The sequence below is a fragment of the Heteronotia binoei genome, chromosome 1 (genome assembly GCF_032191835.1).
Source record: "Heteronotia binoei isolate CCM8104 ecotype False Entrance Well chromosome 1, APGP_CSIRO_Hbin_v1, whole genome shotgun sequence".
Lineage (NCBI taxonomy): Eukaryota > Metazoa > Chordata > Lepidosauria > Squamata > Gekkonidae > Heteronotia > Heteronotia binoei.
Window position 1 is genome coordinate 25,665,581 of NC_083223.1, and position 129,255 is coordinate 25,794,835.

At 45.5% G+C, this 129,255-nt stretch overlaps 1 protein-coding gene across 2 annotated transcripts; it reads right to left on the reverse strand.

Moving 5' to 3' along the window:
• Positions 1 to 9,889: 9,889 nt before the first annotated feature.
• Positions 9,890 to 61,455, reverse strand: SHLD1 (shieldin complex subunit 1). 2 transcript variants are annotated; one of them, XM_060257929.1, is made up of 3 exons: positions 61,399 to 61,455; positions 52,253 to 52,447; positions 9,890 to 11,134 (listed from the first exon to the last, which is right to left on the reverse strand). In XM_060257929.1, the coding sequence occupies exons 2-3, from the start codon at positions 52,440 to 52,442 to the stop codon at positions 10,638 to 10,640; spliced, it is 687 nt and encodes a 228-aa protein (XP_060113912.1). In that variant the 5' UTR covers positions 52,443 to 52,447; positions 61,399 to 61,455; the 3' UTR covers positions 9,890 to 10,637. The 2 variants fall into 2 exon arrangements, with proteins under 2 accessions (XP_060113912.1, XP_060113904.1); XM_060257921.1 differs by having other exon boundaries at positions 9,890 to 11,137.
• Between the last annotated feature and the right edge of the window lie 67,800 nt (positions 61,456 to 129,255).

Sequence of the window (129,255 nt, forward strand, 5' to 3'; positions counted from 1 at the left end):
AAACCCCAATTATATACATGCCCTGGAACAACCCTCCATCTGGCCAGGTCCAATCCTGGCCAGTTAAACTTCCCACCACAGATCTTAATTGGCGGAGCATATTAGCGAGATTAGTGTATTAGCGAGAGTGAAGTGATTCCAGATGCCAAATGACAATTGCGGGTATTGGTAATAAGAGAAGAAATGTAGGTCTCAATTCAGTCCAGGAGGATGCATGGTCTTGAACTTCATTATCCATTGTAATTCAACAGTTTTTCTTTCTAATCTCCCTGTGAAATTACTTTGTAAGAGAACTGCTACTCTTAGGCAGCAACTGAATGTCCCAGAAGGTTGAAATGTTCCCCCATTGGTTTTTGAATGGTGTCGTTTCAAATAACAGTAGAAAGACACATAAAAGACTAACACAATTTGTGGTAGGGTATGTTGTTTGTAAGTTACTGCTCACTTGTTCAGGCTTATTTCCATTAATTCTATGCATCCTCTTGAACTGAGTCCTCCTGGAGCAAATTGAGACCTAGGTTTCCTGTCTCATTACCAAAGCCGATATCTCCATACCTGCTACCCCTCTGCATATCACACTAATCCAATCATGCTTATTATTATCATTCATCATTTGTACAAAGTTTATATCTCTGGTACCTCATGTTACATTTGATCACACATATGGCCAAGCTCGACAAAGGAATATTTATATCAGATTCAGCCCTTTCAACAAATCATTTCAACACCTCTGCTCTAAGGTGCTACTGGACTCATATCTAAATATGGAACAAGGTCTGACTGGTGGTCAAATGACATGTAAAATGGAGGTCCATGGTCCAGCCTTCTGGTGAAATTTTAAGCCTTAAAAAGCATGCCTGGGAGGAATAATTTGGATTGAGGCTTCTAGTGCTAGGGAGATTTCTGTCACACTTCCTCCATTTTCTTGGTAGCAGTCAGCCTCCTGCTCCCAACAGCTATTAGCCCTGATAAGGAAAAAAGACAAGCACTCCTATTGCACCTGTTTTCTTCTCCCCTTCCCACTGGAGTTAGTAGCATCTTAGGAGAACAGGTGTTGCACCAGCAAAATGGAAAACATATTTTTTTTAAAAATCCCCCACCTCTCTCCCTTTTGCTCTGATTCAAATCAGAAGGCCTTGCTACTATTTTTCTAAACCCTGAGGTGTTTGGAATGAGAAATTAAATATTCAGCAGGCTAACCACCAAAAATCCTGAGAGCAAGTCTTCTCCTGAGCACAAACTCCAAACCTTTCTTAGATTCTCATTGTGCCTGAGACATCGGCAAGATCTTGCACCACCCTCAAGGGTCTGATAGCAACTGGTACAAGAAAAGGAGTCACGTTAAAAGAATCAACCCTTCCTAGATTAAATATTGCTTGATCAAATATTTTAACCCCAATGGTTCAACAAGAAAATGTTTTGAATAGGCCTTATTGTGACAGAATCTGCCCCTGTGGCCTACATAAGATTGACACATCATTTCACCTTCTGCTTGAATGCCATATTTTTGAGACTAATAGGAATTATTATATTAAGGCACTTATTATGGATCAGGCTATACTTTGGAACTTCCGTTTTATCTGCTTAGAAACAATGATCCTAAGATTACTTGCATGGTAACAATACTAGCAAAATTTGTTTCAGTCCTTGTGTCCAAGAAATGAGGAAGACATTTCCTCCCCTGCTGCTCAGGATTTGTAAATCAATGAGCTTCTAAGGGAATAAAAGGAAAGGAAAGAATTAAATCTACAGCATTCCTATTTCCTGTCCTTTCTCTGTAACTTAACAGCCTACAAGCCACACATCAAAGTATTTTATAGATAATTTGCAGCTGCATAGATAAGTATGGGTACATCATATATGCACTTTTTAAATCCTGCGTGATAGTAAAATCTTTCGTTTCTGCTGTTTAGAAACGTTCAGTCCAGAGAGTAATATATTTGTTTGGAAGTGAATTATAACAGGGATAGCTAAAAAGGATATGGCAGCTAAGTCAGCTTGATCCTTACCATAAATACAGAAATATTTCTCAGGAGGATTCTACTAAAATGGACGTTCATCTCAGTGGAAGTTACTTCTAAGTAGGATGAAAGAGTGATGATATTTTGGAACTGTTAAATAAAATAAATATTTAGCCAGTTTGAACATTGTCAGATAACATAAATGAAAGTAAATAGGGGAGCTTTGAGTTGTAGCATAGCCCATCTTCTAAAAAAATTTTTTTACAGTTAACAGATTTTTTTCCAGTGAATTCCTAGGACTTAGGCTCAGGTTTAATATTGTGAGCTTTAATCAATCGGGCTAAGCCAAGTTCCCAGCCAGGAATTGTCTGTTATTAGTTTCAGTAAGGATGGTAGAGCATTATATTCAGGGCTTTTTTGAAGCAGGAACTCCTTTGCATGTAGCAGGAACTCTTTCCCACACACCCCGATGTAGCCAATAGTCCAAGAGCTTACAGTAGGCTTTGTAATAAGAGTCCTGTAAGCTCTTGGAGGATTGGCAACATCAGGGGTGTGTGGCCTAATATGCAAAGGAGTTTCTACTACCAAAACCCCCTGATTGTATTCATGGAGTGATAGTCTGAAATTAATAGTTTAGTACCATGATATTGTTGATACTTGTGCCTCAGGATATGTTTTTGCCTACTTAAGGAAGCACTCTGGACATGCTATGTCCAGTCACACCTGCTGTGTGGAGGTACCCAGACTCTGTTTGGGTACCTCCATAGTAGAACGCTAGTTGTTCTGCTGTTCTTCTCTGCGGACTTCTACTCACTGGAAAGGTAACTGTAAGCTCTTTTTCAACCCACAAATCTCATCACCTATTCTCTCCACTAAAACCTATTTTCTGGTGCTCTTGTGTGTGTGTATTAGTTTAATTGTGTGCAAATGTATTCTCGTCATATTTTATTTTAATAAAATTCTTTTTGTTATCATAATTGGTTTGATTATTCCAAAAAAACTTCCTCTCTCTGAATTATTACCATTCCCAGTATATACCAGGTGGCATCTTGCTCCTAAAGCTCTACCTGGGTCCTGCCTCTGCTAATTCCTCCCATAAAACGAGGAGATCCCCACAGAATTTCTGGTAACAAGGGCAGAAAAAAAACTACTCTTTTTATAAAGAACTACTCTTGTTCTTCTACTTTCTTGAGCAGCAAGTCCAACCATTGGTGAAATGCCTTCAACCTGGGGATCCCCCAGCTCACCTACAGATTCTCCCCTGGAGCAAATGGATGCTTTGGAAGGTGGATGCTGTGGCATTGTACCCCAGTGAGGCCCCTGTCCTTCCCAGTCGCCATCCCCCAGTCTACAGGAGTTTCCCAACCTGGATCTGGCAACCGTGTCTCCCCACCAGTAGCCACAGAGTACCCGGCAACCCTTATTTTGGTTCCCAGTTTTAACACCACCAATGCACAAGATTAATGGGTCCTGTAAAACAACCCAAAGAAAGAAACTGGCTGCCTTTGCCTGAATATTCATCACTCGAGACTGGCTGCTTCTTGTTCTTTGGATTCTGGTTCATGAATACTGGTTCATGAAAGTGGAAATCATAGAGGAGGATGGACCAGTCCTTCACCTGAGACCCTGATGATTCACAGCACTTATATCCATTGATGAGAACTTTTACATGAATGGATATTTCAAAGGGCCTTTGCTATAGTCCATTCCAGGATCTTAGGCCCAGTGCTTGCATTTGGGAATTGCTTTGGCTGTCTCCGCACAGTAACATACCCCAACATAGGCCAGCAGTGAAATTTGGTGTTTGGAAACAATTCCCCACATGCCAAGGTTTTGACCTGGCTTTTGTTGCTTCTTGCGTGTGGTTCCTTCTGTTTTTACTGGTTTTCCATTTTGTTTCAGCTCTCAGTTCACAGTTATGGGTGTGAAATTCTTCCATTCAGGTCGTTTGCCTGCCCCTCACCTGCTTTTCACTCATCATCCCTCCTCTTTGTGATGTGTGAGTTATGATGTGGCAAGAACCTACTGACACAACCGCCCAGAACATGCCCATGCAAAGAACTGGCAACTGAATAATGTCTCTTTAGATGGCATTGTCTTGTTGGTGTGATAACCGGTTCCATCAGCAGGGATTTGAATGATTCCCACTCGTTCCTAGGTCAATCACTTATACTGAATCAGACCCTTGGTCCATCAAAGTCAGTATTGTCTACTCAGACTGGCAGCAGCTCTCCAGGGTCTCAAGCTGAGGTTTTTCATGCCTATTTGCCTGGATCCTTTTTAGCTGGAGATGCCGGGGATTGAACCTGGGACCTTCTGCTTACCAAGCAGATGCTCTACCACTGAGCCACCGTCCCTCCACTTGTGGAATATAGATCCAGGTGGGCAGCCATGTTGGTCTGAAGCAGTAGAACAAAGCAGGAGTCAAGTACCACCTTTAAGACCAACAAACTGTTATTCAGAATGTAAGCTTTCATATGCATGCACACTTCTTCAGACGAGGAATGAGGTATAGTAAGGAGAGCTACATATAGCTAGTGGGGTTTAGAATGCAAAGTGGTACAAAGTTAAAATCTAATAGCAGAATAGTAAAATTAACAACTTGTGGAATATGGAGGTGATATCCCATCATGCAAAATATGCTGCAGAGTCCCCAAAACAGCACTCTTGTCAACAATGGGCAAGAAACCACAAAAGTTACTGTAGAACGAGAGGATCGTACCACAATTGAATGGTGGGTAAATGGGTTGCTATAACACGTGTGAATGAATCATAGTAATGCATAATACACCAGATTTATACATAAAATAAGAGTTGAAAACAGAATTGCCCCCCCAAAATTTTTAAACCTTGTGGATATGTAGCAAAATTTAACTCTGCAACACAGGGAGATGTATGTGCAAACAGATATGCCACATGAGTGCTGAGCATGCCACCTCAAAAATGCAGTGGGCCTAAATAGTCAAGGGTTCTTGCCATTTTGCTATTTCTGTATATCAAATGTATGAAGGTTGGGGGAGGGTGCACCGTGTCTTCTTTGCCTGTGCTTTGCCTTTCACTTTGGAACAGTCAAGTATTCATTTATGCCCTTCAAAAGGGAGTGAAGCCGGACTTTCAAGGCCATTTTATCTCTTTGTAGAGACAGCTCTGCTGCCCACTGTCTGGTATGAGAGAGGTGTTGGTGGGAACTGATTTGTATTGTTAACGCAGTCCTTTTACACTGTAGTTTTGGCGGGCTGCTAAATGGCCCAATATAAGGTACTTAAGACAGGTCACCTCACAGGGTGAGCCAGTTCTGACACAGTCATGAATTGCTACTGTTCTATCTATCAATAAAGCCAACTTTCTGATCACACTGGAAGTTTTCTTTAATTGAAGATAGTCCCAGATCGGATATGTTAGATTACAGAGAATGTGTCAAGGAGTTGCAGATCTGAACCCTGTGAGCTCTCAAGGCAATTGTATACAAGTAACCTGACTGCTGATTATATTTAAAAGGTTTTATAAAGTTTATTTCAAGTTCAGTCAACTCTGGAATTTATCTTATAGCCAACATATTACCCTCGAATCATGCAGCAAGAAAATAAGAAAAACTAGTTATTTTGAAGAGAAGAGATCAAGATTTGGTAAGGGAGGATAAGAAAAAGCAATAAACCAAAGATGGTTCTAGGTGGCATAAGTTTTGCGGCAGGAAGGAGACAGTAACCAACACTGATAGAGAGGTGTGGAAGATAGAGAGGTAGGCTTGGACAGAAATATTAAGAGCTTTTTTCAAACCAACTTGAGTTCATGATGGAATATTGAGAGGAAGAATCTGCTGGGTTGGGGAGTAGATGAAGAGAACATCTACAAGCCAGTTCACATGTGGAAATGGGATAACAGGAAGCACAAGGAAAAAGGATGGTCATTTATGCTAGATACAGTTTTCTCTTTAAAGAAGACTGTAAGATCTTTGAAAAGTGATGTGACATCTAAGAGATTTCCTCCAGACAAAGAAAGCTTCTTCCAACTTAAGTGACTCTTCTTCCAATGGAAGAGTCACTTAAGTTGGAGGAAGGCTTTGTGCTTTGCTCAGTGGAGCAGTACTCTACAGGTAAGATCTACTGCAATTTGTGGTTTGGGGAATGTGTCAAAGACAGGAAATTAAATGCTAGTTTTATTGGAATCTATGAAGATGCTTTTGTGGGGATGAACAATGTTGAAAAAGAAAAGTGTATATCCGCTGCTGTAAGAACTGCTTTAACGATCTCAGGATGAGAATAATCAAAAAGCATGTCTAGTTATGTTCATATTTATATCAAAGACCCTCCTGATGAAGTTCTATTGATGGCAAATGCCTGAGGAATACAAATGACTTTCTGCTGGGTTATCTAGTCCATTAGGAGATAATGAGGGAAATGCTGCTGAACCATTATCCCCATCTTTCTATTCAGCACAGCAAGCCAGATCCATAATCAACTGACAGACTCCCACAAATGTTTAAAAAAAAGTTTTAAGTGCCTTATTCTAAAAGATTTTCTTGCTTTTTTCTCATTGAAAATATATAAAAAAATTAAATCACAATAGAAATAGTAGAGCATTGTACCTTCATTGTTGTGGAGGTACAAGTGGAAGCATCTAAGAAAGGAAAACTAATTTATGTAAATAACTACATTCTCTCATGGCTCAAGGCAGTTTAGAAACCCCATTTTTAAACCAACAAAATACAGTCCCCATATAACCTCACTCTCTTGCTAAAAATGCTTGCAGCTTACCCGGATTGAAAACCCTAGCAAACAAAATGGCATTGCTGCACATCCTAAAATGTTCTAGAGATGTTCTAGAGATGGTGCCCCATCACTTCCTCAGAGTTTGTTCTATAAAATGGCAGCTCACGAGAACGGTCAGTGGCCTGAGGATTGTAGCTGGTACACGAGGACAAATAGGAAGAGAAGGTCCTTTTTAGACATGTGGATCCTAGATCATGGAGGGCTCTAAACATTATAGTCAGCAAGATGAGTTGAACTTGTAAATAAATTGGCAGCTGTTTTAAAATCACAACAATGGCATATTGAACACTAACTCAGTTGTTCAAAAACTGGGGGGCAACTTAGCAAGATTGTTTCCTCTACCCCTAATAAGTTCAAAGTTTTTGGCACAAAACAAGTCAGTGAGCAGAACTGGAAAGTAATTCTGCCTTTGAAATCATTGGCAAAATGCGTAATGTTATAGGGGTGATCTGCATACTATAGTAATGTTTTGACTCCAAAGAGGACAGTGAGACATTCTTTTTTCCTATGATAAAGTAGAAAAGGATCAGAGAACCAGGGGTCAGGATTTTTCAGGTTGGGAGGCTTTTAAAAAAGTGGCTGCCTCTTGCCTTCTCTTCCTCTTGGATGAGCAGGAGGGGAGAGAAGAGAAGGGGCTTCCTCAGGCCTGGTCTTTGTGCTTCTGCAGCTGACTTTGAAGACTGCTGCAAGAGCGCAAAGACCTGCTGCAGCCACCGCCTCTTTCCATCCCCTCTTGCTTGGCCAAGCAGGAGGAAAGGACAAGAGGCAGTTTCCCTTGGCTGGGTATTCCTGCCTTCCAGTTGCTGTCAGTCAGTCTTGCCAATCTTGCCTTCCAGTTGCTGTCAGTCAGTACAAAGCCCTTGGCAATTATCCAAGCAATAAGTGCCACTGTATCTCCTACAATATCATTTTCTCTTATTGAAACCTGGAGAAGAAGGTTCCTCCAGCCAAGCAGGAGGGTAGAGAGAGGCAAGGCCCGTAGACCAGATCTTCCTGCTTTCACTACAAATCAGCTGAGACAGCATTAAGACCCGTCACTCTTGCTCACCTTTCCTGCTCGGCTGAGCAGGAGGGGAAGACAAGAGGCAGCCTCCCTGGGCTGGATCTTGCAGCTTTCACATCCAGCTTTGAAGCCAATTACAAAAGCACAAGGACTCACCGCTCCTACCTCTTGCCGTCTCTTCCTACTCCACTGATTCGGGGAAGGTCTCATCAGGAAGTCAGGGGGCATGGCCCCCAGAGCCCCCACCCATAACTACAGGCCTCCAGAGAACTCAACAGACACATGCAGCATCCAGCAGTCTTTCATCAATGGCCCACACAGACTTCAATTCCCACTCATAGGTTGGTTGTGTCATAGTCCAGGCCTTCCAGCAGAGCACTGGAAGATCTTGACTCTCCTTTGACAATGCTGTTAAACCGAGGGCTTCAGGTAATTCAAGAGAATCTAGATTGTCAAAAGCAAGACTAGGAATTTGATTGAGTTTGGGTATGGAAAACCCCTGCTCAACTTTGAGCTCACAGGTTGGTCTCTCCCATCAAAACATACCTCACACAATTGTTGCAAGGATCAAACACCACTCAAAACTCTTTGGAGAAAAGGCAGGACTACAACTGCAATGGACAAGCTCTGTACCATCCAACAGTCTATCATTATCTCTGTAAGATAAACCACCCACAATGAAGTGAGGGCATTAAGTAAAAAAACTGAAGATCCAATCTTGCCTTCCAGTTGCTGTCAGTCAGTACAAAGCCCACGGCAATTATCCAAGCAATAAGTGCCACCAAATCTCCTACAATATAATTTTCTCTTCTTGAAACTTGGGGAAGAAGCCTCTTGCTTTATAATGCAGAGGTGGTAATTTAAAAATAAAACCAATTCAATACTTACAAATTCTATAAAAAGCTAGGGATATTAGTGTTATCTGTTAAACAAGCAGGAGTGAAAAGCAAAGCTGGTGTGAATTATGTAGTTGAATTAGATGTGCTGCAGATTTGGCTGTTGGGTTTTTTAAAGAAGGGGAGCTGTTTTTTAAACCCATGTGCCCAAACTTGCTCATGTCTTTTTAAACAGCTAAGCATGCACTCTACAGATTCAATAAGGGCTTGTGTTATTATAGCACACGAATGCCGACACTTCCACGCTCCATTTCCCCTAGGGGTGTTATATTCAGCAGTTCATCATCATGTTTACCTAGCCATGATGCAAAGTATGCAAACAGTAGAAAGGGAATGGGGACATATTTGTATCCTGCCAACTAAGACATAGCCAGAGCAGTAATCCACTGTATAACACTATCAACAAGCTTTATAATCTGCACCCCCCCCCCCTCAAAGGGAAGCAACATGGGTTACCTTATGCATACAAGGTAACATATTTAAGGTTAACTCATTGAAGAAAGGTGTTTTGCTGGTGAAAAAGGAAGGAGGGGTCCCCCTCTGGCCATCAAATCAGGCTATACTGAGAATCACAGAACCTGCATGGACAGAAGCCATGTGGGACAGGGGCTGTAGGAGGCAAGGGAATTGCATGAGAGTCAACAAAAACAGCTGGCTGGATCCAACCCTATTTTTCAGATGCCAAATGACCATTAGCAGGCAAGTGACAATAGCAGCGGGCATGATTAGATTAGGTGTGATGTGCCAAGAGGTGTAACCGATTCTACATACTATATGCCACTGGGTTGGGAAACTCTCCTCCTCCCTCCCCCACAAACCCCAGAGCAATCATTCCCTTTATTTGGAAACCATATGTAAGAAAGCAAGAGGCTAGAGGATTTAGCCCTTTTTTTGCTGACAGTCAGTCGATCCCTCACCCCCACCCCGCTTGAGATTCTTTTCACTTTGTCTTAGTGCTGCCAGCATCCTGGGCTTAAGAGGTGACTGGAGTGGAGCTTCAAGGCCTCCAGATGCGCCCCACACTCTGGTCCAGGCATCAGTCATGATGAAGTCTGACCTCTGCAGATTGTTCCAGGCCTCCCTTTGGCTTAAGTAATTTATACGGCTGGCCTCTCCCATGGATGGTCCTGGATACTATTCCTGCTCCCAGTGTTGCCAGCCTGAAAATGTTAGATGATGTCGGATCGGAGCATTTACAAACCCAATTCAGCCAGGACAACCCAACAGCTCCCAGTCAGCTGGGCATCATTTTGCTCCATATACATAACAATACAATTTTTATTTCTGCAGGAGATCTGAATAGGTACACTTCAAAAGGCTTTTAATGTTTTGCTGCCTTGGCTGTTGCCCACCCTTCTCCATACACATTTTGCCCTACATGATCCCATCCCCCCCCCCCCCCCAATTTTTTTTGAGCTTCTGGAACAGAAAATCTGCGTACAGAATGAGCCAACATCTCTTCATGCTGGCACGGGTCTCACTGCCTTATGATACAATTAAATTGTTAAAGTAATATGGTACATTTTCCTTTCCCAAGCCTTGCACTGGTTTTTGCAGAGGGGCTGTAGCTCAGTGGCAGAGCACTATTCTGCATGCAGAAGGTTCCAGGTTCAGTCCTCAGAACTTCCAGTTAAAAGGATCTCAGTAAGACAGGGAAAGAACCTCCGCTTGAGATCTTGGAGAGGTGAGTCAGTCTGAGGAGACACCACCTGACTTTACAGAATTCAATTTTACAAGCATACAAGCTGCACGATTCAGCACCTTACTGGCAAACATACTCTTCAATCCCTAACAACAGCAGCAATGAGGATCACCAATATGAATATATATATGTATATATATAAAAACAGCAGTTTCTGATGTGGAATACATCCTGGTGAACTGATGCTCTGGTGGAATCCTTGTCCTTGTGTGCGATCTAATAGTTCTATCAGAAATCACTGTCAGCAGATGTCATGAAAAAACAGGAAAAACTGTGCTTAGAAATGGACTAATGTCAAGGCCATGTTCATTTTGTAACATTCTGTTTTAAGAGAAACTGAAGGACATCATCTGAAAGTCCAGGGAGTTTTTCCCCTTTCTCCACATTAGCGTTACTTTCCATAGCAGCTGAAAAGCAGGTACCACTGGAATGCTGAGGAAAGACCTTATTACCATCTCGGTTCAAAACCATCTGGGCTACCCTGAGACTCTGCAGTGCATATTCCGTTCCTTCTCTGTTGACCAAATCTGCAATTTTGGCAGATACGCATTGTGAAGCTGATTCAATTTCTGGGCTGCCACCAAATTGCTTCTTTGGACAACAGGTACTGTAAAAAATATCCAAAGATTTTTTAATGGTGGGCTCTCCGTCCTTTTGCTCAGGTGTCCGAGATGAGAGATGCTCATTAGCTTGGAAGGACTCTGAATTCATACAATTATTGGACTTTGTCTTTTCACAGGATTTGGGGAACAAGTTTCTGCTAGCTCCAGTGGGATGTTCTTCAAAAATTGTACTGTCAGGATCTGCTGGGAACACAAAATTGAAAATCATGTTACTGATGCAGAAATCAACTCAAATACTGTGAGCCAATCAATACATTCAAATATAGTTGGGGCATTGACTTCCAACATAGCACACTCAGATGGATTTCCTAGTATCCATCTGCTTCTTTCCTCAATGCAAAGAGACAGTCCCCTCACAGAAGCAGACACTGCTTAAAATAACAAAACAAAACACCAGGAAAACACCTTTGTGTTTGGGAACATTCTTTCAGAAACAGGATGCTTGACTTGAAACATCTCAACATTTTGGGATCGGTTCCTTTTGTCACAAAGGTTGTTTTGTGGTGCAGCCCATTCCCCCCTCCCTCAAAATTCCAAAAGTGCTGATAGGCTGAATAAAATTGGGGATACCTGGTATTTTTGCATTAGAGACCCAAATCCACATGAAATTCAGTGGGGTGTCTGCAAGAATATAATTGTCTTCAAGGCACCTGTTTGTCTCTGAAGATACATCAGAGAATAACTGTAATTTGAACTAGTAAGAACGTGCTTATCCTATCCTTCCTTCAATAACTTGCAGCACCAATAACTGACCTGGATACTTGCCCCCCTTCCCATTATGGTTGCTTATCAAAGACGTGAAATCCCATAGTGTTCCCAACAAAGCAGCTCTGAAACAGAACGTTAGCACGAATCTCTTATGATGCTTTGTACTGCCCGAACACAATTTTTGCTGAAAAGATGTCTGCTTCATTGTAGAGATGAGATGCTAACTGTGCGATCCTGAGCAGAGTCACACCCTTCTAAACCTGCTTACTGTCAGGCTTCCACCCTGTCCACTCAATAAACAGTCCATTTATTTCAAAAGGTTCCATTTATTCAAGGCTTCAGGCAGGCAGACCAGCCCAGACTAGGTCTGAGTTAGAACCAGCATGAATATGCATGAATGCAATATTAAATTATTACAACAAGCAATGCAAGAATTTAGCAAGCCCCCTCCCCAACTTTCCCACAATAACTTTACTATGCTTTACTTTGAGAACAATATAGATATTCAACATTCATTCCCAAGGCTGCAAAGGAGATACACATTGTTACAATGAAGGCAGTTCCATATATCTAAACAGCAGATGCAAAGAGTTACCCAAGGCTGGGAAAGCAAAGGACAGATAAGAGGAGAAGAGAAGACATTCCAAAGAAGAAACATTTCAACTAGCAGTACAATCTTTAGTTTTAACCCTATACTGGCAAGGTACTTGACACTTACAACAACAGACTCAAAGGGGTGTAAGTATGCTTAGGACTGCACAAACAAATGTGTTTGTTATATCTTGCATTTGAGTCTTGATGTTACAACACAGCGAACGCTACGGAGGTGACCAGTGGAAGCCCACTGGTCCCCGGAAGTAGCTCGCTAATACGCCCCGCCAATCAAGATCTGTGGTGGGAAGTTTAACTGGCTAGGATTGGACCTGGCCAGACGGAGGGTTGTTCCAGAGTATGTATATAACCGGGGCCCGGCCCGCGTTTCTCTCTCTTGTGATGTACTCGCCAATAAAGTATGTTGCCTTCAACAAGTCTCATCACTCAGTACATTACAGTTTCTCTGTTTTTTAAGCAGTGTATAGTCAGCTTGATAAAACTTGATTTAGAGCTTCCAATTTTCAGTATAAATATTGTGCATGTTTGCACTACCTGATTACATAATCACCAAGCTTGTCTGATGGCTTAGCTTGTTAAAAAATAAACACACAACCTACATTAACAAGAACAGAATGCAAGGTACCTGCAGCTTTGACTTTGATTGCAGGGAAAGGAAGGGCCCCTGTCCCCAGCCAGAAGGTCAAGGGCCAGTGGGAGCCTGTAGCCCTTCTTCCCCTTGGATAAAGATTACTGCAAAGGCTAGAGAATGAGCTGCCCACAGGAGCCCTTCCCACCCGCAGAGCTAGTGCCGTGTTGTGGATGCAGGCTAGGATCGGGAAGACCCAGGTTCAAATCCCCACCCTGCCATTGAAGCTTGCTGGGGGACCTTGGGCCAGTTACTGTCTCTCCATCAGACTCCCCTCACAGGGTTGTTGTTGTGAAGATAAAACGGAGAAGGGGGAAATGATGTGATAAGCCATTTGGGGTGTCCACTGGGGGGAGAGTGGGGTATAAATAAAAATTAAAAACTGGATTAAATTTAAAAAAAATGAATAGTGGTTTGAATTTTAATTAAGGCTGCCTGCTTTGGAAGAGAACTTTTAACTAAAAAGCAGGAGAAAGAAAATACAATACATGAACAAAGCTACACACACTGATTTGTATTTATTTATATCCTGCTATTGCCTCCAAGGCGGGGAGACTCAAAGCAGCTTACAACATCATTCACTCTTCTTCCAGTTTCTCTGTGAGGTAGGTCAGGCTGAGAGTCTGTGACTGGCCCAAGGAAACCCAGTGAGCTCCCATGGTAGGAGTGGGGATTCAGACCTGGATCTCCCACAATTCAACATTTTATCCACTACCCCATGACAACTTTCAGGGCTTAAGCAGAATGCAACTTCTTCTTCTTGTTTTAAATGGAAACGCATTGTGGGAGGCTAGAATCTTGAGCAGTGTGCCAGCAGAAGAGTTGAACTCTTTCCCTTGGACTTCCTCTAATAACATGGTGCCCCCCGCTGCTTTGGTCCCAGTCTCAAGGGCACCCTATGTTCACACACACACACCCACACCCGTTTCCCACAGATGGGAAAGCAGCTTTGGGAAGGGAGGAAGGCAATTTCAAGAGGCCAACTGGTAGGAAGTGGAAGGGTTAAGCAGCCCTGCTCCCCATCCATCTTCCATTCCCAACTGCTCCTTCCAAGGCTTGCAGAAAACTGGAGGAAACAGGCAGTTGACTGAGTGCCTAAATTACACCGTGATCCTGCCACGGTCTATTCCCTGCAGTTTACTTCTCAAAAAAACCCATTTCCACTGTACATTTTTACCCCTCACGAGTATCACTTTGAAGCTTCACTTGATGCTGCAAGTCTGTGGCACTAGTTCCGCAGTAGAGCAATTCTGTAGACACTGAAAAGTCAGGTCTAACTTTTGACACAGCACTGGGGTTGGTGGGGTCACCTGCCCAACCAGCCTATATTAACAGTTAAGCAATGCAACAACGCAACAAGCTTTAATTTGCTTTTTTAAAAATGGTGAATGCCTCCGGAAAAACAACAGTGGTGACATGAGTAAGGTGGGTGGGGGACGAGAACACAAAAGCAATGCCAGAAATGGTGACACAGAGAGAAAATAACTTCAGGTCCCGCTTTCCCCACTTGAAAAATGCAAGTTCAGAGGGGAGGGGTGAAACGGGAGATTCGGAAAATGCAGAGTAACAAGGCAAAAACTTTGGGTCTGCACCCGGGGAGGCAAAATCTATTGCAGAAATTTTGACATAATTTGGAGATTTTAAAATGCCAATGTGGGGGATTTCACTACTGCAGAAATGGTCTTAAAGAGAAGCACAGATTGCAATTCCCTGTTACTATATATAGGCATTCTCAAGCAGCAACACTGTCATGAGTTTCTCTGTGTGTCTATGAGCAAAAATAAAGCACAGAAGTATATAGCAAATAAGCCAGTTACTCTGTTTAGGTGTTACAGCAATCAATTTTATTTTAAGATCAACAAGGCTATTCTTGGTCTTAAAATAAAATTCAGTGCTGTCACACCTAAACAAGGGGCAGAATCACAGTGATGTACTTTGTCGGTATTATCACCACCACGATTCAAATCAAAGGACTGATGCTAGTCTGTCTAGTCTTTGTGCAACACGATGGTACAGAATGTTAATAGAGTCAAAAATATATCTACTGTTATGAATCTGGCACAAAAGCCTGGGTTTATTATGATGTTTTTTAATTTTAAACTTGAGCAAAAGCAGTCATGAAGATATGGTATGATTAGGTAGGAAAAATCCAATGCATGGTTATAGGATGGGGGAGACTTGTCTTAGCAGTAGTATATGCGAAAAGGATCTAGGGGTCTTAGTGGATCATACGCTGAACATGAGTCAACAGTGTGATGCGGTGGCTAAAAAGGCAAATGCAATTCTGGGCTGTATCAACAGAAGTATAGTGTCTAGATCACGTGAAGTGATGGTATTGCTTTACTCTGCTCTGGTAAGACCTCACCTGGAGTACTGTGTTCAGTTTTGGGCACCACATTTTAAGAAGGATATAGACAAGCTGGAACGGGTCCAGAGGAGGGCAACGAAGATGGTGTGGGGTCTGGAGACCAAGTTCTATGAGGAAAGGTTGAAGGAGCTGGGGATGTTTAGCCTGGAGAGGAGGCGGCTGAGAGGTGATATGATCACCGTCTTCAAGTACTTGAAGGGCTGTCATACAGAGGATGGTGTGGAATTGTTTTCTGTGGCCCTGGAAGGTAGGACCAGAACCAATGGGTTGAAATTAAATCAAAAGAGTTTCTGGCTCAACATTACGAAGAACTTCCTGACCGTTAGAGCGATTCCTCAGTGGAACAGGCTTCCTCAGGAGGTGGTGGGCTCTCCTTCCTTGGAGGTTTTTAAACAGAGGCTAGATGGCCATCTGACAGCAATGAAGATCCTGTGAATTTAGGGGGAGGTGTTTGTGAGTTTCCTCCATTGTACAGGGGGTTGAACTAGATGACCCTGGAGGTCCCTTCCAACTCTATGATTCTATATCCAACACACATATTCACTACACAAAATGTAGTGTTTATAGCTGTAAACATTCATTTTTACAAAGAGTAACAGTGACTCCTCCATTGTGTCTCTGAGTCACTGTTCCATGTACCTTTAAGTAGCCATCCTAGAGCAGAGAGAATGCAGAGATGATGAAGAAGAGTTGGTTTTATACCCCACCATTCACTACCTGAAGGGGTTTCGGAGCAGCTTACAATCACCTTCCCTTCCTCTCCCCACAGCAGACACCCTGTGAGGTAGGTGGGGTTGAGAGAGATCTGAGAGAACTGCTCTTGAGAGAACAGCTGAGAGAACTGTGACTGATCCAAGGTCACCCAACTGGCTTTATGTGGAGAAATGGGGAATCAAACCCAGTTCTCCAGATTAGAGTCTGCTGCTTTTAACCACACCAAACTGGCTCTCACTTGCAACAGGAAGCCTCCTCTGCCTCAGGAATAATAGAATGCTCCAAATGCTTCCATTGCAGATAACTTGGTAAAATTGATGGGAAGATGGCTAGGCCAAAGCAAAGTTCTCTTTATCCATCTCTCCCTTCTCTCCCCAGCCTAGTCATCTCACCAGTCAGTTTTCCAATTAATGCTTCACACACATTCCCCAGGTTTGGTTTAGTGGTTAAGTGAACATATTCTTATCTGGGAGGTTTGATTCCCCATTCCTCCACATGCACCTGCTGGAGTGACCTTGGGTCAGTCATAACTCTCTCAGAACTGTTCTGCTCAAGAGCAATTCTAGGAGAGGTGTCTGTTGTGGGGAGGGGAAGGGAAAGGAGATTGTAAGATGCTCTGAGACTCCTTTGGGTAGTGAAGGATGGGGTATAAATCCAATTTCTTCTCTTCTTCTTCTCCAGAGAAAGCTGATTCATAGATAAGGGGGAACTCTGGACCACCAAAACAAGTGAGAAGCATTGGATGATTGGTGGAGATGACTGACTAGGCCAGAGGTGGCCAAACTGTGGCTTGGGAGCCACATGTGGCTCTTTCACACATATTGTGTGGCTCTCAAAGCTCCCACTGTCCCATCGGTCAGCTTGGAGAAGGCATTTGTCTCTTTAAAACTTCTTCAAGCCAAGCCAAGCCAGCCAGTGCCTTAGAGAAGGCATTTAAAGTTGCTTTCTTTCAGCCTCTCTCTCACTTCTGCCTCCCCCTCTATTTCCTTCCTTCCTGGCTCTCAAACATCTGGTGTTTATTCTGCGCGGCTCTTACATTACACAAGTTTGGCCACCCTTATAATTCATAGGATGATGAAGATGAAGAAGAAGATGAAGATATTGGATTTATATCCCGCCCTCCACTCCGAAGAGTCTCAGAGCGGCTCACAATCTCCTTTACCTTCCTCCCCCACAACAGACACCCTGTGAGGTGGGTGGGGCTGGAGAGGGCTCTCTCAGCAGCTGCCCTTTCAAGGACAACCTCTGCCAGAGCTATGGCTGACCCAAGGCCATGCCAGCAGGTGCAAGTGGAGGAGTGGGGAATCAAACCCGGTTCTCCCAGATAAGAGTCCGCACACTTAACCACTACACCAAACTGGTATAACCATGATTCCTTCTCTTCTTGTCATAGGATTCTGATGGCATGTGACTGTGATGGCATGTGACTGTGATGTCACAGGACTTCCTGACATAAGCTTTGCCATGGTGAACATTATGAGATGAACCTCTGAATTCCAGGGCTAGCAGGAAATATCAAGGAGAGGCCTGGGCTTCTATGCTCTGTTTCTTGGCCCTCCAGGGCAACTGGCTAACCACTGTGTGACAAAGGTCTCTGAACTAGATGGACCACTATTCTGATCCAGCAGGGAAGCTTATATGTTCCTGAATCTCTCTAGGTTCTAGGATGCCATTTGGGGTTTCAAATTAGGTCTAGACAGGTGGAAGACCACTCCATTAAACTGTAAGAAGGGGCCTTTCTCCTTTCCTTCATAATAAATTCAATGGCCAGGGGGTGGAATGGTCTTGAAGGATGTATGGCCTCAGGTTCACGTCCTTTGAACCCAGCTGCACATCCATGAGACTGAACAGAATTAAGTAGAACAGGCCTTTTGCTTCCCTTCAACCTACCGGCTAGTCTTGACCAGCTGAACCAGCTTGGCACCAACATACTGCATTTCAGTCATTATTTGAGGGCTGCATGAGATCAGCTTACACACATACACCATGGCCAATAGTAGAATTTAGAGAAAGGTCAGGTAAGGGAAGTCCTTTCAGAAAGACAATGTTTTCTTACATGCCATGGGTAGGGAAGGTTCCCTGATTTGACAGACTGTGTGTCAAAAGTGTCCCCAGGTGAGTGACCTGCAGTATGGCTTTGTGGTTTTCACAAGGGGAGAGCTGTTTATGATCTCTTTTCTTCAGGAAGTTTTGAGATTTGTGACTACCTATTTATGTAAGCCATATGTTTTCTTTTGAGGAAAAAAGAGCTCAGGGTTTGTTTTTTTTATAATTCATAGAATCACAAAGGCTAGAACAGCAATCTGTATAACTTTGAAATCCTGTTCAAAGAGAACCATGTGGCCCACAAAATACAAACAATAAAGGCTCATTTCACTTCTAATACGGCTTATTAAAGGGAATTCACAGTGTTAGTAGAGTGACATCCTCGCCCCCTTGCACATTGTATTTGTTCTGAGGGGGAGTTTTCTTTTATTTGTCCACTTTTCTCTTCCCTTACAAGGTCTTTTTAACAGCAACTGTGAGCAAAAAATTTTAAAAAATGTTTTTCTGACCTACAAAATGACATTTATACTGGAGGCACAAAAGAAGAGAGCTCTCTCTTAACAGTAAGGAAAAAATTCTCTGTAATTAAACATTGTATAGAACACTAAAAAGGCCAAGAAGGAAAGGAACTAAAAATCAAGCCAGTCTAGCTTTTTAACTCTGCCCTCATATGGCTTCAGAAAAAAGCCCAACCACCATTATGTTTCTCTAGCTTGCCCCACTCGTTAATTGGATGTCACATTTCAGTTTCCCAGCTTTCAATTTACTTCAATAAAATATTGTATGGATTATATTTACTTATAGAATATATATTTTTAGATTTACATGCCATAATTTAAAAAAAAAACCCAAACATTTACAGAGTATTTATATTTCATTTATCAGTGTGGAATCTGGTCTTTAGTGAAGGCTACTGAATGTGAAAATTAAATATTTGCTCTTTTCTTATTATGTGTGGAATGGCAAAGAAATGAGAGGTAAGGCGCTGTGTGACACAGAATGTTGGACTGGATGGGCCATTGGCCTGATCTAACATGGCTTCTCTTATGTTCTTATGTAAGGCGTATTTCCAATGAAGAATGATCCTGCACTGGGAGTTCTGCCAATTCCCCCCTCTCCTCCTCCAATTTTTATCCTCAGTCTTAATAGGGTTTCCAGGTCTGTGTTGGAAAATACCTGGAGACTTTGGGGGTGGATCTGAGAACGGGCGGGGCTTGGAGAGGGGCCTCAGCATGGTACAATGCCATAGAGTCCACTCTTCAAAGCAGCCATTTTCTCCAAGGGAGCTGATCTCTGCCAGCTGGAGATTAGTTGTAAAAGCAAGAGATCTCCAGGCCCCACCTGGAAGCTGACAAACCTATCAGTCTATCCCAGAGGTCCCCAGTGCAGTGCCCATGGGTACCATGGTGCCCACTAACACCTTTCTTGGTCCCCACCAGGAAGTGGGTAGGGTTGGGTGGGGTTTTTATACAGCAGAGCTTCTGATTGGTTGTGTAGATTAAAAGACATCTTGTTAAACAGAGCTTCTGCCTGAAACACTGAAAGTTGCTATTAGAGTTATGTAAGTGGAAGCCTGCGAGACTGGTTGCGGGGGCGGGGGGTCCCATCTCTCTCCTTACAGCACAATCCAGGCCCCACCTGCAGCAACATATGTGAGAGCTCCGTCCTCCACTGAAACAGCTGGCCCCAGACAAACTCCTAGAGTCCTCTGCCACGCAGCTGGGTTCCCCAAGTGCTCTGCTGTGGCAGCCTGGCAAGGAGCAGTTCCCAGTGTGCTCCACCAGTGTGTCTGGGCCTTCACTCTCAGTCTAATCCACTACACAAGGTTGTTGTTGTGAGGCTAAAACTGGAGGAGAGGAGAGCAATGTGAGATGTTTTGGGTCCTTACAGGGGAGAAAGGTTGGCTGAGTTCTGAACAGAGAGCCACCCCAGCTACATAGCAAGAGATGTTTAACGATTTGCTCAGAAAATATAAAAGATGGTGGTCACTATTTTCATTTACTGAGATAATCTTTATGGTTACTCCACAAAGGAAACAGAAATGACTTTTAGGTTAAAGACTTGAACAGACCTGGAACATAGTTTCAACCCCCCTTTCATTAAAAGCGTAGTATGCTGTTGGCACAGATTTTTGCTTTTCTCCTTATCAGTAACTGACGAGGCCCCTATTTTAGGTTAGTTGCAAAAAGGATACTCAAATATGAAAATTACTTCACTTGCTGAATTTTTTCCCCATTCAGAGTCCATCTAAACAATGAAGGATTTCTTTTCTCTTTTTTTTTGAGAAAACAACTGCTTTAATTTTTTGGTAGTTTATTTTCAGGCCTTAATACAATATTCCAATAAAATGTTTAATGATCTCTGTAGACCAACTCTTGCTGAGAGAGCAGAACAGAGTCATCAGTGTAAAGCAGGACAGGAAAATTGCAATTGGCCAAATGGGATAGATGACAAAGTTCATTAAAGCAAGTCAAGAGATCATCCATATAGAAATTGAACAAAAAAGGGGAGGGGGGGCAAAAGACAGCACTGCTTTAACCCCTTTATCAAGATTAAATGGCTCAGTAAGCTCACCACCATAGCTATAGTAGACCTAAGCTGTAAAGTCCACATGAAGTTATTTCATGAGCCATAGCACCCTTTTATCAATTGTGACGTATTGCAGATTTCCCCAGTCTTCTTTTAGGGATGGTATCAAAAGCTCCATTCAAATCAATAAATCTTATGAAAAGGATGCCATTTGGGAAATTGGTGTATTTTTCTGTCAGGTAATATAGAACTAGGCAATGGTTCAAGGTTGAACTACCCCTCCTGAACCCTATCTGCTCCTGGCCCAGAATGTCACCCTGTTCAAGCCAATCAGTAAGGCATCTAGCACCTATGAAGAGTTATGGCCATTTTAAAATGGATGGCTCCACCTCCAACAGCACCAGCTATTATGTGGTAGCCATTTTATGTGTCAGAATTACAAAGATGCCTACAGGCTCAGAAAGGTTAGGGTCCCCTACCCTGCACTATACCATACTGGCTATGGTCTGACAGGATTTTCAATTCTGGGTTTTTAACAGTAGTTAATTTTTAATTATTTTTATGTGATGTTTTTGCCTTAGGTTTTACTTTGTAAACCACCTCAAGCAGGTTCTCTGGAGAGGCAGCAATAGACAGTTTCTAAATAAATAAATATAGTGATTGGCAAAAGTTGAACCTTAGTCCTGTTGGTCTCCATCCAGTGTAACATCCACAATGCACTGGGCTCTGTCATTTATGTGCCACATCACCAATGGCATAGCCAGATCTATGTCTAATTAAGGAGGTATATTACATTCAATATGCTCTTTATTACCTGAATGTCAATAGCAGGTTAGGACTGACAGGGAAGACTGCAGCCAACCTGATTTTTACAGACTGGCCTTTTGTGACTTCACTCATCAGCACCTAGGCTGTGGTTATCTAAAATAGACTTCTGCCTTGCTTTTGCTCTGCTATTGTGCACGCTCTCTCTGTATGTGTGTGTGTGTACTGTGCACAGTCTGAGCCAGCTTAATATAACCCAAAAATCTCACTTAACCCAAAAATCTCACTTAGCCTCTTAAGATTGCATATCAGTTCTTATTGAGAGTTCCATATCCGACTACCCAGAGAGAGAGAGAGACAATTCAAAAACCCTTCTTCCTGAAAAATTTCCACATCTTGATTTTTTGGCTGAGGTACACCTTCTCTCTCCTTAATGCAGTCATCCCTCTCAGTAAAAGTAGGAAGGATTTCACGCCATTTATTCCTCTCGACAAAACTTCAACCAGTCTCGATTTCCAGTCCTTCTTTTTAACTGTGCCATAAGGTTCCATTTTGGTTTTCTTTTGTTCGTTTCCCAGCGGATCACTCTCCCTTTCCAGTTCCACAGATGTCACCAGGATCTCTTTAACACTCTGCTCATGTAGATTTGAGATTTCGCTAGCTTTCAGCATAAAAGCTCCCATTTGTTTTTTAATCAACTCTGTTAAGGAACCAAGATCCTGTTTCAGAGAAATTATGCTACGTAATATGTCTTTTTTATAAAACATTTCGCTTGGTAATGCCATTTTTCTCTGTCAACAAATAAGTCTATTAATGCAAGTTGAAAAGTAGCTCAGAGACCCAGTTAGTCTGCCTCTCCAAATCTCCTCCAGCTGTGATTTTGGATGTTACCATTTCAGTCGCAATCAGACGACAAAGACAGATCTCTCTAGAATATATCTCATTTTTGTTCAGACCATATTGCAGCCAGATAATAGCTTCTTTCACACATATCCAATTATAATCCAGGTCGATTTAGGTATCTGTGTTCAGTCCAATTCAGATTGTTGCCAATGCTCAAAGTTGTTCTTTAACTTTTCAAAGCCTCATTCACAGGGAAAGTGGGGGTGGAATCCACCTCTTTCCCTTCCTTTGAACTGACCCGCTTGTTGTTATGTAAAATGACCTATTAGCCAGTGGTATTGAAAGCACATTTACTTGCCAAGTAGAATTGCCATGCTTGAGGTGGGAAAGCAATACATCAGGAGGTTATTGAGAGAAAAGAAAGCAAGCGGTCGGGTGTTCACCTCTTACTGCTGTGTTAGGTATCATGGCGGTGGAGCTTTGGGGCATTCAAAAAGGACAGGAACAGCCGCCACTATGCCCCTGGCTTCTTGCAAAAGTCCCATGCCAAAAGAAAACCCCCGCCTGATTCAGAGGGGCCGCTGGAGAGACGATCCGCAGACCCCCGCTGAGCTCAAGGCGATATAACTCGGACTGCCCAATACTTTTTAACTTGTTCATTAAAGATTTAGAGTTGGGAGTAAGCAGCAAAGAGGCTAAGTCTATGGATGACACTAAATTGTTCAGGGTGGTGAGAACCAGGGAAGATTGTGAGGCACTCCAAAGGGTGTTGAGGCTGGGCAAGTGGGTGTCAACTTGGCAAATGAGGTTCAACATGGCCAAGTGCAAAGTAATGCACATTGGGGCCAAAAATCCTAACTATAAATACACATTGATGGGGTTCAAACTGGTGGGGTCTGACCAAGAGAGAGATCTTGGAGTTGTGGTATATAATTCACTAAAAATGTTGAGACAGTGTGCGATTGCAATAAAAAAGGCCAATGTTATGCTGGGGATTATTAGGAAGGGAATTGGAAACAAACCAACCAGTATCATAATGCCCCTTTATAAATTGATGGTACGGCCTCATTTGGAGCACTGTGTACAATTCTGGTCACCACACCTCAAAAAAGATATTATAGCATTGGAAAAAGTGCAGAAAAGGGCAACTAGAATAATTAAAGCATTGGAACACTTTTGCTATGAAGAAAGGTTAAAGCGCTTGGGCTCTTAGCTTGGAGAAACAATGACTGAGGGGTGACATGATAGAGGTTTACAAGATTATGCATGGGATACAAAAGGTAGAGAAAGAAGTACTTTTCTCCCCTTATCACTATACAAGAACTTGTGGACACTCAATGAAATTGCTGAGCAGTTGAGTTAAAATGGATAAAAGGAAGTACTTCACCCAAAGTAACACATGGAATTCACTGCCACAGGAGGTGGCAGCAGCTACATGCATAGAAAGCTTTAAGAGGGGATTGGATAAGCATATGGAACAGAGGTCAATCAGTGGCTATTAGCCACAGGGTATATTGGAGGATGGTGAAAGACAGGAGGGCCTGGCATGACTTTGTCCATGGGGTTGCAAAGAGTCAGACTCGACTGTGCGACTGAACAACAACTAATAGATGGAACTCTCTGTCTGGGATAGTGATGCTCTGTATTCTTGGTGCTTGGTGGAGGGGGGCAACAGTGGGAGTGTCCTGGCCCCACTAATGGACCTCCTGATGGCACCTGGCTTCTCTGGCTACTGTGTGACAGAGGGTTGGACTGGATGGGCCATTGGCCTGATCCAACATACATGGCTTCTCTTATGTTCAGTATTACTGCTCACTGGAGATCTACTACCTTCAAAAGGTCTCGCTTACCCTCTTTTCTCCTGGGTTCTTGGACATCCTAGAAGCAAACAGGAATGTAATCAAGAACAACTCTAGGGAGCAAACAACAACTTCTGCAAGTTCTCAATAATACCAGGTCTACTTCATACTATACACTGATGTAGACTTTTTAATTAGAACAACCACTAGTTCCATTGACAAATATTATACAGATCTTTTATTTGCACTGTGGCCATTGTGAGGATAGCATAAGAAAAATGCATACAGATGGGCGAAGGAAAACCCCAAAATATTTATTCCAGCATCCCATTTTCCACAGCAGCCCATCAGATGCCACAAGGAAGACCACTAGCAGCTCATGAGGACAATAACCCTCACCTACAGTTGGTTCCCCAGCTAAAGTTATTCAGAACTACACTGTCACAGAATATGGAATATGTTTTGCTGTTATAACAAATAACCTTTGATGAAACCACCATAAGAGCTCCTGCCACCTACTTACCTTTTTTCTGTTTCTTCACCTGGCAGCCTCTGCCCCCCTTACTCTCATCATTAAGGACAGGTTTCTTACCTGTAACTGATGATCTTCGAGTGGTCATCTGTGCAGTCACACATATGGGTTTATCCGCAGGATCGAGCCCATCTCGGAGAATTCAAAGCAATCCTAAAGCGTTATTTTTGGCGCGCCTTTCCCCTCGTCCCGGGGAGGGAGCAGCGACTGCGCATGCCCAGACGAGGGGGAGGCGGCCAACCCACTCAGTTTCTTCCCGCCGCCGGGTAGGTGTACAAGGTGAAATGATGTGATAGTCCAGCAGCGGGGAAGGCTGGGTGGGTATGTGTGACTGCACAGATGACCACTCGAAGATCATCAGTTACAGGTAAGAAACCTGTCCATCTTCATCGTGGTCTCTGTGCAGTCCCACATATGGGTGACTGGCAAGCTACCTTGCAGGAGGCGGGTGCTGGATCTGTAAAAAAGATCTGCAAGTTAGAGTAGAATAAGCAAAATGAATTTGTACTCACAAGTCCGCAGATGACTTAGTCGAAGATTGATCTCAGCACAGCCTGCCCAAAGGATGTGTCACGCCGGGCACGAACGTCAAGAGCGTAGTGCGAGGCGAAGGTAGATGGGGACGACCAGACCGCGGCAGCGCAAATGTCCTCCATCGGAACGCCCTTACAGAAGGCTGTAGAGGTTGCGACAGCTCTGGTAGAGTGAGCTCGCAAGTGCTCAGGTATGGGCTGCTTAGCCAGTCCATAGCATAAAGATATCGTGGAGGTAATCCACTTGGAGAATCTTTGAGTTGAAATTTTGGTACCCTGATTATGGGTAGCATAAGAGACAAAGAGTCTATTGTCCTGTCGGAACTGTTTAGTCCTTTCGATGTAGAAGGCCAGAGCTCTGCGTACATCTAGGTGATGCAGAGTGCGTTGGGCTGTGTCTGTAGGATTCTGGAAGAACGCAGGCAAGACGGAAGGCTTCCCAAGGTGGAAAGGCGATACGACCTTAGGTAAAAAGGCAGGATCAGGGCGCAGCACCACCTTGTCATGGTGAAAAATAGTGTACGGAGGGTCTGATCTGAAAGCGCAAATGTCGCTTGCTCGTTTGCCAGTGGTGATGGCTACTAGAAGGGCAGTCTTCCATGTCAAAAGGCTTAAGGAGATGGAACCCATTGGCTCAAATGGTGGCTTCATTAGCTGACTGAGGACCAAGGATAGGCTCCAAGCAGGTTGTATTTTGCGAATTGGAGGGTGAAGGTGGAAAATTCCCTTCAGGAAAGCCTTAGTGGCGGAGTGCGAGAATACAGTGGAGCCGTCAATGCGAGGATGGAATGCCGAGATAGATGCCAAGTGCACTTTCAGAGAGGAGTGAGAGAGACCAGCTTTGGAGAGCGTCAGGGTGTAGGTTAAAATTTGATTAATATTTGCCGACTCAGGTTGAAAGGAATGTAATTCTGCATATTTAGAGAAACGCTTCCACTTGAGGTTATAGGCCTTTCTAGTGGCTGGTTTCCTAGCATTGAGGATGATATGACGGACCTCCGGCGTGAAAGTTAGGAATTGATTCTCCATGCTGTGAGACGGAGGAGAGTAGGGTTGTGATGAAGAACCCTGCCCCTCTGCTGAGAGAGGAGGTCCTGAGTCTGCGGGAGGCGGAGAAAGAGTCCGTGAGACAGCAGAAGGAGAGTGGTAAACCACGGTTGACGTGGCCACCACGGAGTCACTAAGATGCAATTGGCATTGTCCGTCATGATCTTCTGCAATACTCTCATGATGAGAGGAATTGGTGGAAACATGTACAACATTAGGCCGTTCCAGGATTGTAGGAAGGCGTCCCCTGCTGACAGTGGAGACGGCTGGCCGCGGGTGAAGAAGCGCGGGCATTGAGTGTTGTCTTGCGTTGCAAAGGCATCTACGTCCGGCGTACCGAACTCCCGAAACATGGGAAGGAGATAACGGCGGTTGATGGACCACTCGTGATCGTTGATGGGATGTCGACTCAGAGTGTCCGCATGCGTGTTTTGGAGTCCAGGTAGATGCACTGCAGATAGGAAAATGCCGTGGGCAATGCTCCAGTGCCATAGGCTCAAGGCTCTCTTGCACAGTCTGATGGAAGCAGTGCCCCCTGTCGGTTTATGTAGAAGACAGTTGCAACATTGTCCGAAGCGACTTGGACATGCTTGTTGTGGAGTGAGGGGAGAAAGGACCGCAGAGCCCTGTGGACTGCCATCAACTCCAGGCAATTTATGTGAAGGGAGCGCTCGTATTCTGTCCATTGGCCCTGTACGGTGAGCTGTCGTAAGTGGGCTCCCCATCCCCACTTCGAAGCGTCCGTAGTGACAATCACCGAGGGAGGAGTCCGAGCAAAGGACATTCCCTTGAGAAGGTGATGGCGCACAGTCCACCATTTGAGAGACGGAATGATGTGAGCCGGGATAGTGAGTAGGGTGAGCTGATGTTGACGCTGAGGATGAAAGGTCCTCACGAACCAAAGCTGAAGAGGGCGCATATGTAGCTTGGCAAACAGGAGCACAGAGGTGGTGGCGGCCATGAGGCCTAGCATTCTCTGAAAGGTAAAAGCTGTCTGGGAGCGATGAAGAATAATGTCCCTGGCCAGAGACATGATGTGTTGTGCTCTGTCTTCTGGTAGATATGCCTTGCACGACAGAGTCGAAAGATGAGCCCCTATAAATTGAATGGATTGAGTAGGTGTTAGGTTCGATTTGGAGGTGTTGACTTGAAGGCCCAGAGTGGCCAGGAGGGATAGTGTCGCGGAAACATCGGACTGGAGCTGTTCCTTGGAGCGTGAGACGACCAGCCAGTCGTCTATATAGGGGTAAATGGAGATGCGCTGTTGTCTCAGAGTCGCTACTACTACAGCCATGCATTTGGTGAACACTCTCGGGGCTGTAGAAAGGCCGAAGGGGAGAACGCGGAATTGGTAGTGTTGATCCCCTATGGCGAATCTGAGAAATCTCCTGTGATGGTGGCTGATGGAGAGGTGAAAGTAAGCATCTTGGAGATCTATCGAAGCCATCCAAGCTTGTCTTGGGAGCAACGGAAGGATGGATTGGAGTGTGACCATCCGAAATTTCTTGTGATGAATATGGTAATTGAGTTTTCTGAGATCTAGAATGGGACGCAGGCCCCCGTCTCTCTTTGGAACAAGGAAGTAGCGGGAGTAGAACCCTGTGCGATGGTAAGGGGGGGGGACTGGTTCTATGGCCCCCTTGGCCAGCAAGGTTGCTACTTCCTGGATAAGATGGGGTGACGGAGGAGTAGAGATGAACCTGCGGTGAGTTGGGGTCGAATTGAACTCTATTGAGTACCCGTTTAGAATGATTGAGAGTACCCAGGAGTCTGATGTTATGGCTTCCCAGTTGTGGAAGAACGGCTGAAGTCTGATGTCGGTGAGGAAGGGAGTCGGAAGGGAAGCAGGGGAGTCAAAGAGACTGCTTGTTGGTGGGTGTTGTCTTCTTTGAGGTTTGAGGGCGAGCCCTTTGTTGGAATGGCTGCTTAGTTTGGGTAGGCTTGCGCCTCCAAGACTCATTTTGACGAGGAGATCTGGACCGTTTGAAGTAATTGGGCCTCCAGGGCCTCTGCTTGGAAATGGATTGTGGCTGGGTGACTCCTAGCCGCTTTGCTCGTTTCCTGCTATCGTCGACGTTGGTGAGTATGTCATCCGTAGTAGCATTAAATAGTCCCGGACCATCAAATGGTAAATCCTCAATTTTGAATTTGATATCCGGCTGTAGGGAGGAAGATCTGAGCCATGCGTGTCTACGCAGGGCGATGGCTGAAGCTAATGCCTTGGAGGAGCATTGGGCTGCGTGACGGGCAGTATTTATCTGCTGTTTGCTCACTCTAGAAAGTTCCTGCAGGGCATGATTGGCTTGCTTCTGGGCAGCTTCCGGTAGGGCGGTGACCAAGGAACTCAGCTGTGATGTAAGGTTGTAGGCGTAAGCGGAAAAATATGCCATGTAATTATGGATCTTGGTAGTCGCAGTAGTGAGGGAGTAAATTTTTCTCCCAATGGTATCTAGTTTTTTACCTTCCTTCTCAGGAGGAACAGGGTGCCTTGTTTGTTTGGATTTAGAGGAAGAGTGGACGATCATAGAGTTGGGAGCTGGGTGACTGAAGAGGAACTTTGACTCTGGTGCATGAACCTTGTATAGCGCCTCAACTCTCTTGGATGTCGGAGGGACAGAAGCCGGCTTGTCCCAGGCTTCCTTTAGGGTTTCCAAATGGATTGGGAGCATAGGGAAAGAAGATCCCGTAGGGAGGTCTGCATTAACAAGGTCATAGACCACGTCAGATACTCTAGGGACGTCAGAAGTTAGCTTCACGTTAAGAGATGTAGCCATGTTGGATAGAAGGTCAAGGTATGACTTGGGGCCCTCGGAAGGAGAGAGGTCTGCCGGCTTGGCTATGTCTGAATCAGGAGAATGGAGGTTTGAAGCTGAGGAACTGGATGATACGGATTGTTCAGCCTCCGAGTCATCTACGGTGTCAACCTCTAGAGTCTTTCGGAGCTGCTCGGGTGCAGGAAGCTCCAGTGGAGGTGGTTTTGCCGGTTTGATAGGTGACAACGGTTTAGGCCTGGGGTCACGGTGCTGATGAGGAGACTGGTCTCGGTACTGATGAGGAGACTGGTCTCGGTACCGAGGGCGGTCGCGCTCACGGGAGTAATCCCTGTAATAAGCTCGTTCTCGGTGTCTGGAGCTCTCACGGGTTCGAAAGTCGTCTCGGGTGTGATGTCTGTAGGAGCCGTAAGAGGGCGATCTATAGTATCTGTGGTATCTGCGAGGAGATGGAGATCTAGACCTCGAAGGTGAATAATAATAGTAACGGTCTCTGTGTGCACTTCGGGATCTATCCTCTCGGAGCCGAGGAGGGTCTCTCGGAGTCGAGGGGTTCCTCGTTAATTCCGGTGAGGTGATCGGTCGAAGCGGTGAAGTTATCGGCTGTAGCGTGGGGAGCTCACGGAAGCGTTCCTGGAGAGGAATCGGGTGCTGGCTCCTGGTCGAAGTCGGGGACTCGGTACCTAGGATTTGGTCTGGAGGTGACTCGTGCACCGATGGTGATCTAGAATCTATGCGCACAATTTCCAATGGCGTGATGGCCGGAGTCGAGGAGGATGTCGAAGCCGAGGCGACAGCCGTCATGGAAGGTCGAGGCGTAGGAGGCCTAAATATAGGAGGCCTAATTATGACGATGGGTTCGAGAGGGGGTCGAATCGCGTCGTCGGGTTCGAGAGTCTTATGAGCCAATTTTTGCTTCTTGGGAGACTTCGAGTTCGAGGAGTCCTTCGGAGTCGAGTTCGAAGGGTCCCTCGGGATCGACTCGGTACGATGCCGTTTCTTGGAGTCGTCAGACTTCTTGTGGTGTTTGCCGGATTTATGCTTGCTGGGAATCTGAGCCACGGAAGCGACCGGCTGAGTCGTTCCCTTTAGAAGTAGGGAAGACGGCGATGATTGCGAGGTCGTGGCCTGCGCCATATTGGGGTGTAGAGAGGACTCTAGCAAATGGCTTCTGAGTCTTGCCGCGCGGTTTTTTCTCGCCTGCTTGCCGAACTGGCTGCAGTGCGCACACGAGTCGGTTCTGTGAGCCTCCCCGAGGCAGAAAAGGCAGAGAGAGTGCCCATCGGTAGATGGAAGTTTTGCCGAACAGCGAGCGCACCTCTTAAAGGTAATTTTTTTCTCTTCCCTTCCCTTCCATCCGCCTGGAAAGAGAGGGGGGGGGGAAGAGGGGCCGAAAAGAAGTAAAGAGAAAGATTTTTTTTTTTAACGATACCAGAATGAAGAGAAGAGGAATCGAAGAAGAGGAACGTAGATCAGGAACGGAACGTAGATAGAGAGGAGTGCAATGAAGCGGGAGATCAGCGAGATAGGTGTTTTCCGGACGGCGGTAAGAAGAAAACTGAGTGGGTTGGCCGCCTCCCCCTCGTCTGGGCATGCGCAGTCGCTGCCCCCTCCCCGGGACGAGGGGAAAGGCGCGCCAAAAATAACGCTTTAGGATTGCTTTGAATTCTCCGAGATGGGCTCGATCCTGCGGATAAACCCATATGTGGGACTGCACAGAGACCACGATGAAGATCCCACCATTTTCTATTCCCCTTCCTTGTCCCATTTTTACATCCTCCGCCCTAAAGGTTTACCTTCCCTTCCTCCTATCTTTTACCCTTTCAGTCTGCCTCTCTTCACCCTCTTCCAAGCTGACACCAACTGCTAGTTGGAATCCTCAGCAATGCTGGTTGGCTGTTGCCTAGCAGCTCCAGAAATGGCACTGAGATCTCACAATGTAGTCTTGCGACATCTCAGCGATGTACTTTTTCTTAAAGAAACAGACATTGATTCTATGATCTGGAGCAGGGGTGGCTAAACTTGCTTAATATAGGAGCCACACAGAATAAATGTCAGAGGTCTGAGAGCTGCAAGACATGAACGTCAGATGTTTAAGAGTGGGCAGGTGGGCAGGCAGGAAGACATATAGATGGGAGAGGGAGGGAGAGGTGGAGAAAAAGCACCTTCAAATGCATTCTCCAAGCTGCTGGCTGGCTTGGTGAGGTGATTTAAAGAGAGAAATGCCTTCTTCAAGCTGGCCGATGGGGCAGGGTTTTTTTTTAGAGCTACACAATATATGTGAAAGAGCCACATGTGGCTCCCAAGGCACAGTTTAGCCATCCCTGATCTGGGGGTTTTCCTAATTCCCGTGTTAGATATATATATAGGCAATCCCAGGGCTTCCTCCATGCTACAATTTGAGATCACTTTCCACCACACCGCTTCATACTGGTTCATACCATCTTCCCTGGGTCTACTGTGTGGGTTTTTTGATCTATGCTCTACAGTCCTGTTCAGACTTAGATATAATATACACACAAACACATATATATATAATTATGAATAACCTTGTATATATCAACATTAGCCTAGTGAGGACACTACATACATCTGCAGAAATGGGCTCAAGTCCTCAAAAACTCATGTTAAAATAAAACTGGCTAGCTTTTAGGGTGACACATGATTTTATTTTTTCATAATAGAAGGGAGGGTCTTTTTCATGCTATTTCAGTGCTGGATTCATGAACCATGGAACAACTTTATTATTTAAATATGCCGTATCTTTCTTCCAGTGCAGAAAACACCAAATGAAGAAACATTTTTCTTCCTTGTTTCTCCCAATAAAAAGAAAAGGCTACTGTGTTTTCCAACATAAACAGCCCTGGGGTAGGAAAGAAGGTGATTGAGAGAAATTACATTCTAGAGACAAGTAAATGATATTAGTAAGAGCAAGCTGCCCAGTAAAGAACACTTTAGGCTATGATGAACATCTAGACATATTAAATTATCCTTTAAAAACCAGGCCATCTATCTAAAAAAATAAAAAAGTATGGGGCCTAAAACTGACTTTATCATGGATGCACACCGAAACTAGCCTAGCAACGTGTTTAAGAAAGGTGACTGGTTATCAGTGCATGTACCCATGTACATGACACTGTGATGTGGCCTGAAATTTAATCTGCCCTAAGTATAATAAAAACCATCTGCACAGTGGTATTCTTATCGAAAATTTCAGATCCTGATACAAGGCCTGCTCAGACGGAATGCTACATTTAATTAACTTTCCTATCAGCTGGGAGGGGGCATTGACGGTCGCTGCCGCACTTTACACAGACTACATTGCTAGGTTTTAATAATGCTGCTCTATCAGAAAACAATTTAATTTCCTCTTCCTTGCAGTTTGCTTAAAAATATTAAAGAAAACAGATGAACAGATTGCTGCCCAAAATGAAAGAAACCAAATTAAGTAGGCATTTGTATGTTTGAGAAGCTCTCTCTCAAAGTTTGCGTAAAATGTTCGCTATAGTTTCTAAGCCAGTGGAGGATAAATTTCCATGGCCATGTTTTTCATGCATTTTGAACACTGCATGTGGCTGATCAGCATATGTGCCTTTCAGGAGTGATCAATCACAGAAGGGTAAGAACCAAGGCTTACTCCAGAACTTATCTCCAAAATAAAACTGATGGAGGAAGAAGGGTCAGAAATTGGAGGGGAATGTGTAATTGAGATGAGCAACAGGAATTGATGCAACACAGAAGAACAATTCATGAACCAGTATAAAATGGTGTGGTGCAAATTGCTCTCAAACTGTAGCAAGAAATGTTCAGAGGTGGTTTCCATTGCTGTCAAGTCTGCTATGAATTACTCAATACCTGTATTAAGTTTGGTTCTGAAGTGAAGGAGTCTGGGTACTGTACAGTGTACACCGATTGCTGCTAGCTCACTTTCCTGCCCCCTCACTAGATAGGCCTTTGTTGTGTAGTCTGCTTTGAAATGCTAACATGTGAATAAGATAATGGCGCCTTCCCAGCCTTGTTCTCTGTGGGAGGATGGGGTGTCAAGGCTTCGGCCGGGGAATGAAGGGAGTAGCATCCTAGTGCGAAAATGTGTTGCATAGATTACCCCCACCGTAGGAATTCCTTTGAACCATACCTTAAATGCTGGTTTAGTGCCTATGTATTTCAGTCCTTCAATCTCTGCCATGGTCTCTAGTTCTGTTTACAATAAACTTGTTACTCTGTTTCACCAAGAGACTCGTTATTGAATTCAGCCGACTTGACATTTTGAAGGACTGCCCTATCTTGGAGTTCAACCTTTCCGGCAACTGAAAAGGCGATGTCCGAACAGTCTCCGGAGAATGGAGAACTCCCAACCAGAGTGGAGGGGGCCGAGACACCCTGGCACATCCATACTGCCAGAAGGACCGCGGCCTCCCCTCCCCAGTTTCAGCTGGTGGTGACCCCACGGCAATACCAGCCAAGGACCTCCACCACGCTGATGGATCAAGCCCCGGTCCGACGGAAGGCGATCATGACCCGCCACACCAAGCGGGTCCAACTGGCCGAGGCCGCCGCCGCCAACCCGGGCGAGACGAGCGAAGGCGCCGGAGCAGCGGGGACTCAAGACCCCGGGAGTGGAGGCGAAGGGGCCGAGTGCGGAGCGGATGACGGAGGGGCGAGACCCAAGGACCAGGCCGATGAGGATTACGAAACGTTTCGGGCGATGGTCCGCAGGGAGATCGACGGGGCGGTGAGAGACCTCAAGGACCAGATGCAGACCATGACCGCGCAGCTGGGCAGAGCGCTGGGGGTGACCGGGGCTCGCCAGCAGCAGCCAGCCCCGGCGGGTCCGCGGGGACCCCCAGTTCAACCGGGCCCTGCCGCCCCTCCACCCGGAGCGGCCCCGCAAGCCCCAGCGGCGCACCCTCCTGCCCCTGTCAGACAAAGAGACCTGGGGGGAGGCCGGGAGCTGGACGCCACGTTTGACGGAGACCCGGAGGAAGTGAACTACTTCGCGATCCAGGCGAACAGCTACATGTACTACTGGGGGGACCTATTCCCCGATGAGATGAGCCGCGTGGACTACCTCGGGTCGAAGCTGCGGGGCGCAGCAAAGAAGTGGTATGTGAGCTTATGCGAAACTAACAGCCCGGTCCTCCACTTCGTAAACACCTTCGTGCAAGCTCTACTGACCCAGTACGAGGACCCCCTGCAAGAAACCCGAGCGCTGGCGGCGCTGCGGAACATGAAGCAAGGGGCCCAATCCATCCGAGAGTACGCGGCCGACTTCCAGGCTAACGCCGCCCGGGCTCGGAATTGGAACGAGGTGATGAAGATCGAGCACTTCACCAATGGGCTGAACCCGAGCATCCTGGATAGGGCGCTCACGCAAGCCAGCCCCGATACCCTGGTGGGGTGGATTCAGCTGGCGGGGGAGGTGGAGACCAACCTGAAACGAGTGGCAATGCTGCGCCAAGCACTAGCCGCCGGCAGGGGAACGCCGAAAGCAGCCCCCGGGAAGGCTGAGCCACCTAAAGTCAAGAAGCCGGCGGCGGCTGCTCCGGGGGGGCCCCGACGTTGTTTCCGGTGTGGGGACCCCAACCATCTGGCCTCCGGCTGCCCCCAACCAGCCACCGGGGCTGCCCCACCGCAGGGAGCCACCCGCCCGGGCACCCCCGGCCCCAAGAAGACCACCGGCCGCCCTAAGGATGCGGCGAAGGGCAGCGCGCTCCTGGTGCAAGAGGACCTGCAAGAGGAGGAGGTGCGTCTGTCCGAGGAGCTGGCCAAGCTGGCGTGGGAAGAGGAGCCGGCGGGAAACGACGCCGACCTGCTTTGAACGGTGCCAACCAGCAGGTCGACCGGGAGGAGGCACCGCTAACGGTGAGACCCACGGGAAGGTTGTACTTTATAGTGGTCAAATTGTTGAACCCAAAGCTAAAAAGGTTCCTACAGATCCGGGCCCTCATAGACTCGGGCTGTAATAGGGAGCTGATTTCCCCCAAGGTGGTGGAGGCTCTGGGGTTGGAACGCTTTCAACTGCCCCACCCCATGCACTTTGAACAGATGGATGAGTCAGTAATGGGGGGGGAACCCTGCACGCAAGAGACTGAGCTGTGCCCCCTGGGGATTGAGGACCACTGGGACTCAGAGACGTTTGTGATCGCGCCCGCCTGCGGCTACCCCGTGGTCCTGGGAGTGGGGTGGTTGGAGAAGCACGAGCCCCTCATCCGCTGGAGAGCCCAGACCATCAGATTTCCCGACCCAAGTTGCAGCCAGCACCTTTGGCAAGCGGCATGGGGGCCACAAGCGCCAGCCGCTCGGGAGAGGGCGTGCGTCCTGGTGGAAGAGGTGCACCATGTCCCGGACGCCTACCGCGACCTAATGGAAGTGTTTAGTGAGCGGGAGGCCAACCAGCTACCCCCCCACAGGAGCACAGACTGTGCGATAGAACTGATCCCCGGGGAAAGCCTTCCCAGGGCCAAACTCTACCAAATGGGGTGGGCTGAGAAGAAGGAGTTGCGTAAATTTCTAGACTTGAACTTGAAAAGGGGGTTCATCAGACCCGCGACGGCCCCCCACGCGGCCCCCGTGTTGTTTAGAAAGAAAAAGGACAACAGTCTTAGGCTTTGCACTGACTTTCGTGGGATTAACGCGATTTCCATGTCAAACGCCTACCCCATCCCCCTCATCAAAGACTTGCTAAGCACGGTGGCGGGGGGGGAAATTTTCACAAAGCTTGACCTGCGGGACGCGTACTTCCGAGTGCGCATCAAAGAGGGGGATGAGTGGAAGACGGCGTTCAACACACCGATGGGACAATTTGAATACTTGGTCATGCCGTTTGGATTGCAAGGGGCACCTGGGGTGTTCATGAATTTCATAAATGATGTATTGCGGAAATTTTTGTACAAGGGGGTGGTGGTGTACCTTGATGACATCATTATTTATTCTCAAGATGAACAGTCCCATGTGAAACTAGTGAGGGAAGTGTTGGCCACCCTGCTGAAGCACCAGCTCTACGCCAAGTTGTCCAAATGCGAGTTCCACCGCACGGAACTAGACTATTTGGGCTTCCGGGTGTCTGGGGACGGGCTGGCCATGGATCCAGCCAAAGTTCAGGCAGTTTTAGAGTGGGCCCCCCCGAGGACACGTAGACAGCTCCAAAGTTTCCTCGGATTCTCCAATTTCTATAGGGGATTCATTGAGGGGTTCGCCCAAATCGCTCTGCCCCTAACAGACCTCCTGAAGACGAAGGGGAGGGGGGAAGAGGCAAAGCGACCAGGGGCCAGGCTGAATTGGACACCGACTTGTCAGGCGGCTTTCGACCGGCTTAAACAACTGTTCACAAGCGAGCCGGTCTTAAGCCACCCAGATGAGCGGAAGGGGTTCGTGGTCCAATGCGACGCCTCCGATGTCGCCGTAGGAGCCATTCTCATGCAGAGGGATGAGGAGGGGAAGCTGAGACCCTGCGCTTACATTTCGCGAAAGTTCTCGGAGGAGCAGAGGAACTGGTCGGTGTGGGACAAAGAGGCTTTCGCTGTCATGTTTGCACTGAAAACTTGGAGGTCCTGGTTGGAGGGAGCCAGGGTGCCCTTTGAGATATGGATGGACCACAAAAACTTAGAGGCCCTAACAGGGAAAAGAAAATTGAGTGAAAAACAAATCAGGTGGGCGGGCTTCTTCTCCAAATTCGACTTCACCCTGAAGCACATCCCGGGGACCCGCAATTTTCTAGCGGACGCCCTGTCCAGGCTCCCACAGCATGAGAGCCAGAGGGAGAAGGTGGTAGACTCCCTGATCCCCCCCCCCCGCAAGTGGCGGCTATGGTCACCACCCGCTCGCAGAGAAAAAAGGAATTGAGTGGGCTAAGCAAAGAACGAATCGCCCTAGAGGCCGAACGGGAGGGAGGTGGGCGGCCAGAGGGGTTGCAGAAAAGAAAAGACGGTCTTTGGTACAAGGGAGAGAAACTGTACATCCCGGAAACCTTAAGGAAAGAAATTCTCCAACTGTGTCACTGCTCCAAACTAGCTGGGCACTTCGGCTATGTCAAAACCTTGCACTTAGTGCACCGGCAGTTCTGGTGGCCGTCTCTAAAGAAGGATGTGTCGGACTTTGTGGCTGGTTGCCCGGTGTGTGTGATGGCAAAAAAGAGGGGGGGGGGAAACCCCGGGGCTCCTACAGCCGCTAGAAACAGCGAAACGGCCATGGGCCGTAGTGTCCATGGACTTCATAGTCGAGCTGCCATCCTCCCGGGGGAAAACAGTCATACTGGTGGTAGTGGACACGTTTTCAAAACAAGCCCACTTCATCCCCTGCAGCCAGTTACCCACAGCCAAGAAACTAGCAGCTTTATTTTTCGACCACGTGGCCAAACATCACTCCATCCCTGACAAGGTCATAAGTGACAGGGGTCCTCAGTTCGTTGCCACCTTCTGGCAGGAGTTTTGTAAATTATTAGGGATGGAACAGGGGCTAAGCTCTGCCTATCACCCCCAGACGGACGGACAGACGGAGAGAGTGAATGGGGTGCTAGAGCAGTACCTACGGTGCTTTGTAAGCCTACGCCAATCAGACTGGGTGGACCTCCTCCCCTTCGCAGAATACGCTTACAACAACAGCGCTCACAGTTCCACCAAAGCATCTCCCTTTGCAACAGTGTTTGGGTATGAGGGGAAGCCGATCCCCATGTTGCCAGGGGGGGAGGGATTGACGGGCTCAAGTTTTGAGCAATGGTGGCAAGGTCCCAGCCAATGTTGGCCAGCCATACAAGAAAACCTGAAGCTGGCCAAAGAGGCGTATAAAAGACAGTACGATAAAAGCCATGTGCCAGTCTGGGACTTGAAGGTGAGGGATTCTGTATTTCTGTCAACAAAAAACCTGCCTCTGACACAACCGTCTAGGAAGTTGGCTTTTAAGTTCCTAGGGCCATTTAAGATCAAGCGGGTAATCAACCCGGTGACAGTAGAGCTAGACCTCCCCCCTGCTCTTGGTAAAGTCCACCCTGTTTTTCATTGCAGCCTACTGCGCCGATCTCCGGAGCCGTCCAAGTGGCACTCACAAGATTCACCAACCCTCCCCTCAAAGGGGGAGTGCCGGAGCCTCTCAGGGCCCGAGTTGCTGAGCCATAAATGTGAACCGCCCTCCTCGCAAGCCCGCCCGGCAAAGGGGGGGGCCTAGGGGGGGCAGTATGTCAAGTCTGCTATGAATTACTCAATACCTGTATTAAGTTGGTTCTGAAGTGAAGGAGTCTGGGTACTGTACAGTGTACACCGATTGCTGCTAGCTCACTTTCCTGCCCCCTCACTAGATAGGCCTTTGTTGTGTAGTCTGCTTTGAAATGCTAACATGTGAATAAGATAATGGCGCCTTCCCAGCCTTGTTCTCTGTGGGAGGATGGGGTGTCAAGGCTTCGGCCGGGGAATGAAGGGAGTAGCATCCTAGTGCGAAAATGTGTTGCATAGATTACCCCCACCGTAGGAATTCCTTTGAACCATACCTTAAATGCTGGTTTAGTGCCTATGTATTTCAGTCCTTCAATCTCTGCCATGGTCTCTAGTTCTGTTTACAATAAACTTGTTACTCTGTTTCACCAAGAGACTCGTTATTGAATTCAGCCGACTTGACAATTGCCTCCCTCTGCAGAGCGACCCTGGACTGCCTTGGTGGTCTACTGTGCAATGTTGTCAAGGAAAATGTGGGTGAAGCCAAAATGCCTCATCTTCTGGTTCACAGAGTAGGCCAACCCATTTCAACTACAGACTTTCCACAAAGATTGTACCAAAACAGGGAAAGACTGCAAAGAAGCAGGGGGAAACCCCCCAAAGTGGAAAATGGCATGTGGCGCAGAGTGGTAAAGCTGCAATACTGCAGTCGGAGCCCTCTGCTCATGACTTGAGTTCGATTCCAGTGGAAGCTGTTTCATGTAGTCGGCTCCAGGCTGACTCAGCCTTCCATCCTTCCGAGGTCGGTAAAATGAGTGCCCAGCTTGCTGGGGGGAAAGTGTAGATGACTGGGGAAGGCAATGGCAAACCACCCCGTAAAAAGTCTGCCGTGAAAATGTTGTGAAAGCAACGTCACCCCAGAGTCAAAAACGACTGGTGCTTGCGCAGGGGACTACCTTTACCTTTGTTACAGAAAAGAGCTGTTCACAGACACATATCATGCCAAACACAGACAAGATTTTAGAAGCACAAGCCATAAGTTGAGAGTAATTGGGACCCTAAAACGGATAACATGCACTAATGCCAACCTGAGAAAGCTTGTTCTCCAGTACAGCATAACACTATTTCCCACCACCCCACCTGCAATTTGTGGCATACTTTTATGGTAGGTGGGGGGCAGTGTGAATGACCTATTTTGTTGTTGTCCTGACTCACTATGTGTAATCTGCCTACATTATGCCATCAGAGGCATGACATAGACACTAAGGCAGCATCAACAGATCAGAATCTCACGTTTCAACCCAGAATGATATCTGGAGAACCAAAGGCTGCTAGATTTTCCAAAAATTCACACAGCATGACTGGGGTCTCCAGTGCCTTAGAGACTGTCTGGCTGTTTTTTTTTTATCACATTTTATCCCATCCCTTTTCCTGCCTAGGGTGATGCAAACAATCTCCTCTATTTTACCCTCACAACAACCCCTTAAATTAGGGTAAGATAAGAGACAGTGTGATTGTGAGCTTCACGGCTAAGCGAGGATCATTTTATTCCTGTTTTCTCTTGTCCGCTCAGGAAAATCCAGAGGGTTAATGATCATGATAGCACAAAATCTAACAATGTGTAATCCTACTATCCTATAGCAGAAGGGTGAATTTCAATCCTAATATCTGAATTTGGAACTGAAACAGCAAAATACAGAAGATTCATGTATGATGGAATGAGTTTGTATGAGTGTGTTGTAGTGTAGTGGTTAAGAGTGTCAGACTAGGATCTGGGAGACTCAGGTTCAATTCCCCACTCTGCCATGGAGGGATGCTGAGGGACCTTGGACCAGTCACATACTCTCAGCCTAACCTACCTCACAGAGTTGTTGTGAGGTTATTGTGAGGCTAAAATGGAGGGAGAGGAGAATAATGTGAGCAGCTCTGGGACCCTGCTGGGGGAAAAGGTGTGTTATAAAGGAGGTAAAATAAAATAATGGAAAATAAGAAATCTCTTATTTTTCTAAGTTCTCAAGAAAGCCTCCTCATAACACATCCAGCCAGAAAAAGAAGGTGCTAATGTTTTAGAGTTTGCACATATCCCACAATACTCTGGACTGGTTTTGCTTTGGAAACACTACAATGAATCATGAAGCTTTTTTGTATTTATACAGTATGGCATTTGACACAGTTGAGCTTTATGGATTAGAATTTAATTTCCTGTTTTGCTTCTGTTCTCAATATATTTTCACTCTTGCCTCCAGCAACATAAAAAGCACAGCCCTGAAAGAAAGATATTGCTCTTTGAAAAGGAACAAACATAGAAATCAATAAGATTTCTTCAAACAGCCCCCTGTAAAGACATCCTGTGCTTCAGATTCTAATCTTATAAACTATGGATAGCATTTCAGGACTTTAGGCTAACACTGTATTATATAGCATTTATTGACTGTAGTAGCTTGATTAATGTTATTTTTTTCTTTATATATTTACATTTACTGGTGGGAGGGATGGTATTATAGAATTCTTTTTCTTAAAAAATCAATAGGTTCTGCAGCTGAACCATGGCAAACCAGAAGCCAGTTCTTCACATTTCCTTTGCAATTTGGCTGCTGGATTATTTGGAAACTCAGATTTGTGATAACCCAGTGAGACCTACTCAGAAAGGGTTGAAGCAATAAACAAAGAAGAAGAAGAAGATGAAGATGATGCTGAAGATGATGATATTGGATTTATATCCGCCCTCCACTCAGAGTCTCAGAGCGGCTCACAATCTCCTTTACCTTCCTCCCTCACAACAGACACCCTGTGAGGTGGGTGGGGCTGGAGAGGGCTCTCACAGCAGCTGCCCTTTCAAGGACAACCTCTGCCAGAGCTATGGCTGACCCAAGGCCATGCTAGCAGGTGCAAGTGGAGGAGTGGGGAATCAAACCTGGTTCTCCCAGATAAGAGTCCGCACACTTAACCACTACACCAAACTGGCTCTCCAGCAGGCAGTGACACCAGCAGGCAGTGAGGAAGGATGAAGAAGCTTTCAGACAAGTTTTGTACACCCCTCCCCCCCACAGCTGAAGAGCGTGATATTATATCTGTTGCATCAGGACTACAGGAATCATACACTTCTTTACACAGGATGATTAAAATCCAAAATGCCAACATTCCTTTTTGTAGACAGACATCTAATAAACCCCAAGTAATAACACATGGCTTTGCTTTCCACAATCAAATATAGTGGATGGTAGTGGAAATTAAATGGAGAGAATGGAACAAAAACCTGTGATGCTCAACCACAGTGAAAACATCTTACTGCATAAATGAATAAAAGCATACTTATCATTGCCAGTACAGCTCATAATATCCTTCTGTATCAGCAAGATTTCAACCCCTGACCTTTCAAACTTTATTCCACAGCACTGTGCATATGGCTCTAGGAGAAACTCTGGAAATGTAGCACAGTGACTATCAAATGACTTCTTTAGAAAATTTTCAGTAGTATAGTTGACCCACAATAAGGCCGACAACAGACGGGTGGGCTCAGGGCGGCATCAAGCTGCCCCAGAAGTTAGCTGGCCTGAAAAGGAGTGGTCAGGAGCCTCCAGATGGCCCACGACCTGCCCCCATAACAGGCTGCATGTGCCCTGGAGGAGTTTCCAGAGCGCTGTGTGCCTCTCAGCCGCTCTCCAGGCCGCTTTCCAGCCATCCAGGGAAGCACCTCAGAGCCACTTCAGAATTTAGGCACCACTTTATAAGTGGTGCCTTTCTGAAGCAGCTTTGATTCAGCCCCGGATGTGCTATGTGCGGGACGGGGACAGAAAGCAGATGCGCACGTGTGTATGCACTTTTTTGATCCATCTACCTCCCGTCCCTTGGACAGCTCAAACCACCCGTCTGCTATCACCCAAAGACTCCTGAGTTCTTGCTTTGACATGGTAAGTTTCTAATCCTTGCCGTTTACAGTACTGTTCTAACTGCCTCCATGTTATCCTAGAAAACACCATGTGAAGTAGGTTATGCAGAGAGAGAAAGAGAGACTGGCTCAAGTCATCCTGTGAGCTTCCATGGAAGAGTGGGGATATGAACCTGTGACTCCTGGATCCTAGTCTGACATTCTGATCACTGCATCATGCTGGAGAAAAGGGCAAAGCAGCTACACTAGATGGACCTAAAGTGCCAGGGTCTGAACACACAATACAAATAGCCAAGCACAACCCAAGGATCTCTCCCCTCCAATACCTGTGAAGAAACTGACAGAACAGAAACATGAAACTCTTCACAAACTAAGCAATGTATCCTCTAATAAACTATACCTCATTGCTCCCATAATGTCTGGGTATCTTGGGAGTTCCACAACAATACTGAAAAAAGAAGGGGAAATACACAGATACATAATAATGGAGATATGTGGGGAATAAAGTATTGGAGGTATGTAGGTTTATAGAGAACATGTCCACAATATTGACCTTGCCTGGGGCAGAAAAAGACACCTCCATTCAATAATATCTTAAACATAAAACTCAAAATAGTATCACAGCTGGAAAGTGGTCACTTGGGAATCCTGTCAAATTCCAACATGTGGCTAAAAACGCTGCAAGAGACACATCTGAGACTTCCTGCATAGAGTTGGAAAAACATGTAAACAGTTCTCTGAGAGCCCTCTAGTGGAAGTAGTCTTTATAACACGTTCATTTTAAAAGGCAGCTGATTGAACCAGATCCCTGTGTGAAAGCAGCTACTTTGATCAGCTGAAACTAGCAGATCAATTTTCAATACTTTATTTTACTTACTTAATTCATAGTCTGCCTTCTTCATGAAGACCCAAGGCGGATTATACAATTAAAACCAATGCAACCGGAGTAGAATATATACAATCAACAATAAAACAATGAGATTATAAATCTAGAGTGGTGTATTCTATAACTACATACAGTAAAATAGTATAATAGATACAACAAACAATGAAACAAAACTAGATTGCAAATCAGAGAGTGGAAGGAACTCAAAGCCTATTCCTGGGCATGTATATCTAGAAGGGAAGAGTTGAACAAGGCATGCTCCCAACTAAGTGTACATAAGAATGCTGTCTTAAATATAACTGGTCTCTTAATTTTTTTAGGTGAGTGCTGCCATTGAAATACACATAATAAAAATAGCTAACTATAAGCTGAAAAGAACAACAGATTAAAACTTCTATAATACAGCAATTAAGTGATTGCAAAATGATTATCAGCACTAGGTAAATAACTAACAGTGCAATCCTAAACAGAGTTGCAAAATCTAAACCCACTGAAGTCAATAGATTTAGAAGGGTTTAACTTTGTTGAGAACTGCCTGTAAAAATGTTGCACACAATGAGTGTTTTAAAAACTGCAACCACAGTGAGGCCAAAACAACTCAAAATAAAACTATGGATGGACTACTGAGCTGTATTCAGCCCCTTGAATTTGCCTCCATGGATCTAGCCTGCAGGCCTGGGGGACTCCCTACTCTGGCCTGGAGACAGAGATTAATCAGAAATCTGATAGGACAAAGGTAAATATAGCACATTCCCACTATCTCCAGCTGATGACTACTCCTAGATGGAATCTTTAAATTACCCCATACCAACTAATTCTGAACATGACTTGGTGAAGAAACAGACTGCAAGACTGTTCTTTCTGTTCCCAGAAGCCTGGAAGAGCTGCAAGGCTGTGCCAGGTCTCTGCCTGGCAATGCTATTCCTTTCCCAGGTGAGGACAGACTTCTCTTTGGGTAGTAACTGCTGCCACCAACAAATCTCAAAAAGTGTCTTCCATAGCTAGCAATCTATATCTACATTGCCATTTAAAGAAGTCACCTAAATGTCATACATATCTTCCATTTCATTCCTAACATGAGGATGATCTACTGCACTTATGTGTATTTGCACTTCAGGGATGAAGAAGTCACCCACTGCCCAGTACCATTCTTTAGAAAGCAAGGCCAAATAGGTTCGGTGTATTGTGATCTCTGTAATCAGGCTTTGGATATTCAAAATATATGAAGGTCTAGTGAACAAAAATAAAGAGAGTATGCGTGGTCTGTACAAGCATCGGACTGAGCGAGGATATATAGAAAAGGTGAAAACACCATAATATGCAAAACTGGAAACTCTACTCTTATTTCTAAGTGATGCTTAAATAAGATAGGCTAGAAATTCTTGTAGCTGCAGCATTTAAAAGTGTACTTCATTGCCTTGGTTCTCAAAGTGGGGACTTCTTCCACTGTCCCTAGGTAAAGATTTAGTCCATCACACCGTGTGAACAAAAAGCTTCTTCCTTGTGTCCTGAGAATTTATAATCTCCCACTGGGAATCTATTCCCCTCTAGGGTCACTTCTGATTTTCCTGCCTCAAGAGGAAGAAATGACTATCTAGCCTTTTGGCTGTCCCAGTCTGTCCCTCTGGGGGTGACATTCTAGCAAGGTATGAGATGTCAAACCTTTTGTTCTTACTTTGGCCAGAGCCATTTGTGCATCCAAGTTCCGTGCTTGGGAGAGAGACACAATCATTTCCTGTAGCACAGCAACCTCCAAGGTATGTGTAAAATCCTGCCTCCAATTATAACTATCCTTGCTGACAAGTTGGTAAAATGTGGTTTGGATCCTGTTACCGTTAGGTGGATCTGTAACTGGTTGACAGATCCCACCCAAAGAGTGCTTGTGAATGGTTCCTCATCCTCTTAGAGAGCAATGACAAGTGGAGTGCCTCAAGGATATGTCCTGGGACCTGTTTGGTTCAACATCTTTATCAATGATTTGGATGAAGGAATAGAGGGGATGCTTATTACATTTGCTGATGATACTAAATTGGGAGTTGCAAACACAGAAGAAGACAGAAACAGGATACAGGCTGTAAACAGACTGGAAAACTGGGCTAAAATCAATAAAATGAATTTTAACAGGGATAAATGTAAAGTTCTGCATTTAGGTAGGAAAAATCCAATGCATGATTATAGGATGGGGGAGACTTGTCTTGGCAGTAGTATATGCGAAAAGGATCTAGGGGTCTTAGTGGATCATACGCTGAACATGAATCGACAGTGTGATGCGGTGCCTAAAAAGGCAAATGCAATTTTGGGCTGTATCAACAGAAGTATAGTGTGCAGATCACGTGATGTGATGGTATCGCTTTACTCTGCTCTGGTAAGACCTCACCTGGAGTATTATGTTCAGTTTTGGGCACCACATTTTAAGGATATAGACAAGCTGGAACAGGCCCAGAGGAGGGCGACAAAGATTGTGAGGGGTCTGGAGACCAAGTCCTATGAGGAAAGGTTGAAGGAGCTGGGGATGTTTAGCCTGGAGAGGAGGTGGCTGAGAGGTCATATGAACACCATCTTCAAATACCTGAAGGGCTGTCATATAGAGGATGGTGTGGAATTGTTTTCTGTGGCCCTGGAAGGTAGGACCAGAACCAATGGGTTGAAATTAAATCAAAAGAGTTTCTGGCTCAACATTAGGAAGAACTTCCTGACCGTTAGAGCAATTCCTCAGTGGAACAGGCTTCCTCAGGAGGTGGTGGGCTCTCCTTCCTTGGAGGTTTTTAAACAGAGGCTAGATGGCCATCTGACAGCAATGAAGATCCTGTGAATTTAGGGGGAAGTGTTTGTGAGTTTCCTGCATTGTGCAGGGGGTTGAACTAGATGACCCTAGAGGTCCCTTCCAACTCTATGATTTTATAAATACCAGATCTCCATAGGGTATAGTGGCGTGCCCAGCAGATATTTCCCTCCCTATGGCTGGTTTCTGATAACCCAGAAGCAGGGGGAGGGGAACCCTTGCCCCCAACTAAGAATTGGCAACCCTAAGCAGGGCAGGGTTTAGAGAGGGGAGGGATTTCAATAGGGTATAATGCCATAGATTCCACCTTCGTCAGGTGAACTGATCTTTTGTTGCCTGGAGAACAGCTGTAATCCCAGAAGTCTCCAGGTACCATCTGGAAGTTGGCAACAATACAACTTCTCCATTCTGATCACTAGGTTTCAGGAAATTCTGAATTCCATGATCTTTAACAAAAATACAGCAAAAAGCAATCTTGCAGAGAAATAAATATATTTTAATTATTCTTTTTAATTGTAGGACACTTAAAAATGAGAACTGTAAAAAAAATATCTCAAGAGTTAACATTCATCTTTCACCTGCAGTAATGCTTCAGGTTAATTCGAAGCAAGCACATCTAAGTACTTCTCTCAATAAGGAATACAACTAATGGTCAACATAGGATCATGCCCCAAGGCTACCAATCTATATTTTCACAAGGACTACAACTCATAAATTATAAATTTATAATTCATAAATTATATTTGTGTCTGTAGTCAAATGCTACCTAGTACTCACTACGTTTCAAAAGATGGCAGTCTCATCTGTTCTAAGATGGTACCTATTGAGATGCCAGGTTGTATTAAGGGACTTTCTTAAAAGAACATGACTCCCAGCTCCCGCAAATAGCGCAGGAGTATTGGACCATAAGGAAGGCTGAGCGCAGAAGAATAGATGCTTTTGAGCTGTGGTGCTGGAGAAAACTCCTGAGAGTCCCTTGGACTGCAAGAAGATCGAATCAGTCAGTCCCAAAGGAAATCAACCCTGACTGTTCCCTGGAAGGTGAGATGCTGAAGCTGAAGCTCAAATACTTTGGCCACCAAATGAGAAGGGAGCGCTCACTGAAGAAGACTTTGATGCTGGGAAAGACAGAAGGCAAAAGTAGAACGGGATGGAAAAAGATGACACGGCTGGACAGCGTTACCGATATAATTAACACGAATTTGAGCAGACTTCAGAGGATGGTGGAAGACAGGAGGGCCTGGCGTAACTTGGTCCATGCAGTCACAAAGAGTTGGACTCGATGGGTCACAAAGAGTTGGACTCAGCCGTGTGACTGAACAACAAAAAATTCCAAAGAAACACTGGAATGCATTATGCATTTTTGTATCCTTTACAAACATTCTTTACACCAACCCTCCCCCTTTCTGACTGGTATATAAAAACTCTGATCTCTGTTCCCACTCGTGTCTAACAAAAGGAGTTTTGACTCTCAAAAGCTTACACCCTTATATTTATCTTGTTGGTCAAGAAGGTGCTTCTGGACTCAAATCTAACTGTTCCAAAGAAACTGTAGGACTTTTTGCAGTAATCATGACTCCTTAGGACTGCATTGATGCAGACTGAAAAGCAGATGATGGGTACAATATGTGGTCATAGAAGGAGATAAAAGAGGGAAGGGCATTCCGGGGTGAAGAGACTGTGGCCCTGGGGTGGACTGTGATAGCCTTGATGCAAGGGGATGGGGAAAAAACAAACTGGAAAGGTCTAGATTAAACACCTTAATGCTCTTTTCCTACCTTCTCCTCAGAACTAGAAAATGAATCATATAAAGTAAGCAAAAGCAGAATTTCAATAGAGGAATGTCCTACAAGTCATTTGGCTACAAAAGGGAAGGCAATCAGCAGCTGGTTCTACATAAATTCTAAGGATTAATATGATTCTTTCTTCCCCCAAATGCTTCCTGATAATTTTTAACACCCCTTTCAATGCAAGCCAGCATTCTTACCCCATGCCCACCATACATACTCTACATGTGGGAGGGCGAGATTGAGATATTAGCAGGCTAACAACTGCCCTGATCTGGTTAGTTCAGGCTAGCCCAATCTTGTCAGCTCTCAGAAGCTAAGCAGGTTTGGTCCTGGTTAGTACTTGGAAGGGAGAAGGCAATGCAGAGGTAGGCAATGGCAAACCACCTTCTTGAAAACCCTGTGGGAGGCTGCCATAAGTCAGCTGCAACTTGACAGCAATGCAGAGGCAGGTCCTGGTCAGTACTTGGAAGGGAGAATCATAGAATCATAGAGTTGGAAGGGATCTCCAGGGTCATCTAGTCCAACCCCCTGCACAATGCAGGAAATTCACAGATACCTCCCCCTAAATTCACAAGATCTTCATTGCTGTCAGATGGCCATCTAGCCTCTGTTTAAAAACCTCCAAGGATGGAGAGCCCACCACCTCCCAAAGAAGCCTGGTCCACTGAGGAGGTGCTTTAATGGTCAGGAAGTTCTTCCTAATGTTGAGCCAGAAACTCTTTTGATTTAATTTCAACCCACTGGTTCTGGTCCTACCTTCTGGAGCCACAGAAAACAATTCCACACCCTCCTCTAGATGACAGCCCTTCAAGTGATCATATCACCTCCTCCTCTCCAGGCTAAACATCCCCAGCTCCTTCAACCTTTCTTCATAGGACTTGGTCTCCAGACTCCTCACCATCTTCGTCACCCTCCTCTGGACCCATTCCAGCTTGTCTATATCCTTCTTAAAATGTGGTGCCCAAAACTGAACACAATACTCCAAGTGAGGTCTTCCCAGAGCAGAGTAAAGCGATACCATCACTTCACATGATCTGGACATTATACTTCTGTTGATACAGCTCAAAATTGCATTTGCCTTTTTAGCTACCACATCACACTATTGACTCATGTTCAGCGTATGGTCCACTAAGACCCCAAAGGCAATGCAGAGGCAGGCGATGCAAACAACCTCCTTGAAAACCCTGTGGGGCTTGCCATAAGTCAACTGCAACTTGACAGCAATTTCCACCCCTGGTGACTGGCAGCAAATTCATGGCCACACTGAAATACGAACCAATGATTTCAGGCTCCTATCTCGTGCTCTCAGTCACTGTTGGGTCTCCAACTCCTAATTATCGTGGACATAGATAATAGATTACATTTTTATCCTACCCTTCTTCCAAAAAACAGTGTGCTTGGTTCTTTCCTCCCCCATTTTATCCTTGCAATGACCCTGTGAGGTAAGCTAAACTGAGAGAAAACAACTTCTCCCCTTGATGGGAATGAACTTAAACCCATCTCCGTTGCTGAGTGTCCACCTACTTGAAAACCAGCAACCACAGTTTCCCACTACATGTGCATACTGCAATTTACACATGTGCACAATTATAATGTAATAAAGCCTTTATGTGTGTAGGAGTTTCATATTGTGCATAATTACCTTTAACTGTACACTATGAGCAGAAACTCATAAAAGCTGGAATATAAAATAACTACAAGGCCACAAAGCATTGGAAGTGAGAGGCACAGCCGCTGAGATAAGGTTACAAAAGGAACATTTAGTGTAAGGCCAGGCAACAATCCCCCCACTGAATTTTGATTATATTGTGAGGAGGTGGGGGAGAATAACTACTGTGCAACTTAACAAGAAGACTATAATCAGGGAAAATGAAAAAGAAATTTTTACTTTCAGAGGCAGCAACATCTCATCTAGCCCAGGATAACAAACAGAACACACAGTGCCTCCATTATGACAGACACAATTGAGGGCAATCCTGATCTTTTATTGGCCCTGCATCAACATGCCTCTGAGGGAAAAGGAAAAGCACCAGCATCACATGAGGCAGTGTTGTGTAATTCTACAGTCCACCCATCCTAAAGTTCTCCCCCCCTTCAAGTCACAACTGACTTATGGCAATCCCAAGGGAGTATCAAGGCAAGAGGCGTTCAGAGGTGGTTTGCCACTGCTGTCTCTAAGTTCTACAGAATAAAAAAAAATGGATTTGAGCACCTTCTTTGGAGCAATGGTACCCAGTTGAAGAAGAGCTAAGTACAAGTACAAGGAAAAGCATAGTGATGATAGGGGGTAATCAATTAGATCTGTTCTTCCTAATTAGCTAACTCCCCCCCCCCCACCAAGCCAGCGGGGCATACGGGTTAAGAGTATATGGAGAACCAGGTTTGATTCCCCACTCCTCCTCTACATGATGCCTGCTGGGTGACCTTGGACTAGTCTTTCTCTCAGCTCCACCTATCTCCCAAGTTGCCTATTGTGGAATGAGGAAGGGAAGGTGAAAGTAAGTCACGTAGAGACTCCTTAAGGTAGAGAAAAGTGGGGTATAAAAACCAACTATTCTTCTTTCCAGGGAATTTTTAAATAAGGAGACATTAATAATATTTGAGGGGAGTTTTTACATGGAGGGACATTACACAAGTGACTCACACACACACACACGCAATCTGAAGTGGTACAGCCCATTGTGCTGCCTCATGGTGGTAACAGTCTTTGCTGAGTGACCAACTGAGTGGCAATGCAGCTGGGAATGCAGCTGAAGCTTACTCCCACTATATAGTGCCCACAGGCACCTTTCCAGGTGCCCACCATGGACTTCAGGAGAGTAGGTGTCACCATTGTGGACCACTGATTGGCTGCCTTCAAACAAGTAAAGAAGCATTTCACCTGGATCCTCTCAACTGCTCAATGACGAAGGAGCCAGGACCTATAGATTAGCTGTGAAGCAATGGAGGCCAGGGACTGCAAGAGCAGTGTAGCCTATCAGGTAGGGAGGAGAGGGAGCTGTGGGGAACAGCGGCAAAGCTAGGATCAAGCTGATACTTGACTCCTGCTTTGTTCAACTGCTTCAGACCAACACAGCTGCCCGCTTGGATCAATCTTCACTTTGTTTATCTATCCCTGGTTTTCTCTCTGTGTGTTTTTATCCTCCCTTTTCCTTGTTGCTCAAATCCTGTGTGCATGTGTTTTATCTCTCACCCCAGGTTTCCCTTTTAGTGTTTTATCCTCTCTTTCCCCTCCTTGGATATCTTATGTGCTTCTGTGCATGCATGTGCGCATGGCCCTGCCTCCTGAGACCCAGTATGATGTAGTGATTAAAAACAGAGGACTCTATTCTGGATAACCAGGTTCAATTCTCCACTCCTCTACATAAAGCCTGCTGGGTGACCTTGGGCCAGTCACAATTCACAGAACCTCTCAGTCCCACCTACCTCACAAAGTGCCTGTTCTGGGAAGAGGAAGGGAAGGCGATTGTAAGTCACTTTGAGACTCCTTAAGGTAGAGAAAGGCAGGATATGAAACCCTACTTGTCTTCTCCTATGGCAGCCATATTGTGCTTAGCTCTGTATCCTGTGGCAGACATTTTGTAGTGGGGCCTGCCACCCTGCCTCAAAATTCCAAAGAGATCCACAGGCTGTAAAAGTTTAGGGACCTCTGAGAGAGTCCATCAGTCTTGGCAATTGCAGTGGTGGGGATGGTCTCCACAAAGGGTATTGGTCTCTTTTCCTCACTCTATGCATCACCTTATCTTCCCTCTGCTAAACAGTAGGGATAGGCAACAATGCTTGTTCACTCACCTTCCCAAGTAAACAGTACTGTTACTAAGTAACAGGGAAAAGAGTGAGTGAGTGGCAGCAGCTATTCCTAATAGCACATCTATTGCATGCCTGTTCAGTCAACTGGTGGCCTCAAAATCTGGGGAGAGGAAAGGAATAAGGATCCATTAACTAAGAAAGAATCAGACCTGCAGCACAAGAGAGGTTCCAATCTGATAACATCATGCCCATGGTCTCCCAAAACATGGCTGACAGCCAAGTCTGATGCCTCCTGCCTTTGCATATCAGTCTGGACAATATTTTGGTTTATGGATCATAACCTGACTCAGGATACACCAAAGCAACTATAGGTGTCAGGAAAGTGTTCCTGCCCTGCTCTTCTGGTTCTAGGGTTGCGTGAACATCAGGTTTCAGCCGCATGTGGTTGTTCCAACATTGCATCACTTTCTTCCTGTATTGTATACCTAATTGCTTTGGATTGTATTGCTCAGCCTCACTAGCTTTGCACACAAATGTTGCTTATGCAGCCAGGACACTTATTAGGTTGGCATTCTCTACCAGGATTTCTCCTCCAGGCTGACTGGCCTTGAAGGAATTTAAAATAGTTTGCTGGGAGACAACTGGATGGTAAAAAGTTTGAACAGACGTTAAGCAGGGATATTTATTTATTTTATTTGGTGACTTCTATCCCGCCCTTCCCATAAGTGGCTCAGGGCGGCTTACAACAACAATAAAACAATAAAACAGTAAAATCAGAGCAAGTTATTACCTCTAAAATCAGACAATTAAAACCTAAAAACCTTAAAATTAAACATTAAACTATACAGTATAAAAAGATGACAATTTGAATTAGGGGGAAAAAACAGAGGAATAGAATAACAGTCATCCATGAATACAGTGAATTAATACCTTTGCAAACAGCTCCACAAAACAGAGGAGTTTGCGGAAGATGGCTTCAAGATAGCATCACAATCAGGGCCAGGAGGTGAAGAAATCACACATGTTCATGTATAAGTGAGTACATCTAAGTCCTGCGTGGTCTTAGAACATCTTATCTAGAACTGAAGACATAAGCTATTCCTCCCTGCTTGCCCTATCTGAAAGAAAACCCAATGAAAGTAATAACAACTGTGGTACTTTACCCGTGTCCACCATGGTGGATGCTGGTGAAACAAACGCATTTACTGAACAGGAACAATCACTGTTTCTCTCAGTGCTGGGATGCACCAGAAAACTTTTTTCAGTGATAGTACATGATATGTCCAGCAAGCTGCTCTCTTCTGTCTGGTAACTCTTCTGACTGGTAACTTCTGGCTGGTGACTTCCTTCCATAATACCTTTGTGGCAAAGAGAACATATGGCAAAGAAACATCAATGAATTGCAAATATTTTTTCAACAAAGCTGATATCTATAGCAAAACCAAAATGGCAGAGTGTAATGCAACACAGATTAATTCTGTTTGGCAAGAGGGGTGATAAAATCCTGCAAACCTCTGGTATGTTCATCAAAACTTAACCTCTCTCACACGCATGACTGAAAACAGAACTATGAGCCAGACCAGAGGGGGCCTTGTGTGAGCAGAAGAGGTGGTTCCATCTGAGCTGAACTGCATTCTGTGCTGTGCCCAACATCCCTCCAACCTTCATGTAAGTATGTTCACAAGTTCAGCTCATGTCTTGTTCACCAGTCGCAAACAGGGAGCCAATTTTTGATGGGCTGTTGGTTGATTGGTTGGTGGCTGTTCGGCAGATGGGTTTGACTATTCCTTCCTAACAGTACTGCAACTGGCTTTTCAACACGTGCATTCCTATACAGAATAACAAACTTCTGCAGTTCTACTTCCCCTGTCCTTGTTTTGCCACTGTTCTGCTCGGCAAGCAATTGCTGAAATATACAGTCCAATCACTCCAAAATCACGATCCATGATCAGCTAATAAAAACAACAACCATGTGTGCTGTACATTGGATTCAATAGACTTCCTACAATTAATAATAACATTATTAAAATACTAAACCAATTGTTTCCTTATTAAGCATGCCAGTATGCAAAACCTTGTCCCTTAAAGGTGGTTTCATTAAAACAGTCAGCAAGAAGAACAGAAACATAAAAATAATTGGATCTGCCTAAGTATTTGGATATAATTGGAGCGATACCAGACTGACAAGGACAGAGACGTTGTGCAAATGGGGTATATACATCTCTTCCTTTGTCACACTGGCAGGGGACCAGGAAGGGCCTTCTACTGGCTGCCACCCCTCTGGTAAGGGTCTGTCTGGGAGGGCCCAGAGCACCCATCCAACCCCTGTATCTTCCTTCTTAGCAAGTACCTTTTAACCATGACTGAAGAGATGTGAGGACTCAGGCAGTATAACAGTAACAAGAAGTGGTTTTCATTATTAGAGCAACAGTGAAAGATAGAAACAGTAAAGGTGATGCAAAAAAATAACAGCCCTGATATGACTAACTAAATGTTCCCTTCCTCTAATGCCAACAGACTGACCACGTCCTTGCATGAGGATCTCTTCCTGCTGCACCCTTGTTCCAGCCCAGCCTTTCCAAAGAAAACACTTCCCTGTCTGTAGCTAGCCTTCTAATACTTTCCTCTCTCCCTCTGGGCAAGTTTTCCCTCCAAAACTGCTGCCCACCTAATCAGAGGGACAGAAAGAAGCCTGGGAAATCTAGGCCTGGTTACTACTCTAACACAAGCTTCCCTGGAGCTTGAAGGCTACGCTAGGACTAGGATCATGACACCCTTCAAGAAGGGCAGATGGGAGAACGTTAAAATGGGATAAGGTAAAAGCTCTATGATCCTCTCTATAAATAAAAGCCTTGTGGGGTGGCCAAATCCAGGTCTCCCATTGGCTGAGGGGTGCACTCCATAAACCACTGGGTCCATCAAGGCTCAGTCAGCATCTCTGGCCTCTCATTGGCTGACTCCCCTGCTCCCGCCTAGGCCTGGGGATGTTGAATAAACCACCAAACAGTCGTACCTCAGAGACAATCTCCAGCTCTTCTCTGTGTTCTCTCTGTTAACCAACCACACAAAAAACGTCGCCAGCAACAGACCTCTGCTGCCCCATCAATGGCACAGACAGCCTCCCAGAACACGCAGCCTCTGAAGGCTGCTGGAATAGCCAGGGAGCTGCCACCACTGCCTTAATGTGACTAGGCAGCTCCTGATCCCATCAGGAGCATTTCCTCAGCAACAATGGCCTCTTCTCCATCACTCCCTCTGTCCCTTCTTCCCTCAGCCTCGCCTCAATACAAATGAGGATTGGGCCACTGGGGAACTACTAGCCAAAGGCTGTTACTAGGCAACCAAGGTTGCTTCTGTCAGTAAAGGGAGAGGCCTCAGGTGAATAGAATGCCATAGAGTCCACTCTCCAAAGCAGTTATTTTCTCCAGGGGGCGAGAGATCTGTTGTCTGGAGTTCAATTGTGATCCCAGGAGATCTTCAAGCTCCACCTGGAGGTTGGCTACCCTCTGCCTGGCTGCTTGCTACTGCTGCTGGGAAGGAGATAAGGTTGCCAGATCTGGGTTGGGAAATTCCTGGAGATTTGAGGGGTGGAGCCTGGTGGGGTTTGAGGAGGGGCGGGGTCTCAGACAGTTACAATGTTATAGACTCCACCCACCAAACCAGCTATTTCCTCCTGGGGAACCATTGTTCCCAATCTCCAGGTGAGGGCTGGAAATCACTCAGAATTACAGCTGCTCTCCAGATAGCAAAGATCAGCTCCCTTGGAGAAAACAGCTGCTTTGCAGGGTGGAGTCTGTGTCATTATACCCTGCTGAGGTAGCTTCCTTCCTGTTTTGGTCCACATTGTGAAGAAAGACTGTACTTTTCCGAGGTAGAGGCTGGGGTGGGGGCGGGGAGATGGAAAGCTGAAGTCAGATTGCTTCCCCTACAGAAAACTGCCACCTTGAACCACATACTATATGGCAGGGGTGGCCAACAGTAGCTCTCCAGATGTTTTTTGCCTACAACTCCCATCAGCCCCAGTCAACGTGGCCAATGGCTGGGGCTGATGGGAGTTGTAGGCAAAAAACATCTGGAGAGCTACCGTTGGCCGCCCCTGCTATATGGTATACCATAACACAACCAATCCAGGCATAAAGCCCCTGGAACATGCCACAAGCTCACGCTGATGCTAAACGCTGCAAAGGTGGCAAAAATGCATTGTAACAAAAGGAATGCTGATCTTCAGCGTCTGTGTGACCGTTGTCATGCCCCTCTGCACTCCCCATAATTATTCTTCCTTACCTCCATTCTGGTCCTCTTTCAGGCCTTTGAGCTACCAGAGACACAGGGACACACAAACACACATGCGGGGGGAAGGGGAGCCAGCATCTGTTTCAGCTATAAGGTTGTTGGGAAGACATCAAGGGGGGGGGGGTAGCAAAGGCCAAGGATTGGTGGGTGGGCGGGAAGACAGCAAAGGTGGTGTGAGTGAATGTCACAGGTCAGGAGAGTAGTGACATGTTAAGGGTGCAGGGAAAAGGTGGTTGAGAGGAAAAGGTGGTTGTGGGGTGGGTGGTAGTTGGAGGGGGTTTGTGGTTGGAAAGACAACAAGGGTGGGTGGGAGTGAATGCCTTCACTTGGTTGGGTGGGTGGAAAGACAGCAAGGATGAGAGGGCAGAGTCTCTTTCTAGAGTCCATTGTAATTTCCCCCACAATGGGCCTTATTCCTAGTATCATCTAAATCAGTAATAAATAAAAGTTGTGGGTTTTTAAAAAAATCCTACCATTGTGTTCATCTAAGCTATTAATGGCTGCCAGAGACATTAATGGTTACCTCAAAGACATTAATGGTTGCCATCTGTTAGGATCAACAGTGATTTTGCACACGGGCAGTTGTGCAAAAAACCCAGTGCAAACCCAGATCAGCAGTGTTTTTGCGTATGTGCAACTCTGCAAAACTCCCAGTACAACCTTTTCAGGCATTCAAGTTATTTGGCACCAAACTGAACAGACCCAGTGATAGCTCAGGTCTGTTCAAAACAGTAAAATGTAGCAAGTTCAACTCTTGAACATCTTTGCCACAAAATCTGCATCATCTTTGCCTTTCTAATCAGCTTTTTAGGTGGTAGAGAGGACTTCAGAAAAAAGAGGGATGCAGGAATGACTCACTCTACAAACAGAGCTCCGCTCACATTAGCTGTTTTTCTGTCAGCTGTTTTTCCAAGAAAGGAAATTAAAGATTCACAGCCAAAAGGTTGCATTTTAGCTGCTCAGCAATATGATTTAATCACATGCTAATAGTTCTGCTTAATAACTAACAACACAGCAAGAACATGCAAATTTAGGCTTCAGATTGTGAGGTGGAATACCTGTTTTAATTGCTATTGTTGAATTGCTCTTGTAATCTGCCCTGAGCCTGCTTCCGGGGAGGGTGGAATATAAATTTGAAGAAATAAAATAAATGGTAGAAAGGCAAATCACAAATCTCCAAAATAACCAGTTAATCAACCCACTAAAAGAGATCTGGTTTTGATACCTTCTTAAACTCTAATCCTGCTTCACCCCTTAAAAACTTTGCAGAAGCCATATTCTTGTGTCAAATTAAATAATACTATCTTTGTTGTTTTTTAAAGCATGCTTTTATCCGTCAATTCAGTGAACAAACCACCTCTAGCCAGCACAATAAAGGTTGTATGAATCAGCAAAGCATGCTTGGACAGAAAGGGATTAAAAACTATTGGCTTAGATTAGCAAAGCAGCTAATTTAGTGGGAATCTAACTAGGGACTGCTGTTTGGAACAGCACATTTCATCCGTAGAGAACATGCAAACAGAGTACAGACATTACAGCTATTCCTCTGGGCAGCTGCCAAAGACAAACTTGCTCTGACGACACCTGTCACACAACTACCCCTTCTAAGAAATCCAGTTAAGCTCTTTGGAATGAAATAAACAGATTGAGTCAATCTTATCTGTTATGATGTTAGAAACAGTGTGGCCTTTCCAAAGTATGATAGGTTTCAGGTCAACTACAAGCCCTTTCCTTTATCAAGTTGGAACACCATCAGCTTCTGGAATATGTCAGAATTACATCACCACAAAGCACTTCAGAGCAGCAAACAATCCACCAAAAGCAGGCTTTCACAATTCCAATTTGCAGCTCGAGCCAAGCTGTCAAATTCTGGAAAAGCCAGGCCACCTGTTTACACTGCACTCTTGACACAGGCATGTTTTGACATGAAAAGGCCAATGCATCTGACAAATAACCCCACAAAAAACAGATAACACAGATAAATGTAGATATGGTGGGACTGGCAGAGCTTTCCTGAGGCATAAATCCCTTCCTAGATTATCCAAGATGCACAACAAAGAAAGGACACACATAGAGCACTTCAGTTCTAAAGTCTGCACTAAAACCTACTCATGTCACAAAGCTACCAGGTTAATAATATCATTCTCCTTTATGATCCCACTTGGATCAAGCAAAGCCTAGAACAGGGTTCCCTAAACTTTTTGAACCTGTGGGCATCTTTAGAATTCTGACACAGGGTGGTGGGCACAACCACAAAACGGTCACCACAGGAGACAGCACCACACACAGAGAGAGAAAAAAGAAACACAAGTGCAGAAACATGAAGAATACTCTAAAAAATCCACTGGGAAAAAGAAGAGTGAGATAGAAAAACAGCAACATTTCAGTGGCAACTGCCATCAAAACAACATTATGGCCAATCAGAAGTCCCACTTGGCCTCACCAACATTTTAAAAACACTTGGTGGATACCAGCACAAGGTGATGTGGGGCCTCATATTGGGGATGTCCAGCCAAGATCATATAGCTGGAGGGATATCCAGGGTCATCTAGTCCAACCTCCTGCAAAATACAGGAAATTCACAAATACCTCCCCCCACATCTAGTTACCCTGGCTCCAAGCCTAAAAGATGTCAAGCATCAAAGCCCATGGGCCCAAATACACAGCTGTCAGCTGTTTTACCAAAGAAAAGAAATTAAAGATACACAGCCAAAAGGTTGCATGTAGCTGCCCAGTAACACAATTTAATACAATTATTGATTCTTCTATGGTACATTCCTATGCAATGGGCTTAAACTGGAGTATCTCTTCATAGAAGCCATAACCAAGATTTAAACATGTCTACTAAAAAAAGTAATTCAAGTTGTAATGTATTTACAAGCTAGATAAAACCTGTGTGGTGATTGGAGAATCAAGCTAGAAGTAAGGGGAGAGCCAGATTCAAATCCTTCCTTACTCTATATATATTTAAAAAAAAGCTCTGCAGGTGATCCTGAGTCAATCTTGTAGTCATAGCTTAGTCTAATTTACAGGGTTGTTAATATTAACAACAACAACAACAATTCATTGTTGCTAGAAGCACAGTAATAAAGTCTACATAACTGTTGGAAGAAATTTCAGGCTGGAACAGGAAATGTAAGACCATTAACCTTTTGTTTTCCAAAGTCGTGTATGTCTGTGGCATTTTGAAATTTCCTCTACTAATGACCATAATGACAACTGTTCCTGTTGTGTCCTAGGCTCAAATGGGAGAACTGTTACTTTTGGAGGGAACTGTTACTTTTGGAGGGAAGCTGAACAAGCCAAAGCTTGTACTCCACACCAGGGTTCCAGAGAAGGCCTAAGCGTGCCCAATCAGGGGAAGGATTGAAACATAAGTAGCCAATCAACATCTAGGCTCATACTGTACCCTGATAGGCCCTTAGGGCCCTGTAAATAGCCAATCCATGTACATAGTTAAGGACCAATCAGAAGGGGGCAAGAATTGTATAAAGGAGCGGGAAGTTTGAATAGAGCTCAGTCTGTGTTCCTGAAGTAAAGCTTGCTGAAATCACTCTCCGACTCTGGTCTCTTACTGCGCCAATCCCAGTACTTTACAGTTCCACTATTGATTTAGTGCAACCTTGCATCAGGCTTTTCACCATACATCCTTGAAAGAACATATATGTGTACACACATACACCATAGTGCTTAATCACTTCCCCTATGCTGCTGCCTCACATCAGTTTCTGTGATTTCTATCCTCAATCAGCACCAGAGACACTTTAGCCTCCACACTTTGTATAGCTCAGGAGTCCCCAACCTTTTTTGAGCCAGTGGACACCACTGGAATTCTGACACAAGCTGGTGGGCGCAACCATAAAATGTGCCTTAAAATGACTGCCAAAGAAGGTGGAACCAGTCACAAAATGGCTATCATAGCTGACTGTCAGTCGCACAGTGAAGAGCCCTGTGCTGTGGTGGGGTCCCAAAATCTCCTCAAGATCTCTGGACCGAAAGACACTTGACTGTCTACCACCAGAGCCAGAGCGTTCTCAGTAATAGCTCCGGCTCTGTGGAATGCCTTACCTGAAAACATCAGGGACCTGCGGGACCTGCCACAGTTCCGCAGGGCCTGTAACACCGAGTTATGTAAACTTGCCTTTAGAGGCTGAAGGGAGGTAGCTATTACCCTACAGCACCAATAATCCCACTGAACCACCATAAGTGAAGCAACATCATTCAGAGCAATTAGAAACGCACATCTTGGTCTTAAATGATTGTAAACTGAATTGGTTGATTTTATTGTGTAATCTGTTTTTAATGTTTTATATGGTTAATTTGCTGTTGTTAGCCGCCCTGAGCCAGCCAGGGAAGGGTGGGATATAAATCTGATAAAATAATAAAATAAAAAAGCAACTTTTTGAAAAATCTGCACAGCTGATCAGATATCCAGTGACCTATAAGAAGCCCTATTGGGTAAAAGCCCTATTGGCTTTGCCTACTTTCTAAAACCACCTGGCAGGCTACCAGGAAAGGTATCAGCAATGGTGCCCACAGGCACCACACTGGGAATTCCTAGTATAGTCAGTCTTCCAGTTTCCCAAAATAACTCATCTCTCACCCCCACCTCCCCATCCTTACTCACTGAGGAATAATTCCTCATTTAAAAAAAAAAACCTTAATTTTTTTTTGCCAGAGAAGGGGAAAAATCAGAAAAAAGCATTTCCAAATGGTCTTTGTCTCCAACACTGTATCTATTCTGATTAAAATTCTGAATAAAACTAAGTTGGTCTTAAAGGTGCAATCGACTCCTATTTTGTTCTACTACTTCAGACCAACACGGCTGCCTACTTGGATCTATTTATTAACAGTTTACACTGTGCTACAGCAATGATGCGCAACTTGATTTTTCTGTGAAGATAATCCATTTGCAAATGGCATTTATAAATGACTGGAAATGGTATTTACACTGTGCTGCTGCAATAATGTGCAACTTGATTTTCCTGTGAGGACACGTAATCCATTTGCAAATGCTACTTATATTGTGTGATTGCAATAATGTACATGATTCTCCTGTCTGGACAAAATAATCCATTTGAAAATGATATTTACAGATATGATTGCAAAACATGTTTATATTGCACTATTGTAATAACATGCAACTTGATTTTCTTGCCTAGACAAGGTAATCCATGTGATGGTACCTGGGTTTTTTTTGGCCACTGTGTGACACAGTGTTGGACTGGATGGGCCATTGGCCTGATTCAACGTGTTCATGTCTAAGGATTGCTCTAATACAGAGGAGGGGGGGAGCACAACCATCATCATGCACAGATGCAGTCTTTCTGAAAATAATAAGGAACATTACAACACTAAGATTCCCCTTCTGTTAGAGATCAGCAGGTTATGCCAACAAATTGCTATTCTCTCACTTTACACGCACCCAGCACACCCCATCTGCTGAGATGCAGACATAGGGGTTGGACTAGATGACCCTGGAGGTCCCTTCCAACTCTATGATTCTATACTGATCTATGTTAAGGCAAAATTTCAGAGGGTTTTTAATAAAAACAGTAAATAGTAGGGTTGCCAAATCTGGATGGGAATATTCCTGGAGATTTTGGGTGTGCAGCGGGGCGGAGTTTGGGGAGGGGAGGGACCTCGGTTGAGTCTAATCCCATAGAGCTATGTTCTCCAGAGGAATTGAGCTCTTGTAGGCTGGAGATATAGGCTGGAGCTATTTTCTCCAGAGGTATTGTAGGCTAGAGACATCTCCACGAGCTCTCTCGGCCCCGCCTGGAGGATGGCAACCCAACCTTGGCTGTTTTCCTTGGGAAGATCTACTAGAAACCCAGCAACACTGCACCCTCTTTCCAAACCCAGTTCTTTCCTGCGTGTTTGTAACTCAGGATGTGCCACTGAAAACGAGAAATCCTGCAAAATTCCAGTAAAGATTCCAGAAAGTAACAAGAGATTCCCCCCCCCACACACCGCATGACATTCTCTTCTTCGCAGACGCGACTCACAACTTTACCTAAACGATCACTCTCTCATTCTGTGCCTCCGCGCTGGCCCGGAAGCTTTGGTCGAGACTCTCGGAATTCACAGATATGCTTTTTGCTTGCAAACCGGATTTCCTGGTAATGTCTGAAGCTTTGACTTAGAGGAGGGAAAGTTGATCGCTGTTCACTGGAGGCAGTATAAAAATCGTCGCAACCGCAAATGATCTGCCAGCATTATATTCTCCTCAAAGGAAAACCAAAGAAAAAAGTTCCCAGGTTTCTTTTCAAAATGGGGGTAGGAGTTTGTGTATGCCGTGGAAGATAGGAATACCTTGCTTTCTTGCTAACTCGATTAACCTGGATGAAGCCGAAGACATTACAGCCATTTTGGTTCAGGGCAAGCAGAGAAGGCGGGAGGGAGAAGAGACTGAAATTGAAACAGGTCTTGAAATTTTTGCTTTGTAAGTGTATAAATGATTTTAGCAAACTCTGGGACTCCCCATCCACTATGCGTGGCTTACACTACTCAATGAGTGTATTTTTATTGATATGAATTTTACACCATTATCACTTTCCCTCCTCATACTCCTACATAAAATGACTTTCTAGGATCCACTCATAGCATGTGAAAAAGTAGACTCTAAACTTATGCTGGATAACAATTCTGTTAGTCTTTAGGATGTCACTCCATGAGGCTTCTGAAATTCTTGAAACACTCGTAAGAAGTCTGACCAATATGACCCTTTTAACTGGAGATGCCAGGGGCTGAACCTGGAACCTTCTACATCATGGAAAGCAGATGCTTTCCTCTGACCCACAGCTCCTCCCCTGTAGTTCCTAGGGTTGCCAGTCTCCAGGTAGGGCCTGGAGATCTCCCACTTTTACATAATCTCCAGCTGGCAGAGTTCAGCTTCCCTGGAGAAAATGGCTGCTTTAAAGGGTGGATTCTGTGGCATTGTATCAGTCCCCTTTTAAAGCTGTTTATTCTTGTGGCCATCACTACATCCTCTGGCAGTGAATTCCACATTTCTACTGCATCTGCTCCATTTTGTCCACATCCTTTTTGAAGTGAGGCCTCCAGAACTGCACATAGTACTCCAGGTGCAGCCTGATCAATGCAGTTATAGTAGGACTATTCGTTCTTGTGATTTGGATGTTGTACCTCTGTTGATACACCCCAAGACTGCATTAGCCTTTTTTGCTGTTGCATCACACTGACTGCTCATATTTAGCTTACAGTCCACCTGTTCCCCAAGACTGCTACCCAGAAGCGTGTCTCCCATCCAGTCCCATTCAGTGTGCGTACTTCTAATTTGTGTTACCAGATGTAGAACTCTGCACTTATCCTTGTTGAATTGTATCTTATTCACATCCATCTACTTTTCTAGTGTGTTCAGATCTTGTTGAATTCTCTTATCTTCTGGGGTGCTTGCTGTTCCTCCCAATTTGGTGTCATCTGTAAAGTTGAGGAGTAGCCCCTCTATACTCTCTCATCCAGATAATTTATTACAATATTGAAAAGTACAGGTCTTGTGGCACTCCACTCCTTGACTGCTTCTCATTGCCCTGTCCTTCTTGCAGCTGCTGCTGTAAAATGAAAACCTTCCTGTGAGAGAGCTAACCCCTCAAAAGAGCCAGTGTGGTGAAGCAGTTAGTATTCTGGGCTGGTATCAGGGGGACCTGAATTCAAATCTCCACACTGTCGTGAAGCATGCTGGGTTCCACTTGGGCCAGTCATGCCCTCTCAGCCTTTCTTCAAAAGGTTGTTGTGAGGATAAAATGAGGAAGAGATAAATTTGATAAATCCCACAGCCAAATGCCTATAATGGAAGCAGACAAAGATGTACAGGGTGCCTCATTTCTCAGTAGAAGGAGAGGGGGGAGGAAGTGGCAGATAGAGTTTGTACCATTTTTCATGCATTTGTTCATACACAGTACTTCTATCTCTATCACAAGTGCATTGAAAACAGAGCTTATAATTAATGCATGTCTCTTATGTAGCCTAAATGTCTGTGTGCACCCAGATACTTTCAAGATGGCAAAATCTCCATTTGATAGTGGTGGTGGAAAGTGCCATCAAGTTGCATCCAACTTATGGCAAGCCCTTAAAATCTGCTCCAGTATCTGACAGTGGCCAAACTGACTGGCCTGTAGTTGCCTAGGTGTTAGAATAGATTCTATATAGGTCCCATCTATCTGTCTAGAATGGAGTTCCATATAATAACTCTTTTTTGTTTTAGATCTGATCATTGGCATTGTAATTTCGTAAATCTGCTTGCACACTCAGTACCAAGACTTTGCTGCATGGTTAGCCTAGGGCATTCTACTACTTTGATAGTAATTTCTGGCTGTACTAAAATCAGGGAATCCAACATTTGAGAGTCATTATATGAACAGTATTCAGGATAAATTTCAGGTTATGCACAAGGTATAGATAATTAAAGCCAAATGGGTTGGTTTTACTGGATGCTTTGTGAAGTACATTCCCAGGTTGGCTTTTTTTCATGAGGGGAGAATGGAGAAGAAAGAGAAAGGAAAAAAGAGGTTTGAGGTGCAAAAATACATCATACAAAATCCACACATCAGGACATGGCTTCCTGATATGACTCTTGGCTTCCTGATATGACTCAAAAGCTCTTTGTTTGACTGCAAACAGGATGCAGAGAAGGGGGAGGCTTTGGTCCTTCTTCCTGTGGCGTTTTTGTCACTGGAAACAGTGCTGGAGGGGCTCTTTCTCCCTTCTTCTGGCTTCATGTGCCCTGAAATGGATGGCAAAGTTTCACTCTGTTGCAGTGATATTACGGTTTCACACATGAGTGACACTGGGCATCAAAGCAACTCACAAAGCTTACTATGCTAGCAACCCTAGCCTTCTTAAAGGTTCACCCTTGGAACAGTTACTATTTCCCACCTCCTTTCAAAAGGAGTTTCCCTGTTTACTTTCCTCATTGAAGATAGATCCAAGCGGGCAACCATGTTGGTCTGAAGCAGTTGAACAAAACAGGAGTCAAGTTACACCTTTAAGACCAACCAAGTTTTATTCAGAACGTAAGCTTTCATGTGCTCTCTAAGCACACTTCATCAGATGAGGGGATAAGGTATAGTGGGCTGAAATACATGCAGTTTGTTGATTAAGAGGGCAAACTGAATGTGATCACATGGTAAATCAGTGTGGCTTGGCCATTTGGTCTGGATAGCCATAAAAGGTAATAAAGTTTCCTGCCAGTTGGTGTTTCTGCAAATCTAGGTAAATCACAAAAGGACATGTATTTCCTAGTTGTAGTCCACCTAATTTACTTATCAACATCAATCTATATACATTATAAACATCATTCTAGTCTGCCATTATAAAACAAGAATATATAAAATGAAAATGGGTTTAGCATATGTAATGAGATAAAAAAACCCAATATCCCTGTTCAGTCCTGGGGAGGTGTTTGTTTCAAGTTTCATAATAATTTGTAATTCAGCAATTTCTCTCTCCATTTGGTTCTTGAAGTTCCTTTGCAGTAAAACAGCTACCTTGAGGTCACCCATTGAATGCTTTGGAAGGTTAAAATGTTCTCCCATAGATTTCTCAGTTCTGTAATTCTTAATGTCAGATTTGTGTCCATTTATCCTTTGGCATAGGGTTTGTCCTGTTTGCCCTATATAGATAACTGAAGGGCATTGTTGGCATTTAATGGCATATATAATGCTGGAAGATGAACAAGTGAATGAGCCTGAGATGGTGTAGTTAATGCTGTTAGGCCCAGTGATAGTGTTGTCTGGGTGTATGTAGTAGCAAAGTTGGCACTTGGGTTTATTGCAAGCTCTGGTACCAGTGTCCATGCTCAGATGAGATGCTGTATTGTTGTGGGTGAGTTGTTTGAGACTGGGGGGCTGTCTGTGTGCAAGAAAAGGTTTACCCCCCAGTACTTTTGAAAGAGCTGTCACTGTCCAATAGAGGTTGTAAGTTGTTGATGATACGTTGAACTGTTTTAAGTTGAGAGTTGTCTGTTATTACCTCTTTTGGGTTTTACTTTATCCATCTCTGGCCTGGTATGAGATCTGATCAGGGATTATTAGTGGTGATTGCCCACTGTCCAGCTGGTTAATTACAGGCACACCTTTGTGTAAATTTTATTGGAGCACTACACACTTTTACCTACTTGCTGTCTTTTATACTGATTATTTATTACTGTTGTATAATTTATCTGATAGAGTTTTTAAATCTGTTTTTAATTGTTTTACCATTTCTTGTAAACTGCCCTGAGCCCTGAATGCAGGGGAGAGCAAGATTAAAATTTAACAAAATAAGTAAACAAATTTGGTTCATATCTCGGGCCTTTCTGACCTAATATCAGCAAGAAGAGAAATGGAGGAGAAAAACTAGCCTAGGTGGCCTGATCTACCCTGTCTTATGCAGGGCTCTTATTTTAATATACCTTGAATTCTAATTCTTCCTCAAGGTATATCCATCACTCAGCCAAGTGCTTGTGTACTGTCAATACTGGGCTGATAAAAAGCAGTCCAGTTAGTTTGTCCAAAGGATTGAAGCCAGAAGGATCTGCCTACAGAAGTGTTAATACCTAAGATCACCTAAGATGATTTTTTAAAACATTGGCACTGTACTCCAAATGCCACATGTGCAGAGTTCTTGTTTGGTGGGCAGAATGCTTTCCTCTTATGAAGCTGCCTTATTCTCAATCACACCATTGGAGTATTGTGTTCAGTTTTGGGCACCACATTTTAAGAAGGATATAGACAAGCTGGAATGGGTCCAGAGGAGGGCAACAAAGATGGTGAGGGGTCTAGAGACCAAGTCCTATAAAGAAAGGTTGAAGGAGCTGGGGATGTTTAGCCTGGAGAGGAGGCGGCTGAGAGGTGATATGATCACCATCTTCAAGTACTTGAAGGGCTGTCATATAGAGGATGGTGCGGAATTGTTTTCTGTGGCCCCAGAAGGTAGGACGAGAACCAATGGGTGGAAATTAAATCAAAAGAGTTTCCGGCTGAACATTAGGAAGAACTTCCTGACCATTAGAGTGATTCCTCAGTGAAACAGGCTTCCTCGGGAAGTGGTGGGCTCTCCTTCCTTGGAGGCTTTTAAACAGAGACTAGATGGCCATCTGACAGCAATGAAGAGCCCGTGGATTTAGGGGGAGGTATTTGTGAGCTTCCTGCATTGTGCAGGGGGTTGGACTAGATGACCCTTCCAACTCTATGATTCTAAGGTCAATATTGTCTATTCAGACTGGTGGTAGTTCTTTGGGTTTTATTTTTCCTAAGGGGATGATAAACAGGAAAGAGAAAGGAAGACTAGAGGTTTGAGAGCCAAAAATACATCATACAAAATCCACGTATCAAGAGGTCTTTCATATCAGCTACTTCACAGTCCTTAACTGGAGATGCCAGGGATTGAACCTGGGACCCTCCCCATATAAGGATCCTCTTTCTCTATTTAACTGCACTCTGAAACAACAGATCTTTCCTTCAAGCTACCTGCCAAGGGTGACATAAGCCCTGTGGGTTGCCTGAGATGAGAAAGTGAATAATTGCTTGATTGAGGGGGACGACAGGCTTGGGTCATGGTGGAAAGTTCGGTGGTTCATTTGCTTAGTTCGTGAGCTGGGATCCCAAAATATACATCTCATCATATGTACCCTGCAAAATGGTACAAGTTGTCTTCAACTGTCCCGTGATGCAAATGTGACACTATTTATGTGTCCCCTTAATAGGTATTGATAAGTATCCTGTCCTTCCAGGTAGACTCTCAGGGCTGCTGCTCCAGTGTAGGAGAAAACTGATTTTAAAAAAAAATATGTTGGTGGGGAGAAAATGTTCACTTTTTCTTCTGGCCTCATTGCCCCACTTTCTTCTTTCCAAGCAACAGAATTGTGGTTCCTTTTTTTCTCCTCACAATAGCAGAAGTATTGTTGCTATTTTTAAGACCAGTTCCCCTCTATACTGGAGGAATAATTATCTCCTTGCTGATTGGCCACCCTGAGAGTCTAACCAGACAGACATAACACTTATGGGTACAACAGAATTGTACATAAATGTCACATACAATGAGACCGTAATGTCTGCTCAGCTGTCTGCAGAGTTTTTTTTTAAGTATTTGTGTCCTGCAGGTCTGAGCAAAATCCTGGCTTGCTTGTAAATTTGCTATTTACTACACACAATTATTTGAGACAAATAGTGCTCTGGATGACTCTGGTCAGACCTTATTCAGGTACAGGTGCGCACTTAAGAAACCCTAGATGTCTAGTTATCTTTCCTCTACCAGATCTTAGTCAGAGGTACACCTCAGTAATGCTATAGGCTCATTCTGGGTATCATACACACAAGTAAATACCATTAGAGAGTTTCTGCTTCCATTTTAAACTCCTTTTATTAACACATAATTATTGCATTCTTCACGTAGACAAAATTCACAAAGCAGTATACTGTCCATCATTGTTACATAGATAATTAAAGGAGAGCAATTACTTGAGTTCATAAGAGTTTCTTACCTCAGAAGTAAGCAGGTCACACACAAGGAGCCCCTTCTGAGAACAAGCTCTCAATCAACAATTCTCTATTTATAGGATTTTTGAATTGTCTCCTAACAATGGCTAACTGTCCCACTTGATAAGGGCACACATTGTTGGTTAACTCATTCTTATAATTTCAAATACCATGCAAGGTTATCTAGACTTAAAATAACTTAGACTAGATTACAAATGTTAGTTCAATCCTTCTACTTTTCATCTGAGCAAAGTCTATTTAAAAAACGATTTTAAGTTTCTCATCTTAAAATAACAATTTTAAGAACATCGTTATCCAATGTATTTTTCTTTTAGCTGTATTGGCATAAACAGGGATATTGGCTGTTTATCCCATTACATATACTGAACCCATCTCCCACTAATTTTAATGTATTCTTATTTCTCCTAATGGCAAACTATATATATGTTACATGTTAAAAGGTAAATTAGTTGAATGGGAAATCTTCTGAGATATAAATACCTTCCTTTTGACCCAGGCTTCATACAATATAGCCATTAACAGACATTCTCACATTTTGACATATTACTGTTTTGTTGCTTTTGCATGCTCATGCTACCCAGATCAAAGGTTTGCTCAATTTGTTAATTTTACTATTCTGTCATTGAATCTTAAATTTGTACCATTTTGCATTCTAAACCACTCCCTACCAGATAATTTTACTATACTGTCATTGGATCTTAAATTTGTACCAGTTTGCATTCTGAGCCACTGACTACTAGCTATGTGTGGCTTTGCTCACTGTACCGGATTCCTTGTCTGATGAAGTGTGCTTAGAGAGCACACGAAAGTTTACGTTCTGAATAAAACTAAGTTGGTCTTAAAGGTGCAACTTGACTCCTGTTTTGTTACCCTACAAGAAAGTAGATGAGAAAAAAGGGTGAGTAATCCGCTAGGATTTATATAGAATATTTTTAGGACTGGGAAATTACAACGGAAAAAAAGATCAGGCAACCATAAATAGTGGAAAGAACAACATCCTTGTGTTTTGCAGAAGATGGATTATTAAAAAGGTGTAGAGCACAAGTTATAGAATAAATGAGATCTTACCATTACCTGTGGCTTTTATTTTCTGGAACTAATAGATGATACTGTCAGCTTGTGTTCAATTGCATCCTATTGATCCTAACCACATTGCCTATACTGTTTATTTGCTTAGAACTAACCCTAGGGCCCTTTGATAGAATGCTAGGTATGCCAAACGGGGGGGGGGAGGAAGAGCAGGGCGCCAGAGGCCATAAACGGCGGGAAGACCAGAGGGAGGCGCTGCCGCTTCCCAGCCGCTGCAAGGACATCGGCCGAAAGGGGGAGGATGAATGGCCCAGGAAGGGAGATAGCCAGCGTGTGAATCCAACACCTTAGAAAGGGAAAATAATTTTGTTTTGAGAATGATTTAGAGGCCCCTGTCTTTGATGTGCCCCCATATATGCTAGTGCCTTTTCAATATATGTTATCACTCTCAAAGACCTTCTGCAGTAGTAACATTGTATACTCAATAAAAAGAAACTTATTTCAAAAGAAAGAGTTCTATTATTTTGAGGATTCGATGAACCCTGCGCTGACATTTTGAGAGTGATCCCTAAAAAGGGGCTTATCGGCGCCAGTTACTTCTAGCGAATGGCTACAGAGGCACCGGACGACCGAGAGCCTTGCATTCCTGAACTACCGGGGTCCCCGGCGTGGTACGTGACCGAGAAACGCAAACCGCGGAAAGTGAGCAGCCAGGTACTCTTCATCACCCCGAAAGCGTGGAAGCACCGCACCTCCACCACCCTGATGGAAGAAGCTCTTAGACGAGCCAACCGGCCCGGCGGGACCGGGTGGGAGCCCGGGGTCCGACCACAAATGCGGCGGGGGAAAAGACTCCGGAGACGAAGACGGCGGGGACTCGCGACCCTCCACCCCCCCCGAAAACCGCCACTATGGACGAGCTCCGGAGGGAAATGGAAATCCTGGGGTGCAACCTCCGCCGGGAGATGAATATCACTATGAAGCTAATGATGAATGAGATGCAGCGACAGGTGGATCGAGCGGTCGCAGGTGTAGTGGGGAAGACTACCGGAGTGGCGGCCCCGATCCCGACGCAACCCACAGCTCCCGCGGCGCCGGCAGCGCCCTCTGCCCTGCCGGCGTCGGGAGCCAAAGTAAAGACTAAGGAGCTACTCGTCACCTTCGACGGCAGTGCGGACAAGGTGGAGTACTTCATAATCCAAGCCAACAGCTACATGCACTATTGGGGGTCGTCCTTCCACGACGAACGCAGCCGCGTGGCCTACCTGGGGTCAAAGTTAGAAGGAGAAGCCCAGTTATGGTACGTGACTCTCTTCGAAGCAAACGGGCCGGAGGTGGCCACGGTGGCGGGGTTCCTGCAGGCCCTCCTGTCCCAATTCGAAGACCCGCTGAGGGAGACCCTGGCAATCGCCGCCATCGAGGGGCTTCACCAAGGGGGAAAGTCGATCCGAGAGTACTCCCCGGAGTTCCGGAACCATAGCCGCAAGATCCGAGGGTGGAGCGAGAACATGAAGATCCGAGCCTACAAGAAAGGGCTGAATCCCGGCATTCTGGATCGGGCCCTGGGGCAAATCCGCCCAGACACCTTGGTTGGGTGGATCCAGCTGGCGGGGGAAATCGAAACCAACATGAAAGAAGTGGCGATCCAGCGCCAGGGACTGCAGCCGCGTCCCAGCCGCGACGCCCGGCCAGCGGCCAAGACGGAGACGAAGAAGACGGGGGGGGACCACCCCTAAAGTGTTCTCAGGGACCCGCAAGTGCTACCAGTGCGGGGACCCGAACCACCTGGTCGCCAACTGCCCCGACAAAACCCGGGCCAGCACCCCTGCGGCGAAGGGGCCCCCAAGCAACGTGAAAAGGCCAATTAAGCCGAAGGAGTCGGGCCGCAGCAGCACCGCTCTGTTGATGGTGCTTGACGAGGATTCTATAATGCTGGAAGAACTGGGGGACGACGCGTGGGACACCGAGCCGGCGGGAAACGAGACCGACCTGCACTAGAGGGTGCCCAGCGGCAGGTCCTGGAGAAAGTGGCACCACTACGGGTGAGAATTTCGGGGGAACTGATGTTCATCCCACTGACTTTATTAAACGTGAAACTCAAGCGCTTTGTACATGCTCGGGCGCTGATAGACTCGGGGTGCACACGGGAACTAATAACCCCACGGTTTGTGGACATGTTGGGGGCAGGGCGCGAGCGCTTACCCCGGCCCCTCGAATTTGAGCAGATGGATGGGACTCGAATGAAGGGGGAACCCTGCGTCGAGCAGACGCAAGAGATACTCATGGGGGTGGAAGATCACTGGGATCTAGAAGTGTTTGTGATCGCACCCTCCTGCTCTTTTGACATTGTGCTAGGGGTGGGGTGGCTGGCGCGGCACCAACCGGATATTCAGTGGGGGGAGCACACGATCGACTTTTTGGATCGAAGGTGCACATCCCACTTGTGGCGGGAGTCCTGGGGCCCCTTCGAGATTTGGACCGACCATAAGAACCTGGAAGCCCTTACGGGACGCAGGAAGCTGACCGGCAAGCAGATTCGATGGGCGGGGTTCTTTGCAAAATTCGACTTCATCCTCCGCCACATTCCCGGCTCTAAGAACTTTTTAGCAGATGCCCTATCTAGGCTCCCGCAGCACGAAAGCGAACAGGAGGAGGTCATAGACTCCCTCATCCCCCCAGGAGCCGTGGCGGGAGCCGTGCAGACCCGCTCGCAAGCGAGGGGCCCCCCTAAGAGCCCCTGGGGGGGAAGCAAACTCATCTCCGAGGCGGAGGCAGAAGGGAAGGACCGGCCTGAGGGAGTGGAGAAAGGGGAGGGGGGTTTCTGGTTCCACGAGGGGAAACTCTATGTCCCAAAATCACTCCGAGTGGAGGTGCTCCAGCATTGCCACACTAACAAACTGGCGGGGCATTTTGGTTACGTGAAAACCCTCCACATGGTGCATAGACAATTTTGGTGGCCCCAAATGAAGAAGGATATATCGGAGTTTGTACAAACCTGCCCCACTTGCCTGATGGCCAAGAGAAGGGGGGGGAAGGTGCCCGGACTACTCCAACTTCTCCCCTCAGCCGAACGACCCTGGTCGGTGGTGTCCATGGACTTTATAGTGGAGCTACCCCCCTCCCAAGGGAAAACTGTGATCCTAGTAGTGGTAGATACGTTCTCCAAACAAGCCCACTTCATCCCCTGCGGAAAACTCCCCAATGCCAAGGAGCTGGCTCGTCTGTTTTTCATTCACGTGGCCCGGATCCACTCATTCCCAGATAAGGTCATTAGCGACCGCGGGCCTCAGTTCGTTGCCAACTTTTGGCAGGAGTTCTGCCGGTTAATCGGTATGGAGCAGGGGCTGAGCTCCGCCTACCACCCGCAAACGGACGGTCAAAGCAAGAGGGTGAACGGGCTCCTAGAGCAGTATTTGAGATGCTATGTGAACTTTCAACAGTCTAACTGGGTAGAACTACTGCCTTTTGCGGAATACAGCTACAACAACAGCCTGCACGGGTCCACCAAAGTCTCCCCTTTCCAAGCCATGCATGGTTATGAAGGGAAGCCCTTCCCAACTCTCCCCGGGGGCAACAGCCCTACGATTTCACCCAAGTGCCAACAGTGGTGGAAATCGTTAGAGAGCTCCTGGAAAGTCATCCAGGAGAACTTGGAAGAGGCAAAGAGAGACTACAAAGCCCAATTCGACAAAAAGCACAGCCCGGGGTGGGACTTCAAAGTCGGAGAGACTGTATTTCTATCAAGCAAAAATCTCCCGCTCCCACAGACCTCCCGGAAGCTCGCCTATCGGTTCTTGGGAGTTGGGACCGTTTAAAATCAAGCGGGTGATCAATAAAGTGACGGTGGAGTTGGACCTGCCTAAACTGTTCAGTAAAATACACCCTGTTTTCCATTGCAGTCTTATCCGTCGAGATCCGGGTGGGTCGAGGTGGCATCCCCGGAGCCCCGAGCCGGAGCCTATTCTGGTGCGGGGCCAGAAACACCACGAAGTGAAGGAGATCCTCGACTCTAGAGTGCACCAGGGGGGGGGGGGGGTTGCAGTACTTGGTGCGCTGGCGCTACTTTCCGCCCAGCTGCGATGAGTGGGTGAAAGCCTCGGATCTCAATGCCCCTCAACTGCTTAAGCAATTTTACCTACTGCACCCAGACAAACCCCGAGCAAGAGCTTAGGGGGGGCAGTATGTCAGCTTGTGTTCAATTGCATCCTATTGATCCTAACCACATTGCCTATACTGTTTATTTGCTTAGAACTAACCCTAGGGCCCTTTGATAGAATGCTAGGTATGCCAAACGGGGGGGAAGGAAGAGCAGGGCACCAGAGGCCATAAACGGCAGGAAGACCAGAGGGAGGCGCCGCCGCTTCCCAGCCGCTGCAAGGACATCGGCCGAAAGGGGGAGGATGAATGGCCCAGGAAGGGAGATAGCCAGCGTGTGAATCCAACACCTTAGAAAGGGAAAATAATTTTGTTTTGAGAATGATTTAGAGGCCCCTGTCTTTGATGTGCCCCCATATATGCTAGTGCCTTTTCAATATATGTTATCACTCTCAAAGACCTTCTGCAGTAGTAACATTGTATACTCAATAAAAAGAAACTTATTTCAAAAGAAAGAGTTCTATTATTTTGAGGATTCGATGAACCCTGCCCTGACAGATACTGGCAAGTTCACAGCATTAGGCTGAAGGCAGGACAGTCAACTAATGCTGTCTTAAAGTTCTGGAAGTGAGATGTAAGCAAGTAAATATTTCCTACCTTAAATCACATCAGCAAATCCTTCCTGGTTTTGAAATGTGGAGTTCTGGGGTGACATCACTTTGAGGAAATCTCCTACTCAGTCTCTCCATGCTTTTTAGGTAGAAAACTGGGATACTGCCCAATGAGATGCAAAACTCATATTGGTAAGTTTAATTAGTGGGTACAGGGCTTTTTTTTATAACAGGAACTCTTTGCATATTTGGCCACATCTCCATGATGTAGCCAATCCTCCAAGAGCTTACAGGGCCTAAATGGGTATAAATGTTGGCCATAGGTAATGACAAGCTGCCCAAGTGATGTCTGGGTTTTGGTGTGGGGCCATCACCACAAAGACAGTGCTAAAGACACACACAGGTCACTTTTCAACTTTGTATGTCAATATTGAGGTGCTTACAACCTGAACACTTATTCACTTGAAAGGGCTAGAGGTAGGTAAAACCTGGAAAACTGACTGGCAGCAATGAGAAAACTGTAACCAAGAAGGTTGCTTTTTTGCTTTCAGAGCTGCATATGTATGGGACAAAAATTATCCTATACATGCTCCTCTTTTTAATCACTCTCAATACTTTCACTCCCTTGGCATTTATATTGCAGATTTCACTGTTATGACCTAATCTGAACACATTTGGAAGAACAGAGTCACTCAAAAAGCAAAAACTAGAGATGTTCTGATTCAAACCAAACAGCGAAGTTATCAACCTTATTTAGACTTTTGACTCATCTATACCGGAAACTGACATGATGAATGCAAAGCTGTTGACCTTAGAGTACCTCTTGATAAGCACATCTGTCCGTATGCTTTGCTATACTTGAAGGTTTGTATATTCTGTATCTAGTTGATACAGAATTTTTATTCTGGAATTGCGCATGTATATTAAATAACATAAAAGATTTACAGGGCAATCCTAAAGGTTCTGACCAGGGACTGAAGCTGGGTAAGGCAATTGTAATGTACTGAGTGACGAGACGTGTTGAAGGCAACATGCTTTATTAGCGAGTACATCACAAGGCAAGGCAACGCGGGTCGAGTCCCGATTATATACATACCCCAGAACAACCCTCAGTCTGGCCAGGTCCAATCCTGGCCAGTTAAACTTCCCACCACGGATCTTGATTGGCGGAGCGTATTTGAGGAGCTACATCCGGGGACCAGTGGACTTCCACTGGTCACCTCTGTAGCGTCCGCTGTGTTGTAATTTCAGGACTGAAATGCAAGACACAACACTCCTCCCTCCCTAGTTCAAGACAAAAAGTCTTTCAAGTAGGCTGGTGCCCTGCGTTCCCGGGTCGACCTCATCGGGGTTATTTGGGGAGTTGGAGCGGCCACCGTCGCTGGCAGGGCGGCTGGTTCCTCGTGGTGGGGTGACACCAGAAAAGGGCTGTCCGTCGCCTGTTGTTGTTCCGGAATCTCCTCTCGGGGGGGGGGGGTGCTCCCTCCACTGTGGTGCTCTTCTGCCCACATAGTCGGTGCAGCCGGCATAGGTTGGGCAGCTTCCGGGGGTGTTGCTGTTAGTACTCCCCCGCTCCCCCGATCGCTGTCGGTTCTTCCGGCAATGTGCAACGGTGCAGCTGGTCAATATGCCTCCTTAGGATCTGGCCCCCCTCCGACGAGACCTCGTAGGAGTGGGACCCGGTGACCTGCAGCACCTGGGTGGCTAACCAGTCCGGCCCGCTTGCTAAGTTCTTTGCGTATACCAGTTCCCCTGGAAAGAATCCCCTAGCGGCTTCCCTGTTTTGGGGGGAACTGCGGAGGTCCGTAGCCCGGTCAGGATGCAACCTGTCTAGCCTCGTGATCAACTTCCTCCCCATTAGTAACTCGTCAGGGCTTAACCCGGTGACGGGGTTGGGGGTGATTCTGTTATCAAATAGGAAGGATGCCAGGCGGTGATCCCAATCTCCCTGTACAATGCGACCCAGGGCCTCTTTAGTGGTGCGCACCATGTGCTCTGCTTGGCCATTGATGGCTGGATGAAAAGGGGCAGACCGAATGTGCTGGATAAGGTACCGATTCAAGAACTCCTGGAATTCCCAGGAGGCGAAAGTGGTCCCATTGTCTTATGACGAGGGTCTTGGGAATCCCATGAGTGCAAAAGACCCTTCGCAAGGCTCTGACCGCCGCCACGGTGGAGGTTGAAGCTACAGGAATCACTTCCAACCACTTGGTGTATGCATCAACTAAGATAAAGAATATTTGGCGCTGGTATGGCCCCGCAAAGTCTAGGTGTAACCGGGACCACGGCCTCCTGTTGGACTCCCAGCGGTGGACAGGGGCACTGGGCGGATCAGGTCGGGACTCTTGGCAGGATTGGCACCTTCGAACCCACCCTTCTATCTCCTCATCCATCCCCGGCCACCATACATAGCTACGTGCCAGGGCCTTCATGCGCACTATCCCCGGGTGTGTTTCGTGTAGGGCTTCCAGCACTTGCTTCCACAATGGGGGAGGGGGGAACCACCACCCTGCTACCCCAGAGAAGGCACCCTTTGTGCATGGACAGTTCTTCTCTGCGTGATGCGAATGCCCTGAATTCTGCGTCCAGTTTGCCCGTGGGCCACCCCCTTCCCACCCAGTCTAAAACGCGAGTTAGGATGCAGTCTCTACCCGTGGCCTTAGCTACCTCGGCAGCGTGGAGGGGCCTCTCTGGTAGAGTCTCTATAAGCATCACATGGTGGGCGGGGGCGGGATCCGGGTCCATAGAGGGCAGCGGCAGGCGGCTAAGGGCATCCACGTGTCCCACAGCTTTGCCAGGGCGGTGGACCAGGGCATATGCGTATGAGTTGAGGAACTGGTTCCACCACAGGAAGCGCTGTGACAGAATTTACGGTGTCTGGCGGTCTGGGGCAAGGAGGCCCAGTAGCGGCTTATGGTCCATGGCGATCGTGAAACGTCTACTGTACAGGTAGTCGTTGAATTTATGCACACACGCCATTATTGCCAAGGCCTCCTTGTCTATCTGGGCATAGTTGCGCTCCGCGGGGGTCAGGGTCCTCGAATAATAGGCCATGGGAACCTCCCTCCCGTCCGGGAATTGGTGCCCCAGAACGGCGCCCACCCCGTACGGGGAAGCATTGCAAGCCAGAATCATTGGTAAGGATTCGTCAAAATGGTGGAGCACATCATTTGAAAATAGGAGGTCCTTGACTGCCTGAAAAGCGGTGGCCTGCTTCTTTTCCCAGACCCACGGGGCGTTTTTATTGAGGAGCCTATGAAGGGGTTCTACGATGGTCGCTTTGTGGGGCAAAAATGAATGATAAAAATTTAATAATCCCAAGAAACTTTGTAACTCCATCTTGCACGTGGGAGCCGGGAAGTGGACAATAGCCTTGGTCTTGTCGGCCGTCGGATGGATTCCCGCGGCGTCTACTGCAAACCCCAAGAACTCTACCTTCGACACTCCGAGGCAACACTTCTCCTGCTTTACTTTAAGTCCCGCCGCCTGGAAACGGCGGAGTACCTCACGCAGACGGCTGCTGAACTCCTCAGTGTCCGGGGAGGCGATCAAAACGTCATCCAAAAAAACGGTTGCACTCCGGGGATCCCTTTGAGAAGAGCATCCATTATGCTCTGAAAAATCCCCAGAGCCACACTAACCCCAAATTGCAGCCACCACACCCAAAAAGCTCCCCTGTGAGTCACAATGGTCTGGGTTTCTGCTGTCTCGGCGTCCACCGGGAGTTGCTGGTACGCCTGGGCCAAGTCCAGTTTCCCAAATACCTTAGAGCCTGCTAGGGCTGCCAGTACGTGGCTGACCACCAGAACGGGGTATGGGTTGTCCTGAAGTGCCTTATTTATTGTGCACTTGTAATCAGCGCATATGCGCACATCTCTATTTGGCTTCACTGGAGTGACTATGGGTGTTTCCCATGCAGCATAGGATACCGGTTCTAGCACTCCCTGGGCCGTGAGGTGGTCCAGCTCCGCTTCTATTTTTGGTTTAAGAGCAAACGGAACTCGCCTGGCCTTCAGCCTTATCGGTCTCACGTGGGGATCGAGGGGTAAGGTGATGGGAGGCCCCTTGTAGCACCCCAGGGAGCCATCAAACACTTCTGGGAATTCCCGGCACACGTGCTCAAAATTTTGCATTCGCAGCTGCTGCACCCCCACTATCTGAATACCCAGCAGTCAAAACCAGGCCAGCCCTAGTAATGTGGTGAGCTGGTGTTTGACCACGAGAACTTGCCCTTAAAGTTCTTAAACTCTACCCTTACAGTGGCCCAACCCAAAATCTGTACAGGGTTTTTTTCGAAGTCCCGCAGTATGAAGCCCGCCGGTCGTAGCCGGGGCTGGCCACGGGGACAAAGTTTCCTTAGAGACTCCTCTGAAATTATGGAGATGGAGGAGCCCAAGTCCAACTCCATTAGGAATGGAGTGCCCTCGATTAGGACCAACACCCTGACCTTATCTGGGGTGGTGAGGGGCAAGTTCATTACCTGCAGGCTAGTCGATGTGGTCGAGTAGGCATCGGTCAAGTCGTGGTTGGTGGACTGGCGTCTGTGGGTGGCCTTGGCCCAGCAAACCCGCGCTATGTGGCCCACTCTTCTGCAGTTCCTGAAGTCCACCTTGCGGTAGGGGCAGTCCTGGCGCTCATGTGGATCCCCACAGCTGGCACACTTAGTGTTGGCTGGTCTCTCTGTCGCTCGTGTCCGCATGGGCGCTCTCGGCCCCATTCCTGGTTGGCGATGTAGCTTGTTTGCCTCCTCCTCTGGGTTGCCCGGTGCCATCTCCTCATGGTGGATGGCTACCGCTTGTGGGTTGTTGTAAGCTTTGGTTGCTCTCTCGAACGTGGTGGCTTCGTTGAAGGCGAATTGGAGGGTGAGCTCTTCCTTTGCAAAGAGCTTTTGCTGCAGTCTTTCGTCTCGGAGGCCCCAGACGAAGCGATCCCTCAGGGCTTCATCTAGCTTGTCAAAGCTGCAGTTCCCTGCGATTTGGTGGAGGGCGGCCAGGTAGACGGCGGCTGTCTCTTCCGCCCCTTGATCCCTCTTGTGGAAGAGGAATCGGCGGGTGATGATGGAAGGCTGTGGCAAGAAGTGCCGGATCAGGAGTCTGACTATCTCCTTGTACATTTTCTCCATGATCTTCGCAGGGGCCGAGAGACCCTTTGTGATCTCGAATGTGGCCTCCCCGCAGACACTCAGGAGCACATCTCTCTTACAGCTGTTGTCTGTAATCATGTTCGCTCTTAGGTAGCAGTCGACCCGCTCCGTGTAGGTCTCCCATCTATCGGGGTTGGTGGGGTCAAACTCTGCAAGGTGGCCCGTCGTCCCACTTGGGTTAGCCATGGCGGCGGTGGGCGCTTCCGTCTCCCTCGAATGCGTGCCTTCCTCGTGTCTGGCCAAGTCAGCAAAGTCCCGCTTGGGGAGTTACCTGGCTAGAATCCCATCCTCGTCGCCACTGTAATGTACTGAGTGACGAGACGTGTTGAAGGCAACATGCTTTATTAGCGAGTACATCACAAGGCAAGGCAACGTGGCCCGGGTCCCGATTATATACATACCCCGGAACAACCCTCAGTCTGGCCAGGTCCAATCCTGTCCAGTTAAACTTCCCACCACAGATCTCGAATGGTGGAGCATATATGCGGAGCTACATCCGGGCACCAGTGGACTTCCACTGGTCACCTCCATAGCGTCTGCTGTGTTGTAATTTCGGGACTGAAATGCAAGACACAACAGCAATGAATGATGCACTGAGGCAGGAACTCACTGAATGCTCTTGGGTCAACAGTCAGTGCAGTTATCTTCCTGTCTCAGAGTCTATTTGAGGAAGGGGAGGAGGAAGAGAAACCGACACTATCAAGGCCAACAAACAATGTATTCAAATGCTTTCAGTTGCAAACATGCACTGGAAATTGGAATCATATCACAAACTGTGGAACTAGTCTGCTGCAAGATTGATCTTATTTCCCTTAAAGGAGAAATGATTGCAAGCAGTAGGTTCAGGGGCTCCTATTATTATTAAAACAAATGGCAATCCTGCAAAAACTTAACCGATGAGAAGGAGGGCAGTCTTTTTTCTTTCTCACTATCCAATTCCATGCGCTGACCTGCATTGTCCAGGCTAGACCAGGGGTGTCGAACTCATTTGTTATGAGGGACAGATCTATAATAAATGAGACCTTGTCAGTCTTGGCAGAGGCATGTGTGTACCTATTTAAGATTAGGTAGCAGAGATATAAACTTTATAAAGGACACAGAAAAACACGACTAATTTTTTTTTTTAAAAAAACCCTTAAAATAAAACATGCTAAAATATTAGCACTTGTTAGTCTTAAAGGTGCTTTCTTTGTATTTCTCCCATGAGATCCAGGGAACTGGGCAAAGGAAGCTCCGGCTCTTTCCCTTCCTCCCCAGGGGACCAGGAAGGGGAGGAGCCTCAACCAATGGAGAAAATCAAGGTTTTGCTCTGTAGCTCCTGTGTGATTCAGCAAGCCTTGTAAAGTAAACTGAGATGCAGAAGGAAGCAAGAGAGAGGGAGAAGGAAGCAGACAAGAGCCAGTTGTTAGGGGACCTTATAGGAGCCTTCAGGGGCCTGACACTTCTACCAGAGAGTTTTTAAGGCAAGAGACATTCAGAGGTGGTTTGCCATTGCCTGCCTCTTTGTCATGACCCCGGTATTCCTTGGAGGTCTCCCATCCAAATACTAGCCAGGGCTGATCCTGCTTCGGTTCCAAGATCAGTCTAGCCCAGGGGTGTCTAATTCATTTGTTATGAGGGCTGAATCTGACATAAATGAGACCTCGTCAGCCATGTGTGTCATAAAATGTAATGCCAGGTAGCAGAGATATAAACAGTATAAAGGACACAGACAAACACAAAGACTTTTTTAAAAATTAAAATAAAATATGCTTAAAAGATTAGCACTCTTGCAATATTTTGTTTATCTAACAGTTTCTGATAACTGACACCTCTTGCTCTGAATTATTGCATCAAAATCTGGAGACAATATCTGTGCTATATCAGTCTTGACGATGCTGTTGCTGAGGTGTTGCTCAGGTGTGTGTGTCTGTAAATAACAAATCTACTTTTGATTTTTTGCCATTCATTACAGAAATCTCATGGTCAATGCACAAGCATATAATGGCTGCCACAAAAGGATTGCTGCAGAAGGTGAAGCTAGTCACAAAATGACTGCCACAGCTTACGTTCAGTCACATAATGAAATCATATAATGCTATAGTGGCTGCTACTGCCAAAGAAATTCACATAGCCATTCAAATCTCCAGTGACCAATCAGAAGCCTTGCTGGGGAAAAGTCATACCTGGCCCCACCCACCTTCTTAAAATTCTTGGTGAGCACCAGGAAAGTCATCAGCAGCCACCACAGTGCTTACAGACACCATGTTAGGAAACTCATAAAGTGGTTAGAGCTTCAAACTACGATATGTGAGGCCCATGCTCAAATCCACACTTTGCAGTTAAAGGTGGTTGTTGTGTGGATAAAATGTAGGAGGGAAGGTCAGTGTTGTAAACTGCTTTGGGTCCTGAGCTGGGGTGGATATAAATGCCTAAATAAAACATAAATCAGACTATTACCTGATCATTCTGTTTCTGTTGCATTCGTAATGCAGGCCGGAACGACTTTTATTTAGTTAGATTATATGGGCAAGGATGCATAACAGAACTCAAACCCTGTATTCATTAATATCTTCAGATTAAAATGGTGGCTAAAATGGATTCTCTGAGCAGCTGCAGCCACATGGTGGGAAACTTCTTGTTGTTGTTTTGCCAAATAACACCAAACTGGAAAGTGAACATGCTGAAGTTGCCAGTGTTGGTTTACAGATGGGCTCCCACAGTGCAATCTTTATTCTTGAAAGAAAAGTGCAGTGTGAAATTCTCTGTTTATAAAATTCAAGGTTTATTCTGGATTTGGGTAAACAGGGGGAGCTGTCCAGGATCCAGGGTCGTGTATTGTGCAGAACAGAAAATGCAGTGTAAGAAAACTGATACAGAAATTGGCTTCCAAGAAAGAGATCTCTGTCACGCTTTTCATTCCTGATCTTTCTCACCCTCGTGACGGCAAAAAGCTTTCAAAGTGCAGAAGCAGTATCTATAAAAAATCCCGAACCTGGAGAGAATCTAAGAGTTTTGCTCAGTTTGGAACTGCAGGTTCTTTGTCAAGTTTATGGGAGCCTGCCTATCTTTTCATGCGCTTCCTCTCACTGTCAGTCTTGCAGCAACAATGACCCAGATTCTGTCAATATCACAACAATTTAAAGATATTTGTATGCAAACCAAAAAAGGCAAACATTAGACTCCACAGCAAAACTCCCATTCATTAAATAATCCAAAAAGGCTTTGTTTCAAGTGTGGTTACCTAACAGTGTATTACTTAGCCCAATTAAGCCACGTTGTCATAATGCTGTTTTTAAAAAAAATTTACAACAACAATAACAAACCTTATTTCTATCATCTCTCCATATGCCTGCATTACCACATTGTGTGTGCTTAACACATTGTCAGAACTCAAGAACTTCAAACGGATCCCATACTTGGTTACAAAGTTAGGATTTTATTGAAGAGAACTAAGCACTGGAAAAGGCAAGATAACAGTGATGGCGAGAGCCAGCACCAGCACAATTTTATACACGTAAAGCAAACATCTCACAAAGCCACAATTCACACCGTTACAGGCACATCTGTCTTCTCACCATCACTATCAGTAGAGAGGATGCCTCCCTACTCCGAAGGCCATGCTGCTCGGCTTCAAAGGGTCCCAGTGTGAGAATGTGCAGAGACATAACATAACTCATTCTACAGCCCCAAATATTTTGGATACCAGTGGGGCAAGGTTAATTACTATTCAAGCACTTTGGGTCAAGCAAGGGTTACAACATGGAGTCAGTTTGGTTCAGTAACAAAGTAGCTCTAAGACACAGTAAGAGTACAATACAGCATTGGTCACATTATAGGGAACCAGCAGTAAAGATACAAGTTCTGACATACTGCCCCCCCTAAGCGCCCCCTCCCGCGGGGCCAGCCTTGGGCTTGTGCGGGTACAGTAGGTGAAACTTTTTCAGCAGTTGCGGAGCGGCTACGTTCTGAGATTCGACCCACTCGTCACAGCTCGGGGGGAAGTGTTTCCACCTGATCAAATAATACAGTTTCCCCCTTTTGACTTTGGAGTCCAAGATCTCCTGGACTTCATGGTGACTCTGACCCCTCACTGTCGTCGGAGGGGGCGGTGGGGCCCTGGGATGGAAGGACGTAGCACCAGGGTCTTTCCTGAGCAAGCTGCAATGAAAAACAGGATGGATCTTACTTAGAGATTTGGGTAGTTCGAGTTCCACCGTTACTTTGTTTATTACCCTTTTTATTTTGAAAGGCCCCAGGAACTTCAGTGCGAGTTTACGACAGGACTGGGGAAGGGGAAGGTTTTTTGTCGACAGGAAAACTGTATCCCCCACCTTTAGGTCCCACTCTGGATAGTGTTTTTTGTCAAACTGCTTTTTGTAGGCTTTTTTCGCTTCCTCCAGGTTTTCCTGAATACCCTTCCAGCCTTCACGGAGGCCCTCCCACCATTGTTGACAGGATGTGGGTTCGGACGGGCTGGCGGGGAGGGCGAGTGTGGGAAACGGCTTGCCCTCGTAACCATTGATAATTTGAAAAGGGGAGGTTTTGGTCGAGCTATGGAGGCTATTGTTGTAGCCATATTCTGCAAAAGGGAGGAGATCCACCCAGTTGGACTGTTGGAAATTAATGAAGCAGCAGAGGTACTGTTCCAGAAGACCATTAACCCTCTCCGTCTGTCCGTCCGACTGGGGGTGGTAGGCAGAGCTTAGTCCTTGCTGGATGCCAGCGAGTTTGCAGAACTCCCGCCAGAAGTTGGCAACGAACTGCGTCCCGCGGTCGCTAATGACCTTGTCTGGGAACGAGTGTAGGCGTACAATGTGGGTGAAAAAGAGCTGGGCGAGTTTTTTGGCCGTGGGTAGCTTTTTGCACGGGACGAAGTGGGCTTGCTTTGAAAATGTGTCGACTACGACCAGGATGACTGTTTTGCCCTGTGAAGGTGGGAGTTCGACAATGAAATCCATGGAGACTACCGACCAAGGTCGGGTGGCTGTAGGGAGGGGAACCAGGTGGCCCGGGGGTTTACCCCCCCTTCGTTTTGCCATGAGGCAGGTGGGACATGAAAGAACAAACTCCGACACATCTTTTTTAATTTTTGGCCACCAGAACTGGCGAGTGAGTAAGTTGAGGGTTTTGACATAGCCAAAGTGGCCAGCCAGGCGACTCGAGTGGCAGCGCTCCAAGACTTCTTTTCTGAGGGGAGTGGGCACATAGATTTTTTCATTGTGCAGCCAGAGCCCGTTTTCGGCTTTAACCAAGTTAGGTGGGCGATCGGCCTCCTGGTTATATTCTGAGAGGAATCGAGGCAGCAGATCTGAATCCGGAGGGCTGGTCTGCTTGCCGGAGCGGGTAGTGACCCCCCCCGAGATGGCTGAGGGGGAAATTAGCGAGTCCACTACCTCCTCCCGGAGACTGTCGTGTTGTGGCATGCGAGAGAGGGCGTCTGCTAAAAAGTTCTTTGAGCCTGGGATGTGTTTCAGCACAAAGTCAAATTTAGCAAAGAAACCTGCCCACCGGATTTGTTTTGCAGTCATTTTGCGGCGCCCGGTGAGGGCTTCAAGGTTTTTATGATCGGTCCAGATTTCAAAGGGCACTCTCGCTCCCTCAAGCCAGGAGCGCCAGGTTTTTAGGGCAAACATGACTGCAAACGCCTCCTTGTCCCAGACCGACCAATTTCTTTGTTCGTTGGAAAATTTCCTTGAGATATAGGCACATGGTCGGAGCACCCCATTTTCCCCTCTCTGCATTAATATGGCTCCCACTGCGGCATCGGAGGCGTCGCATTGGACCACGAAGGGTTTCAGTTCATCGGGATGAGCCAACACGGGTTCGGAGGTGAAGAGGCGTTTCAGTTCAGTGAAAGCTTTTTGGCAGTCAGGCGTCCATGTTAGGCGCGCGCCTGGCTTTTTCGCCTCGTCACCCTTCCCTTTGGTTTTGAGGAGTTCCGTGAGGGGGAGCATGACTGTAGCGAACCCCTTAATGAAGTCGCGGTAAAAGTTAGCGAACCCGATGAAACTTTGTAATTGTTTGCGGGTTCGAGGGGGCTCCCAGTCTAGTACCGCTTGGACCTTTGCGGGGTCCATAGCCAACCCCTCCCCCGACACCCGGAAACCCAAATAGTCCAGTTCGGTCTTGTGAAACTCGCATTTCGACAATTTGGCATACAGTTTGTGTTTGCAAAGGGTGCTCAACACTTTTCGGACTAGGGGCACATGAGACTTTAGATCTTGTGAATAGATAATGATGTCATCAAGGTACACCACCACCCCCTTAAACAGAAAGTCCCGTAGCACTTCATTGATAAAGTTCATGAATACACCAGGGGCTCCTTGCAGTCCGAAGGGCATGACTAGGTACTCAAACTGTCCCAGGGGGGTGTTGAACGCTGTCTTCCACTCGTCCCCCTCTTTGATGCGGACGCGGAAGTACGCGTCTCGGAGATCAAGCTTTGTAAATACTTTTCCCTTTGCTACGGTGTTCAACAAATCCTTTATCAACGGGATCGGGTAGGCGTTGGACATGGAAATCCCGTTTATCGCACGAAAATCTGTGCAAAGCCTAAGAGACCCGTCCTTTTTCTTTCGGAAGAGGACGGGGGCGGCATGGGGGGCAGTGGCCGGTCGTATGAAGCCGCGCTTAAGATTCTTGTCCAAAAACTTTCGGAGTTCAGCTTTCTCCGCCCAACCCATGGAGTACAGTTTCGCCTTGGGAAGCTGTTGCCCTGGGATCAGCTCAATGGCACAGTCCGTAGGGCGGTGGGGCGGTAGCTCGTCCGCTTCCTTCTCGCTAAACGCTAGTCTTAGATCCCGGTACTCCTTGGGGATTGAGGCGACTTCCTCGAGTGTGAGGCAAGCCCGCATGTTTTTTGGGGGGGGCATGCGGCCCCCATTCGGGGCGCCAGTGGTGGTGCTCACACCTCCAATCCGGGAACCGGACGATTTGTTCCTCCCACCTTATGTCTGGTTGGTGGCGGGCGAGCCAAGCCGAGCCTACCACCACGTCGAAAGAGCAAGAGGGGGCAATTACGAAAGTCTCAATCCCCCAATGCTCCTCGGTTCCCACCGGGACCGCCTGAGTCTCTAAAGTACATGGTTCCCCCCTCATGGGCACCCCGTCTCTTTTGGGTCGAGCGGCGGGTCCTCTGTTGGGGTGGTGGGCTCTCCGTCGTCTGGCACTTTTGCCGCCATCAGGCCAAGCCTCCAGTACAGATAAGCCACGAACAATGGGATCACTGTTATAATGTCAGAACTCAAGAACTTCAAACGGATCCCATACTTGGTTACAAAGTTAGGATTTTATTGAAGAGAACTAAGCACTGGAAAAGGCAAGATAACAGTGATGGCGAGAGCCAGCACCAGCACAATTTTATACACGTAAAGCAAACATCTCACAAAGCCACAATTCACACCGTTACAGGCACATCTGTCTTCTCACCATCACTATCAGTAGAGAGGATGCCTCCCTACTCTGAAGGCCATGCTGCTCGGCTTCAAAGGGTCCCAGTGTGAGAATGTGCAGAGACATAACATAACTCATTCTACAGCCCCAAATATTTTGGATACCAGTGGGGCAAGGTTAATTACTATTCAAGCACTTTGGGTCAAGCAAGGGTTACAACATGGAGTCAGTTTGGTTCAGTAACAAAGTAGCTCTAAGACACAGTAAGAGTACAATACAGCATTGGTCACATTATAGGGAACCAGCAGTAAAGATACAAGTTCTGACACACATTTTGACACTGCATATCTGAAAAAAGTCGTACTGTTGCTACCATAAACTACTTAATATTGAAAGGATTATAAACTTCCAGTCATGTTATTTGAACAAGCTGGGACCTATGAAGAGTTTGGGAGGTGAGGTGTGATGTGCAAAGGGGGGGAATAGGGCACAATTTCCTACCTCTCCAAATCAGATCATTTTGCTAGTGAAGTGACAGACCCTTCAACACCGAAAGGCCCTTTTGGGTGGGTGCAGTTGGGCTCTGAGGATCCACACCATCCTTGTTCCCCCTCTCCATATACTGTCCTTTTGACAGTAATGGGAGAAGTAGAGGGATCTCATTTGTGGGATCCCAACTTAAGAGAACTGCACAGGAAGTAAAATATGTTTTTAAAAATTGGTTAAACTGAAATAGCTTATATGAAAATAGCTACAATGTTTTCCGTTTTTAAAAACAACAACAACAACCTTTACTCCATTTATTTCATCTTAACTTCTCATGTGTGCACAGAGACAGAGGAACAGGACAAATTCGTAAGCTCTCCAGTTAGGAAAGGAAAGGAAAGGTCCCCTGTGCAAGCACCAGTCGTTTCCGACTCTGGGGTGACGTTGCTTTCACAATGTTTTCACGGCAGACTTTTTTTTTACGGAGTGGTTTACCATTGCCTTCCCCAGTCATTTACACTTTCCCCCCAGCAAGCTGGTTACTCATTTTACTGACCTCGGAAGGATGGAAGGCTGAGTCAACCTTGAGCCGGCTACCTGAAAACCCAGCTCCCACCAGGGATTGAACTCAGGTCGTGAGCAGAGCTTAGGACTGCAGTACTGCAGCTTTAACACTCTGCGCCACAGGGCTCTGTATCTCCAGTTAAGAGACCCAACTATTTCCTCATCATGTAGCGATTGGTCACTTTTACATTGCTCCTCTTCCCCATATAGCAGAGATCCCCCAACCTTTCTAAGCCTCTAGACACCTTTAGAATTCTAACACAGGGTGGTGGGCACAACCACAAAATGGCTGCCATAGGACGTGGAATCAACCACAAAATGGCTTCTATGGGAGGCAGAACTATACTCACAGAGGAATCCCAAATGCTGGTGAGAAAGGGAATAAATTTAAAAATATACTGGGAAACTGGAGTGGGAGAGAATGAAACCAGCACTCTGGTGTCAACTGCTAATGAAACAATGTTATTTAATATGCCCAGCCAATCAGATATCCTATGGCTAATCAGAAACCTTGCTGGCTAAGTGCCCCACCCCACTTTCTGAAATCTCTTGGAGGGCACCATGAAAGCTGCCAGGCACCATGGCATGCATGAGAACCACATTGGGGATATCTTTACATGGTCTTCCTGTTAGAAAGAGGGAGGTATCTGATCCTGAAAGCCTCCATCGATTTGCATCAAAGTAATCCCATTTACCTCAGAGAGATCACTATGAAATATATGGTTTCTAAATGGCGGTTTAAAATTTAGCCTTCCTAAAAATTCAGTCTACTACTAGAGTGGAACTGACTAAAATAAAATCATTTGCTGCCTTGTAATAGCTACGCTCTATTTTGCGCACCACCCTTTGATCCGCACCTAACAATATTGACCCAGGCTGGGTAATACTCCTGCTTGCCAGCCACACCTCTACAAGCAGCTATAGCCATTGGACTGGGGGAAAACAAATGGTGTGTTTTGTTCACAAGGCTTGTCAAACTGATCAATAATCTCATCATCAACTTTGGGCTTCCCTCAACATCAACTTTGCTGTGTCTTGCTATCTTTTACCTCCTAACCTAACTTTTCCCAGGCAGAGACAGAACTCACTGGGTTGAATGCTGTGAACTTCATCTGCTAATGACAAAGCCTTTCAGAGTGAGGAGCCTGCTGCAGCAGAACAGTTACGCCAGAAGACAGTTCCTTACACCAAGAGAAGGCTCCACAATTAGAACAGATGCATTGGATCTTACCCTTTGTTAATAATGATGATACAGTGCCTATTTCAAAGCAGGCAGTCACAATTCAAATTGAAACAGAGGAATGTACCATCAAATCATTGAATAATAGAATTATAGAATCGGTGCGGTCAGATGACCACTTTGATCTGTTGTCATTGCTTCTCCCCAACAGATTTAAAGTGCTTGTCCAGACATCCACATCCATCCTCTGTTGCCCCGCCTCCTCCCAACTTTCCAATACCAGATAAAGTCCAGGTTTTAGGGATCCTGCCAGTGTCGCTGCGCACTTCTGTAAATCTGATTGCTCCAACTGCAAAGTCAAACCCTTCAGTGGTATTCTTTTTCAGCACTTTTTTTTTTTGCAGTTAGTAATATGCTCATAAGCACTCAATTGCCTCTGATTGGCCACAATGCAGAAGTGCTTAGACACCCAAAGGGTCCACCTGGTACTATTGGAATACTGCTTTTTGGTTTTAAAAAAAATCCCATAGGAGAATTTCTCCCCATGTTTATCCTCATGGTTCTGGTTGATCCAAGTGGGCAGCTGTGTTGGTCTGAAGCAACAGAACAAAGTAGGAGTCAAGTGGCACCTTTAAGACCAACAAAGTTTTATTCAGAATGTAAGCTTTCGTGTGCTCTAAGCACACTTCATCAGACAAGGAATCAGGTACAGTGAGCAGTGCTACATATAGCTGGTAGGCAGTGGTTTAGAATGCAAAATGATACAAATTTAAAATTCAATGACAGAATAGTAAAATTAACAAATTGAGCAAACCTTTGATCTGGGTAACATGAGCATGAGAAACCAATACAGCCAATAAAACAGTAACATGTCAAAATGTAAGAATGTTAATCACTCTAATGTTATAAGCCTGGGCCAAAAAGATGGCATTTCTTAAATGAGAAATGCCTTCATTTTGGCCCAGGTTTACAACATCAAAGGTTTGCTCAATTTGTTAATTGATAGTCTCCATTAAGACTGAGTGGTAGGTGGCCATCATTCCCTAGGCAAAACTACACTCTACCTCAAGTGACACAACACTGTGGGCTGAAGGATTTGCATTACTTGGCAGAAGGATCACATGGCCGTCAAAAACAGTGGTGATTCAATTTTGCATTTCTATGCATGCATGAACATAGAAATAAACTGCTGGACATGGCATGAGTGTTTATGTGCATGCGCAAATGGCAAAAAAGACCCAAGCAAGCTGACTCCGAGGTTACCACACAGCAGTGACTGTATGGATTGTTGACCACAGGGTGAATGCTGGGTGAGTGCGCTGCCGAGTCAGCTGTCTGATTAACTCACTGTGGGATAAATACTCCCGGATAAAATTGGAGGCACATCAAGAACATGATGATCACACTGTCTGACCACATGCATAAGTTGGAAGGGACCTCCAGGGTCATTTTGTCCAACCCCCTGCACAATACAGGACAATCACCCTACCCTCCTTTTCATGGTCTACCTAAGTTCACAGAATCAGTATTGCTGTCAGATGTCCATCTAGCCTCTGTTTAACAACAAAAATAGCCCACCACCTCCTGAGGAAGCCTGTTCCACTGAGGAACTGCTCTGTCAGGAAGTTTTTCCTAATTATTGACTCATGGCAACCTCTCATGGAGTGTTCAAGGCAAGAAATGAGCAGAGGTGGTTTGCCACTGCCTTCCTCTGTGTAGCAACCCTGGTCTTCCTTGGTGGTCTCCCATCCAAACACCAACTGTGTGCTGACCCTGCTTAGCCCCAAGCTCTGGTGAGCCTGGACTAGATTGGTCTATTCAGATTACTAAACTGAAACAGAAGTGACACCTAGTCTTATTTGGAATGCAAACCAAGCCAACACATTCATGGGTCAGAGTGATATGGATGTCCACCTTACCAACAACTGTAGCAAACTGATCGCTTCTTGAGCATCTGTCTCCAGGATGAGAAATGAGAACCACTGATTGAAATCACTTTTCATCTATGTCTTCAAATGCAATATTTTCTTGCAAAGACAATCATAGGCATAACATTAATAAGGATTAATGGCCGTTCACATGGGCTAGCATGTTGCCACAGGAGATAGTTAAAATTACCAGTACCACAATATATTAAGACTGAATCCAGTATAGACAGTTAGAATTACTTCAAGAATACCCAAAAGCATATATTAAGAAAAATAAAACAGATATGAAACATTTGGAAGCAAGGAGGGATGGGGGAGGTTACTTCCTTATACATCACATTCCCTCAGACTCAATGGTTTTCAAAGCAGGCTTTTCACACATCCAACAGTAAAGTGGAGAGAATGATCTGGAAAGCAGCCTTTAATAGAACAAGGGGTGAAATATGTGTGAAGGTTTTGTTAACTAAAACAATGCTGCTGTGTTAGTTGGGCTGCTATCTCCAGCTTGGGTAATTCCTGGATATGTGCGGGAGTTCAGCAGGGGTGTGATGTCATAATAGGCAATCTGGCCTCCAAAACTGCCATTTCCTCCAAGGGGAAATTATCTCCTTAGTCCAGAGATCAGTTGTAATTCCATGAGAACTCCAAGCCCCATGGGAAGTCTGGCAAAACATGAAACTCCAGTGTAAAGGCTGAGTAACCACAAAGTAACACACAGTAAGTACTTGCTTAAATAAGTGTATTTACATGCTCATACACTCAACAATCACCAAATACATTTACACATAATATACACATTCAATTACATTCAACAATTAGAAGTCCATACACAAGACTCTGGTCAATTTCCAAAACTTAGATTTACAGTGATATTCTTACTTGTGCTTGCCTTAAGTGGGTAATGGCTCAATAGGTGATGACACCCCTCCTGGATACAGACGTGTTTCATGAAGCTCTCCCTTCTTCAAATCACCCTCCATGATTTTGGAACCACTGCTGAAAATAATTTCTCCAAGGCATTAGTCCAACCAGTAATACAGGCAGTGTAGGCAGCTGACACATTAGGTCTGCAGAATCATCTATCATTACTGATCACATTTCTATTCCCTTCATCATGGAACTCCAGGCAATTAATGTAGGATTCCTAGAGATCTCCAGTCCAATTATTACCCGCTCAGTTTCAGCATCAGGTGCCCTTCAACCATGGATTCTTTTTATTTTATTTATTGAATTCATTAACACCTTTCTCTCCAATGGGGACCCAAAGCAACTTACATTGTTCTCTTCTCTTCCATTTTGTCCTCACAACAATCCTGAGGTAGGTTAGGCTGAGAGTGTGTGTGACTGGCCCAAGGTCACCCAGCCAGCTTCTGTGGTACAATGGGGAAACTGGAAGAGAAGGCATTTTCTTGTGTTTTCTGGTTAGAGATCCAGAGAAGCTTGCCACTTAGGGAAGAAAACATCCAGTACTGTCAAGGCCTGATTGCTAAGTGGCACAGTTTGTGGGGAGTGGGTAAGAGGCTGAGGGCATCATGAAACCTTCAAAGAGCAATAACAACTGTAATATCTAATGGCTAGGGAGAGGACATTTTACACTGTCATCTGTCCAGTATCTGTTGATTACCACTGCTATTATGTTTTTAGTTGTGTTGTCTTAATGTGAGGAGATGCCATGAAGGAGACCTACTACTGTCAGGCACAAAGGTGGGACATGAATCCTTTCAACCAGGCCTTTCCCCCTTTTAATATGCAATGATTTACACATAGTTAAAAAATCTAAGACTTCTAAATTGGTGCAGTCTGAGGATTTTCTTTCATTCTAGGTAGGTTTCTAACTGCTATGAGACAAAGTCCCAAGCAACCAAGTGTGTGCCCATGCACAAGGAAAATCTACATGTTTGGTGTAGTTGTGTGCAATCCCAAGCCATCATGCAGTTCCAAAATTACCATAAAAGAAAAGGACCCACTTTCAACAAATAATGCTCTCCTCCAGCAAAAATACAAAATAAGACTTGCCATCTCGCTCACTTCCATCTCCTGCTTTCCCACCATTTAACCTATCCAGACAGGACAAGCTAAAAAGCTTCTTAAGCCAAACTGGAACGATTGTAAAAAGGAACTCCACAAGCCTTTATATAACAAAGCATGAGTATAGTTGAAAAGGAAACCTTAATCAGTAATGACAAATGTGGACCTTGTTGTTTTTTCCTCTGCTTCATTTCAGGACTAGTGATATCTGAAGCAACAGGCACTCCCCAGAATGTGTTATGCAACCCTTTCTCGGCAAGAAGTAGAAAAACAACCCATTTACCCTTTAGAGCTGTGACTGCAGGGAAGGAAGTCATCCAGTGACTACAAATACATGGGAAAAGTTACTCCATAATATGTTAACTTTGCAGAAGTCTCCCTTGAGCAGGATCTAAGAGAAGTCTAAGAAGTCTAAATTTTTTTTCATGATTATCATTGGTAAAGTGATGTGAATAACCCTTTGAATGTTAATTTCTCACTGGTCCATGATCACAGAGTGCTGGGTCAGCCCAAGGCTTCTTGGCACCCATGCCCTGACATGGATAGCCTGGGCTAGCCCAATATTGCCGAATCTCAGAAGCAAAGTACGGTCAGCCCTGGTCAGTATGTAGATAGGAGACCACCAAGTAATACCAGAGTCACTACACAGAGGCAGGCAATGGCAAACCACCTCTGAACATCTCTAGACTTGAGGTCACCCTAAGACTTGAGGGGAGAGGAAGGCAACCCATCACTGCAGTGCCCTCACCCCCTTGTACAATAGGCAAAAGTGAGAAGTCTAGGGTGAACATACTACTTACTGGGCATTTGAAATGAACTGTGTAAAAATAACAATAGACAAGCTCCGATATGGAGAATCTAGCAGCCAGTTAACACCAAAATTCCCTTCAAGTCTATTGAAGAGACTTCTCCCATTTTTTTTTGGCACCCCTCAAAATCTAATAACAAACCAGGATGGGGGAACAAAACAACAAAACAATGAACCCACCCAAAGCTAAATATATGTAATAACTGACAAATATGCACAATAATGCTGCACACTATACATATATTTATAAGAACATATAAGAAAATATGAGCAATCCTAATCCAATTATATGATTCTGAACAAAATATAATAAACAACAATACAACCATATGTATTAACAAAGCTGACAGGCAAATAGTATATTCAGTCCAAAAAAGTCAGTCCTTCATACAAGATGAATAATATTGAAGAATATCACAAATACAAGTTTGAAGACAAAATGCTCTCAACAGAATTTGATCTTGAGAGTAGTGATATTTTCAAGACTTCTTGGTCCTTTGGATTGTTCATGGTTTTATGATTGTTATTGATTTTAACTACAAAAAGAAAAGGCATAAGTGTAGATATAGAAACATTAAAGAGGGGGAGGAGTGGATACAGAGTGGGAAACCAGAAACAAAGAAAAATGCAAATATATCAGTTACATTTCTACCTCCAAATGAAATACCCAATTCTTTCTACCTGCAAGTATTAAATTTTCCCCTTATATTTTACCATCTTTATCTTTCATTATAGACTTTTTACTAAACTATTACTTAAAACACAAGTCTAAACTGTTCTTCTTCAACATATATAAGTATAAAAAATTTAAAGAAGTCTCAACACAAAACTGACTGGCTAAGCTTAACCATATTGAAAATACAGACTAACTAATTAATTTAACAATATCATCATTAAAATAAGCATAAGAAACAAATATCTTTATCCTTCTAGCTTAATTCAAATGGAAATAAAAAAATCAGATTTAAAATATCATAAAACATAGAGAAAAAAAGAGTAATAAGCAGGAAAAAAACATAGTAATTTATCTCTCAATATAAACAATTTCTCCAAACAAACATATTAAGAGCAGATCTATCAGATTAGAATAATTGTGTTGTCTGCCTTCTTAAAAATTGATCCAAATTTACTATTTATATAAAATTATTTTCAAAACTTTTCAATCCTTTAACTCTTATATCCATATTGCTCTAGGAGAAACAACTTAATATGACCTCAAAAATCTCACTTGGCCTTTTAAAATCACATAGCAGTTCTTATTGAAAATTCCACATCTGATTAACCACAGAGAGAGAGACAGTTCAAAAACCCTTCTTCCTAAGAGATTTCCACGTCTTGATTTTTTTGCTGAGATGTACCTTCTCCCTCCTTAATGTAATCCCGCTCAGAAAAAATAAGGATTCCACGCCACTTGTTCATCTCGAAAAAATTTCAATCAGTCTTGATTTCCGGTCCTTCTTTTAACTGTGCAATAAGGTTCCATTTTGGTTTTCTTCTGTTTGTTTCCCAGCGGATCACTCTCCATTTCCAGTTCCACAAACGTCACCGAGATCTCTTTAACATTCTGCTCATGTAGATTTGAGATTTCGCTAGCTTTCAACATAAAAGCTCCCATTTGCTTTTTAATCAACTCTGTTAATGAACCAGTATCTTGCTTTAGAGAAGTTATGGTAACCATTATATCTTTTTTATACAACATTTCACTTGGTGATGCCATTTTTCTCTACCAAATAACTCAGTCTATTAATCCAAGTTGAAAAGTAACTCAGGGACCCAGTTAGTCTGCTTCTCCAAATCTCCTCCAGCCTTGTGTTTTGATGTTGCCATTTCAGTTGTATTCAGACGACAAAGACAAATCTCTCTAAAATATATCTCATTTTTGTTCAGGCCATATTATAGCCAGATAATAGTCTCTTTAACACATACTCAATTATAATCTGGGTCCATTTGAGTATCTATATTCAGTCTAATTCAAATTGTTGCCAATGCTCAAAGTTGTTCTTTAACTTTTTAAGCCTCATTCATGGGAAAGTGGGGGAGGGGGAATTCACCTCTTTCCCTTCCTTTGAACTGTCCCGTTTGTTGTTATGTAAAACAACCCATTAGCCAGTGGTATTGAAAGCAAACTTACTTGACGAATAGAATTGCTGTGCTTGAGGTAGGAAAGCGATGCATCAGAAGCTTGTTAAGAAAAAAGAAAGCAAGCGGTCGGGTAGTCACCTCTTACTGCTGTGTTGACGATCATGACGGTGGAGCTTCGGGGCATACAAGAAGGTCAGGAATAGCTGCCGCTATGCCCCTGGCTTCTTGCAAAGTCCCATGCCGAAAGGAAACCTCTTCAGAGTTTCCCTGGAGGTGCCTCAACTATACTAATGCTTTGTTATATAAAGGCTTGTGGGGTTCTCCAACAGCGTGATTCAGGGGGGCCACTAGAGACAAGCTCCGTGGACCCCTGCTGAGCTCAAGGTGACATAACCTGGAAACCTCCTTTGGATTGTTCACTATTATCTCAGGTATTATTACTTTATTCATTGTTCCCATTGTGGAGTTGTAAAATTGTGATTGTTTTACTCTCAATATTACTCTTGAAAAAAGTTTGTGATACCGAAACAGGTTACCTTATTAATCAAATTTCAGAATTGCCTTTGTTTTCTCACGCAAATGCTACCCAGACCAAATGTTATTTCAGTTTGTTAATTTCACTGTTTTGCCATTGGATTCTAACTTTGCATTCTTAACCACTGTCCACCAGCTGTACGTAGCACAGCTCACTGTACCCCATTTCATTGTCTGATGAAGTATGCATGCAAAACTTTATGCATTCTGAATAAAACTTCGTTAGTCTTAAAGGTGCTACTGGACTCCAACTTGTTCTATTGCTTCAGACCAACACGGCTGCCTGCCTGGATCTACCTAAACATCTGGAAAGTTTGTGCTGGTTGCCGTGGCACAATCTTCACTTTAGAAACCAGCCAAAATTCGTCACAAACTATATTTTGTGAGCTAGTTTGTACCATCTCTACATACAACATTCACAGTCTGAGCAGAGAAGCTTAACTGCAAATGGGTGAAACTGAGATGCTGATGTTGGGAACGCAATATTGACATTTGTGCTTTTCCTCCAATGAGCTGAATGAAGCCTGGTCTCCTTGCAAGTATTTCACAGTGGATACGTTTCTTGATCTAAACACAGTCACCCCAAAATGACCTGCATTGTCTCAGCAACAAGATAATATAGTTTGAAAAATGACTGTTGCCAACACATTACATTTTTTTTCTGTCTTGGGAATTGTCATGGGTGCTGGGGGCCCTTCAGAAGAAGCCGAGCCTGAAGAAGAAACTGTGCCCCTGCCACCTGCACCAGTGCCCCTGCCTCCTGCTGGAGAAGATCTAAGCCCCCCTGCCTCGCCCTCTCAGGTGGCTCGTGTGCATGACCGCCTTCGTCAGGACCTCAGGGATCGGAGGAGGGCGGCACGCTCACGAGCAAGACGCTCCCTGAGCCCTGAGTTTTGAAAGGATTCTGGCCCTTCTAGGAGTGAGGGTGCTTGAGTCTCAGCAGGATCCTGGCTGCCCTTTGAGTCAGCAATTAGCCCAAATGGGCAACAGACAGCAGAGGGCTATATAGCTGTGGGCTTTGAGAGAAGGCTTTGTGGAAGCAACTAGACACTTACCTGATGTTCTAGCATCCACTTTGGCTTCTGACTTCGGCTTCTGGACCCCCTGACTCTGGCATTGACTTCTGGACCCCCTGACTTCGGCTTCTGAACCTCTGACCTACGATACCTGGACTGTGATTCGGTTTTGGCGCTTTGGACCCTCCTTGCTACCCAGCTACAGACCTTGGGTTGCCCCTGGACTTCGCCTGGCCTGGCTCCAGCCTGTGACAGGAATCAGATGCGTAGACTGGGAGAGTCACATTTCTATTCACTTACCCACCTGTCCCAAAATTCACTTATACCTCTTGCCTACTAGCTCACACATTATCTGTGATATGAAGTGCATTCAAAACCACACATACACACAGACTCTTATGCAACAGTGAGAGAGCCAGAATGGCACAGTTGTAGAGTAGAGGTCCCCAATCTTTTTGAGCCTCTGGAATTCTTTAGAATTCTGATAAGGCGTGATGGGCACATGTACAAGAAATGTCTGCCACAAAATGGCTGCTGCAGGAGGTGAAGCTAACTACAAAATGGCTGCCACAGCTTACATTCAGTCACATAATGAAGATCCCTGTGCTGTGGTGGCTGCTACTGCCAAAACAACATTTTTAAAAATCTACGCAGCCAATCAAATTTCCAATGGCCAATCAGAAGCCTTGATGGGTAAAAGTTCCACCTGGCCCCACCTACTTTCTTAAAGCACTTGGTGGGCATTAGGAAAGGTTTCAGTAGGTGTCATGGTGCCCATAGGCGCCACATTGAAACCCCTGCAGTAGAGGGTGAGACTAGGATCAAGGAGTCCCAGGTCTGAATCCCCATTCTGCTATGGAAGTCTCTGGCTTACATAGGGTTGCCACGTTCCCTGAGTTCTCCAGCGGGGGACTTTCGCGCATGCACACCACAATGACGTCACTTCCACTGCACTGACAACGTTGTGCGCAGTTGCTCTAGACGTTTCCAGGAAAACTCTATGGTTTTCCTGGACACTCTAGCTATTTGGTAGAGGAAAAACTCTATGATACCTATTATACCATAGAGTTTTCCTTCCCAAATGAGTAGAGCGTCTGGGAAAACCATAGAGTTTTCCTGGAAATGCCTAGAGTGGCCACCACGTCACTTCCGGGTGAAATCACACTCCAGCGGCGTAGGGGGAGGTTCCCCCTGCCAGCCCAATGTGGGCCGGTGGGTTGGGAACCTACCGGGCGGGGGAAGCCCCACCCGGACCAGGGGCTTAGCAGCCCTAGTCTCACAGAAGAGATGGTTATGAAGATAAAATGGAGGAGTGGCTGGATCAGGGCCTCCCTGGGGAGAACTGCAGAGTATAAAAGTATAAATAAAATATTTTGAATGACATTATCATATGATGAACACTCAGCTGTCTTGCAATGTGTTTTTATAAGTCACTCTCTGCCCTGACCTTGCTATGTCACCCTGTACTTCAGCGGAATTTAAAGTGACGCAATCACAGCTAGAACAAGCAGAGCTGTAATTCATCATAGAAAGCTGCTTTGATGAATATTTAGACACTTAGACAAGAACGAATTATTCATCTAGCTCAGGGGGGGGCCAACGGTAGCTCTCCAGATGTTTTTTGCCTACAACTCCCATCAGCCCCAGCCATTGGCCATGCTGACTGGGGCTGATGGAAGTTGTAGGCAAAAACATCTGGAGAGCTACTGTTGGCCACCCCTGATCTAGCTTGATTTCACTTTCAAATCTTAAGTTACAAACAAAACTTACACGCATTTTCTTTTCACTGTTTATAGCTGTTGGTGGAGAAATCCACACACTATGTCCACAGAAATTGTCCAAAAGCTGAAACGTAAACAGAAATAATTAATGTTGATTCTTCTTCTTCTTCTTCTTCTTCTTCTTCTTCTTCTTCTTCTTCTTCTTCTTCTTCTTCTTCTTCTTCTTCTTCTTCTTCTTCTTCTTCTTCTTCTTCTTCTTCTTCTTCTTCTTCTTCTTCTTCTTCTTCTTCTTCTTCTTCTTCTTCTTCTTCTTCTTCATTTCAACAGCATCGAGCTCTGCCCTAATCACTGCCTCAGTCAAAAGCCTGGCAGAACATCTGTGTCTGAGGCCCTGCATAATGGAAACAGATCATGCAGGGCCCTGATGTTCTCTGGCAGAGAGTCATCTTTGCAAAGAAGAATATTTTTGCCAGAGCAAGGGTTCAAAAACTGCTGTTATTCTTTGTTCCAAACAGAACCAACAGACCGATTTAAAAAATCCCACACTGGATATGGGTATGATAGGCCTTTTTCTTCCTACTGAAAGTTCCAGCAACACTGAAAGAAAAAAAAACTGTCATCAAGTCACAACTGACACATAGAGAGTCAGTTTGGTGTAGTGGTTAAGTGTACCAACTCTTATCTGGGAGAACCAGGTTTGATTCCCCACTCCTCCACTTGCTCCTGCTGGAATGGCCTTGGGTCAGTCATAGCTCTTGTAGGAATTGTCCTTGAAAGGGCAGCCGCTGTAAGAGTTCTCTCAGCCCCACCTGCCTTACAGTGTGTCTGTTGTGGGAGGGGTGGGGAAGATAAAGGAGATTGTGACCGGTCTGAGATTCAGAGTATAGGGTGGGATATAAATCCAATATCTTAAATCTTAACCCCCAGCTGAGCAGAGGTGGCTTTGCCATTGCCTTCCTCTGCTTAGTAACACCAGTCTTCCTTGGATGTCTTCCATATTTACTGTGGGCAACCCCTGCTTAGTTTCCATGCTCTGATGAGATCACGCTAGTGAGGGTTACTTAGGCTGTAAGTAAAAGCCCATTAATGTGATGCTTCTGCAAATTATTAACCATAGGCCAGTCTCATTCTTATCTTTCTTATAGAGCAGTCTTCAGGCATCTGCTCAGAAGCTCCATTTCATTCTGTGAAGAAACATCTGATATTGTTCCCAGCAAAGTACTCAGAATCCAGGGTGTTGATGGGGTGGCCCTGACTGTTCCTGTGGTATGGATGTCTATGGAATGGAGAGGGCTTGTAGGTCTCACAGAGATGGACATTATGAATGTTGTGTAATATATGGTGTTCTTGCCTGACTCATTGGAGCCTGTAGGACTGAACTTGGGGACCTGGGAACAATGGACAGTAGGATCCAAATCCCTGCTGTCCTGCTCCAATAACGGCCTCCCTGCTGGTTTGAATGGTCCAATAGCACACTAGGGTGGGAACTTTGAGTGTATATATAGTTGGCCCTGCTGGCCCAGTAGCCAGTCTTAGAGCACAGCCCTATACTATGTTGTGATAATAAAAAGAGCTACGATCACTACCACCTCTCCGTTGCATTGAATCCACTATATTAAAATGAAGAAGATGATGAAGATAGATATTGGATTTATATTGATCCTGCCCTATGATATTTGGGTGAGATCTACTTGGTGCCCAGTTTTCAGTAATCAACGTAGCATGCAGAAGGGGGGTGGGGAGAGGAAAGTGTGCCTTCAGAGACCAGCTCTCCATCAGCCAGAAGGGAGGAAGTGGCTCAGGCTACTGCATTGACCCAGATATATTTCAGAAGTTCTTGTTATCCAGCAGCTCTGGTCTTTGTATTCCCAGCCGACAGCTGTCTATTTTAATTCTTATTTTAACTGTTTTCACTCATTACATATTTGTATGTGATGTAATCTGCCCTAGGCCTGCTAGTGGGGAGAGCGGAATATAAATCAAGAAAAATAAAATAAAAAATAAATAGAACAAATTACAGCATAGTTTTTTTGAAGAGATTTGGATTCACATTTGGAGCATTTAACAAGACTGTTAGGTGCCATCCAGGAGACAAGCTGGGAAAGGGCTGTTTAAAATGGCAAAGAAGATACAGAGTGGGTAGTGGAGACAAGGTATAGGCACTCCAGAGTTGAGAACCCCTAAAAACCATGAGGCAGGTCAGGGCTTCTTGAGGTTTGACCATTGTGTGGATATAGGACAAACTTAGATTTTATATGTGGGGGCAAGAATTCACCCTCTTAACAGACCACTCATCGCTACAATGGCTGCAAGCTATGAAGAAAAACATCAGACTTCAGAGGTGATCTTGGAAGATTCAGGAGTTCAACATAAAAAAACCTGAATACATTGCTGAGCACAACGATGTAGTTGCTGACTTCCTTTCCAGGAAGGGCACAGTCTCTTAAAGGGAACTGATTCCTATATGTAGCTATGTGCTGGATTGACTTGCATGTAGATTCTTGATTGTGTATCTTGTAAATTTCTTATAACAGATTTGTTTGGATTCGATGCAGAGCAACCTTCTATAAAAGGATGCTCTTCCGCTTGAATCTAGGAAGAGGGAAGAAATACCTTTTTCTTTAGAGTTTTGAACTGAGCATTTTGTGTTTTAAAAAGTCCTCTGGCCAGAGGACAGCTTACCACAGTCACTAATAAATCTAACAAGAGACAATGGGATGGTCAAGCTCTCTTTCCCTCACCCTACTATGGAACAGAGACTTGGGGATATTAAGTACTAAAAGGACTTCAGGAAGAAATGTATGGAGACTTTAGGAAAAGCTTGAGCCAGCCTGACCTGGTCAGTGGGTGCGGGAAAGAGAGATGATAAATGTCCTAGGAGCAAGGAGGAAAGTGTCCTTTGTGCTGATTTGATCAAAGCAGACAGAACTCTCAGCTGAGGTCTGGAGGAAGTGACTAGTACCATTAACTGGCCTGCACACCTGAAGGAGGCTTGAAGGTAATGCCATGCTTGTAAAGATCCATAACTTCCTAAACTAAGGAGCCTGACCTATATTTAACATCTGATAGGGCATGTATGGAAGGAGGGACAGAGGAATTGCTTTCTACCCTTTTACTTTGAATCTCTTGCTCAGTTGGGTGCTGTGCTAAAAGTATGCTTCTTTAATAAATGTTTTATAACTTTTGATCCATGTAGTGGTTCTCTGTGTCACATAGACCACAACCATCTTGAACACACTGTACTAAAAGGAGCACCAGGAGGAAGAGGAGGGCAGTCACTTGGCCAGTAGCTACTTCCTTAGTGGTGTGCAAGAAAGTAAGCTGTCCCCGTGGTAACCAGATGCTGGATAGTGGAAGATCCAGCGGTGTGAGGGGGTTTTCCTGCATTGTACAGGGGGCTGGACTAGATGTGATCCAAGGCCTTGGAACATGGAAAGGAAAGCTGAGTACCCTGACTCCCCAGTGAGCAATCTTTACAAAGGTCAGATGGAGGTGGCGGTTGAAGAGAGAGAGTGTCAAGCATGTGTTTTACATTCAGTATTAAATTTGCTTTTTCCTGTAGACTGCTTTCCCAGGTAATTGCATATCAAAGCTAAGTACCTCTCCTTTCTTCTCACCTCCCTTTTTCCTTTCCCACCTTTGAGTAGCAAATGTAGGAATGTTAGGCTTTGATAGCAGGCGCCTCCCTGAGAGGGTTCCACACTGTAACCATCAACTGTAAGAAGAATGTGTGAGACCCAGGGAAGTTTTAAGAACAAAAGATAGGCTGGTGCATAGTTTGTAGTAATTCATACGTTCTTGTTATGTCTTTGAGATATCACGTTGGAATGCTTTGATGTAACCCTTAAAACGTTATGCTTTGCAATACTTTGTATCACTTTCAAGGTGCCTTGCCACGAGCAACAAGGGATTATCAATAAACTAAGACTTTGTATTACACAATTACTTGGTTATCTGAAACTTCCATGCTTGACATTTTGAAAGTGATCTTGCGTGGAAATTCAACTGAACTGGCAACTTTCTGACCGGATGGCGGAGAGAGCTCCAGATAACATAGAATTTCCTAATCCTTCAGAGAAAGGACTGGAGGACATAGTGGAGGTGCGGACCCCCCCATGGCACATCTTAGACGCAAGGAGAATTGTGGGGTGCGGGTCCCCTCTGCACATCCAACAACTTCTGATCACCCCACACAAGTGGGAGCCGCGAACTTCAACCACCCTGATGGAAGAAGCACCGGCCCGGAGGTACGCCATCTTGACCAGGCACTCCTGGAGGGTGAGAGTGATGATCGGGGAGGAAGGCCCGGGACGGGAGCGAGAGTATGCCCCACCAGTAGAAGGGGACGAATGGGAAGAACCCCAACCCGATGATGAGGATGGGGGAGGAGAACCCATGCAGCCTGTTCCAGATGAGGAAGAGGAGAGAAGAGGGCTGATCGAGCAAGGCATCCTCCAAATGGTGAGGAATGAAATGGCTGACATAGCCAGGGGCTTGAGGGACGAGATCCAAGCCAACGCCACCTTCATGGCACAAGAGATCCGGAGGCAGATCGACCGGGTAATGAGGCCCGCAGACCCGAGAGGGATGCCGGGACTCCCAGCTGGGAGACCACCACTGGTTCCACAACCTCCAGCCCCACCGCAGCTCCCGGCTCTTCTGCTTCCAGCCCCGATTCAGCCGCTGGCGGCCCCAGCTCCCAGGCCTCAAGACTATTGCAGGGGGAGAGAATTAGATGCGACATTTGACGGGGACCCCGAAGAAGTGGAATACTTCTCCATCCAAGCCAATAGTTATATGTACTATTGGGGAAACACCTTCCCAGACGAATTTAGTCGAGTGGATTATTGGGGGTCCAAACTGAAAGGAGCAGCCAAAAGATGGTACATGAATCTGTATGAGACCAGAAGCCCAGAGCTGGACACAGTGGCTGCTTTCCTGCAGGCGCTGCTCACCCAGTACGCTGCAAGAAACAAGAGCACTGACGGCCCTTCAAGACATGCAACAAGGGTCGAAATCGGTACATGAGTACGCAGCCAAGTTCCGAGCCAACACGACAAAGGTCTAGGGCAGGGGTCCTCAACCTACGGCCCGCGGGCCAGATGCGGCCCGCTGAGGACGTTTATGCGGCCCGCCGGGTTATGGCAAAATCAGACCGGAAGTGACGTTCGACCTAAGCTTGCGTTAGCAACGCACACTTCCAGCACTGGGCTGAGGCGGCGGAGACAGAGTGTGAGGTGATACCGAGGTGAGGTGAGTTCCCAGGCCAGGGTGTGTGGTGTGGGGAAGGGAGAGAGATGCAGAAGACGGAGAACTGACGGCCCGCGGCCTTGTACAGTAACGGCAGTCCGGCCCTCCAACAGTCTGAGGGACAGTGAACTGGCCCCCTATTTAAAAAGGTTGAGGACCCCTGGTCTAGGGGGTGGAATGAAGTGATGAAGATAGGACAGTTCCAGAGGGGCCTGAATGCTAGCGTTTTGGATCGAGCTTTATAACAAGCTCGTCCCACCACGCTGGTGGGATGGGTACAATTAGCTGGTGAAGTGGAGACTAACATGAAGAGAGTGGCCCTACAATGGCAACAGCAGCAAGGGGGAAAGGGGGGACGTGAGTCTCGGTCAGGGGTGAAGAGCGAGGGGAAGAAAACCCCGCAGGCTGGAGGGACAGCCAAATCACCAACCCCCTGCAGATGCTTTCGCTGCAGGGACCCGAATCATATGGCAGCCAACTGCCTGGAAAGACCTCGAGGCCCCCCCCTTACTCCGAAACCCAGTGCATCAGCACCCAAGAAGCACACGATGCGCCCTAAAGAGTCACCAAAAAGGAGCACTACAACTCCAACCATCACAGAGGAAGAAACCATCATCATTGATGAGCTGAGAGAGCTGTCCTGGGATGAGGAGCTGGCGGAAAATGAGAACGATCTGCACTGAAAGGTGCCGAGCAGCAGGTCATGAATCTAACAGCACCATTAAGGGTGAGAATAACTGGATCTTTATTCTTTGTTCCACTGACTTTGTTAAATTTAAAACTGAAGAGATTCGTACATGTACGAGCTCTGATTGACTCTGGGTGCACCAGAGAAATAATCACACCCAAACTAGTGGAGGCACTAGGTCTCACTAGAGTCCCCTTACCTCACCCCATACAATTTGAGCAAACAGTAATGAAAGGGGAGCCTTATGTGGAGCAAACCCAAGCAGTGCCAGTAGGCACAGAAAATCATTGGGACGTTGAACTTTTTGTGATTGCCCTATCTGCTTCTTTCGATGTGGTTCTGGGAGTGGGCTGGCTGGCCAAACACGAACCAGATATTAGGTGGGGGGACCAAAGCATAGACTTTACAGACAGTAAATGCAAACTCCATCAGTGGGACAAGGCGTGGGGGACGGAACCCCCTCCCAGAAACGAAAGACTGTGCCTAACAGTAGAAGTCCGCTCCATTCTAAAAGAGTACAAAGACTTAAAAAGGGTATTTAGTGAAGAGAAGGCGGACGAACTCCCTCCTCATCGAGGCACAGATTGTGCAATAGAACTTATCCCAGGGCAAAAGCTACCTAAAGCCAAGTTATATTCTATGGGGTGGGCAGAGAAAGCTGAGTTATGGAAGTTCTTAGATAAAAACCTGAAAACAGGATTTATCAGACCTGCAACCGCCCCACACGCTGCCCCCATACTCTTTAGAAAAAAGAAAGACGGGGGGCTCAGACTCTGCACTGACTTTAGAGGAATTAATGGGATCTCAACGTCAAATGCTTACCCCATCCCTTTGCTTAAGGCCCTCCTAAGTACCATCTCGGAGGGGAAAATTTTCACGAAATTGAATTTGAGAGATGCTTATTTTAGAGTGCGAATCAAGGAAGGTGATGAATGGAAAACCGCCTTTAACACCCCCATGGGCCAGTTTGAATACTTGGTCATGCCATTTGGATTTCAAGGGGCACTGGGAGTATTCATGAACTTTATCAACTAAGTGTTGAGAGAGTACCTGTACAAGGGGGTGGTAGTGTACCTGGATGACATAATTATTTATTCACAAGATTTGAAATCCCATGTAAAATTGGTGAGAAAAGTACTTACAACCCTATATGAACACAAATTGTATGCTAAACTGTCAAAATGTGAATTCCACAAGACAGAGTTGGACTATCTGGGTTACCGAGTATCGGGAAAGGGGCTGGCTATGGACCCAGCTAAAATACAAGCAGTACTCGATTGGGAACCCCTGAGGACACATAGACAGCTTCAATCATTCCTCGGATTCGCGATTTTTACCGTAATTTCATTCAAGGCTTTGCACATACCTTACTGCCATTAATGGACCTATTAAAAACAAAAGGGAAAGGTCCAGTGGCAAAGAGACCAGGGGCAAAATTGACATGGACTCCTAAGTGTCAAGAGGCGTTCAATAAATTGAAAAGACTATTCACTAGCGAACCCATTCTTAGTCACCCAGATGAACTAAGACCTTTCGTGGTCCAATGTGACGCCTCCGATGTGGCCATAGGAGCAATATTAATGCAGACAGATAATGAAAGGAGATTACGCCCATGTGCCTATATCTCCAAAAAATTCTCTCAGGAACAACGGAATTGGTCCGTATGGGATAAAAGAAGCATTCGCAGTAACTTTTGCCCTAAAAACTTGAAGATCCTGGTTGGAGGGAGCCCGGGTCCCCTTTGAGATTTGGACAGACCACAAAAATTTAGAAGCCCTCACAGGATGTAGAAAGTTGACTGAGAAGCAAATCCAGTGGGTGGGCTTTTTCGCCAAATTCGACTTCACCCTGAAACATATTCCGGGATCAAAAACCTTCTTGGCTGACACCCTGTCCAGACTCCCCCAACACAATAATCAAAAAGAAGAGGTGATAGACTTGATCATATCACCAGACCATTTAACCAGGATGGTCACCACCTGATCAAAATCGAAAAAGGGCAACAATGAGGAAACTTGGGGAGGGGAGAGACTGATCAAAGAAGTTGAAAAAGAACGAGAATCTATACCAGAGGGAGTAATAAAAGGGGAAGGAGGCCTTTGGTATCATGATGGGAAACTTTATGTACCGAAGAGTCTTCAAGGAGAAGTACTACAGTTGTGTCACAATAATAAAATTTTGGGACATTTTGGTTATGTTAAAACCCTACATTTGGTCAACAGACAATTTTGGTGGCCACACATGAAAAAAGACATTTCTGAATATGTATCTACTTGCCCGGTATGCATCATGGCAAAAAAGAGGGGGGAACCTCCGGGATTGTTACAACCATTGGAAACCGCAGGGAGACCATGGTCAGTAGTCTCCATGGACTTTATCATGGAACTACCTGTGTCCCAAGGGAAAACAGTGATACTAGTAGTAGTTGACACATTTTCAAAACAAGCCCATTTTATACCCTGTATCAAACTACCTACTGCAAAGAAATTAGCGTATTTATTCTATCAACACATAGTCAAATTACACTAATTCCCAGACGAGATCATTAGTGACAGAGGCCCACAGTTCATTGCCAACTTCTGGCGGGAGTTTTGCAAATTGACTAATATAGAGCAAGGCTTGAGCTTGGCGTATCATCCTCAGACGGATGGACAAACGGAGTGGATGAACGCACTGCTAGTGGATGAACGCTAGTGGATGAATGCAGTGGATGAACACTAGTGGATGAACTCAGTGCTACGTGAACTACCAGCAGTCTAACTGGGTGGAGCTATTACCTTTCACAGAGTATGGATATAATAATAGCGTTCACAGCTCCACCAAAGCCTTGCCTTTTAGAATAGAGAATGGATATGAGGGAAAGCCTTTTCCTCTATTACCAGAGGGCGAAGCAAATGAATTACCTTCCTCATTTGAATATTGGTGGGGAACACTAGGGAAAGAGTGGAAGGTAATACAAGAAAACTTGGAAGCTGCAAAAGACACTTATAAAAAGCACTATGATAAAAAGCACTCGCCAGTCTGGGATTTCAAAGTAGGCGAAACTGTGTTCTTATCAACCAAAAACCTCCCAATCCCTCAGAAATCTAAGAAGCTAGCATATAAATTCCTGGAACCTTTTAAAATAAAGAAAATCATAAACAAAGTGACCGTGGAGTTAGAATTGCCAAAGCTACTAAGTAAAATTAATCCTATCTTTCATTGCAGCCTATTACGCTGGGATCCGAGCGCTACGAATTGGCATCCGCGATCACCAGCCGCCCAGCCAATCCAAGTTGGGGGTCAGAGTCACCATGAGGTGCAAGAGATACTGGATGCGAGATTGAAGAAGGGGGTGTTATATTTTTTAATCAGGTGAAACACTTTCCCCCTAGCCACGATGAGTGGGTAGAAGCTGTAAATGTAAGGGCTCCCAGGTTAATAAAGAATTTTTACCTACTGCATCCAGAGAAATTCCGGAGAAGGCCTGGGGAGGGGGGGGGGAGTAAGTCAAGCATATGTTTTACATTAAAGTTTGCTTTTTTCTGTAGACTGCTTTCCCAGGTAATTGCATATCAAAGCTAAGTAGCTCTCCTTTCTTCTCACCTCCCTTTTTCCTTTCCCACCTTTGAGTAGCAAATGTAGGAATGTTAGGCTTTGATAGCATGCGCCTCCCTGAGAAGGTTCCACACTGTAACCATCAACTGTAAGAAGAATGCCTGAGACCCAGGGAAGTTTTAACCACAAAAGATAGGCTGGTGCATAGTTTGTAGTAATTCATACGTTCTTGTTATGTCTTTGAGATATCACGTTGGAATGCTTTGATGTAACTGACTTCAATACCGGGAAAGTTGGTAGAAACCATTATCAAGGACAGAATGAGTAGGCACATTGATGAACACGGGTTATTGAGGAAGACTCAGCATGGGTTCTGTAAGGGAAGATCTTGCCTCACTAACCTGTTACACTTCTTTGAGGGGGTGAACAAGCATGTGGACAAAGGAGACCCGATAGATGTTGTTTGCCTTGACTTTCAGAAAGCTTTTGATAAAGTTCCTCATCAAAGGCTCCTTAGAAAGCTTGAGAGTCATGGAGTAAAAGGACAGGTCCTTCTGTGGATCAAAAACTGGCTGAGTAATAGGAAGCAGAGAGTGAGTATAAATGGGCAGTCTTCGCAGTGGAGGACGGTAAGCAGTGGGGTGCCGCAGGGCTCGGTACTGGGTCCCATGCTCTTTAACTTGTTCATAAATGATTTAGAGTTGGGAGTGAGCAGTGAAGTGGCCAAGTTTGCGAATGACACTAAATTGTTCAGGGTGGTGAGAACCAGAGAGGATTGTGAGGAACTCCAAAGGGATCTGTTGAGGCTGGGTGAGTGGGCGTCAACGTGGCAGATGTGGTTCAATGTGGCCAAGTGCAAAGTAATGCACATTGGGGCCAAGAATCCCAGCTATAAATACAAGTTGATGGGGTGTGAACTGGCAGAGACTGACCAAGAGAGAGATCTTGGGGTCGTGGTAGATAACTCACTGAAAATGTCAAGACAGTGTGCGTTTGCAATAAAAAGGCCAACGCCATGCTGGGAATTATTAGGAAGGCAATTGAAAACAAATCAGCCAGTATCATAATGCCCCTGTATAATCGATGGTGCGGTCTCATATGGAGTACTGTGTGCAGTTCTGGTCGCCGCACCTCAAAAAGGATATTATAGCATTGGAGAAAGTCCAGAAAAGGGCAACTAGAATGATTAAAGGGCTGGAACACTTTCCCTATGAAGAAAGGTTGAAACGCTTGGGACTCTTTAGCTTGGAGAAACGTCGACTGCGGGGTGACATGATAGAGGTTTACAAGATAATGCATGGGATTGAGAAAGTAGAGAAAGAAGTACTTTTCTCCCTTTCTCACAATACAAGAACTCGTGGGCATTCGATGAAATTGCTGAGCAGACAGGTTAAAACGGATAAAAGGAAGTACTTCTTCACCCAAAGGGTGATTAACATGTGGAATTCACTGCCACAGGAGATGGTGGCGGCCACAAGCATAGCCACCTTCAAGAGGGGTTTAGATAAAAATATGGAGCAGAGGTCCATCAGTGGCTATTAGCCACAGTATGTGTGTGTGTGTGTGTGTGTGTAAAAATTTTGCCACTGTGTGACACAGAGTGTTGGACTTGATGGGCTATTGGCCTGATCTAACATGGCTTCTCTTATGTTCTTAACCCTTAAAATGTTATGCTTTGAAATACTTTGTATCACTTTCAAGGTGCCTTACCACGAGCAACAAGGGATTATCAATAAACTAAGACTTTGTATTAAACAATTACTTGGTTATCTGAAACTTCCAAGTTTGACAGAGAGAGAAAAGCCCCTCCAAGGGTTGGGAAAACCCAGGAGGGCAGGTGAAACAGGGCTTGCAGGTCAGAGCAGGACTGTTCTTTTCCAATGAGTCTTGTCTTCTTATAATGTGACCAAAGTATGATAGCCTCAGTTTGGTCATTACTTGCAGTTGTATTTCTGTTAGATTTAGCATGTCTTTATGGTGGCAGTAGTGCTCTTTTAATTGAGAAGGATGAGAGCTAAAGCATTTAAAAAAAAAAAAAATTACATTGAACATTCTGATTCAACTCTGTATTTAAAAAAATATCTTTAACACACTAGAATCCAGATCCTTATGCAATTGTAGCAATTACAAAAACTAGTAGTTAAGATAAACAGCTCCCCCTGCAAACAGTCTGTCAGCAGTTTGGGTCAGATTACTTAGCTGAAGGCTAGCTGAGGTCATTTGCTGGTACAAGGCAGTCTCTAATATGCCAGCAGTGCAAAAAATGCTGTTCAGGCAAATAGATGTGCAGAAAGGGAGCCAAACATTGCCTACATTTCAATCACATCAGATTAGCTGAAGGGAAGCTTCCTGGCCAGCAATAGCTCCTCGTACAAATGTCCCAACTCACACTGATGTATTTATTTATTTAGGTTATATGCAGGCCACCATCCTCACTGAGATTCAAGGTGGATCACACAGTGCGAGACAACAGGAATGGGACGTCCAACAAACAGTGCAAGGACAGCTGGATTGCAGAAATGCAATAATCAATGAATGCCTTTGGGCTGGTGTGCTGTAATTTGAGCTGTGTCCATGCAGAAACTGCAAACTGCCCAGTTCCACAGTGGCATTATTCTACTGTGCTACTATGCCAACCCAGCATATGAAGTGCAAATGCACAAAAAATTGGAGGATGAATGACCAGTTTAGCAGGTACTGTAACCAGCATCTGGGAATTAGGAATGGACGTTGGGGTGGTGGAGAAAAAACACAAGTGTAGCTCAAAGCCTACTATCAAGAAAGTGTTTCTTGACAATGGTTTTATGTTACTTTATGTTATTTCATTGCAATGACTTTGCATATACTTGTCATTTATACTTTGAGTTAACATGGCTTGGCAGGGAGATTAACACAGGCAAGGTGTTGCACAAAAGAGGTGCTACATCCCTGTTTTTCTTTGACCTTGAAGGCCAGACACTTCTAAGGACTGCTGGAGAGACCTCTCTTTCACTTTAAAAGAAAAGATACCTAGCAGCTGGGGTGTGTGTATGTTATGGAAATAAGTTTAAAATGCTTTTGCTGCTTTGCGCACCTACAATTGTTTGTGGACTAATGACTATGACCAGTGTTTAAATACCTGACTAGGGGTGTGCATTCGGTTCGGCTGAATAGACCGCCGAATACCCTCTCCCATAGCCTCCCTGGGATCAGGGAGGGAGGGAACGGGGGAGATGAGCCCCAGCAGCCAATCCAAAGCATGCATTTGCAAAATGCATTGCAAATGCATGCTTTGCAGGGCGGTTGTGTAGCTGATGGCTGGGCTAATCCCCCAGCCATCAGCAACATTGTTGTTCTTTTGTTTACTTGGTTATCCAAGTAAACAGTGTTCTCTGGCCAATCACAGAGCAGTGGTATTTTTTGAAACTGCTCTGTGAAGGGCCAGAGAACCTTTTTAAGGAGTCTGCCTGGCTGGACTCCATTCCATTGCTGCTGTGTTGGTGTTGGTGTAAGAAAGAGATTGTGCTACGCTGGCCCTTGGCCTCAGCTGCTGCTGCTCTTTCTCTCAGCCTTGCCTGACCTGCCTGGAGAAGACATCTAAGGGGTTGGGGTTCTTGTTTTTATTTTAGTTAGGATAAAAGTAAAAGGACTTTTTAAGATTCAGAGTCCCGTTACTTATCCAGATTTGGGTGGGTGGGTAGCTTATTTGGGGTTAGAGTTAGGGGGTTCTGCTGGGGGTGGGGGCATTGCCAATTTGCCTATATCTTACTTTAGGGAGAGGACTTTTAAAAGTGCAGTGTTCTTTTACTTTTTCTGATTTGGGTGGCTTGGATTTCTTGGGGTTAGGGTGAAGGTTTTTTTGAGGGGAGGGGTTGGTTAAGTTCCTGTATGGTTAAAAGTCAAGTTTTTTACTGTTTTAAAAGGATTCCGTGTTTGATGTGTTGCTGCTGTGTTGTGCTGCTGTTGTTCCTTTTCTCTTCTGCTTCTGGTTCTTGGGGGGGGGGTCTGTTTGGCCTAATTTTTATTATTAAAAAGTTCAGTTTTTTAACAGTTGAGTTTGTTGGTGTTTTCTCGGATTTGTTTGGATCTGTTGCTGTTGGTTTTGCATCCTGTCCTGATGTTCCTTTTCCTGGTTCTGTTTTTTTGGGGGGGTGTGTGTGTGTGTGTGTGTTAAAAATTAAGTTTCTTTCTGTCACGTTTTGGTTTTTTTTAATTACCTCTGGTTGGTGTGAGGGGATTGGTGTGTGGGCTGTTTGGGGTGGGTCACTTTTATGTTTTTATAGAGCTATTTTTGGAGTCTGAGGGTTCCATGTAGTTTTGGGGGCTCTCCCTCAAACCCCCTGCCCCCCAGTAGCCTCTGATTATGCCCTATGTTGCCATTGAGTTCAATGGTCCATAAGGTATAATGGTGGGATAGGGGCACCCTCTTTGGGTGCCCCTGGAATGGGAACCCCTGGCCCAATCTTTTTGGGACTTGGGGGGTTCATAGGGGAGAGTCCCCTGCAGGTCCTCTGCAAATTTGGGGGCTCTCCCTCAAACCCCTTCCCCTCCAGGCGGCTTCCAATATACCCTATTTTGCCATTGATTTCAATGGCCCATAGGGTATAATTGGGCCGTATATCTCCAGTATATACGGCTATTCCGAATCCCGATATTTGAAAATATACGGTATTCTGAATATCTTGGCCCCATATATTTCCAAATCCGATTAATTCCATTTTTTTTTTGCACACCCCTATACCTGACCCTACCTCAGAAGGGTAGTTCTAACAAAGAAGGTTTTTACTGTGACCACGTATCTCTTTTAATAAATACTTCACTTGATATTCACTGAGTTGATGAGAGCTGCACAGGAGGTGACACCTACCACTATACTCAGTGCACCATCCCAGAGGATACACACATCTGAAACTTAGCAGTTTGAAGGGCAATAATAGGATGGATCAGCTGCTTTTTGAGGGAGAGATTGCTTTTTAATTGTAAACAGAGGGCCTTGCTGGGAATCCATTCTCTTAAAAACAACTTTGCTCTTCTCTTATTGAAATCCAAGACAGTGTCCCTTCAGAAGAAAAGGCAGAAAAGACAGTCCTGAGAGCCACTAAAAATGCTCAGGCCTTCTAAGAACACTTCTGAGCAGAGATTCCTTTAGGGTTTGCATGCCCTTCCCTTAGCCCCACCTCCTCCTGCTTTTTTGTATGCTCTGGAGCAGAACTGAAATGTTGTTGAAGGTTGCCTTGCCTCCCCTGAAGGTGAAGCTGCCACCAGCTTGTCAGACTGCAAGTGAGTGGCTCACAGGTCACCCAGTAAGCTTAAACAGCAGAGTGAGTCTCCCAGACAGGGCTGGTGCCAGGTCTTTTGGTGCCCTAGGTGAGGCCCCGCTGCTTGTCGCCCCACCCACACCTGCTCCTCTGGAATCACAAATGGAAAGCTCTTCTGTGCAAGCAGGTCTCTGAAACTAAAAGGGGGCCATTAGGGTTTTTTTGGGGGGAATGGAGATGTCTTTTCTAACGCCAACATTGCGTTAGCGTTCCAATGCAAAGACCTTTGAACATACAAGTAGGCTCCTCTGTGCAAAAATCTCTTGCCACAGATCATCTTTGGGAAGGGGGGAACCACACAAATGCACAAGGCACCCCAAGCTCAACACAAGTCCTGGTGTCATTGCGAAACAGGGAGCATGATTCCCATGTTCCTCTTGTGCCCACAGGGGCCAAGACTGGGCCTCTCTCCCTGATTGCACCCCTCCAAGTGTCTGCCCCAGTCAGTCCTGGTGACCCCAAACCCTGGCAGGTGAGCAAGAGCAGTTTTGAGTGCTCACACCCTCCAACCAGCATAGATGTGAGCCAGAGGAAAAGCTCTGTTTACTTAAGCTTCTTCCATGTCCACCGCAGGGCTCTGGGAGCAGCCAATCTGGTTCCACTACTGCCACCACCTGGTCTTCTCCAGACCTCTCTATTTCCATGCTGTTTCTGTGCAGTGGGAATCCAGCGAAGTGTCAGCAGAGACTTCTGCTGAGTTGCAACTGGTCAGGACTTTCCTCTATCACCACTAGGCTTCCCAATCCCCAAGTCCCAGCGGGGGATCCCCTGTTTTTACAGGCTTCTCCCCGTCCCAAGCCAGCTGGCCGGCGGGGGAAGCCCAGCCGCCCCACAGTCACCATGTAGTTTTAGAGCTCCTGCAGGTCTGTTTTTAAAATATGTGCCTTTAAGGCTGAGCAGGAAGCAGGAAACAGGAAGGGCTTTGGAGAACAGCCTCTCCCTTTGTTTTGCTTTCGTTTTCAGATCAAGTAAAGTTCTGCAGGAACAAGACCCAGTAAGTATTTGTGTGATCAAGGTGTCTCCCCTGCCAGGTAAGTATTTGTGTGTGTGAGAGAGGGAGGGGGCAGGGGATTCCCTGGTTTGGAGGCCCTCCCCCGCTTTAGAAAGCATGTGGTGGAGGAGAATGTCTACTGGACACTCTATTATTCCCTATGGAGAACGATTCCCATAGGGAATAATGGGGAATTGATCCGTGGGTATTGGGGTCTCTGGGGGGGGGCTATGTTTTGAGGTAGAGGCACCAAAATTTTAGTATAGCATCTAGTGCCTCTCCCCAAAATACCCCCCAAGTTTCAAAACGATTGGACCAGGGGGTCCAATTCTATGAGCCCCAAAAGATGGTGCCCCTATCCTTCATTATTTCCTATGGAGGAAAGGCATTTGAAAAGGTGTGCTGTCCCTTTAAATGTGATGGCCAGAACTCCCTTGGAGTTCAATTATGCTTGTCGCACCCTTGTTCCTGGCTCCACCCCAATGTCTCCTGGCTTCGCCCCCGAAGTCCCCAGATATTTCTTGAATTGGACTTGGCAACCCTAATCACCACCACGAACAGTGATTAAAGCAGCATTGGGGCAGCAGACTGTGCAGCACAGTGGCAATCTGGCAAAGGCTCGGCAGTGCTGCCCCATGCTGTCCCGCTGCCCCCACTCAGCCCTTTCCCTGCTGCCTGCCCACAGCACTCCTGGTAGGCGGCAAGGCAGATGACAGTGGTGAAGAGGCAAGTGGTGGCAAGGGTGAGGGCAGTGGTGGTGGGGAAGGGGCACCATGGGTGGCGGGCATGCACTGGGAGAAGGGACACAAGGGTGCCTGCCCCTGTGGCTAGGCGGTGCCCTAGGCAGCTGCCTACCTGGCCTACTGGGTTGCACCAGCCCTGCTCCCAGAACTTAGTCTGAAACGCCAATCACAATGCCATGTTGCAGTGTCAGCATCCTCACTCAGTTATTTCATCACTAGGCAACAGCCTCAATATCTTTTGGTATGGGATTGGGTTGCTTGGCTTTTTGCTTCCAGTTCTGCAAAGAAGGACAAATATGTTAGCAAAAGTGTCTAAACATGAAATGAATTGAATTCAATAAACGAAGCCATGGCCTTCAGTCTCCGCAAGACTTGAGCAAGACTGTTAATGGTAGGATGTTTAGAGGTCATTAATTCATTCCTAGGGTCATCATGAGTCAAAAGCTCTTAGAACACATAACGCACATAGGAAATGCATCAATGAACACTTGCAAGATTTGAGCTTCAATCACTGAACCCATTTGCTGCAATCATTCCCTTGCATCTTCAGATTGGCTTCTTTCTGCAAGCACATTGCAGTGCACATAAGAATTTGAACTTGGAGTTAACTTCAGGTGGCATCTTGTTCTTGTTTCTCAGGGAGCAATGCTGACATTGATCATTCCAGATTAAACATCCCTTTCAAAGCACGGCAACTTTTAATTAATTTTCCACAGTGCTCATAAGTATAGCTTGCCACTCCTTAGATGTTTAATTAAAATCAGTCCAGTAATGACCAGTGGACTAGATTCCAGGGCCTCACAAAAGCTTCTAAGTAGATTTACGAGGGCTGCCTTAGAGTTATTTAGTTATATTTCTACAAGTTATAACAAAAGAATGATTATTTTTCTAGATTAAAGCCAAGTGTTCAAGAAAGGAGCTTAGAATCTTTTGTAGGAGTCCAGAGCTCCCCCCAGTAGCTATGGTTTAGTCTAGATGGATTAGAAGCAATTAAGGAGCAGGCAAAACAACTGACATTATTACACTACAACCCTAAACAGAGTTACAGCCTTCTAAATCCATTAAAGTCAATGTTTTCAGAAGGGCATAATTCTTTTGAGGACTACACTGTCAAACAGCTGATTACAGCACTTCAAGACTTTTCATACCTGAGGGTATTAACTTCAGATCAAGGTTTACCAAGATCAAGGTTTACTATATCCTGGATGCACCATAAAAGCTATGCAAATAATTCCTGACACATGTGACTCATGGGTTGGCTCCCACCAGCTTCACTGCTGGTCCAAGAGGGAGGAGACACCCCCTTTATTTCCTGTTTTTCTCTCCAAACATCTCAGAACAGAAAGAAGGGGAGAACACAAAAGAAAGCAAAACTATGGCTTGGACTGGTCCAGGATTCTGTAGCTGGCTTATCCAGAGCCACTGAACACAAGCCATAGGTAAGGCTGCCAGCTCTGAGTTAGGAAATATCAGGAGATTTTGGGGAGGAAACCTGGGGAGGGACCTCAGCAGAGAATAAATGTAATAGAGCTCACCCTCCAAGGCTGCCATTTTCTCCAGGGAAACTGGTCTTGGTCCTCTGAAGATCAGCTGTAATAGCAAGAGATCTCCAGGTACCACCTAGCTAACAGCCATTGGTCTTCTATAGATTGCTCAGGACCACTTCCATTTCTTAGCTGTATGCATTTAGGACACAATATTTTGATATCCATATTTTAAAAAGGCAACTGGAAACATCACATACGGGAAAAAAGATAGCATAGCGCCTTGCTTATTAATTCTATTTCATACTGTATTTTGTTATTACTCTGTTTGCTCATTTATTCATTTAATCATTATAGCCATAGTCCTTGGCATGTAATCACCATGTAACCAGACTTTATTTTGTAGTTTTAATATTGTTAGCTATAGGAGAGAATTGGTGGGAGCATCGGCCTTAGAATGTTTCTTAAAGAATGTTATCTGGTATCCAGGGTGACGGACTGGACTGGCACAGGCAGATGCTCCTGCCCATGGAAAACTAACCTTGAACTGAACATAGATAATGTAGATGCTTGGGAATCTTTTTAAATGTGTTTAGAGTGTGAACTTTGGGCGCGCAACTTAGAACAATTATATCTGTATATATAAATATGTACTCCGTTTCGATTAAGCCAGTTCTGGCAAGGATATCCTTGAAGATTATGATCTAATGAGCACAAAGTGCACTGAGCACTGGAAACACTAGCCAGATGTTACCAACTCTGGTTTGGGAGATTCCTGGAGATTTGAGAGGGACTTCAGCATATAGCAGTGTTCCTTCTGAGCTAAGTTAGTGTGAGCTAGCTCACAGATTTTTAACCTCCAGCTCACACATTTTTGTCTTAGCTCAGGATCCTGGGAGATCTTTAGGTTATACCTGGAGAAGGGGCGTAGCCTGGATTTTACAAGTCGGGGAGCTTTTTAAAAAGTCAGGGGGTACTCTTTCCCATTCACTGGAGGGCTTGCCGCTTCTTAGAAGCTTTCTAGGGTAGGGGCAAAAGCTGGAGGCTTTGAAAATGGCCATGTCAAGGCAACCAACCCTAAAACTTTGGAGTCAAGAAGAGACTGCACCTTGTGTGCAAGCAGGAGGGGGTTCCTTCCATCTCCCTCTCCCCCACCTGGCACTTTGCAGCCAGCAGCTCCAACTGGCCTTCCCTCCCCAGCCCATTCCATGCAGCTTCCTCCACCTCCTGATCCTCTCTCTGCCTCCTCTCTACCTGCTGCTCAACTCTCTTGGCTCCAGTCGCCATTGATGACAGTTTGCTAGTTTAGCCATGGCAGAAAACCCCCCGCCTGGCTGTGCCCCAGAGGGCCCCCGAGAAGTCAGAAGCCTGCTTGGGAGATGGGGCAGTGCCCCCACAGGCCCCTCCATGGCTACAGGCCTGACCTGGAGATTGGCAGCCCTAATTGTAATTATTCTGCAGGAAAAGGTGGCATAGCATGCAAACCCATGTACCTCAGCTGTGACTCAGTTCTGGAAGTTAAAAACTGTCAAATTAAAGAGGAAAAAACAAGAGCTATGCAGAAATGTTTGCTAGGAAACATGCTGGTAAAGCATAGAACAAAGTTTGAATCCAGTGGCATGTATACCCATTTCTGTATGTAGCCAAGATAGCCTGATCTCATCAGATCGCAGAGGCTAAACAAGGTCAACCTTGGCAAGTATTTACGGTAGATGGGGGACCTCCAAGTTATACTGGGGTTGCTACATAGAGGCAGGCAATGACAAGCCACCTTTGAACATCTCTTGCCTTGAAAACTTGTGGGGGCGAGGTCACAATAAGTCTGCTGTGACTTTATGGTACTTTCTGCCACCCAGAAAAAGCTACCTTTGGACAGATGCACTAGGCTATTATATTCCCTCACCCTATCCCTTCCACTGTATTGTGAGTGCCATTGTTTGTAAACTGTTGTGGTAGCAGTTATTATGGCAGTCATACTGACAGATATCTAGTAAATTTACTGAGAAGGTGTATGCTAAACACTTTTGAACACTTGAAATAGGCTACATAAATGCTAATTATACCATTAACAATCATAATGGTTGATCAGAAGAGTAACTAATTACAAAGTTGTACTGTAAATACCAGCACCGAAATCCAGTCTCTCACCCACCTACAGCTATCAATCATGTTTGCATCTACATCACAAAGAGTGGATAGGCAGCCACCTCAATAGAGACCAACAGTTTAACAAAAGCATCTTTGGCACACCCATGTCAGTAAGGTTGTTACGGTGTAATCAACACTTCAGATCCTTTAGGTGTGGTACATTAGTGGCTTAATCATCTTGGCTCAGTGGCAGAATTTCACATCAGGGCAGTGCCTCTTGCTTAAGAAAGCCAATAGAAAGCCTTTTCCAGCAGGTCACACTGGATATTGATGTAGGAAGCTTGGCAGGGGGAGTCCCAAGACAGTTGTTCAAACAAGTCATACCCTGTAATCTTCTTGTCTAACATTGTTTCAGAGGCGAGATCTCACTTCCCAAGCTATTCAAAACTGTATTCTGGTAAAACCACTTCACAGTGCACAGGCCATTCAGCTTTATATCTTTGTAGCCTAAAACAGAAGCATAATAGTACATCATTCTCAGATTAATGCAACCCCGTTCACATTACAGTGACTTATAGGCATGTGCTAGAGTTGCCAACCTCCAGGTGTAGCCTGGAGGACTCCTGGAGTTACAACTGATTAGCAGACTACAGAGATCAGTTCTCCAAGAGTAAATGGTAGTTTTTGAGGGTGGGCTCTATTGCAGTGTATCCCTGTTGAGCTGCCTACGTTACCCAAACTCCATGTTCCTAGGTTCTGTTCTCAAATCTCTAGGAATTTCCCAGGCTGAAGTTGGCAACCCTAATGTGCATACACCTGTTCATAAGGAAGCCATTTTACAAAGGAAGCCAATACACCAGTACCTGGATAAATGTGGAGTTTTAAATCACACAATGAGCTGTACATGCGTTGAAGGTAACATGAGAATTACTCAAGACATGCATAAAGAAAAATTGAATGTACAATGATTGTACTTGTGTGCATTCACTGTAACTTGTGAACAGGTCTTATTTCAAGTCTCATTAAAAGTTTAAAAATCCTCCAGCTGTTAGTGTTTCTAAATTAATGAGTTTGCTTCTGAGCAAGCATGATAATTGTTTTCATTCATAATAATCACTATACTGGTATGGCTGATCAACATGGAGAACCTAATTAAATTTTTGAACTGTATTGTAATGAAGTTATCAGAAAGTTGCATTGGTAAAGATATAGGGATGGTAACCTACACCACTGTATTGCCACATATCAGTGTAAGTAAGCTCCAGACTAGGTAGGTTCTGTACACCTTAATGTATCATGTTTAAATGTGCATGCTTCTGTTTCAACTTTGAAATTTCTGCTCGTTTTTGGATTTCTATAGTCCACACTCCAAATGTATTGTTCATTGGATGTCTCATCCTGTTGATTGCACTTGACTTACACTATGGGCGTTTTCGCACTTACCTTAAGCCGGAGCGACGTCCCTCTTCACCGCGCAGCGTCTGCACGGTTTTCGCACTAATTGCTCCAGAGCACCTGGAAGAGCCGCAAAGTCCCGCGGCTTTTGCGGCGCAAATGTAAACCGGTTTTTGCGGCGCAAATGTAAACCATAGGAACATTCCCATACACAGAGATTTTTTGAAATTTCTTTATAATTATTTTCCACCCTCCCCTTGTCAGCTCCAACTAACGTAATGGGAAGGTGCCCCGCCCAGCCATTTTCAACCTGAAAGCAGCAGGCAGCGGTAAAATGGGGCACTCTTTGTAGGCTTTCTTGGAAGCCTCTGACAAGTGCAGGCAATGTTTGCCCTGCGAAGAAAAGTGGCGGCATGGCAGCACTGCCTGGGGCTCTTGGCTTGCCTGCTGGCTGGCGTAATCATGCCACAAGTGAAAGGAGAGTAAGGGGGTGCCCAGCAGAGCCCCCTGGCAGGGTGGCACCCTAGGCAGTCACCTACCCACCTACTCCCATGCGCTGGCCCTGCAGAAGACACTCTGACCGATTTTCCACTCGTCTTATGCTACTCTCAAGCTCCTCTTCTCAGTGGGGCTTCCCTCCGATTTCACACTATCTGTCCTGTGGCTGCAGCTAGCTTTGGCTTTTTCGCGCTGCAAACAGAAACCTCTAAAACCCAGTTTCTGTTTGTGGTGTGAAAAAGCGGATGCTAGCTGCAGCCTGGGGCAGATAGTGTAAAATTGGAGGGAAGCCCCACTGAGAAGAGGAATAAGGTGTGGCATAAGGTGAGTGGGAAATCGGTCTCTGTGTCTGGGGCACTGTGGTTGGCTGAAATCAACAGAAGCAACCACCTGGTATCCAGAGGACTATAAGAAGCTAGATGCTCCACATAAAATCTTGTCAGGAGCAAGCTACAGGTTGAAACTCTTTAGAGAAGTTTGTGTAATTGCCTCAGTGCTTCCACTGTCCTGACTTGAACTGTATTGCTGAGAGAGAAACTGCAAGCAACCTTGAGCAGCTGCTAGCTATAGCAAGTATTGGCTAGGATAGACTAGTAAGGTTTTTTGTTTCTGTCTTTCTTGTTTGTCTGTACATCTCTATTTTTTTTATTCTGTCTTGTAAATAAACTGCATCCTTCTTATATTTAAATTGGAAGGAGCTCTGGTCCTCATTACTAGTCTAATTGGGTGAATTCACACTAAGTAGCCTACAAAAAGAACCCTCTATTTTTGTTAATTGGAATTTTTCTCTAAATTAGAAATTCTGGACCCCTCCCAGAAATGTGATGTTTTGACACCTCACACACTCCTCTCCTCTCCTCACTTCTCTTCTTCCTTTATGCTTCTACCGCTCCCTTATTTTTATTCACCACCCCCCAATTGCACCCAAGGCTATTACTGCCCCCCTGGATCATTCCAGCACCCCTCAGGGGGCAATATCGCCCACTTTGGGAAACACTGCTTTAGAGAATAGTATTCTATATTTGGGAACCATTAGAAATTTGTAGTAAGCAGGTAGAGTACTTTGATTTGAAAGATCCAGATAGTGTAGGAAACATAGACCATTTTTCGCGCACAGCAGTCAAAATCCTGTTCTCTCCGCAGCGTCTGTCGGATTTCCCACCATCTGCGCTGGAGTTACAGGAAGTGCCGCGGCTTTTGAGTAGCAAACGTAAACTGGGTTTTAGCAGTTTACGTTTGCTATGCAAAAGCTGCGGCACTTCCTGTAACTTCGGCGCAGATGGTGGGAAATCCAACCAGACGCTGCGGAGGGAACAGGATTGTGACTGCAAGGTGAGCTGTGTGCGAAAACAGTCATACCCTTCAAGCTCTGCAGCCAGTACTCCATTTATTAAAATGTAGGACATTGCATTTAGTCAGTATGCTTGCAGAGGGATAATCCCAGGGCTTTTTTTGAGCAGGAACATGCAGGAACGTAGTAATTGCTGGCTTGGTGACAGGGGGTGTGGCCTAATATGCAAATGAGTGCCAGTTGGGCTTTTTCTACCAAAAAAGCCCTGGATAATCCATTTAGTTGAAGAGACTTAGGGCGTTTTCACACAGGGCTTACCCCGGAGCGACATCCCTCTTCACCGCGCAGTGTCTGCGCGGATTTCGCACCAACTGCTCCGCAGAACCCGGAAGAGCCGCGGCTTTTGCGTCGCAAATGTAAACTGGTTTTTGGCGGTTTACATTTGCGACGCAAAAGGTCGGGAACTTCCTGGTTCCTCGGAGCAGCCTCGGAGCAGTTGGTGGGAAATCCGCGCAGACGCTGCGCGGTGAAGAGGGACGTTGCTCCGAGGTAAGCTCAGTGGGAAAATGGCCTTACACTATGTAATCTGCCTTGAGTCTCAAGCTATGATCACATGAGCAGTTCATAGCGATATAGTCAGGGCACTTTTCCAGATGTAAAGAGCACGGTCAGACAACAACATCTGCCATCTGTGATCTAGTCATTGGCACCCAGGTCTGGCCCATCCTAGAAGTGAGGTTTGCTGACACCAAGGAAAGTCCAGTATTCACATATGCTAGGGCTTCCACTCCGCTTTTTCTGATGTCTGAACCCCCATTGTGAATGGATGTTGGGTGGAAAGTGTGAACAGTCACTTCCATCTCTGTCATTGGGGGGGGGGGGGTTGCCAGGTAAGCAGGATGTGTGCATATGTGCTTCTGCAGCTGTTTCCCCACCCTCAAGCAGGCACTGTGCACTGTGGTTGAGGCTCCAGTAATGTGGGTACTTTAGCATGGGACCAGTGTGTGCAGGAGGCACTTCCACCACCCTTCCTTCAACTATTTAAACCACCACAGATCTGTGACCAGATCGCATGAAGCCTCTGGTGTGACTGCAACCTCAAAGAAAAAGGCAGGCTATAAATAACCTAGTAGTAGTAATCTGCCTTGAGCCTCAGAGAGAAAGGCATGCTATAAATAACACAGTAGTAGAGCTTGTGGATGTAATTTCTGCGCCTCTGGCTATTATCTTTGAAAATTCTTGGAGAACAGGAGAGGTGCCGGAAGATTGGAGGTGGGCGAATGTTGTCCCCATCTTCAAGAAGGGGAAAAAAAGAGGGTCCGGGTAACTACCAACCCGTCAGCTTGACGTCTATACCTGGAAAAGTTTTAGAACAAATCATCAAACAATTGGTCCTGGAACATTTAGAAAGAATGGATGTGATTACTAAGAGCCAGCATGGTTTTCTCAAGAACAAGTCATGTCAGACTAACCTGATCTCTTTTTTTTGAGAAAGTGACTACCTTGCTGGATCAGGGGAATGCTGTAGACATCGTTTATCTTGATTTCAGTAAGGCTTTTGATAAGGTTCCACATACTATCCTTGTTGACAAGTTGGTAAAATGTGGTTTGGATCCTGTTACCATTAGGTAGAACTGTAACTGGTTGACAGATCGCACCCAAAGAGTGCTTGTGAATGGTTCCTCATTCTCTTGGAGAGGACTGACAAGTGGAGTGCTTCAAGGATCTGTCCTGGGACCTGTTTTGTTCAACATCTTTATCAATAATTTGGATGAAAGAATAGAGGGAATGCTTATTAAGTTTGCAGATGATACTAAATTGGGAGGGGTTACAAACACAGAAGAAGACAGAAACAGGATGACCTTGACAAGCTGGAAAACTGGGCTAAAACAAATAAAATGAATTTTAACAGGGATGAATGTAAAGTTCTGGATTTAGGTAGGAAAAATCCAATGCATAGTTGTAGAATGCGGGAGACTTGTCTTAGCAGTAGTATGTGCGAAAAGTGGGAACTGTTTTCCTTCATACCCATTCACTACTTCGAAAGGCGAAGTTTTAGTAGTGTTATTGTAAGCATACTCTTCAAACGGCAACAACTCCACCCAGTTGTCCTGTTAGAAGGATATGTAGCACCTTAGGAACTGTTCAAGCACCACGTTCGTTTGTTCCGTCTGGCTGTCGGTCTGAGGGTGATATGCTGAACTGAGCCCCCTTTCGACCCCAGCTAAACTACATAGATGTTCCCAAAATTTGGTAATGAACTGGGCCCCGCGGTCGGAAATGACCTTATTTGGAAAAGCATAGAGGTGGAACACGTGCTGTATAAACAACTTTGCTAGTTTTATAGCCGTGGGCAACTGCTTACACGGGATGAAGTGAGCTTGTTTGGAAAAGGTGTCTACCACCACCCACACTACTGGCTTCCCCTGTGAGGGTGGCAGGTCTGTAATAAAATCCATGGAGATACACTCCCACGGTCTCAAAGCGGGGGTATTAGTTGCAATTTTCCCGGGAGGCCCCCTCCCCCTGCTTCTTGGCCATGACACAAATGGGGGAGCCACCTACATATTGAGCTATGTCCTTCCATAAGCCTGGCCACCAAAACTGTCTCTGCACTAGGTGAACCGTCTTTACAAAGCTAAAATGACCCCCCCCAGTTTTGAGTCATGCGCCCAGCGGATTACTTCACTGCGCAACTCCTTAGGTACGAATATCTTGTCCCCCTTTTTCCACAAGCCCTCCTCTGAGCGTTGTAATTGTAATCCATCATCTAGCGGTTCACGTGCCAGGGATCCTTTCAGGGTTTCAAAGAAAGTATCAGGTGGACCCCCCTCCTTCCGGGTTTGTGAGCGAGTGGTGACTAGCGCGCTCAGTTGGGTGGGGGTGAAGAGGGAGTCCACTACTTTCTCTCTTTTGCTATCGTGTTGCAGGAGGTGGGAGAGTGCATCTGCTAGAAAGTTCAGCCTCCCGGGGATGTGCCCCAACATAAATTTGAACCGGTAAAAGAACCCCGCCCACCTGATTTGTTTGTTATTGAGTTTACGGGTAGCGATTAGGGCCGCCAGGTTTTTATGGTCGGTTCACAGTTCGAATGGCTCCTGTGCCCCTTCTAAATAGTGCCGCCATTTTTCTTGTGCCAGCTTAATGGCAGAGGCCTCTTTGTCCCACACGGACCAATTCTGCTCGGTGGACATAAATTTTTGGGATAGGTGCAGGAGTGCAACTTTCCGTCCTCCCCTTCTTGGAGTAACACAGCAGCGTGGGCCACGTCGTTGGCGTCACATTGAACCACAAATCTCTTGTTTTCATCGGGGTGGATCAGGCATGGTTCGGATACAAATATGACTTTCAGTTCCTGAAAAGTCACCTGACACTGAGGTTTCCAATTTAGCCTGGCGTTGCCCTTCACCGCCTGCAGTCCTTTCCCCTTTGTCTTTAGCAGGTCTGTTAGGGGGAGGGTCACCTCCACGAAGTTGTTTATGAACCCCCTGTAAAAATTTGCGAACCCGAGGAAGCTCTGGAGTTGTTTGTGGGTTTGCTTTGCTTTCAGCTAATGGACGCATCCCCAAAAGTTATCTTAGAACCTTGTTAACATGGCAACCAAGGTCGCACTGGAGGAGATCGGGGAAGTTAGTAGATAGAGCACCTAGACAGAAGGGGGGAGGAAGAGGGGTGTAGAAAGCCTGCTAAAATGTACCCACTATTTTTTGCCGCACTTTGCTTGAATTGGTAATGGCCCACCAAGGGTATATAGGTGATGCCTTTAGGCTGGAACCCCAGTTTCAGCAATATGTCAGACCTCAGAGCCAAGGAACACGCAGAGGATAACTTCAGACATTTATTCCAAGCATCTTAAGGCAATACAAGAAGTTGTTGAAACTGGGGTTCCAGTCTAAAGGTGCCACCTATATACCCTATTTCCCAACCTCCTCCAGCGTGACCTTGGTTGCCATGCTAACAAGCTTCTAAGATAACATTTGGGGATGCGTCCATTAGCCAAAAGCGAAAGCAAAGCAAAGCAGCAATTATACATCTCAGACTGGAATGCAGACAGTTTCACTTATCAGTTACAAAAGTGTTCAGGGTTGCTGATATACATTGTCTGGCTAGCTTATGACAAGAGGATACAGTGTAGGGGTAGACTCTTGACACAAACCACCCCTTAAAAAAGTCTGCCATGAAAATGTCACGATGCGATGTCACCTCGGAGTTGGAAATGACTAGTGCTTGTACAGGGGACTACCTTTTACCTCCTACAGGAATAAAACCTTACACGCTGACAAGTACCAATCAGTGAAAGTGCAGCGGAAGAGATAAACAGAGGCTAAAAGATTAAACTGACTTATGCTTGTATGCTAATATAACCTGGGCTAGCCTGTAAAGGAGTGAGAAAACCCTGGTACAAACAGCATCATGATAACCTGGGACAATGGGGGGGATGGGCACGGGGTGACCTCAGTTTAGTAAAGAAACAAAAAATAACCCGAGATAAAACCAGGAGTGAACCTGAGTTTAGTATAGAATGTTATTTCAGGGACAGGGCGGAACAAGGATTAAAGTCTTAGTGGGGAATCATCCTTTAAGTATTTGAAGGGCTTTAAGTATTTGAAGTATTAGAAGACAACAGGGAGCTGTTACTGTTGGCGGCAGAGGAGAAGACTTTCGATAACAGGTTTAAATTAAGGGTGGGAAGGTACCAACTAGATATTAGGAAAAACCTCTTTACAGTAAGAATTGTTTGACACCCATCACAGGCAATCTTTAAGCAGCAGCTGGATGAACACATGTCGGGGATAAAGTTGGAGTCCAGTAGTACCTTTAAGCCCTCTCATGGATTGCTGCCTTGTCGTGGCGAGAGGGCTTGCACGGTTCAATCAGGCTGTGGGCTATGCCATGCAGGGCCACCCAAGAAGGACAGGCCACAGCTGAGAACCCAGACTAAATGTGATCCACTGGAAAAGGAAATGGCAAACCATTCCAGTATCCTTGCCAAGAGAACCCCATGAACAGAAACAAAAGGCTAAAAGATATGGCGCTGGAAGATGAGCCCCTCAGGTCAGAAGGTGCCCAATATGCTACTGGGGAAGAGCGTTCAAGTAACCACAGAAAGAGTGAAGCATCTGGGCCAAAGCCGAAAGGATGCTCAGCTGTGGATGTGTCTGATGGTGAAAGAACAGTCTGATGCTGCAAAGAACAATACTGCTTTGGAACATGGAATGTTAGATCTATGAATCAAGGTAAGCTAGATGTGGTCAAACAAGAGATGGCAAGACTGAACATCGACATCTTGGGAATCAGTGAACTAAAATGGACCGGAATAGGTGAATTTAACTCAGAGGATCACTACATCTATTATTGTGGGCAAGAGTCCCAAAGAAGAGATGGTGTGGCTGTTACAGTTAACAAGAGAGTGAGGAAGGCAGTAATGGAATACAATCTCAAAAATGATAAGATCTCGGTCCGTATCCAAGGCAAACCATTCAATATCACAGTAATCCAAGTCTATGCCCCAACCACTGATGCAGAAGAGGCTGAAGTGGACCAGTTCTATGAAGATCTACAACACCTTCTAGAATTAACACCAAAAAAAGATGTCCTCCTCATCATAGGGGACTGAAATGACAAAGTCGGAAGTCAAAAGGTGACCGGAACAACTGACAAGTTTGGCCTTGGAGAACAAAATGAAGCCGGGCAAAGGCTAATAGAGTTTTGTCAAGAGAACAAGCTGGTCATAGCGAACACCCTCTTCCAACAACCTAAAAGGCGACTCTACATTTGGACATCACCTGATGGGCAACACAGAAATCAGATTGATTATATACTCTGCAGTCAAAGATGGAGAAGCTCCTTACAGTCAGCAAAAACAAGACCTGAAGCTGACTGCGGCTCAGATCATGAGCTACTCATTGCAAAATTCAGGCTTAAACTGAAGAAAACTGGGGAAGCCATTAGGCCATTCAGGTTTGACCTTGATCACATCCCTTATGGATAGACAATGGAGGTGAAGAATAGGTTTAAGGAACTAGAGTTGATAGACAAAGTGCCTGAAGAACTATGGAAGGAGGTTCATGACATTGTACAGAAGGCAGCAATCAACAACATCCCGCCCCCCCCCCAAAAAAAGAAATGCAAGGAAGCAAAGTGGCTGTCTGATGAGGCCTTACAAATAGCTGAGGAGAGAAGGAAAGCGAAAGGCAAATGTGAAAAGGAAAGATTCACCCGACTGAATGCAGATTTCCAGAGAACAGCAAGGAGAGATGAGGAGACCTTCCTGAAGGAACAATGCAAAGCAATAGAGGAAAATAATAGAATGGGAAGGACAAGAGATCTATTCAAGAAAATGGGAGAAATTAAGAGAACGTTCCGTGCAAAGATGGCTATGATAAAGGACAAAAATGGTAGGGACCTAACAGAAGCAGAAGAGATCAGGAAGAGGTGGCAAGAAGAATTATACAAGAAGGATCGCAATGTCCCGGACAACCATGACAGTGAAATCAATGACCTTGAGCCAGACATCCTGGAGTGTGAAGTCAAATGGGCTTTAGAAAGCATTACTAACAACAAAGCAAGTGGAGATGATGGTATCCCAGTTGAGCTATTCAAAGTCCTAAAAGATGATGCTGTTAAAGTGATGCACACATTATGTCAACAAATTTGGAAAACACGACAGTGGCCACAGGATAGGAAAAGATCAGTTTATATTCCAATCCCAAAGAAGGGTAATGCCAAGTTATGTTCAAACTATCGCACCATTGCACTCATTTCACATGCCAGAAAGGTCATGTTAAAGATCCTACAAACTAGGCTTCAGCAGTATGTTGATCGGGAACTACCAGAAGTTCAAGCTGGGTTTTGGAGATGTAAAGGAACTAGAGATTAAATTGCCAATATTCAATGGATTTTGGAAAAAGCACGGGGGTATCAGAAAAACATCTATTTCTGCTTCATTGACTATGCTAAAGCCCTTGATTGTATGGATCACAACAAACTGTGGCAAGTCCTTAAAGAGATGGGAGTACCAGACCACCTCACATGTCTCCTGAGAAACCTGTATAAGGGTCAAGAAGCAACTGTCAGAATGGGATATGGAACAACTGATTGGTTTAGAATAGGAAAAGGAGTTTGACAAGGATGTATATTGTCACCCTGCTTATTTAATTTATACGCAGAGTACATCATGCAGAATGCTGGCCTAGATGAAGCACAAGCCGGAATTAAGATTGCCGGGAAAAACATCAACAACCTCAGATATGCAGATGACACTACTCTAATGGCAGAAAGTGAGGAGGACCTAAAGAACCTCGTTGAGGGTGAAAGAGGAGAGTACAAAAGTAGGCTTGAAACTCAACATCAAAAAAACTAAGATCATGGCATCCGGCCCCATCACTCCTTGGCAAATAGAAGGGGAAGACATGGAAGTAGTGACAGACTTCACATTTCTGGGATCCAAGATCACTGCAGATGGTGACTGTAGCCATGAAATTAAAAGACGTTTGCTCCTTGGGAGGACAGCTA

What these genes read in the sequence shown, in the direction of transcription:
- SHLD1 (XM_060257921.1), bottom strand. Translation starts at nt 52,442, where the DNA reads ATGGAAGGAAGTCACCAGCCAGAAGTTACCAGTCAGAAGAGTTACCAG. An exon ending in ATCCACCATGGTGGACACGG is followed by an intron (nt 11,138 to 52,252) that starts GTAAAGTACCAC and finishes TTGTGTTCCCAG; the next exon opens with CAGATCCTGACAGTACAATT.